The 144179-nt window shown below is 41.0% G+C and overlaps 7 protein-coding genes across 10 annotated transcripts; 5 read left to right on the forward strand and 2 right to left on the reverse strand.

The window, feature by feature from the left end:
• The first annotated feature begins 4384 nt into the window (after positions 1–4384).
• On the forward strand, positions 4385–12137 carry thap7 (THAP domain containing 7). The gene is made up of 6 exons (XM_076753751.1): positions 4385–4478; positions 6034–6164; positions 6367–6446; positions 7286–7423; positions 7573–7683; positions 9415–12137. The coding sequence occupies exons 3-6, from the start codon at positions 6367–6369 to the stop codon at positions 10790–10792; spliced, it is 1707 nt and encodes a 568-aa protein (XP_076609866.1). The 5' UTR covers positions 4385–4478; positions 6034–6164; the 3' UTR covers positions 10793–12137.
• A 2198-nt stretch (positions 12138–14335) lies between these two features.
• s100v2 (S100 calcium binding protein V2) lies at positions 14336–22665 on the forward strand. The gene is made up of 3 exons (XM_076753711.1): positions 14336–14552; positions 19355–19486; positions 21096–22665. The coding sequence occupies exons 1-3, from the start codon at positions 14544–14546 to the stop codon at positions 21264–21266; spliced, it is 312 nt and encodes a 103-aa protein (XP_076609826.1). The 5' UTR covers positions 14336–14543; the 3' UTR covers positions 21267–22665.
• A 132-nt stretch (positions 22666–22797) lies between these two features.
• On the reverse strand, positions 22798–29435 carry LOC143335456 (uncharacterized). Its single transcript, XM_076754896.1, has 4 exons — positions 29295–29435; positions 26318–26477; positions 25847–25892; positions 22798–24970 (listed from the first exon to the last, which is right to left on the reverse strand). The coding sequence occupies exons 2-4, from the start codon at positions 26382–26384 to the stop codon at positions 23011–23013; spliced, it is 2073 nt and encodes a 690-aa protein (XP_076611011.1). The 5' UTR covers positions 26385–26477; positions 29295–29435; the 3' UTR covers positions 22798–23010.
• sema4ab (sema domain, immunoglobulin domain (Ig), transmembrane domain (TM) and short cytoplasmic domain, (semaphorin) 4Ab) lies at positions 28589–49910 on the forward strand. Its single transcript, XM_076754895.1, is given in 16 exon segments — positions 28589–28989; positions 32571–32701; positions 32703–32823; positions 33338–33498; positions 34565–34624; positions 34815–34913; positions 35097–35190; positions 35894–36016; positions 36341–36468; positions 39699–39880; positions 40473–40617; positions 41418–41607; positions 44290–44405; positions 45753–45916; positions 47446–47540; positions 48260–49910. Coding segments are annotated over 15 exon segments (2556 nt in total). The 5' UTR covers positions 28589–28989; positions 32571–32653; the 3' UTR covers positions 49090–49910.
• A 4872-nt stretch (positions 49911–54782) lies between these two features.
• Positions 54783–65131, forward strand: LOC143335466 (uncharacterized). Of its 4 annotated transcripts, none has more exons than XM_076754910.1 (9): positions 54783–55143; positions 57052–57154; positions 57438–57551; positions 57747–57803; positions 58739–58876; positions 60242–60289; positions 60519–60632; positions 62106–62204; positions 62658–65131. In XM_076754910.1, the coding sequence occupies exons 2-9, from the start codon at positions 57059–57061 to the stop codon at positions 62763–62765; spliced, it is 774 nt and encodes a 257-aa protein (XP_076611025.1). In that variant the 5' UTR covers positions 54783–55143; positions 57052–57058; the 3' UTR covers positions 62766–65131. The 4 variants fall into 4 exon arrangements, with proteins under 4 accessions (XP_076611025.1, XP_076611024.1, XP_076611026.1 ...); XM_076754909.1 differs by having other exon boundaries at positions 54792–55143; positions 57049–57154; XM_076754911.1 differs by lacking the exon at positions 60242–60289 and having other exon boundaries at positions 54943–55143; positions 57049–57154.
• Positions 65132–93375: 28244 nt separating this feature from the next.
• Positions 93376–100695, forward strand: ilf2 (interleukin enhancer binding factor 2). The gene is made up of 15 exons (XM_076755247.1): positions 93376–93490; positions 93998–94057; positions 94137–94179; positions 94756–94860; positions 94979–95056; positions 95464–95566; positions 96388–96453; positions 96726–96842; positions 98135–98213; positions 98339–98426; positions 98523–98584; positions 98683–98797; positions 98995–99085; positions 100072–100233; positions 100465–100695. Exons 1-14 carry the CDS (start codon positions 93486–93488, stop codon positions 100221–100223), a joined length of 1164 nt encoding a protein of 387 aa, XP_076611362.1. The 5' UTR covers positions 93376–93485; the 3' UTR covers positions 100224–100233; positions 100465–100695.
• Positions 100696–100750: 55 nt separating this feature from the next.
• On the reverse strand, positions 100751–106178 carry pex11b (peroxisomal biogenesis factor 11 beta). Its single transcript, XM_076755359.1, has 4 exons — positions 105953–106178; positions 104557–104672; positions 104277–104478; positions 100751–102897 (listed from the first exon to the last, which is right to left on the reverse strand). The coding sequence occupies exons 1-4, from the start codon at positions 106006–106008 to the stop codon at positions 102483–102485; spliced, it is 789 nt and encodes a 262-aa protein (XP_076611474.1). The 5' UTR covers positions 106009–106178; the 3' UTR covers positions 100751–102482.
• Between the last annotated feature and the right edge of the window lie 38001 nt (positions 106179–144179).

Consider the following 144179-nt stretch of genomic DNA (forward strand, 5'->3'; position numbering starts at 1 on the left):
TACTCTCAGCTTCAACATCAGAATTCAAAATCCACTTACATATCTGAGGTAGTGTAGAAAAATTTTAAATAAATAAATAATAATGTAACAAGTCAAACATTTGTCGGAACTATACATTCACTGAGCTACAAAGACTTTTCTGAAATGTGTGAGATTATGATTTTTTTTAAAAGAAATACTAATAGACATGAGTATCACAGTAATATAAAGTACAAAAACAAGGTTACAACATTGTTGAAAATGTACTATGTCATCATACTACGAAATTGTGGACTCTTCTCATTGAGAAATTGCATACATTCAGTTACAGAGATGTAGCTACTGCAAAAGTGTATTTCATTAAGTACAGTCAGGTCCATAAATGTTTGGGGGAGGCACATATAGAAATGGTTGTAATTCCTACACTGTTCACCTGATTTGGACGTAAATACCCTCAAATTAAAGCTCAACGTCTTGACTTAAAGCATATCTTGATTGTATCATTTCAAGCCCATTGTAGTGGTGTACAGAGCCAAAATTGTGAAAATTGTGTCAATGTCCAAACATTTATGGACCTGACTATAGGTGGACATGTCTCCAGAGGCCCATTTCAGCTTGGTGATTTCTCCTGTGTACATTGGTTCTCAGGAGCTTTTCAAGGATGTGATTTGAGAAAAACGTTTCTCACAAGTGCTGCAGATATGTCGCTCTACACTTTTTGTGTGTTCTGACCATGAACTACTAGAACTGACTGGTCTCACACATATTTTTGCAAATACAAGGCTTCTTTCCTGGATGAGATCTTATATGACTTGTCAAACCATACTTCGGCACAATCTTTTCCCACAGGTGTTGCAGTGCAGTGGCTTTTCTGCAGTGTTGGCTCCTATCATGTGGACCAAAAAGCCACTACTACAACTAAAATCACCTCTTTATTCTTATATGAGTTTTCAATTGTGATGACCGACAGAATTTTAACCCACATGTTTTGCAAGTAAATGGTTTCTCACCAGTATGGATTCTTATATGAGTTTTCAGTACTGACATGTAACCAAATCGTTGCTCGCAGAACTTACAAAGGTACAGCTTCTCACCTGTGTGGATTCTCATACGCCTTTTCAGCGGTGGCATGGCACAGAATCTTTTCCCACAGGTCTTGCAAAGGTACAGCTTCTCACCTTTTCTCCTGTGGGCTTTCAGGGCACTACAACGTTTGAAATCTTTCCCACATGTTTTATAGGTATATGGCTTCTCTTCTGTATGGATTTTCATATCTTTTCAATGCTGACATTTCACATAATCTTTTCCTGCGGGTCTTGCAAAGGTACGGGTTCTCACCAGTGTGGATCCTCAGGTGTCTCTGCAATTTTGACTTCCACTTGAAATCTTTCCCACAAGTGTCTTTTGAAGACTTCTTTCCTGTGTGATTATTACAGTGGACCTTTGACATGGTAGAGTTGTTGTCATTGTTAGATGCATTGCCTCTTCTGCTTCTTCCTCTTCTGCTGCTGCTGCTGCTGCTGCTTCTTCTTCTTCTTTTGTTGAGTTTTATGTCGATTGGCATTGATAGAAATTGCATTACCACCACCCACTAGATTATAACAGCTTCATTGTGAAATCTATTCACAGTGTCCACCCAAAGTGGTCCCATTCATGACATTGTCCATTCTATAAGATAGACCCAGTTGTCTGAGTTGGTGAAAATCCTCGAATATGTCCACAATGTTCTAGAATCTCCTGGCAACGTCCAGCACCATCTTACTCCCTTCTAACTTACCCTATTTCAACAGCACTATTGATAACCACGGCAATAAATGCCAAAAATCCTCTCATGTCCATGTACATATTCTGAACAGATCCATTCCTTTTGTGCTGCAATTCCTTTTTAACTGCTACTATTTTGCAATTTCTCTCCCATGATCAGTGTTGGACAAGTGACTTTGAAAATAAAGTCCACATTACTAGATACTTTAATTTTAAACATAATAGTTTGTATATTCCAAAATACAAATATTGCTTTGGAAAAATTAGTGTTTGTACAATGTCTGTTCAGAAGACGGTGGATAAATGTTATGAATGTTACAAATTTTTATTCACTTCTTTGAATGTCAACAGAGGATTAAAATTACTAGCTGGTTTAGGAACATCACTATTACTGAAGTCTTATCATTAATGAGATATCACTCTCAACACTGTTTTCTGCTCTGATCTTATTCATTTTAATTTCAGGAATTCTTGGACACTTTGCTGAGGTCCAGACATTTTGCTTGTTCTTCATCTTCTTTGCATCCCTCCTCACTGTTCTTTCCCACATTTCCTCCATCTTCTGAGTCCTCTACAAACTGCAGCAACATGTTCATATTTATGACAGTGGAAACATCTGTGAACAGCTCTTTCATATGGCTTCACCTTGTAACACACATATTCAAGGTGCACTCTGTTAACTTTCCTTCAAAAGTTAAATACAGAGTTACTGTCCTCCCTCTCCCTATATCAGAATCTTGTCAGTCTTTGTGTTTCACACACACCTACACTGTCCCAAAATGACTTGGCCTCGACTGACACTGGCACACCCCTTCTTCCTTGCTTTCTGATCCGAGTGGGATGCAAGTCACACAGCTGCAACCTCCAAATGACCAATCTTCAAGGCTCTATCTCTTTGATGCTTTGATACACATTCAATGTTAATCATCCCACTGAGCGAACATCTCCAAGTCTTCCTCCTACAAGTTTTCCAACCACATGTGGATCCTTGAAAATCCCACCTGTTTGTGTCACCATCATCATCTGCTCAAGACTCTGACTGGAAACTACTAAATACTGCTAAAAGCGCCTGTTGAATTCTTGCCGTGTTGTTTCATGTAGGCTTTATAAACATGGACAACCTGGTGAAAAATACTAGGCTGCTTCATTACCAGCACTGGAATATAAATAACTGCATTTGCCATTCTCAAATGCATTCATCTTTGCAATGAGGATTTATGCACCACAACTGTTAGACAATATCCCTCTCTATGTAACTGTCCACAGATTATTCTTGCTGACACAGCCTGATCATGTCCTGCATCTCAGTCACCACCAATTGGAGGTGTGATACTGCTTAATTGAAGGGCCAAGCATACATTGTATTGGTAATCAAACCGTAATTTTTTTGTGTGAACTCTAAAATCTCTTTAATCTAAATGCAGGAGCAATGGGAACTCATGGGTTAAAGCAGTTGCTTGTTCATGCTTTAGCTGATCTGTCATAATAACAGTGGTTGAAGTATTCAGTCCCTTTACTTTTGTGAAAATATTAATAATATAATATGAAAATACTCCTGATACTCCTGAACATTTGAAATTTTCCATAGGTGCCTTTTATCTTTAAGAAATGACTGAAACACAAACAATGATATCAAACTTTTTTTTTTTTACACTATCTTGATAAATATACAAACATTCAGAATAAAGTATTTGCAAATGACCCAAAGAAATGAATTGTCTTTGAAATGCTTTTAGAATGACAATTAATGGAATCCACCAGCTTCAACCATTAGCAATGTGTCAATTTGATCACAACTGAAAGGTCAATTTTTCATCAATATACTCATCAAGATACCCAGACTCCCTAAAAAAAATCTGTTTTATTGGTTAAGTAACATCATAAACTTTATGAAAAGCCATTTAGAGAATGTTCTTAATGATATGTGCCTTCCCGCAAAAACACCAATATAATAAGCTACATTAGGTTATTTCTATGTTTGTATAAAAGACATGTAGGCTACTGCATCTGTACATACATGATATGCCTTTTTAAAAGCACATGAAGTCAGCCACACAGATTACTACACAGCACACATTCGCATAAGAGTTTTTCTTACACTACCCACTTTGCTGCTGTAATACCTGAAATTTCTCCACTGTGGGACTAATAAAGGTATATCTTATCTTATCTTATCTTATCTTAAATTCTTCTTGTGAATTGTGAACAGTGGTATTTGTATGCTATTGTCATATCAAGCATCGACACGCAAAATTGAAGTAAAGCGAAGTAAAATGGTTACATGACAGCAGTTTGTTCATTCATATAGTAGACATAACAGTAAAAACTCAAAGCTGCAGTTAAAAACTCAGTGAGGTGAGTGTGGTGTAGTATTTGAAAGCGACGTTGAATCCCAACTTTAGTCCACATAACTCCATCTTATGGGACAACAGAACAATTATTATTATTATTATTATTATTATTATTATTATTATTATTATTATTATTATTATAAGACTGCGTATTGTAGTGCAACATATATTGATCAGATTGGTTGAAAATATAAAACACTCATATTCAAATCCAACTTAATATCTTTAAGGCCTCTTAAAATGTTGTTCCTTCCAGTCAGATGCATGTTTAAATAAAGTTTTATTCACACACACAAAAAAAAATGGAGGACAAATTAGAGGAGGAAGAAGGTGAATGAAGAGACGATCAGCCATCTTCGTAAGGTCGAAATTTGAAGCGCAGTGGTAATATTTTTAGTGTGTTTAAATCATTATTTGCTCCAGTGATTTCCGACGTGTAACTGTAACCCAAAGCTGGAACCGGCGCCATGTCCGTGACGTTTACGTCCGTTAGCATGTTACTAGCTCCAGGCTAGCAGGCAATGTGTGGATCTGTGTGTGACTCAACTTAGCGGCGCAAAGTTCGGCAGCAGCAGGAAAACGATGACAGTCGCTGCATGACAAGTGTTCTGTAGTTCATTGCATTCTGTCAAAAGCGAATGCGCCTAAATTGATACAGCTCGTCGCTTAAAATCCAGTCGTGACGAGGAGTCACAGGCAGCGGTAATGTTATTTATCCGCTGGAGCCACCGGCGACCACAGCGGTGTGCTAAAACTGAGCCTCCATGGCTGCTGGAAATAGTCCAAATATTTACGTCGGATTTCTTTACGTAACACAACACACTGTTCCGATTTAAGGACGCAGTGAAATGTCAACATTGTTTTTAATGCTGATATCAAGAGAAATATACATACAGGCCAACAAGTAACGATACAACAAACAAATAGAATCAAGATTCTAAACGAGAAATAAGTGAATTATGAGAAGTGAAAAGTGTTATGTATTTTTTCTTTCAGAAATATAACATAGTGTTTTTTGTTTGTGAATTAAAAATAGATTTATAATTGAGATTTCATCATGTGGAGAAGCAAATTAGTTATTTATAAAGATAATCGTCATCGTCTTCTGAAATGCTGCAACTAATGATTATTTTCATTATCGGTAAATCTGCCAATCCACTGACATTGTAGCACTGCTACTGTCTGCATAGTAATATTTGAAAGAAAGAGAATATTCTAATAATGTTAATTTTTTTTTAAATTAATTAATGATACCAGTTCCTGACCATGAGCCAGTAAACTTCTAGCATGTCTGCATCTATCGACCTCTGTCTATTTTCACAGGACTCCGTCCATTCCTTTCTGAAAGGTAGTAATTCCTAATTCCTTCCTGCCCCAGAACCTCCTGGAGATTCTTTGCCCTTGTCATTGTCTCTCAGCCCTGACATGCACTACTGCATGTGGACGGGCTTGTCCGATCATTCACAAAGCCAGCTCCATGAACTTGTTTCTTTGTCATATTTGATAATTAATGAAATATCTAGGATTTTGACTGCTTTTGGTACAAAACAAGATATCTGAAGACTTCATTTCGTGATTTTTAAATTTTATTTTATTTTTTTTACATTTTATCGACTAAATGATTAATTAAGAAACCAATCAGCAGATTATTCAATAATGAAATAATACACAGCCCTTCAGTCACAATTTCACATGTTGGCATCATCCACACCAAAAACTACTCGACTGTTCCCCTGGCCCCCGGTTCCATATCCCAACACATTCTTTCACAATCTGGTGATTTTGATTTGGTAGCCTTCAGCTCGAGCTGAAATGAGTCAATAATTCATTGGTCAGTTGATACAAAACTCTCAAAAATGAGCTAATTTTCAACTGCCATTGATCGGCAACAGCTATGGCCATAAAATCTGACTTACTGCACTTTTAATAACCCCTCCAGAAATGAAACCCACAGCTTGTACACCTGCACAATGTGGTTCACAGCATCAAACTGCTGACCTGCGCTGATCCAGGGCAGCCTGTGCAGAGGCTGTGTGCGAGGGTGCGGTCCAGTGCAGACTACATTTAAAGGTATGCTCCTGTCTATCAGCTGTTTTGCACAGTTGATGGCATTAATAAGTTAAATTTTAAATCCGATTAAAGTCCAACTCATCCAGCAGGATGTTTTCTGTTCAGAGTGACTTCTCATGCTTGAATCAACTACACGTGTTAATGATACTTGGCAAAACATCAAACTGGCTCCTTATTTTTCGCATCACTGTTTTTCTTTCAGATGCCAAGACATTGCTCAGCAGGCGGGTGCAAATCTCGGGACAATCGTGAGACTCGTAATGCTGGTATCACCTTTCATAAGTGAGCATTTGACTCATTTTGTAGAGCGTCTTGGTTAATGTGCCTAAGTTTTTAAAATGTGCTGCTTTCTGTTGTTTCATCTCTAATGTATTCAATATTTACAGCACTGTGATAGCAGTGCATCATGTTGCATAAGCAGCTTGCTAATACATCTTCCAACAACTCTTGAGCTTTACATGTTCATTTAATGTGCAGACATATGAACAAAGAAATGGAGTTGTTGGAACCAGCTCGGGATTAGAGCTGTTTCTTCAGCAACTAGCAGCATAAACATTAAAAACTCAAAGCTGCCATTTGTGGCAATATGAACCCATTTAGATTAGAAAACACTGACAATGATAAACACTATTTACTTTCAACATTTATTGAACATTTTTGAGAAGACTTTGTGTTTTTGTTTTTGTATTTGATATTTAGAGGTATGCTGAATAAACAGAGGGCCAACACTACATGAGGCCGTTTTCAGTTTAAAACGCAACAGAGCAGATTATCATGACCGCAGGGAGCACGCAGTACATATGCTGCCATCTTAAAAAGGTGCCTGTAGAAAGTGTTGTTACAGTTCAGACCCAGCACTGGACTTGTTGGTGAACTCACTACATCATGCTCACTGGAGAGCATGCATTCAATACAAATACATCAAAACAAAACACTATCTGTTGTTCAACGTCTTGTCTTGGATGTTCTTTGTAGTTTTTATGTTCTGAAATGTCTCCCTATGTAACTTGAATTTGACAATTGAAATGATCCATTACAGGCAAGTGATGACAACATCAAAGGGACAAAATGTTGTTCGTATAATGAAATTGATCAGTAATACTTGTCATTGTGATGGGCAGATTACCAAAAGGAGAAACTCGGAGGAACCTTTGGATCACCAACTCCCACCGTGCAGACTCCTGGGATCCTCAGACTGACTTTGTCTACTTCTGCTCCAGACACTTCACCCCAGAGAGTTTTGAGCTGACTGGATGCAGGTAGGCCCACTCAATCAGGACATTAAGAGATGACAGATATCAGCAGTGTAACTCAATTTTCTGTTATTCACAACCAGTGCAAAATACGAGTCTACTGCTGATGATGATCAGATAGCAGCCTGAAATATAGTTGGCCTTTTCACTCACAGTGGGATCAGAAGACTAAAGGAAGATGCGTTTCCTACAGTATTTGATTCCTCTTCAGCAACCAAATGCAAGAGACCAGGGACACTGCAGAAACAAGAAGACATTTCTGTCAGGTAAACACAACTGACGCAGGCTGAGTCTGATTTTTTCAGTGCGAATGAGAGATGTCTGGAATTACCTCACACCAGCCAGCAGCTCAGAGGCCTTTCAAGACAGGACATAAAAGATTCTCAGCTCTCAGCTAAAATGGCATTGACATGATTTCACATCCGTCCTGCATTACTGACTTTATTTTAGTCCGGAAAGCAATCTGCAAAACAATAGATCCAATTTTATTTTCCTTTTATGATTTATGTTTGTTTGTAAATTCTAATGTGGCTAATAACATGATATTAATAATAAACTCTTGTTATAGCACTTTTCTTAATGAAGTTACAAAGTGCGTCACAGAGAAAAGAATATTCAACAGAATTGTTTTTGGTCGACTTAAGAAACACATGTATCCCTAAATGTCGCCAGCACCATACATGCAGCTAATGTACACCTCTCATGTCTAAAAATATCAGCAAGATCACTGCAGGGCATTCATCAGTGAAACTGCAGCTATCATTATACCATTAATGAAAAGATTGATTTGGGTATTCTCTCCAAGAAAAGCTTCATATTCGTACACCTTTACAGCAGTGTTGAACAAGTTCCTTTCAAAATGCAATACGTTACATATTACTTTCATTTGAAGGTAATAAGTTAAGCACTACTTTCGAGTTGCTTCCACCAATATAACTGTATGGTAATATTATGGTTCTAACATGGTCTCTATGGCAATATTACCTTATGTTTTGTTTAAATGGGAATTTTACTGACGACCTTTGTCAGACCCGTTTTTCCTTCTTCATGCAACAGCTCTCATTTGAATCTATGCAGCTATGCTGCAGGCTCATGTTTGAGCTGTTATGGGCGTAACCGCGACCTGAAGCATTTATTTACCCTAAATGCAAATGCTGATGTCCAATAAAAACACACTGAATAAATAAATTTTACATTTTGCAACCTAGGCAGAGCAGAGTGTGCCACAGACACCAGCCACACACACACAAACAAGTTTGAACTTCTATCTTTGCAGGGCACTCATTGACATAATGTATTCCCAAGCTCTTTACCCTAATTTCAACCATCACAGCTAAATATTGAAGCCCAACCCTTACTCTAACCATAACCCAAACCTAAAATGGGTACATTTAAAAAAAATAACAAATCTGGGGAGAACTACCACATTAATAACATTAACATGGCCTATGAAATAAAGAGGAACGCATTTTCATTTGTCCATCAGAATTTTTTCCATACAAATCAAATCCAAGTTATTAAGTTTAAGAAGAAGCTTTGGGATTCTGGTTATATTAATCCCTAATTACATAAAATGAGTAATGGAAATTCTAATGTGTTCATTATCAAAATAGCCAGAGTCGAGGCCATCAGACAGAGGCATGAACAAGCTTTTTTCCAGTTAACAGTAAACCCGGAAAGCTGCTCAAAATGTTTGTCAGACCAAGGTGGGGAGAGGGAGAGAGGGATGTCCTTACATGTGACAGTCAGGATCACATCACATGCATACAGGCCACTGGTACAGTCAGATGTCCCACACCTTATTCCAGGGGTTTGGGAACTGGCTCTAAAATTGATTCACTATGTGGGTACAAGAAAGGACAGCAAAAGAATATACTCCATAAAAGAAGTTACAGAGATTACCCACACATGATGGACACACACCCATCTGTATGTTACACCATGTGAATGAAAATCTAATGCAACAGATATTTCTCACTTTATCTTTTTTTCTGTAGAAAGAATTCCTGCTCAGGCGAGCAGGAGAACACTCAGCAGACAGACAAATGTCCGCCTTCAGGAGAACCCTCAGATCAGATGTCAGTGGCAGCAGCTGAGGTGACTGATGAAAGCATACCTGCATCTTCTCAAGAGCCTTCAGGGGTGGAGGATCAAGAACATAGTCCTTCACCACCAGCAGTGACTCGTCCCCTCTCCCCATCATGTTACATGAGACGCCTGCCCCCACCTGCAGGTTTCTACCTGTCCAAGGAACACAACTATGCTCAGCTCTGCCCCCTGTTGTGGAGGAGACGTTACAACCAGGCTATTGACTGCTTGGAGAAGGCCTTGCGACAGCTGCATGCAGCCAGGCGGAGGGAGAACCGCCTGCGGAGCACTGTTCTGAGGCTCCGTGATAAACGGCTGAAGCAGGCTCTGCTTGTGTCACAAGACGGTTGTAAAAACAGGGGGGGCTGGACACCAGGGGGGGAGAGGAAACGAAGCAAAGGAGGCTGTAGCCATGAGGAGAGTGAGACTGATACTAAATCTGAGGATATAGGGGTATTTGAGGACAGATGTGTGGATCAAATGGAGTTGGGAGGTCGTTTTCTTCCAGACACCAACAGCTGGTGTGAGGAAGAGAAGGGATACTGCTTTTACTGTGGAAGAGGACAGGTACAAGTTGGTGGTCAGGTATCATGCAGAGTTTCAAAGACTGGGAAAGATGTCCAGTCTACAGTTCACGAGGACTCTCTGAAGATTCAGGGGAGTATTGAAACCAGCACTTGTAGCAGAGCTGAAAGTGCCAAAGACATAAAGATAATCAGGTTGGAAAGACCACCTGGGAACAGTGTAGAAACCAGTTACTCAGATGTAAAAAGTTCAGAAGTCTTGCTCCAAACTCAAGGTCTTCAACGTGTGATCCCTGCCGGGGTGTCTCTGACTGATGTTCATGAACAGGCTTTGCAGTTTTTAGGCTCTGAGCAGAAGCTGCTGCTCTCTGACATGTGTGAAGGGGAGACTGAAGCTGTGGGACAGCAGCATGACCTGGACCTGCAGCAGCTGTTCTGGATACAGGACAGTGCTGAGGGACAAGTCATTCTGGTGCCTGTTCCCGCTGAAGAGAGATTACAAAGCATTCTCAAGATGGACGGAGTCGGGGATGAAGTACAGAGCATATTGGTGTCAGAAGTGGATCTGAAAGGAGACACAGGACACATGACAGAGAACAGTGGAGGTCTGTCCAGAGTTGAAAGAGCCTGTGATGGTGAACACAGTGACCAGCATTCTGTTATCAACACTACATCGGTGGAAATGAGAGAAGATGTGAGGGAGAAACTTAAAGAACACCTAGAGGGATTTCAGCTTCAGCTGAGCACGGAGTTTCTAAACTGACAGGATGCTTTGAATGAGCACAACAAGTTTGTTTTGTTACTTCAGCATCAAGTGAAATATTCATGTGTGTGAGCCTTCTCTGTCAGAGTAGTTGAATGTGCTGTAAACTGGGCAGATCTAGATGTGACAGCACTTAAGAAAACTCAGTAAGCAGTCAAATATGATGTTGTAGAGCAACATATCTTTTTTAGAATCTTTAAAGACAAATTTGAGCCTTGGTCACTTTAGTAGGTGGAGATCATTGTGGGTTTGGCACTACTGTGTATGTATCAAAGCCTGATGCATCGTCTTCATCTGTGCCATAGAACTCCATTGTTGTCCAGAAACTGTTAAAACTCATCAGTGAGCCACACTGTTGCACAAGGTGGCATGTTCCTTCATTACCCCGATGCAGTGTATGTGGGATTGACTCAATCACTGTCTTGAAACACTCACTCAAGCATCTAAATGGATAACTCCGCCTCTGAAATAGTCCATCAAAAATGCATTCTTTCCTCCTGCTTGAGTCAGGTTTGTTAAAGCTGCAGTAGGTAACTTGTGTAAATGTAATTTTTTGTTATATTTGCTAAAACTCTGCCATGCCCTGACAGCAGTACATGAAACATGTCACCTGTGAAAAAACGACTTCATTGGTCCCACCTACTGCTCTTACTGCGCTTTCACAAGAATCCACTGCGCCCAACACAGAACAACCAATCAGAGCCAGAGGAGCGTCTGAGGGAGTGTCTGACATCTGTCAATCACTACTCACACACGCTGCGAACCGCCTCCTCCCTCCTCTGAGCGTTGTTCACAAATGATACTGTTTATTTGTGAGGTGCTTTAAAGATTTACACCTTCACTGGGAACCAGTGAACCTGAAGATTAGATCCACAGACGGTAGAAAAATCCAGACACACTAACAGCTTTTGGGCTTTTCATGGGATTTGTTGACAGTTAGGAAATATAGAATAACACTAGAACGATCCTATAATGAAAAAACATTAAAGATACAGTTTGTAAAAGAATAAAATGAAAGTTAATCTCTGACATCTTTGATTGGTCAGTTATTTTTTCTGCTCCCCTCTGACTTTCTGACTCAGAAAAACTTGTGGCCGTTATACTGGTCCACTTAAAGTTTTCGCGATGATCCACTATGAACGTTCTATTTGATGCACTGAAGGAAAACGTGCTCATGCCAAATAGTTGCAGATGACTAGAATTCAGCTGCTGAGTGACAGCTGTCACTCAGATGTCATAGAATGAATGCATCTTGGGGTTTTCTCTCATTTCTGCACTCTGTCTTTTTGTTTGTTTGTTTGTTTTTTGCATCAATTACCTTAAATAAACATTTCTTATACACTTACATGTTTGCTCCCTTTTCTCCATATGCTTAACTCGTGCTGTTTAAAATCTATTTTGGAAAGTCCTAACAGATAATTCATTTATCAAGAACAACAAATCAGATTTGCTATTGACACCATAACTTGTTACAGACTGAAAGAAAGGTAGTGTCCATCTTTTGACACGCGGAGTAGATCACACTGTGAGGGTTGATGATGTGAAGCACCTGTAGGTTTTATCAGGTATGAATACCTGTGAAAGGGTGATGCTGTTTACTCAGCATGCATTACTCTGGAAGGCCCACAGCCTCTTGTATCCATCTGCAGATTGAAATGATAGAGAAGGATAACTCTAACCACACTTTGCATTGTTCCATGATCATCCCACCAAAACGAAACCCTCCCCAGGCGTGGGCAACTGAATGCTCCCCAGGCCTTTTTACTCATGTCTTTCTTGTTCAGTCACCTGGAAAACTCAGAGTCTGTACCCATTGAGGTTAAGTCAACCAGTATAATGACTGTTTACCGTTAAACTGTTTGCAGATTTTAAGATATTATTTACCGAGTCAGTAACATGCTCAAAGTCTCACTCCACTGATTTTACATATCCAGATCTGTTTTCTGCTCATGCTTAGTCCTGCTCAGCCTGTGCAAACAGTTGTATGGTTTGTGGCTCTGGATGAGCAGAGAAAATAACCGTGATGATGTCATGGTGATGTTATGCTATTTCAGCCTGGGTTTGGAGAAAATAAATCTTCGATGTGTGAAAGATATGGGTGTATAACTGGCATGGAGGGTCTAACAAAGAATGCTATCAACTGGCATAATGGGAAGTGTAGGATCCAGTGTTTTTGGAGTTTGACTCACACCAGGGACTAATAGTCAGGCAATCTGTTTTTAATCTGTCTCTCGTGAGTCTCACCACCCAAACCCCTTTATACAAGTAAAATGCTAATTTCCTGGAGTCGCCCTTTCATTTGTTGTGAGTGTTTTGTATTTCAGCGACATAAACAGCCCACCTAGCACGTTTTTAAAAGGCCCCTGAAATGTCCTTTTGGAAATGATGCTCTCTTCAATGCAAGGTCAGTTGTAGTGACTTGTAGGAGCACTGTGTAATATCACAGGAATGTTCGATGTTAGCTCAACGCTTAATGTGTGAGAGTCTGTTTTTGTGTGTTCATGTATGTTTGTGTTCATGTTTGTGTGTTAATGCAAAGCATCTGGAAGCAGCACAGTGAAGTAATACTGAGGATGAAGGAAAGTGGGAAAGGTTGATAGTCTCATACTGAAACAATTCACTGTGGCCTCTCTGATTGGGTGTGGCATCAAGCCTTCCCTGTCATATATTCAAGGACCTGGAGCAGAGGGAGGGGTTGGGTCTTTGACCATGTAAATCATTTAAATCATGTATTCTGACACACCCTTCACCTCGAGGACATCAGCTGCTGTCCACAGTATGTGTTCCAGCCAGGAAAAAGCTCTCCTTTTAGTTCAGGCTGAGTATTCGCTGTCTGCTGGAATTCTGTTGATTCTTTTGCAGTTTTTTTTTCTTTAGATAGATTCTTGTGGTTAAGCTTTCCCCTCACTTATACACCCACCCCACTGACTGTCTGAAGTCATAAAACCGGATAGAAAGAATGCGGTCGAGCCTGTTTCCTTCTCCCGCTCTGTCTCTCCCTCCTTTTTTTAATTGAAAACTCTTTTTCAAGAACATAACTTCAAGGCATTTCCCACAGCCTGAATGTCTCACTGGTCTGGAAAGATTCACGCAGAAACCTGCACAACCAAAAGTGTCTGGTGTCATATTAATAGTTGGTAGAAAACACAGTGACAGTCTGGAGGAGAAGCAGAATACCAGCCTCAACTTGCAGGCAGTTATTGCGCAAAACAGTGTCCAACTTTAACTAAAGGTTTCCAGATGTGGAATGAGTTGTCTGTTGAATGTGAGCTGCGTCGAAGTGGAGATATCGAAACACATCACTGTACACACGATTCTACATCCACAGGTTTATTGTTGAAACCACCATATATATGTGCGCGCGTGTGTCAGTGGATAAAAATATGTGGGCGCGTGCGTCAGTGGAGTTCTATGTGTGCGTGCGTGCGTTAAAGGACGTGTGTGTGTGTGTGTGTGTGTGTGTGTGTGTCAGTGGATAAAAATATGTTTGCGCGCGCGTGTGTCAGTGGGTTTATATGTGCGTGTGCGTGCGCTAAAGGGCGTGTGTGTGTGTGTCTGTGTGTGCAGAGTACGGGAGAAGGCACGGCCTCGGCTCTCAGCTCCCTCTTCCTGACTTTTCTCTCTCTCCTCTGAGGGAGGATCCAGGAAGGCTGCCAGCTGGTGACAGAAGCAATGATCCACTGACACACAACAGCAGCGAGCAGCGAGACACGCAGGAAGAAAAGTGACCGCATTCTAACTCACAGTCGACATGCCTCAGGTAAGAAACACTATAACTATTCTTTGAGAACTACACCTGAGTGAGGATTCACTCAGTATTCTAATGTTGACGTTTTAACGAGTTTTCATTTAGTTTTCACGGGGAGAAAAACTTGCTTGCTGCTAGTTCTTTCACTGCAGTTTAATAAATCTACGTGGATTTGGGTTAGAGGACGTTCACAAAGTAGGAGTGACGCCATGAGCGCGTAACAAGTCGTAAAAGAACGGTTTCCTGCTGAAGACGCACCATCCCACGCCAGCGGTAAAAGAAAAAATGTCGGTGAGGAGCAGCTTCCACCCGGACGGGACGAACTGTTAACTGTCGGAGTTTCACTGAACAGACGCGCAGTGTCCGGCCGCCTCTCTCTGATCGCACAGACTGAGTTTAGCATTTGAAAGCAGCACTTTGATCGAGGCTGTTCTCACGCACGGGCTCCTCAGATGTGCGCTGCAGCTGCCCCTCCCTGAGAAGAAGAGTTTCTTCAGCAGTCAGCCCTGACATTCCGACAGGAAGACAGACACACTGACACATACTCTGACAGCACACGCGCAACATTATTCTGGGAGAATATTACAGTGATCGCCAATCAAAGTAGATCCACTAAGGAGGTCATTTTTGTAGCCAAACTGCTGAACACAGTAAGTGAATCAGGGGCGTGTCTCATTTTGAACGTAGGGCCCAGGTGGAGCCCTCCACCTTTCTGTCTGTGTTGTACATCATGGTTGTGCAATGCAACATGGCTTCCGCTCTGTGGTGGGACCTCTCACTGTTCCTTCTTCAGTAATAATGACAGGTTAATAACCTGCCATGTCCAGAATCTGGAGCGGAAGAGCACCATGGGTGGTCTGTCAGCTTCCTGTGGGGCCCTGTGCCAACCTCTGGTCCCCACTTTGTCCCTCGAAAAGAAAAGGGCCAGAATCAGCCCATATGAAACAAACCTTTTCAGTAACTTTCACCTCCAGGCTTAAAATATATGATTGAAAACAGTTGAGAGCAGAAATTTCTGGGCAACAAACAATGTTCAGCTGTAACCTGGGGTCAAGGAGAATGTGGTAGAACTTGCCCACTCTTTAAAATACGTTACAAATTGTATTATAAAGCCCCAAAACAAGTTTCTCCCGCCCCACTGTTGACATTTGAGAGACTGTCTTTGTTTGTTCTCACTGAAACTAATTCATTAAATACGTATCTACTGCAATCCACAGCAATCCAATGAAGGTTAAAAAGTTCTAATTGTAAAAAGTAACATATATACACAAAACAGTTGTTTGCTGACATGAAACAAAAGCCTCCACATTATTTTGAAAGTGCTTGTATGAGAGACCCATTGACTCATTTGGTATCATTTGGTTAATGTAATCATGAAATCCTTTAGCGAATACAATGAGGTGTTGAAATGGTCTACCTATGTCATGTCTACAGTCATGCTATTGTTGCTTTTTCTGGGAGTTTTTTGCTGAAGTGAAGAGGACTTGCAGCAGCTTGTGAGACATCAGTCAGAAAGGGTGTGGTTTTGACAAAGCTGTTGGGCCACATGCATTGAATAACTGTAGCAAGACTGGAGCTTGTTCTACTGATGGCCAAGAGACAACCTGCTTAAAATGCTGCTCTAATCAATATAACAGCAACACTGAATCAAATGGCTGCATGTGATGTTTTTGGTGTTGCTCACAGTGAGGAACCTACAAAGAATTCTTACCAACTCTTCAGCTCTACACAGCTTTTTAGTCGTTTAGCTCATTAATGTGATTTAACAGCACATGTAAAGATTGGTTTGGTCTCACAGCCCTTATCAGTATCAAGCAGGCAGCTGTTTTCAGCAGGAGAAGCTCCAACAAACCCACTGTCCACTATCTGCTCAGCAACAGCCAACAGACACAGTCAGAGACAAACTGGTGAACATAGTGGATCATTTAGCAGCGAAAGAGACAGATATTTAGTTAATGGAGATCAAAAACAGAGCTGAAAAGAACAAGAATGTTGGACTTACACTTATCATGTGGACACAAATGCAACTTCAAAGGAATTCTAATGTTAACTGCTGAATGTGATTAGAGTGCTAATTGCTAACATTGTCTTATCAAGCTCATCGGGTGATAATATGTTGTGCTTACGGGTTGTTACATTGTGTGTGCATGGAAAAAATAAATAAGTTAATAAAATAAATGAATACTGCTTTAAAGCTGCAGTAGGTAACTTGTATAAAAGTAATTTTTTTGTCATATTTGCTAAAACAGTACAGTACATGAAACATGTAATCTGTGGAAAAAAATGGCCCACCTACTGCTCCTACTGCAATTTGCAAGAATCCACCGCGCCCGACACAAAACAACCAATCAGAGCCAGAGGAGCGTCTGAGGGAGTGCCTGACATCTGTCAATCACTACTCATGCACGCTGCGAACTGCTCCCTCCGCTCATGCTGCCGGCTGCCACTCAGTCAAACAGTTCTGCGAGCGGCATCAGGAGGCTAGTGAAAGCTATGGCGGAGCAACAGTCACCCACAAAGGAGAAACTGCCCGTACCACCGCTGACAACAACAGCATATACGGCTAAGACAGCAAATAACCATAAAGATAATATGTTGATTGTTACAGTAACACTCTGCAGTGCGTACGGTATGTTAGCGACTGTGATGTAGTGGCAGGGCAGAGTTAGCTTGTTTCCGATGCTAAGGCTAACGTTACTGGTTGTCATGGCAGCCACGCAGATGCCACGGGGAGGAGGGGCTTGGAGGCAGGGCATGAGTGCAGCGGAGAGGGAGGGGGAGTGACGTGGAACTTGTGTTTGTTCAAATTTTCAGGCTATTTCTGCTCTCTTCTCCATCTTACCTACTGCAGCTTTAAACATTTGTAACCTTTTGTATTTTCCTTATGAATTGCATTAATTAATGATGGCAATAGCAACGGTAAAATAACTACAAAAAGCAAGAGCTACAAATATGACACTCAACATTCATTGTTGACCTTGGAAACAGTCATGCTTCAAGATCCATTTAATAGCTGTCTTGGAGCTTTCAGTTGTATCACACTATCTTCCGCAGCAGATGGAGTTTGTTCAGTTGTCATAAAGCATCAGATGTTCTGATGATGTTAATATTGTCTAAGATGAAAAATCTTCTAATAAAAAGTCCACCTAAGTCCATTTTTATTGAGGAAGCTCATGTGCTATGATTGAAAGCCCCAGAACAATTGCTAAATATACCTTATGGTAGATTGTTTTATCAGCTCAATTATAAAACTTATAACTTATATAAACATATATACATCAGTTTTACAGCCTTTTACAGCCTTACATCTCTGCTTTTTAAGATAAGTAAGATAAGACTTAATTGATCCTACGTCGGGGAAATGAAGTTGTTACAGCTAGTAAGGTATTAAACAAAAGACAGAGATACAGCTAAACGCAGACACTGAGGTGGACCAAATGGTAAAGGGCAGGTTGGTTCTCCAGACTTGAACAAGTAAAGAAGTGTTGCTCACATTCATGGTTAACAGATCTGCAGCTGTTTAAGTGTCCACATATCTACCAGGTAATGGCAGTCTATGAGAGCCAAAGAGTTTGACTGAGAGCAAACACTAACTTCATCTTCAGTGAGAAGCTGTAGGATATGTGTTGAAAAGTAACAAATGGCATAAACATACCTAAAGTCTGCCTGTTTCCTTCTTGCTGACCTTACAACAATGCAGGAGTTGATGATTCAGCACACAGGAAGCCCTCACATTGATAAAATGCAGATAATGACCTGCTGTTCTGTTTCATGACAATCCTTTTTATCGCCATCCTTTGAATTCCCAGGTTTCCTTCAGCCTGCTTTAAAGCAGAAGGAGACATACTTGCCTGCTGCTGTTTGACTTTGCTACTGGAGGCCATTGTTCACATCCTGTCTCCTACCAGCAGCAAATTTTTTTTTACTAAGTTGTTGTTTTACATATGATCATTAGGAGTGGAGGATAGGGATAGATACTGCTATGGTGGTGTATGTAATATTCTAGTGTGACAGTAATCTCCCCCATCCTTGAACCTGGAATTAGTGATTTTTTGTCACTTGGGGGAAGCGGAAACAACAATGACGCATCATCACCTTTTAATGTGATGCACAAATTCTGATATTCCCAAGATCAAGAATGAACATTGAGTGTTATTTTTATGGCAGGTCCTTTTTGTAGTTCTTTCACTGTTGCTATTTCCATCATTTAGTAGTACAGTTCATTAGGATGTACAGAGTATTATCATTGTTTAACTAATTAAAGCTGTATTGATTTACCTGGCCACTTACAGATGTCAAATCTTGTAAACACAACATGTCAGCTTAAGCTGGTAGGATGAACGTGTTAGCAAGAAGTTCACTAATCACACATCCAGCAATTACAGAAACGGCCCTGATGAAATGAATGCCAGACGTCATGAAAACCAGTAGATGGTAGTAAAGTTCACCAGTGATGGAAAGTAGCAAGTTGTAGAAGTATGATGGCTCCATATCACAGCCCACATTCACAGGCACCAGTAATCGTCTGGGGTAGCCGACTCATGTAGTGACTCTGACTTCATACAGAAAGCAGTCGTTATGAAGCACACTGGTTTCATGGGAGAGCTGGTACAATTGTAACACCACCACAATTGCAACAATGCTTTTTTTCCTCAAACTAAGATATTCATGCTTGTTGGCAATGGCGGAGGTTTGTCCGTCCAGGTGCCCTTCTAGTTGAATTTGCAGAGGCAGAGCTTCTTGATGAATAGCCAATAGCAGAGCCTGACCGTGTCTTTCTTCCTCTATTTATTTCTTCCGTTTCTTCTCCCCAGTTTTCAGACCTAGAGAATGCCATCAACACACTGGTCTCCCAGTTCCACTCTGCCTCAGCAGACAACAGTCCAACGCTGAAAACTGATGAATTCAAAGGTCTTGTGTCCTCCCAGCTGCCTAACCTTGTCAAGGTAAGAATGCTGCCAGTCTCCATGTGCTTTACTTGCAGCCAGACCTGCTGTTGACTGCAGCAATTGGGTGTGGCATCACCTGACTCACTTCCCACAAAGACAGTCAGCAGCAGAGTCACACAGGCCACATACACACAGCAGCAAACACAAACTAGACTTGTACACACACCTATAAGAACTAGGCTCAGTTGACTCCTTGGAAAATGTATCACCTAAGCTTTAATTCAACTGACAATAAAGGTGTTCATACCTTTGAAAATCTGTTGTTTGAAACATTCCTTAAGTCTCTAATATTTGTGTCTTATAGTCTGTGGAACACACCAAGTATATGAAGGGACAAAGAAGTTTTATTATATTGCAGTATGTTAAGTAGTCTTAACATTTGTGCATGTTTTAATATACTTTGCTTTCCACCATGAAATTGGGTCTCCTTTATAGAGTCCATGACCGTAGTGGCTGCCATCCTTTGCAAAGAGCCAGATAGAAAAGGAGTTAAACTTCAAGCCCACAGATGATATTCAAACCATAGTTTTCATCAGAGTATTCCTTTAAAAGATACAAACATGGGAAAATCCTCATCAAGGCTTTTGGAGTTAAGACTCCAATCTTAAGATACTGCTCTCTGTTTTAACTGGTCATTTGCATCAGGCTCTAACGCTTTGTCTCGACGAGATGTGCCTCGTCAGCAGCACATCCTATGCAGGACTTCTCCAACTGTCTGTACTAGTTCTATTTAATCCACACTTTCCAAAGTGTACAGGAGCAGACCAATATTCTTCATTAAACAAAGTTGTCAACATTCTCCAGTTTGAGGATTTGCTCCTTTTCTATGGGAACTTATGATGGGCATTTGTCACCTTTTTGCCTTTATCCATATATTTCACATATACAGTATATGATAAGACCCTACAGATGACCACAACAGATCGCATGATTCATTTTTCTCCGTAAAATGTTAGTTACAAAAGAAACCCTAATGTATGACCTTATTTTACAAGTTTATTTTGTGCAAGTTAAAGCCCTGCAAAGTAATGATGGAATGATGGAATGATCATGGAGAGGAATAATAAAACTAACAGTGTATATATGAGAACTTGAAGTGCATGAAGGATCATTCTTCAACGTGGGTCTTCTTTTTAGTTGTGGGGACAATTAGTGAATGGCAAGCGCTGCTTTTCACTTCACTCACACAGCTTTAGCCTGCCCATGCAGCCATCAAAGCACTGACTTTGGGCACTGAGCATTGTACAAGTGCACACAAACACTCACAGTGGATTATTTTTCCTGGATTCTGATATATATGTATTTTTTGAGTCAGCATATTTAAATGTTACATATCCAGCTCCATCACCTTGATGCTTCTGTTTTTTTTGCCATATCCAACTTCTTTTTTAGAAATGTCATCATGTTCAAAGATGTCAGCTATAGCTTTGATGAGTACAATGTGATAACTGACAAATACAGTAGGAGCTCATTTGTAATAGGAGTTAAGTTTCAGGTACTGTTTAGCGTCTTCTCTTACACAGACCACACAAATCATTTTAACTGTTTTTGCTTTGCTCATGATGACAAAACATATTCCATATGTTGTCTTGGTGTGTTCCTACAGGGGATTGGCTCAGACCAGGTACTGGGTGAGATCATGCGGAAGATGGGCGTAGCTGATGGCGAGGGCATCTCTTTCAAGCATTTCTGGAACTTAATCCAGTCATTAGCCACCACGCAGCACGGCATCCTTGGCGGCCAGAAGGGCACCTCATGCGGCTGCATCCTCCTGTGAAGAGCAGGCTCTCAGCCCAACACACGAGCAAGCTCTGAGTTTCCAAATTTAACTAAACAGAGTAACAGTATGCACATCACTCTCCCCGTCAGGTGTTTGACAGAATACAAAGACAAAGTCTAGTCTGCACAAAGCAATCTATTCCCATCCTTTATGACTAAAACATGACACTTTCTAAATGCTGTGATCTCTATTCAGGTTTCCACATTATGCTTCTGCCAATATACTGCCCAGCATCCTTTGGCACCAGTAAAAGTTCAAATTCAGGATATTTTGCATTTAAAATCCTTACATTGTCCAAGTCTACATGTTGCTATGTATTTCATTTTTTTAAGAATCAAAATAAAATAAAATAATCTAATCTTCATACATATTGTTAGCTAACATCTATTTGTAGCCATTTTTTGATCCTGAATTAAGTAATTTGCAGTAATATTGGCTTTGGTTCCTGTTACTGGAGAGAACAATCTGATTTGTTGTCACAGAAGGTTAGATATCTGTCTTTTGTTTTATAAACCCCCTGATTTTGTTCTGTTGCCCCCAGATTCCCAAATTTTCTCCGAGATCAAACTCAGAAGTGATCTATGATGAGGTTTAAACCATCACCTGAGCAGGTGGAGGAGATCTGGGGAGTGGAGGTGCACTAGCTTTGAATTTTACCAGGTGCTGGGCATCATCACGGACATAGTCATTGTCACTTTTGACTTATGTTTGTTTTGTGTAATGGTGATTCATGGTGCCTTCCAATGGTGTTTACTTCACTAATAACTGGATGAACCCCCCACTGTTGTGGTATTCACAACTTCATAAGCACATTTTCTAAAAGCTTAAAGCAGAGTGCTGACCGTTTGGAATCCATGGAAGCATAGCTGTAAAATAGAAAAGATACATCACCATCTTAGAAAAGAGAAGAGAACAAGTTCTTAGGTGTCCATTTTTTTTTTCTCACTTGCCTCATAATGATCATCTCATCAGTTAATCAAATAGATGCCAAGCATGTTCTACCTTTCATGTAAAAATTGTTTAACTGTCAGAAACTTGGACACATTTAAACAGAATTTCTTTCTTCCTCCGTGCAGAACGAACTCTCGGGTAATTCTCAATTCACTTTGTCTGAATCTTCAATTATATGACGCCAATCATCTCAATTTGAGCTTGTGTCAGTAACAAAAAACAAAAGTGTAGTTTGGATTCTTTATAAATGTCAGTATGTTTGACTTTGCAGTCATCTGGAGAAACATCTCAAAATGTGTGCTTTACAGTCCATTTAAAAGTTTCTACCAGTAATGCTTTACCCTCTGATCCTGCATTTTCTATGTATTTATGTTTTGTAATTCTTTGTATTCTGACTTGTGTGACACCTCAAGAAAAATGATGCAATAAACATACAAAGAAATCACCAGACTGCATTTATTGTTTAATTATTTATTGGTTTGATAAGTAAATAGTTTTTAAATAGTTAATATGAAAATGTGAAGTATCTGCTGAAATAGGTTTGTTTTATTGCTTTAATATAGTAAAGATCATTTCCACACTTCAAGCCATTAAAATGCTATTTATAAGAGTAGCAGTCAGTAAGCGGAAGCAGTATAAGTGAACAATGCACCACTTTATTGCAGTGTCATATCAGCGTCAGGCAGAGTATCTGTGTCAGACCTCTCTGCTTAGAAGAATACTAGAGTCAGCTATGCAATGAAGACACTATGAAAAGAACTACAGTCACACACCACACATTACACCTTTGTTATGAATTTAAATTCTGGGCAGATGGAGTACATCCTCTTTTGAGTTTCTTTCCCTCAGGTGTCCCTCGGAAGAATTCTAGATAAGATGAGAACACATACTTATTCATGACTTTGACCCTCCCAAAGATATCCAGCTCTGTTTGCTCATCATGGTCAACAGCATTCATCATCTGCTTCGATTTGATGTACAGGGCATGTTCCTTGGCTATAACTTGATCTAACCAAATCTGTCTGTTCTGCGGTGCCATTTCATAGTTGTCAACAGTGCAGCCATAGAATCCTCGTTGCAGATGTTCAGGCCAAGGTTGGTCAGTCACCATGGGGTGTTCATCTCCAACAAATGCTGTGCAGAGGGGGCTGTCATTCCCCCTTGAGCGCCCTACTTCACAACCTATGACACTCATGAGGAAAAGTGAGAAGGTTCTGAAATTCCGCACAGATGCTGAAAACACTGCTGCCATGAAGTAATGACCCCATCTCTCACAGTTGTAGCTACACTGCTGGAACTGGAAAGTCTGGCGACAGAAATCATTGAATTTGGATGCTTTCAGACCCTGTCTCAACTCCTGCAGGGAGGATGCACCCTGCTCATTGAAATTTTGATGGAAATTTTCAATTTCAGCCTTGTTGTCAGTGCTCATGAACTTGCCCACCAGACTTACACTAAGGTTTGTCGTATGCACTTTGTAAATACAGTCATTCAGAACATAGTAAAGGTCTGATAAAATTTCTTCTCTGGCATTGTACCGTATCTCCACAAGTAGATCCTGAATGTTATTGATTTGCTTGAAGATAATGTTATCTTCATCTGGTCCTGGCTCTGTAAGCCAAACTGCTTTCAAGCGTCTTTGATCATGGTCTGGGACATAATCAGGAGCACGCCTTCTTTCATTTTCCTCAAAGAACAAGCTCCAAGTAAGCCCTTCCAAGCAGTCAATAGAAGGGTACTTTTTGCGCAGCTCCATTGGAACAAACATTTGAGGGTGGCTTGGCCACTCCAGTGTTTGAAGATACAAAGCTTTTCCTTTATAAGCAGGAGTCACTGGTCCTGCACAGCCAAGCTCCACTTTTGTAAGCAGTTCACCTCTTTGGTCCAGTTCAGCAATGAGTCTTCTGCTATTGTCATGAGACCTCCAGACTGTGTCAGTCTTAGACATTATATGTCCATCAGGGCTAACAGACAGGTAGGAGTTGTGGAGGTGCAGCTTTATTTTCACACTGAGAGACCGCAGAACTTTTAGCAGCTGCAACATAAAGTGCAGGTCATTTCCAAGGTTGCAGCTAATGAGGTTGATAGTGCCAAGATGACCAAAGATGTGTTCAGTTTTTAATACAACTATAGCAAGTTCTTCTGGGCCATAACCAGCTAGCTGGACTGTTCCATTGGTACCATTGCTGCCATGGCCAACCAGTATGACGTCATGATTTCTAGTAGAAAAGAAATGGTTTCCCCTGAGAATATGCACTGCCCCCTTCTGGTACCTCAGCAAGGTTGATATAGTGTAATGCCTCTCAAACAGGTAAGTGGCAGACTCCATCACTGCAGGGTCCTCTTCCATAATTATTATAATCTGGTGATTGTATTTAGTATCACCTCCCCTAATGCTCATATGATGTTGGTCAGACATGATGTCCGTCTTGAATGCATCATTTTGGCTGAATCTAAAGCTGTCGGAATGAGTCAAATAAACTGGGAAGGCCTCCGTAATAGGTGCTCTCTGATTCATGAGACAATATGCAGAAAAGGCAGAAATCCAGCTGTTAGTAATTCTCTGACACTGTGTCTTTAACACAGATAAAATCAGAGGTTCTGTAAACCACAAACCTACACTTGTATTGATTGCATTCATTTGTTTGGACTGGATCTCCCTGTAAGGAGGAGGAGTTGGCCACTTCCCAGTATTTCCAGGATCAGAGTGTAGTGGGTCAAGCCTTGGTGGAGTCATCTGAAGATACGCTCTGGAAATAGATATGTGAATCATGAGCCAGTGGATCAAATACTCACAATGACTGAATATAACGTAGCAGTGTAGCACTTGAGTAAATTAGAAAGAATCGTAATGTGCTCTTTGATAAGCACACTGTTGCAGTTTGATTGTACACTTTCATATCCTGTTCTCATGATCACAAGTATGTGTAGTGTAAAAAGGAACCATTTACAGGGTCCATCATGGCTTCTCTTTAGTTTGCAGTTATTTAGTATCATCCAACATGTAAACAAAACTAAAAGTCTACAGCCATTCAAGCAGCTCTCTGAGGTTAGCTAAATGCTAATGTCAGCATGCTCACAATGACAATGCTAACATTCTAAATGTTTAGCAGTTAATATTTCCATGTTCAACGTCTTTAAATTATACTTTCCAAAGCACTGGACAAGTGGAAATTTTGACCTGATGATGGTAATAGGTGTCAGATCAAAGGATCATCAAAGCTGTTACACTTCATCCTGAGGGGATATGAATGTATCGTATTTCAAGGCAATTCATCCAACACTTGGTGAGAGTTTTGAGAGTGGACTGGTAACATCATATTGGTCTGGAAAAGCTAAGCAACATACAAAGAATGGGATATATACATATACATATACATATATATATATATACACACACACACACACACACACACACACACACACACATATATACATATATATCCGATATATGTTAGATATGACTTTTCAAAGATATAGTGTTCCTTTAACTCTGATGGTTTTGTAGTGTATACAAACACATTAACACAGTGTTAATTTTTACAGCCATGTCGCACAGAGATCAAATGAATAATCATGTCAGGTTTATTACATAAAGGCAGCTATTACATCATGTGCTGTCTCACCCGTTTCCAAGATTGGAGCCGAATGAAGTTCTCTGAACACTCCAATCTGTAATGACAAAAAAATTTATGTCGAGTGCTCAGCAGCTAGTGTAAAATTGTGTCAAATTCTGCTCGTCTTATGATCAGAATAATCATTAGTTCTGCCTGAATATGGTCCACTGATGCATTGGAGATCTAAACAGGCTGATGTTGTTTTAATGGGATACAGCTCACAGGAACACTGAATACAGATATAATACCAGTAGAAATGTGAATAATTTGGTTTTCACTCTTTTAGTGAATAATGAATAAAGGACTGGGTACAACAGATTTTAAAATAAGCACAGTGCAATTACTTTCACTTGCAGCCTTTTTGTCATCACTTGTCTTTTTTCCCCAAGAGACTTCATCAGAATGGCATATATGAGGGCAGACATTAATACAGCAGCAAATCTGTCTACTTAACTTAAAACAAAAGTGTAATGACCTTACCAGCATTCATTCCTGCCGCCAAAGACAGCTGAATGATAATAACACAAAATCCACAGGGTTTTAACATGGTTTTGAGGTTCTCTGCAGAGCAGCTCAAGTGAAGAACAGTGTGAATTCACCAGGCAGAGGAGCTTCAGGTCATATCTCAGTCCACATTTGTCTAGATAAGAATGGAAATGAACGTCTATGACTGCACAATTCATCAGTTAAACGTTACAAAACTGCAGGCTGTGGACATTTTTGTCACTGTTTGACTACTAGTAGCAGCTATCACACATCCAAGTGTTTTTTGTACAGGTGTGTTGTAAAATAACAGTCCATATTAAAATGCCAGATCCAGCAGACTGTTCCACCTTGTACAACAGTACACACTCTATCTCAGTCTAATACAGCTCAATATACAATATGTGCTATAGACAGATGGACAGATACTGATGTCAATCAACCATAGAATTCAGTCGAGACTGGTTTGACAGCGACAAACTGAACACAATCAACTTAAATAATTTCCCAAATTGGGATCAATAAAGTAAAAGTCTAAGTCTAAGTCTGAGTCTAAGTCTAAGTCTAAGTCTAACTAATCTGCTGCAGGACTTCTTGATCTTTGTGCAGGTCTGGAGTCAACCAAAGGGGGACTGTAGCACAAATGAGTTTTGGGCCCCTACTGACCATCAGGTACAGTGCACACTGCAGACTACAGACTAAACAACAGGAACTGTGGAAACTGCCCAGACTCTATAATGACAGTTGTATGTGGATAACAACACCTGTAAACCAGCACTTGGCTCAATGTGGCACATTAACAAGCACTTTACAACAGCACACCTGTACACTGTCCCTGATTATATATTACATATTTATTAATATTCATTTCATTACATTATCATTTATTTCACCATATAATAATACTTCATTACTACTTCACACATCATGACTATATGAATTGCACTACTGAACTTCTTTTGTACATACATTTATGCAGTTAACTCACATTCTGTTTAATGTCACCTCTCGAATATCTTAAGTTCCTTATCTCGTATTGATTAATGTTATTCAAATATTTCTTTATCTGTTTTCTTATCTCTGAGTCTGTCCGTGATCATACATAAATGAATGTAAGAATATGTACCATGCAAGCACAGTATCAACCCAAATGAAGGTCTCAGCATATGTTCCTCTACAAGACAAGGCCTCAAGGGAAAATGCTGGGGCTGTCTGCAGACCCCTATTATTTTACTGATAGTATATTATTGTGGTTGTACTTGTGCACAGTGTTACCAAACAAATGTGCAATTAATCATAATCAAAATCACACGAGTGATCACACATAAAAGTGATTTGACTTAATTTGACTGCAGTTTTTAACTTGCTCTCAGTGTACTTACACACAGAACCATTTGGAGACAGAAATAGATAAACGGCTAAAAATAAGGACAGCAAAGCTGAGCAAAGATAGGTCAAAACAAGCACAGAGACAAATCAAACAAATTACTATAAACTGCTGTAATTTCCACACAGTAATTTCCAAAATTTCCAGCAATTCTGGGGTGATACAGAGGAAAGTCTAAAACCATGAAGTGCATCCCGGGGACCCTGTGAACAACCTGTGAGTGTTTGGTCCGGTGCTCTGTAGTGTGGGCTTTGAATTACCCACAATTTGTGCTCCATTGGATGGAGAATGTAAAACAGTAAGTATGGTGTGTGTGGGTGAGTTTCAGGGCAGTAAGATAGGACAGCACAGTCCAGGGTTGAGTTTGCTCTTCTGCCTCTCTGTGTTGATGTGTTTCATGAAATCAACAACCTCACAGGTCTTGATTTATTCCCTTTCAGACTTATCTGAAGCAGTGGTTTAGAACATCCCCGTTCTTCCACTTCCTGATAATGTCTGGATCAATTTTATGAACACACACACACACACACACACACACACACACACACACACACGTCTAAATGGTTGTAGTCAGACAAAGATTGACCAGTAACCCTCACTTTATACTTTAGCTGAGACCCTGCTACCTTCTGAAACATGTCAGTGGTGTCACTGCACATGTTTCTAACTGGTGGTCCCATACAGCCACCACGAAGCAGATGACAGAGAGCATCACACTTGTCATGATATGCTCATTGTTCAGCATCAGCCTGTATACCAGCAGCTTCATGTTTGATGCTGGGAGGCGTACGGCCTGTTACCACATGGCTGTTTCCAGGTCACTGCTAATCCCCTCCAATCTTCTTTTCTCCTCATTAGCCATCTTACCCACTCCTTTCCCTGCTGTGCTCATGATGAAGCCTGCCTATGACTAATTCTGTTGAAGGCTAATTTTACATGCCACAGGTTTGGTACTGGAATTACTGCTGAATTCTAAACTGTAATGGTGTGACATGACGGACAAAACAGACATTTTGATCAACAGAGGTAAGATGAAGCAGCATGGAGAATAAATAGAAGTGGCTTTAAGAAGAGCCAAGAATGGACCGACTCTGCAAGCAAAATCCTCTGTGTGCATAAAGTTGTCGTGCATGTCGATATGGTTTAAACAGTTCTGCAACAACAGTTGGTTTGTACGTGGAGGAGTGTGAGCAGTGGAGATAACCTGGTGGGAGACAGACTGGAGCCAAACATCAGAGGATTGTGAACCCAATAACACGATGGAAATCAAGGAAAACAACAGGTACACACCAAATTACACTGCAGACCACTGCCAAATGCTTTCAACCCTTGAAACTACCATTTCCCTCTTTAAAAACACTTTCCTTGTTGTATGACATATTGTGCCAGCATTGCAGATACTTTTCTAGATGTGTTATTATATATTTTGAAATCATGAGATCTGTGGTTTTGTGTTCACAAAAATAGTCATAATAAGGTCCACTGTTGGGTCAGTGGTGTTGAAGAGTCCACCCTTTGGGATTATTTGTTGATCATTCTAGTTTTATTATGCATCACTGATTTGTGTACATTCAGAGCTGGACTTACCTTTACTATGTATCTCAGAGGAGCGCTCATGTAATTTAGTATTGCACTAGAAAGTTGATGCACTTGCAAAGGATGTATTATAGAATGGTGAAAAGCTGTTCCACAAAGGCTGAGGTCTCCTGACATTTAGTCCCCAGTAGAGTCAAGCTCCAAAACACTGGAGCCTTCAAGCCTGTAATGCAATAAGAGAGTGTCTTTCATCAGTCTCTCTCCTATGTAATACAGGCAGAAAATATATATATATATTTTTTAAAAAAAAACGAATTATTATAAGATATGTTATCATTAGGTTGAAGTTAGGATACTTGAGAACAAGATGATTTTCTACAGACAGTGAAGTTGGATGTCTATCTAATATCTTGAATTGCCCAAATCTGAACTGTGAGGTCAAATGTACAGTGTTATCAGTACAGTTTTCATGCATTATCTTTGTAAACAAGCACATTGGATGATCTGAAACATTAACTCTGATGAGTGTTTACATCCACAGCCCATGCATAGTGTTGGATTAGTAGCCCTGGGTGACACAAAGTCTCCCAGTTAAGAGAACCAAATGTTTTGGATGAATTAAAACAAACTTCAGTGGTGCCATCATACAGTATGTATGTGGTTGCAAAGTCATTATTGATCTCAGCTGTTGTTTCATTTCGAAACCAGAAGTGTGAGAGAACAGAACTGGAGCAATGAGAAAATACGAACATTCATTACCGACTCAATGATCTCAAGGTCCACTTACTAACTTCTTCAGGACTTTCAATCACAACTGATACACTTCAGCAACAGATGGAAAGCTGAAAACAATAATAAATTATTAACAATAAATACAACAATAAAAGCTACCAACTGCTGTATTATATTTTATTCCATTCATGTTTGCAGGAATTGTGCAAGAGCCAGATAAAGACACTTATTGTTCATCACTCTCTGTATAACACACACTCCATAGTTTACTGTGTAGTGAGCAGATCCTCACTCACAGATGTGCCACTGCAAGAAGATCAACATTACTTTTTGTTTGTTTGTTTTTCTACTGCTGGATTTTTCTGAGGGCACCACATAGAACACACATGTAACACTGAATTTAGATTGTCGGGAGTCAGTTTGTAATTGCTCTGATCATTATCTATTACTCACGTCCTCTTCCAGGGCTGAATGGAATGCTTTCAGTGAGTGGAAAGCTCATGTGATCATACCTGAATGATTGCATATCAAGGACACCTGAAGGAAGTGAGACACTTCTTTGGTAGACTGTGGGAGAGCAGCTGAGTTAATGGAATGTCGTATTTGGACTCACTGATGAAGTGAGTTAATACACCCAGAGGGGGCTGAGCAGGCTCCGCTCGGGCCCTCAGGAACACTCCACACCGGCCCTGCTGATAAGATGGCTGTAATGTGAGCGGCCGCCCTGTAGGTGGAGGCTGGAGCCTGCTGGACCCTCAGAAGGGAGGAGGCTCTTACGCTTTGTTGTTATAGTAAAGGCTCGACCGCAGTCAGCGTTTCTCGTCACCGGGTCACGTCCCTTGTGTCCAGTTTTCTCTGGTGCAGACAGTCCGGCTGAAAACTGCGGGTTTTCCTGTCGAGCGCTGAAGAAGAGCGGCGAGGAAAGGACGCAGTGAAGGAGACATCCACAGAGATGTAAGATGACTTTAACTGCCTCACATTTTCTACATCACTTGGCTGAGTGTTGTTATTCTCTTGAGATCTACTAAACATACGGTTCGTTTCAATTTTACGGCCTCCTGTTGCACAACCAAAGGAAAGTAATCGAAACACCGTGAAGGTGAAGCAACAGTGCAGCTGAGGAACATCACAGCGCGTCGCTCTGTAACGTCAGCACAGCGGAGCGGCTCCAACAATGGAGCTGCGATGTGTTCAGGAGTGGTAGCACAGGATCCGAGCCTGATGAGCTGAACTTCGGCTACCACGTGTTTCCTGAGAGTTTACGTACTTTTCACATAACTGTTAACTGCCTCTGTGCTGGTACCGCTTTTTATCCTCCAGGAAACACTGACCTGTAGCTAGTTTCTGCAGCGCGCTCATGTGACGTCCTCAGACATGGAGTATGTTCTGTGGACAGCGGGCATGAAGCGATCCACAGAACACAAAACATGTACAGCAAGAAATGACATGCAGTTTAACAAAGGCGGCAAAGCTACAGCTAAGATGAGACACACATACACGCACACCCGCTCGTCACTGATGTGGTGATGTGCTGGACCGCATTGTCCTGAAACGTGTGTCAAATATTAATACATGTGTGGAAGAAATGTGGACAAAGCATGTCTGGGAGTAATAGTGTTAAAAGTAATCCGTCTGTGGTACCTGCAGGAAGTGGCACCTGTCACAACACGTGTCCTGCCGCGTGAAAACTTGCGTGTATTGTTGATATGTAGCATCTAGCAGCAGCAGTGGCATGTGTCAGGGAGTACTGTGTGTGCTGCTGCAGCACAGGCGACATGCCATTTATTAGTGACATCTGCCAGATCAGTAGTGGATACTTGACTTTACATTTCATTTCCAACTTTTTATTTATGTACTTTTCTTTTTTAACAACATGGGGAAAAACAACTGACAGCTTGAACATTTTTGGCAGGTTGTGGCACTTCTGGCTGCTTCTAATTGATTTGCACGGATGTTTAGGGCTGAGCTCCCTCAGTGTGCTTCATTTCTTATTAATGTGCTTTTGTTCTCAAATCCTTTGTGTTTAGTGCTTGATTTTATCAACCTATATTCAGCTACACAGACATCTCAGGAAAAAAAAACAAGTAAAATCAAGTCGAATATCTTTCTTGTCACTGTCACTCAGTGCTTGCTCATGGGACGATTGTTAAATGTCTGTAGATGAAGAGTATGGTCCTGACCTGCTCAACATCGACAGTGTCCTGAGACAACTTCTGCTGTGATTTGGGGTTATGTAAATAAAACTGAAATTGAAACAAGTAGAGTTGCATGTGATTTGGGTTCTGAATGGTAATAAGGGTATGCAGATGTTTATTTGTTTTGATTAGCAGTGAACAATTGATGCGGTTACATTCTGGACATTTATCATTTCACACGCTGATACAAAAATGTCAACTCTGAAAATAATCTTTCAAACTGAGGAATCTTTTCTGAAAGAATGAAACGGGGGAGCACAGAATGCATAACCCACTTGAGGCTCACTGTGGCTGGGTGTAATGATTGGAGAAATAGACTTCTTACTCAGATAATAACCTGTCTGTTTTGCTGCCCAGAAACAATCATATTTCTGCCTGTCTGTTTGTCTGCCTGTGTCAGATCCAGTGATGGTCTGCTGTAGAAACCAGAGTATGTGGCTTCAGCTACGATCTCTACCCCTCCTAACAAGTCCTTGACACTGCATGAGCATCAGACCCAGTGCACACCCTCAGACCTTAAATGTAATTAAGCTCAGACTCCCTAACTCCTGTTGGAATGGAGAATCACTGCCTGCTGTCCCTCGCTGTGGCCTTGCTGGGTTTTCTGACCCCATGCCTGACAAGACTGACTCCCAGAGTTTCCTTCCCTCTGGGTAAGTAAAGACTTAAAGGATCACACTTGTTTGGTCTTTGTTTGTCCTGTTGTTGAGCTTAAAAGGACATAAAGTTGTTAAAAAAGACAAGTCACTGATAACAGCGCAGGTTTCAAAACTTAAATAAGGCAGTGCAGATGTTTTATCAGGAAGACAGCATATTGTGTCTTGTTTAGTCAGCTTTAGACAGGTCATAGCATCATGCATAAAAAGGGACTGTACTGATATGGCCACAATGGTGAACATGTAGGTGAGGAGATGAAAAATTAATTAGAAAGTCCAGTTTGAGGGTTTATCAGATACCAATACACTGCACAGCAGTTTTTGATCCTATGAACGCAGATTTCACATGTAAAAACACACATTCACATCTAAAGAGTAGAGTCAGTAGAGTGAAACAAAATGCTGTGTGCAGGATAGCTAATTACAGCATGCTTAAATTTGGATGCTTTTAATTGTTATGGTAACTGATTTAAAATGCCTAATCCCTGTGTTAACTGCTGTGAAACCACAGGTAGTCCCGGGAGACATCTCACCCACTTCAGTAGCCATAATGTCAGCAACACCACCACTCTGTTGCTCAGTGAGGATGGAGACATGCTGTATGTAGGAGCCCGGGATGCTGTGTTAGCACTGGATGTTGGCCACAAGGATGCCATTATCCTGAAAAGCAAGGTGGGTAATGACCACTGATGGAACTGCAGGCCTGGCCCATTGAGAGCTGCAGTATCAGTATTTAAGTTACTAATTCTCTACATTTTGACATTATGGAAGTAAAAGACTTTTTTCCTGACAAAAGTTGTTTACAGTTTGCAGACAAGCCAAACGGTCACTTTCTGAAAGCACCTTAAAAGGTGAAAGCAGGTTAATTTGTCAGCTTAAGAGTAAGCACTGAACACAGCTGTCAATCACAAGTTAGCACTGCAAGCAAGATATAAGAAATAAAAGCAGTTAGACTTTTATTTGAAAAGTAAGAGATGGAAGCATTTTTTTGTTGAAGTGGAGCTGCAGGAGACAGTTCATGTGGCTGCACTGTAGTCTGAATGTCAGCTGCCTTTAAACAGTGGCAACATACTGCTTTGACACTGTGTCAAACATGTTTGTTGTTTGTCCAAATCAGAGTCAGATGGGACAATACATATCAGAGTTGATTCTAATGTAATAAATAGAGAAGGAACAATTTCAGGTGGTGACTCCAGTGCACCATGTACCAAGCAGTCAGTCCTGTTAAAGTGCACTGAAGTGAGAAATGAAATGTAACTGCCAACCCAGCTTCAGCTGAGCTCTCTTCATGAGGGTCTCTGTCTGACCGAACAAATACACAGAGAAGAGCGTGTGGGTGTGCGTAGCTTTTTACCTGAAATTGTTCAGAAACATGTTTTCAATGACTCTTCTGCCTGTATGAGAAAAATGAAAGGATGTGAATTATCATAAGAACAGTGCGTCCTTATTAAGTAAGAGTCCCTCCAAATGAAAATACTGCAGAACACACTGCAGTGGAATGGAAAAACTGCCTGATAGAGCTGTCCCAGCACTGAAAAAATGGATAATTCAAAGCAGAAATCAAATATTGTTGGACAGATGAAGTGGGTAGCATCCCTTTCTAGTCACAACAGAAAGAGATGAACAAAGTCGGGAGCTGCTACATTTAGCTGCTGTGCTCTTCTGCGTGGATTCCACCCACTCCCCTGCAGCGTGAGGTTAAGATGCTGCTCTGATGAATCTGACTCTCTTCTTTCAGCTGGACTGGAGCCCTTCAGAGAAAGACCTTGAACAATGTTCCATGAAAGGCAAGAAAATGGCAAGTAGTTGATTTGTATTTGTAATTCTTGGTGGGTGAAGCAAACTATGACTAGCTATCTCAATGTGCACATCTCGTTCTGTAAATATTAGTACTGAATCCAAAGGTCTCGCTTTAGGCACACACTGCTTGCTTTACTTTTTCATTTCGCAGGACCTTCTAACTTGATGTCCTTGCGTGTTTTTTCCAGGCCGACTGTCCCAATTTTATTCGTGTGCTGCAGTTTTTGAACACCACCCACATATATGCCTGTGGAACATATGCCTTCAGTCCACGCTGCACCTACATCGTGAGTTTGTTTGCTCAGACATTAAACTGATTGGCTTGGCTCACTATCACTTATAAAGATTTGAACAATTCACAAACAAAAATGCTGAGATTTTATTTCAAAGCCATAAATTGCATTTGATTTGATCTGGTTTCATGGCTCCTTTCATTCCTTCATTTCAACTTTTTCTTATTTTCTGTGCAGAACTCAGAGACATTAGCAATGAGCCTCAAGCCTGAAGAAGGAAGAGGTCGCTGCCCCTATGACCCCTACCAACGCAACACTGCTATCATCGTAGGTAAGGCAATAATGCTACAGCTATGAGAGTGAAATGTGGTGAGTTGTGGCTGCTACTAAGTGTATGAGGAGGAATGTACTGCTGCGTCCAAACACACCGCACCTGTGTGAGATTGAACATAGGACCAGTCTAACGTGACAGTGAAGGCCAATTTAAACTGTGACTTTACCTCTTTCAGTTTCCTCTCACAGTCTGCATGTAAATAGTCTCTGATTTACTGAGAAAGCAGCTCAATACACAGTTACAGCCTGGACTGTCCTGATTTCTGTCCAGTTCTGCAAACGGTGCAGTTCAGTGATGGGTTTGTCTGAGAGCACCAAACGAACAGAAATGATGCATTGATCCTGCCTTTGTCCAAAAATGTAATAATATAGGCATTTGATTTAAAAAGAGGAATGACATGATAAAATACAGTGATAGAAGACTGATTTTCCTGAAACACTTGAAAAAGTGCAAAGTGAAAATGTTGAGTTGTGTCATTTTGCAGGTACATTTGAACATTTGGAGAATACTGTCATACAGATGAGCATGTCAATGAGCCTTTAAGCTTTAGCCAGCCAGGGCCCCGTCATTGACCCTCTGCCTGGTTTAGCACACATCATGTTTTCATGCTAAAATCCCTTTAAAGGGATATGACCTGTTCATTTTTGTCATATTAGCCGTTGCTCTTCAGCATTGTGTTAAGTCTTCTCATGTTTCTCAGATGGAGAACTTTATACCGGGACAGTGGCAGACTACAGGGGGAACCGGCCAGTCATATCCCGGCACCTAAGTGAGGGCAGGCGTGTCGATCTGAAGTTAGATGATACATTAGGATGGCTGGAGGGTGAGTGTGTTTTGTATTAAAATGAAATATATGTTAATTTAAATAAGTTTGGAACAATCTTGATGGTTCCTCTGCCTGAAATGGCATATACATCGAGTGATATCATTAAAATTTACCACTGAAGTTAATGAAGCTGATAGCAGTCATGTTTTTAATATGATTAGTGTTTCTGTGCTATTTATTCCCCATTGACTGTAGGTGTTATGGCAGCTCTGAAACATACATTTTTTTATGTGTAAAAGCTCCTTGCTTTAATGATGCTGTTTTATTATTATATCAGAATCCCTCTGACATATTTCTTTCTTTCTCACCTGTTTGCTATAGATCCGACCTTCATCAGCTCCAGTTTCATTCCTGATGAGGAGAAAATCTACTTCTTCTTCAGTGAAGTGGGCAGAGAGTATGACTTCATTGACAAATTTATTGTCTCTCGTGTTTCTCAGATCTGCATGGTAAGGGTAAAACAGTGGGCATCCGGCAAGAACCGCTCATGCAAACAGATTTGTTCTTAAAAGGCACACACAAGCAAGTTAAGACAATTTGTGGCGTTGACTAATTTCCTCGCAATTAGAATTTTCTCCTTGGTACAAATGAAATTTCCAAGTGCTCCAGAGCTGTCATTCGAGTCCTGCCTCTCTCCACAGAGGTATGAGGAGCCATGTAAACCAGAATACATGCTGGACCTCTCACATACTTATTTCTTACTCTTACATATGTTAATGTACATATATTTTCATTCTCATCTGAATTTATTTTCACTCATAAAATCAGATATTTGCTTTCTATGCATGCATTTGATATTATATATGATAAATTAGAGTTTATCGACACTGTCACAAAGGTGTTAATTAATTCATGTTTTAGCATGGTCATTGATCCTGCCTGGGTCGTTAGTGCTTCTGGCTGTGTAACAACAGTCTCTAGAGCTGTTTGAGTCTCCTGAAGCCGAGTGTAAATGACAGTAGTTGGAGTTGTCATGTGAGGCCAACTGAGAATAGTTCTGGTTCTGTCTTAGTTTGCTGCTGGGTTTTAAAAACACAGGGATGTGGTGTTAGTTGAAAGTCCTCCTGGGTTTCTCAGATGCTCCAAACACATGCAAAGATAGCATAATTGTGTTTGTTCTGTTTTTTTTTTTTTAATACCACCTGCAGTGGTATCTTGTAGCTGTTTTCTCAAAGGTCCAGTTAGGGTCTCCACATGCTTTAAGTGTGTCCCTCTGATGATTGTGCTGCTTCTCTTGGGTCTGGGTACTGTGTGTGTTGTCTTGTATACTCAATGTGTACAGCACAGTCCAAAAAGGCCAAGCTGTTGTTCCTGACATCCTCTCATGTTTGTTTGATGTTCCTGTCCTCTGGGTTGATGTGTTCTGTGAAGGCTTGCACTTCTTGGCTTTTGAATTTGACCCATGTGTCGTCCACATATCTAAACCTGTGCTGTTCCTGTATGTATCAGTATAATAATATAATATCGGGCAGTGAAAAGTGTAAGGGCCATTCAGAGGGAGGAGTTGTACAGGTTGATGGCCACAGGCAGGAATGATTTCCTTTGGCATTAAGTCTTGAGTTTTGGTGGGATGAGTCTCTCACTGAATGTACTCCTGTGCCTGACCAGCACCTCATGAAGTGGGAGTGAGACGTTGTCCAAGATAGTCCGTACCTTAGTCAGCATCTTCCTCTCTGAAACCACCGTCAGAGAGTCACACTCCATTCCCACAACGTCACTGGCCTTGCGGATCAGTCTGTTGAGTCTGTTGGCATCCGCCATCCTCAGCCTGCTGCCCCAGCACACAACAGCGTAGAGAATAGCACTAGCCACCACAGACTCATAGAAGGTCCTGAGCATAGTCCTGCAGATGTTGAAGGACCTCAGTCGCCTCAGAAAATAGAGACAACTCTGGCCCTTCCTGTAGAGAGCATCAGTGTTCTTTGCCCAGTCCAGTGTTGCAGACCACTCTGTCTGATACACAGTGTTGCAGGCGCACATACTGTGGTCTGCCAGTCAGGTAGTCCACAATCCAGGACACTAGGGGGGCATCCACCTGCATAGCTGCCACTTTGTCACCCAGTAGAGATGGACAAACGGTGTTAAATGCACTGGAGAAGTCAAATAACATAACCCTCACAGTGCTCGCCGGCTTGTCCAGGTGGGCGTAGACACGGTTGAGCAGGTAGATGATGGCGAACTGAAGGGGGTCCAAGAGTGGCTTGACCATGGGCCAGAGCTGTTCCAAGACGAGTCTCTCCTCGGGCCCATGGTCCAGCAGTTTATAAATCTGGTCTGGGCTGAGGTTGGTTTTATTAGGTTAGGGTGTTGTAGCAGTCATTTTCCACTACCTCCATAGCATGGGATGCATGTCACGCCATGGTTTCATTTGGGTTCATTTTCAATCCTTGAATCTTGTTCACAAAGTCTATGGAGTTTTGAATATGGTTAGGCGTGTTGCCAACATATATGATGTCACTGAGTGGTGTAATGACCTGAGCATGGTAGTCCTTTATCAACCAGTAGGAAAGTGATGTTTTGGCACTTGCCAAACCTGGAAAACCAGCTTCATCATCATCATCATCATCATCATCATCATCATCGTCATCATCGTCATCACTATCATTTGACATCAGATGCCTCTCTAAAGAGAGTCAGTTTCAGTCATCACAGATGATGGTGTGATGTATGTGTCTCAAAATTTCATATGGACAGTGGTGCCACCAAGGGGTGGCCAGGGGGTCCCGAATTGGAAGCTGTTTAGATATCAAGTATAATGTTGAGCATGGTGCTTTTTCTTTTCATTAGTATTTGTAAGGTTCCAAAATCTAATTTGCACTCCACCAGAAATCTCTGGGGTAATTAAAACTCAGCCTTCTGTATGCTCCCTTCACTGGATGTTCTGCCATTCCATACAGAGAAAGTGGCTGTGGTCATCTTAAATTAAAATGTCCCCAGAAACCTCTCAAACCACTGTTCTGTCTGCTAATTATGTTTTATTGTACAGAACCTGCTTGAAATCACTTAGTACAACAAACAAACAAACAAAAAGATGAATGTGGAGGTCTGAGTGCATGGAGCAATGAACTTTAAGGAGAAGAAATATTTGGAGAAATACTTATTCAAAGTAATAATGTATAAGACTTGTGATGTAAATTATAGTTTCAGGGTAATTTAATTTATTGTTCATCTTTATAACAACAAATTAAAGTTGTTTTTTAAATGAAATTAATACAATGATAATCATCCAATCAGAGCAGTTTATAATTGAGATACTGTGCAAGTCATGTCATTATGAATGTATAATTTATGTGTCTGTAAGGATAAAAGTAAGGTCAGAGGATATATTTGAATTATGACTTAAACACAGGCTTTGCTTGCTGTAATCATTCCTTCCTAATGTGCTTCCAATCAAAGTGTTGGAGGACACAATAAGTACATATTCTGGACGTCTGGTTCCAAGGTTCCCCAAAATTGTGGGCTCAGTTTAGCAATCTGTGCACATGGTTTATGAGTTCGAGTGTACAGTTTACCAATCCATGGGCACAGATGATTACAGCAGTGTGTTCGTTTAATGTGTGACCTCTGGGGTACTGCTGTGTATTCACTGGGCTAACTAAAATGCTGTGGATAAAGAATGGCATCAACAGGCTGCAGTGCTGTGTCGTGCGTGATGTCTTTGTCTCTTCTCATGTCTCAGAGTGATGTTGGAGGCCAGCGGACACTGCAGCGACGCTGGACCACATTTGCCAAAGCTCAGCTGTTGTGCCAGGCTGACAATGAGCTGCCCTACAATGTGATCCAGGACATAGCCACCCTCCCTCCAGCAGAGGGGGCTCCAGCAGATGACACACTCTTTTATGGCATCTTTACCTCCCAGTGGTCAGTAAGCTAAAGAGCCACGGCATGAGCCATACAGTGCCTAATCTACATTCCCTTTGTGTGTGTGTGTGTGTGTGTGTGTGTGTTTGTTTGTTTGTGTATGTCTGCGTGTGCGTGTGTTTAAAAATAGGAAATGATAATGCTATCACATACCGGATTTTTTATGTGGTAGAAACTCTGAGAGACTTTTCAAACCTAGAAACAGAGAAGAAGAAAACCCCCCTAAATATACATTTAACAACATGCACAATCCAAAGCAATACACACACATGAAACAACCGCTGAATTAGCCCATGGCCTGTTGTAAGAGGACCAACTATTCAGGTCAGTGCTCTTAAACTACACAGAACAAACAACATTTCTTTTTTAGAACAACGTACACATTTTGGACAGACAAGACAGACAATTTGAAAGAGACAGGATGTGTTACATGTCAAGCAGGAGCTGGTTCGTCAGCAGCAGGAGGCCTTAGGACTGTTCATACTGCTCTTAACTTGTAGATTCTTATGGATCTGTGGAAAAAGTCATTGTGGGCATGTTGTCTGTAGCTCTTGTTCCTCATGTCTTCAATGCTTGTTTTTCCATTAACTAGGTCTATCAACTCTGGACGGTCAGCAGTGTGTTCATTCCGCCTGGCTGACATCAAATCGGTTTTCTCCGGTAATTACAAAGTCCTGAACCGGGACACTTTACAGTGGAGCACACGGGTTCAAGAGAAGGTCGCAAATCCAGGAGAGGTAAATAGTGACTTTTGATTGATATGAAAATAGAAAGAGACTGGGACAAGACTGTTCATTTGGTCCTTGAAAGGAAGAGACACTGTGTAAACCCAAAGACAAACAGGCAGATATATTGGTTTAACAAGCTGAGCTCACATTCTACCTCTGTTTCAGCAAAATTGAAATAGCCTAAGAGCAGAGTTTATTCCAACTTGGGTCTTATTTTCATACTTTTGTCCATTTAAGCCAGTTCAAACTTTGCAATTTTGCCAAGTGAATAACTTAGATCTGGGAGCCCAGTGGCATCACTGAAGACCAACAGGTCTTTTGAAACAAAACTCCAGGTTAGACAAAGTTACTGTATTTAGAAGAAGAAATGAAGGTTATTAGTACAAATCTGACCAAATCTGTCTGTTGTAAACATCTATCACAGTTTACACACTCACTTCCTGCTTCACCTTTGACCTACTGTACTTACTGCAGGTGTGTACACACTAGGCTGAAAAGATGATGGCTAATTGCAGATATCCCTACAGTGCAGCAGAATGTCGTTACGGACAGTATAGAAATCCTAGTTGATCTGCTGTGGTAAGTTATTATATAAATGTGAGTTTATATTTAGAACTAGAAGAAGATCTGCTCCCTGGAGTGTATTTGGTGTGTGTCAGTATCTCTGAACGTCTGACAGACTCCTCCAGCACCAGCTCTGTCTGCTTGCTACACTACAAACTGTTGAAAGGTCAGGTTTTGTGAAGAGGATGACATATCCACAGGACGGTAGTGTGTTCAGTTTGTATTATTGTCTTTTTGTGTGGTAGTGTGGGCTGCACAATGCATCAGACAATGCCCTGCGCTTCGTCAAAGAAAACTTCCTGGCTGACGACAGTGTGCGACCAGTTGGAAGAAGTCTAACCATGGTGTCTGCTGAGCAAAGCTACAGCCACCTGACTGTCCAAAGAGTCCAGGCTGCCAACAACAGAGACTACACTGTCCTGTTTCTGCTTACAGGTAGGGTACGTGGGACGCAGTATGTCCTACTTTTCAGCATTGATCCATTTGAAAAGCATCTTGTTCTCCGCTATTCGCTCCCTTTTCGGCACAATCCATCTACCTGGTGGAAATGCCTAAACCCTCCAGCACTCTCACAGTAGGAAAAAGACACAGCTGTGGTGATTGGCTCACAGTAACAGGTTTACATCTCAGCTCTTCCTCAGCAGCTTCTCCACTTCTTAAAGTAGAGCCCTATCAGGACATCTTGGAGATAAAAGACAAAAAAAACATGGGCTTGCAGAAAGCTCATGTCCCAATGTGAGCTTGGCTATCCAGTACTGTCCAGTGTCCCAGGTGAACACATCCGAAAGCCAAGGCATTTTTTTTTTTAATTAAGATGACATGGCGATGGTCATGTCCCAGTCAGCAGGTGGAATTTCGTTTTTGAGTAAAGTGAGCAAGTTGGCATGTCTGGAGACGAAATGTTGTAAATAGGTTTTGAAATATGTCCAAAGCTGAGGACGCAGTGACAATAAATGTCTTAAACCTAGTTCTCACATACACAGATATTTTTCAAAATGTAGCTTTTCTATGTGTTTTGGTTTTCATCTACACACAAACATAGTTGTAGGCCAATGAAAACTATTTTTGGAAACACTTTCCAGGGTGAAGATACTTAGAAACAGAGACGACAGTGTGTGAGCGCCATTATTTTCTTTGTTTACTGTGGTGATGGCGGGTCATGCCCTCGCCATAGTAGGCTTAGACCTGTAGACGCAAGTAGCCTCCTGGTAATAGCTTTTTTCAGGCTTCTGATTGGCTAACATGGCTCCAGGATAATGGTTATCTTCCAGCCTGTTGGCTTGCCATGCTCTTGACAGCGCTTCAGTTGTGTTTTTGTATTTTCGTATGGATGGAGATTTTTTGTTTAACAGTGCTTTTGTGGACAGGTTTTTTTTTCTTTTCAGAACAAAGGAGGAAAAGCACAGTTACCATATACGTATGGACCAGGCATTAGTACAACACAGTCCTTACTGACCAAATGTGTGATCAAACTTCATGAAACTGGGGGATCTTTTGTTAAATCTCATTTCCCATTGAACTCTCCCCTGAGCTCCAGTTGTTTCTCTGTTCATAGTCAATTCATAATGATGAGGTGTTACAGGTGATTAAGGACTGCACTGAAGTCAATGAGAATGAATAACTTCATCATATGTAGGACTCAGTCATTGCATTGTGTCTGTTATTATCACAAAAAATTAAAAATTATGGCCTAGTGGTCCAAGACACACACCCAGTGACCTTGTCATCGCCTTAGTGTGGGTGTGTCTGTGTGTGTCTCCCGTTGCTCTCTGTTGTCTGTTGTGAACTCTGTTCGGTCTCCTGTGCTGTAAAAGATGTCTGATGCATTATGTCAACACAGTGTGCTGGGACACAGCTTATGCTACTTGTCGCTGTATTTGGTTGTTACATATATTTCTTTGGTATTGAATGGAGTAGTTTGGATGTTAGAGCATTGACTTTGGTTTGGGTTTGGGTTAGGCTCAAATGTTTTGTTAGCTGTCAGTTCTGGTCATAGCTCAAATTCACATACTGAACTGTTTCCTTGTACTACACCTGCAGTTGTCAGTCATCCAATCTCATCATATCCTGTGGAGGGATTGTCTTTGAGTTGTGGAGACATGATGTTTTTTGTTTGCCCTGATAACTAACTGATGGTGGTGACAGCTGATGCTGACAAGCTGATTCACTGACAGCTTCATGGTATTGTGAGTAACATGTGAGTGCTTGTAAGTGTGTTCCCATCAAAGCTTACTACTCTGACTTCTCTTTGGTTGAACTGGTTAAATCCCAGCGTGTACTGAACTGTCCTCTGTTCACACACTGAATCAAAGACTGTGTTTGACAAGTTGTTTTGTTCTATCAAAGGTAAGCTGTGGAGTTTTCTTGTAAGCAAACTAAAGTTGTATTTACTTCGTGTTAGTCACTGTGCCTTGGGGTATAACAAACATGTCCAATGTATTTTCTTCCTCGTGAAATATTTGCAGAATAAAGTTTTGGAATATTTGAAATTCTGCGTTGTTTACATCCAAGTTTGCTAGCTTGCAGTCTTCTTTTTCTTACATTTGATGACGTATTGCTACATTTCGCAACACCTGAGAAATTGTGCAGCCATCAGCGTTGGACCATAAAGCAACATTTCAGTCTCGTGTGTGTTCAAACTTAGGATTTTTTTGCACACCCAGTGACTGAGCTCAGATAAGCATGTCTCTAATTTCACCAGCTGGTAGGAATCATTGACTGTTACTAGAAGATGGAGTTGTGTGTCATCAGCACAGCAGTGGTACATTATGTTGTGTTTTTTGAAGATGTGACTCAGAGGCAGCAACGAAACTTGATCTGTAATTAAGAGTTTGTGAGTCAAGGTTGGATGTTTTTAAGGGTCTAACCATGACCGTTTTAAAAGCAGTGGGAACAGTACCAGAACTGAGGGGCTTCTTGATCATGTCAAGAGGATGGTTTCCTATCAAAGTGAATAAATAAAAAAAAATAGCTGGATAGAACTGATGGTTTGGTGATGAGCATGAGAAAGAAATGTTACAAAAACTGACGTTTCTGTTAACTCCATGTAGGCTGTACAGTATAAAGTCTGTCCACTGTATATACATGAACTTTGCTCTCTCGCTAACTTTGTTTCAGAGTCTGGTTCCTTACACAAAACAGTGCTGCTGCAGAGTGGGGCCCACATCATAGAGGAGGTCCAGGTTTTTGAACAGCGTCAGCCGATCAAGAGCCTGAAGCTCTCCATATCCAAGGTACACCTTCAAGACACCAACCCAAAGCTTAATGCATGGCCATCAACAACCTTATGCACCAGCTTGTAACCAAGTGGAACAGCAATTGATTCAGCAATTATGATCATACAGATTTTCTTAATGATGGTATTAGCAATTAACAGCAAGTCTTCTCTGTCCTTAAATATGTGTCATGTTCTGTGCTGAGCAAAATATCAGATTCAGGTCTGTCAGCTTTTATGTCAAGCCATCCATTTCCTGAACTGTTAAATCAGGCTGGTGTCATGCTGGAGCCTTTCCTTGAGCACAACAAAGTGAAGCATGATGTTAAAAGGACAGTTAAAGTAGGCCTATCCCAAGAGTGTGCCAAAGTCAAATGCAGAACAGTCACAGATGAAGGGAGTTAAAAATACCACAAGTTGGAGGAGATACGAGTAAGGCTTTTATATTGAGTCAGTATTCTTCCTGATGTACAGGTAAGTAAGCTTACTCACATTATTGTATGGAACTGTAAATACAACATCATTCTGACTGGAAAGGGAGCCTGCTATGGTGACAAGCTTTGACTCTCTGTCTCCTCACTGTCAAACCACATGTATGCTGATTACAGTTATTACATCAAAAACAGTCGCAACAAGAAAAAACCCATTGTGTAACTGCAACCACACATATGCACATATCAAGCATATGATTAGTTTAAGTGGCTGTAACGAAGTGTTTATGTCAAACTCAAAAATGTGTGGGATTCATCTTGTAAAAATCCCAATATATCCATGTAGGATTGTGGTATGTTCCAAAAATCAGCATCATTGTCAATAACCATGTTTATGGTATGTCCAGATCCACATGTTGAGACAAATTCTGAAAAGGAAACATTGTCATCTAGGTTGTCCCAAGTATTGTTGAGAAAAGTGATTTTAACTCAGTTCACCTGTACAGTTTATAAGGCAAAGAACAGTGAAGAAAAACATCCATGAACTGAGTGTAGTAGAGGATTTCTCCATTGGTGTGTACCATGTCATATGAGAAATAAAGCATAGCTGCAGCATATACTGACGCTGATTGGTCCAAGTCATGTAGTTACACTGAGAACTGTTTCTTGACCCGAATGAATGTCTCACTGGAAACAATCAGGACTGTTTTCACTTGTTACTCCTTCATAAACTTTACAGTTATGGAAAGTTAAGAGACTCACCCAACTGAACCACTTCACTTATTTTTCTTATTCTATACCAGAGGCCAAAGTTTGTGTTGCATAGATGTGACACAGATGTTACAGGAGTGACTTACAAAGTGCTTCATGTAAAATCATCTCTGAGTACTGTTCTTATTGTTTGAACAGTTTTACCTCATTCTGTCCCACTGCAGGGTATGATATATGTTGGCACATCAGAGGGTGTGGTGAGGGTTCCAACAGCCAACTGCTCTTTCTACTGGACCTGCCCTCAGTGTGTTCTGGCCCGAGACCCCTTCTGTGGTTGGGACCCTGCCAGCAGGGCCTGCGTGGAGGCCTCCAGCACCCAGACCAGTCTGTGAGTGCCACAACATTTTGACATTATCATCTTAAAAATGTCTAAATGTGTAGAAAATTTAGTTTAGTCAGTAGTCATTTTGGAAACATGTTGATTGAATGGAAATGACACCAGTAGTCTAAATAATTGGATCCTCAGGTGCTTGTTGGCCCTGCAGAAATGTTAACAAGTGGCTGTTGTCATTTTGTCAACATCATTAGTTGCTCAAAAAAAAGGCCTTTTGTTATTGCATACCTATAATTGCTAAGTTAGGCAACTAGACTTGCTTTAGATTCTTGAATCTGTAATCCTCAAGTCCAGTAGTCTGTAGATATTCCTTGACCTGGATAACTGAGAATCCTCGCTGTAATTCATTTTTGACTGTCACCATCACTGGTTGTCAGTTGTCATGTTGATTGGGTGCCAAGCTTCAAGATGTCAGGTCTTATCTAATATGAGCTGGTCTGAGGGCAGCCACCAGAGGAAAGAGACTAAAATACAATTGTGTCAGTTGCGTGCTTCTGATAGCCAATAACTCTTTTTGTTAAGATGGTGATGGACAATGAAGCCTCATCCCTGAAGTATTTTTGTTTAGGTTCTGTCTGCATTATTAGTTAGGTGAAATAAATTAAAGTCTACACCACTGTCAGTGCACGGTTGACGGCATGAAATAGGACAGGGCTGACCCAACCACCCAGTCGATTGAGTCGATGCTGCAGGGAACAAGTGGAGCAACAGCAGAAAGCTTGTGGAGCTCACCGGGGTTCAGATAAGAACGTCATAATGACTTGTTGGTAATCAAGGCAGTTGGTGCAGGTGGTATAGCTCTAATTACTATTAATTACATTCTCTATACATAAGAAATCATTTTAACCAGTTCCACCTGTACCATGACATATACATGACAAACTTGTTTGGAATATTGACTACTATAGAGTAAAATGGGCTTCTCTTTGTTTTGGCATTTTGTTTTGTAAACTACTGCAGCAATTTTGCTTTAGCTTTAGATTAGCATAGTTAGGGATCGAAAGAGGCTCAGGAGTCATATTTGGCTAATTAAAAAGAACCCTCAAATAACATCCTCTCGTTTTTATGCACATTTTCAATTCACCCATTTAAAAAAAAAGTTTCTGCATCTGTTTGTTAACCTAAAGGAACTGAGAGAGGACAGGCTGCAGTGGCACACAGTGGATGTTAGAACCACATCCTTTCTTTTATTGGCAGTGAAAGTACGTGATGTATTATGGCCTGTCAGTATGTGGGACAGCTTAGTGATAATCATTTCACCAGTACTGCGTGTGCTGTGACATGACTGTCATCACACTGCATGTTAATAGTCTATACTTAATGTGATTAAGGTGCGTCTGTTTGGGTATTTGTTGACTTACCAGTGACCATTTATAAAGCAGATTATCATTCAGAGCCAAGAGATAAGCCAAACCTCCGATACCTCTGCTGAGCTGAGACTCCCATCAGTGAAGATGGCACCAGCTGTAATTCTATGAAAGCTGTACCAGGCTTCTCTGTTGAACGTATTTTTCCCTCCTCAGAGGCCAGGACATAGACAGAGGGAATGTTGAAGAGGCGTGCAACAGTGTGTCATTGACACATAGAGCCAGATTTGGTCCAAACAAACTGCCTGCAGGTAAGTGTGCCTTATATCAACTGCCACGCTTTGCTTAAACTGGTTACATCCTCTGTGTAAGAAACACACTATGGTTATTGCTGGATATGTTCTTTATACCTAAATGCATTGTACAACTAATGTTAGTGATATACCTGTTTAATTTACCACAACAGCTTGACTGTGGACAATGTTGCTGCAATACAACAATAGTACAATAGTACAACAATACAACAATTTTGGATTAGGATCGATTGTTTTATAGGATTGTTAGATTAGTACTGAGAGGGGCATTTTAAAGTGTCAAAATAAACTTATGTAATGGAGTTGTGATTTCTAATAACTCAAACATAGCTTCACAAGTTCCTTCAAAACATGCCACCCCATTGTTGTGGTTTGCTCAGTCTGTTACTGACTTAGTCCACATCCTGATATATTGTGAATCCCACTGTTCATGACTCAACTACATGTTGAGGACCTTTACCTTTAAATTCTGACAATGTGCACAACTAATGTTGTGCAGGGTAGCCATTGTGCGTATATAGAGGCATAGTTAAAAGCAAATTTATCCTGACTTTAAATCTGTCAATGTGTGCACTGAATGGAAAAATTCCACTTAACGAGCATGTACCAATGAAGGCACAGAGGAACTCAAACATGTAAAAAGACGGGTATGGAGGGTCCTGGTGTATTGGGGTTTTGTTGAGCTGTAATCTGTATATCAGCTTCATGTCCTGCAGGTGAGCTGGTATCAGTGTCTCTGAATGAAGTGGTGCGGTTGCAGTGTCCTGCGGCATCCCGGCTGTCCCAGCAGCTGTGGGAGCGTCCCAACAGCCGGCTGTCCCCAGACCTGTACCTGCACCTGGAGGATGGGAGTCTGAGCTTTGTGGCCACCCCCACCACACTGGGCCACTACCTCTGCCTATCCACTGAGAACGGCTACCAACAGACCATGGCCATCTATCATGTCAAACAGAAGAGCAGCCCCATGGCTCGGACACCAACTAGCTACACATGGCCTCACATAAACCCAGTACCCACCACACAGGCTGTGGCCAGGCCTGGGCATGGGCCTGGAATGCATACATCTGTGGGGGTGTGGCCAAAAAGAACAGAAACAAGACAAGGAAAGACTCAGCCAACACTGTCCAGCAGGGACACTCAGGTCACCACCAGACAGTTGGGCAGAAACTGGACCCTGTGGACAGAGGAGTCTGGGAAGAAAGAGTCAGGGTTTCGGGATGGGGTACCCCTGCTGTCAGCCCGAGGCCCCTGCTACCTAAAAGAACTAGTGGTTGTTTCAATTCTGCTGGTGCTCTGCCTCAGTCTGCTCATCACCATGCTTCTGTATGTCGTTAGACATCGCTGCCGCAGTCGAACAGCTCCACAGGCAGAAAATCCAACCGGTGACTCTGACAGAAGGACACCTGTGGAGCAGGAGGCTCTCAGGGGGAACCAGTTTCTGAACAAACGCAATGGGCAAGCCCAGCACAGCGGACAGGCCAGTGGCTTAGTTTGTAACGGGGCACTCACAGGCTCCAATGGGCATTTGCCCAACACCCCCATCTGACCAGTCCCAGACATTTCAACAGATGTTACAGATGAGACTGGAGGTAAGGTGGTGCATCCCAGGTACCAGAGTCACCATGGTGACTGTCAGCCCAGTGGGGGGTCCTTTTTGCACAGCCAGTGACAAGATTCAAATACTGTGGACTCCTGTCACCATGTTTGGTGAGATTTGGATCTAATAGGACAAAAGACAATATTCTTGTGGTACTTAAATGAAGACATGTGACTGTTGAGATGGAACTTCTTGTTGTCAGACCCTGAACAGACTGACTCTGAGTTTCTGAATGTTCTACTGTATGTGTGTTTTCACTTACTAGTAACATTTGAGACAGAAAGGTACAAGCTGATCCAGTACAGCTAGTTGTTAAACTATTTTTATAGAATAGTCATTTTTGATGCAAAGCCATGCATATCTTTTTATGGAACAATGGCATTTTCAAGAGTTCATCCAAAGCACACATGAACAGAAATGTTAGCTTTTCAAATGTTCACCTAACATCTCAGAATCAGAACACATTTTGGAGGAAGCATAATTGATGCCCAGGCTTTGTTCTGTGGCCAGGTTCTCCACAGTCCAATAAGTATGTTGTTCAGTCATAAGTAGGTGGTCGGCGTGAAAAGACCATACACAAAGACCAAAGACATCGGGCCAGTAGGCTTGTTTACCATTTGTTTGTGAGATGTATTACACACAGAATGTGAACGTGCCTTGGCTATGGTTCAGGTATTTGGACACAACATCATGCAGCTCTGTCGTGACCACACGGTGCTGTCACTCAGTGTTTGCATGCACTTCAATAAACAGGTTACACATTCTAAACATTTCAGCTTTCTGCAGTCACTTGATTTCTTAAACGTAATGAGACCCTCCTTCAATGATTCCTTTATCAGAGAAACATCTTTATTGGAAATTGATTGGATAATGCAGCTGATTGGGCTGATCTGATACTACATCACTGCAGCCTTATACTGGGACAAATAACCAATTCAGGTGGAATACTACTACCAGTTTCAGATTTGTTTTGTGTTGTGATTAACCATGTTGTTTCAAGGATTGGATATGAGCTAGCTGTGCATCTGAAGCATAAAACAACTTTCATCTTTTCATTGCAGGTCATTTTTCCTTTTTAACCAGTGTGATGAATGATATTGTAAAGCCAGATTGTCTCTGTTGTCTGACAGCGGCAAAAATATTTTAATTCACATAAAACCTCCACTTTCCCTGAAACATACACACTACTTAATCATTTCTACAAATTAGGAGACATTTTCATCTTAACCTTGATTAGTACAAACCGAATACCAGTAATGCAGTAATAATAAATAAATGATATGCTGGTTTATGTTCTTTTTGGTGAGCAGTAACTTTGCAAACTAGTTTAACTGATCTGTTCACAATACTAAGGTTTAAAATGAATGTGCAGATGCTTGTCAAACTGTGTGTGTAAGGGGAGACATGTTTCACATTCACTTTTCTCATAGTGGAGGATGTTGGTACACAGCTGTGCTGGCAACAGAAACTGCACTGTTACTATTTGGATAGTACATCAAAGTGTCTATGCAAATATAGGGAGAACCGTGCACTTCCTGCAGAGCCTGTACTCTCACCTCACTGTCAGTCCTACACACACACACACACACACACACACACACACACACACACACACACACACATCAGGAAGTGCTGTCTTGTATCACAGTGACAGTTAAAGTCATTGAACCATGGTTCCCAAATAATGCTGGGGGTAGGAGAGAGATCAGATCATGACCTGCTGCATGTGTACATGGATCTTACTGTAACCAAGTTACACTGCTTTTAAACATGGTGTCTGATTTCCAGCTTAGGCTGATTACTTTGAGTAAGCTGCTTTCTTGTGTGCGTTTTTTCCCCCAAACATCACTTCATGTTGGTTGTACTGTTGAACATGTGTGGTACAGGAGATTTCAGGTGCACTGAGGTTCATCAGATCATGATTTTTTACCAGCATCCACAGACATTGAGCTGTGAACAACCCAAATCACTGCTGCTCTGTTTGTGCTTCATGTTCCCTGTACGTGTACACTACAAGGGCTGGACGTGGTTTGTCTGTGGAGCAAATGGTCCTGAATGAAAATTGGTTGTTAAAAAATGCATTCCATTTGAGCATGTTGTTGTCATTCAGCTCCTGCTGGGAAGTCTGAACAGATGAAGGGAGGTTTATATTTAAGTGGAGATAGCTGACTGGGGAAAGAAAGCTCACACAATGTTTTAACTTGCTTCAAATTTGAGACGTTTTTACTCTGAGAGTTCTTTTAAGGCATATTGATGCCCTGATGTAAACAAGGTTAAAGCTGTTCAAGACTGTTTTTCTCTAGCTGTTGTCATGAAGCAGTCTCTGCCATGATACAGATGGAAAACAATGACTGGTGAGATATGTAATGAAAACCAGGTTGGTCTCTATGTTCTGGTCTTACTAGACTGGATACTACTTAGTTCTGAATCCATGCAGCTCTGTTTGTGTTGTCATATGGTATAAGACTTGTTTTGGAAAATCAACATGGCTTAAACAGCTGTGACTTAGAAAACCTTGTTGTTTTGGTTTGGTTTGGCCTGTAGAGGGTGTGAACTGACATGTAGCTGCTATGAATGTACAACTTGCACAAACAGGGCCAGAAATGCGGATTTCTGATTCTAGCAGTATGTTGCTCGGTGTGAATGAATAATGGCAAATGCTGAATGTTGCATGTTCCCAGTTATGGGAGAGTGAACGTGATGATTTCTGCATGCAGTGGCATCCTACCCATACACTCCTTCCAAAAACAAACAGTCTTATTCACATTTTAGAGAGAAGAAATCGAAACAGATGAATCTTCTCATCTGATTGTTGGTGAAAATGAGGATTTTCCAATATGTTGAACAGAATCTTTATGCTATGGAATAGATTGTGTTCAGATTTATGGATCACTGTAAGCTTTCCATCCAGCTGTTCTGCTTTGTAACACTCACTGTCACAATATGTTTGTTTAGCTGCAGGGAAAGCTCTTTGGGACTAATATTTGTCTTTTGCTGAAATATTCCTGTATAAACAATTACAACTTATTGGGGAGGAGGAAAGGCAATGAATAGGTCCCACTGCATCACTCAGTTTATTTATTACGGTTAGTCAGGCAAAGCCCTTGTAAAGGCTTCAGTGTCATCCAGGCAGTGAAAGAAATGGATAAAAACAATGTATTCCTAAAAAGAGGTACAAGGGTATGAAGTAATCATTAATCCAGGAGAAGGTCCTGATCCATTAGAAACAATTACCTCGTGCTGACCTTTATGAAATTTCCTCATTCCGATGTGACATGTTGTGGAATGTGATATTATGAAACATGGACATACTCCCACTAGCTGCACCCTCCTTAAAACTGTGAACTGTGAAAAACAGGCATTTCCCACAACATGACACTGAGCACAGCTGTCACAACAAGACAAAAGAACTGCCGGCTGCTGGGTCGGCAGAGAGCGCCCAGTCAGCTGGTTTTAGCTCTTTTTACAGCATATGCCCAACATTCAGTACCTTTACAAACCTAAAATACTGTCTACAGTATTTCAGGTATTCACTGCATGTCCTCTTTAGCATAATGAGTTGTGAAGCTACTGGACTTCATGCTAATGCTGGACTGCTAAAGGAAGCACTGATGCCCCTGCTGTATCTGCATACGCTACTCTACATACACAGCCATAGAAAACATGGTTGTCTTTTGGCACCACCTCATGGCCAAAAATATTTTCATATTCGAGTCTTAGGTTTAATAACCTGTAAGTGTCAGGGAATTCTCAAAGAACCACCAACACGCATGCAAAGCAGTAGGCCATGCATGTACATCTTCCCTCTGTTGTGACATTATAAGATTAAGATTTTTGAGGTTGTGCCATGCAGGTTATTGTTCTATGAGGTCATAGTTTGTGATGTTGTGTTGGATGACTGTCTTCAGGTGGAACTCAGGTGAGTTCAGCATCTGCACAGCAAGTTCAATTTCCTTTGACTCAGTAGGGTTCCGGGCCTGAGGGACAGACCCCAATGTCTTTATGTTGGTTTAATATTGTTGTTATTTTTCTGCTATGACAGCTCAAATTGCTGTGAGCTGGAATGAGCTAGAAACATGAAACTCGGCCCTATAGCTGGAAATGATGTGGAATTGCTTCCCATGAAATATGGGAATATGATCCCAATTGGCCAAGTGGTGGTGCTGTAATTAAGGCCAAAAATTTCAAATTTTCAAAGACCATGCCCCTCACACTATGTGTGATTGTCTTGAAATTAGACACATAAGTCCAGCTCATTGTGCTCTATGAAAAAGCCTCTTGGACCATGAAAGTCAGCTGTGATGAATTTTCAGCCATTTTGAATTTTTTAGAAGATGATAATATGAATAAACCCAAACCATCAAAATGGCTATCCAGCATTGTGAGACTGAGAAAAAAAAATGGCTGCCATCAACCAATAAACTTTGCAAGAGGTGGGGCTTAGCAGCATTTCTCGTGCATTTTGAGCCCGACCCATGGAGGGCGCCACAAACACCAAAAACATATACATAAAAAACCCAGTAATCAGAATTTCACCAGTTTCAGTGAGCATGGTTTATGAGAAGGTATGAACCAAAATCTGAAGTGCCATTAGTAATTGGTGCAAGTAAGATGCCTTTGAGCAATCCTGATTAAGCCCTCTGGAGACATCCTGCTATCTCCTGAACATACACGCCGAGTTTCTTTCAAATAGGATGAAGGGGGAAAAATGGTGGAACTGTGAGTGCATAATTGTTCAAACGTTGCAGACTTTGTGGCTTGCAGCTTTAATTTTGGTCCATTGAGCTGCTTCATTCGGTTGAGTGCAAAAGGGCTTGAACCCAAAATTGCAGCTTGCAGCTATATGTAATATTACAATTTGTATTTTGGAGATTTTACAGGTACACTTAATATGTATCTTGCAACAGTCAATGTAAAAACACACATTGCATTAGGATGAATACATGTGACTTTCTTTATTTTTAGATGTTTTCTCTCTCTCAGCATCTGTAGAAAAAAAGTCCTGCATTACCATTTCACAAAAGTATTTTTGACTTTATTTTCAGCATGCTGTAACACTGACTGTGAGTTAAAAGACTTTCAGATTGAAGGTACTCACATCACATCCATTCTGAGAAAAGTTTAAGACTTATTACTGTTTTTACTTCCCCACTGTGAGGAGAGCACAGCAGATCCTTGATCCTAAACATACCAGCAAAGCAAGTGAGCAGTTTTTCAAGGCCAAGCAGGAATGTTGTTTACTGTCTAAGTCAGTCAGCTAACTTCAGACCAACTGAGCATGTGTTTGAGCTGCCGAAGACCAGATGGGGACAGCAGTCACGTCATCATTGTTCAGGTAACATGTTGGTCATGCTTTGTTTGGCAAGTGTTTGGTATTTTATTTCTAAAGGTAGGGAGTAAGTATCCAAAGATATATGCAAATCAAGTCAACAGAGTAATTGTCCTGCAGTGAGATGTGTCTTCTTGATTGTTAGCACTGTGGAACAGGTAGTCCATCATGGGTTGGATTTTGTCTGTGAAGAGTTTGCATGTTGTCTCCACCAGCTGGAGGCAGAAGAAGTTTAAGTGGCTGTTCAGGACCCATCACCACTAGGGGGGCCTAGAGCACAAATTACAAATGTGACCGGGGGTCCCAAATCCCGGAGGACCCCAGGACTGCCCCGTGCGTCCCGTCACAGTGAACTGCCACTCTTAACTTCCTCAGAAAAAAACATCATTTAGACGTAATCCAACGCGAGCTTTTACACTTTTGTAAAGGTGCAGTCTTGTGAAATGTTCGCTCAGCCTGCTGCAGGCTCCTCTGTCTGCAGCCGCGCATGTTAACTGCATCAGACAGCAAGTCTGCGAAACAAGTCGCAGCATCAGTGTACTGCAGTGAAATCCAGCTCCTGAACACACCCTGCTGCAGCCTGCAGAACAGCCTCACAGCACCGACACACACTCAGCTGCGCACCTTGACGGGGCAGAGACGCGGAGCCGGCGAGCAGCTGGAACATAGCTGAGGTAAGATCATGTGTTTGACGCATTCTGTCCCGCAGGAGAAACCAGGACAGGTGACTGACAGGACGAAGGAGCACTGCAAACGGCGCTGAGCGAGCGAAGCGTCACTGCTCATTGGCATCAACATTGTTTGCAGGGACACCTTTCTGTGGAAAGCAACGACAGTACTAAGAGGGTGTCCAAAAATATCCCTAAGTCCTGCACCGAACTGCCCGACTTTTGTTGTGGCGGCCGTTGGAGCTGTGCCAAATTCCACTGCGGTCGCATCAGCGCGTCGGTCTGAGCAGCGGACTGTCCTCTCACTCCTCATACTGTACAGCTCTGTGTGTCCTCTCATTAACTACAGGAAGCTATGAATGCTGTTTTCTTCATGTTTCTGAACAGAGTTCATAGAATGGATGTTCAAACACATTGTGCCCTTGGCTGCTGCGCAGTGGGCTATAAATAGATCGACTGCACATTTGGAATCTTCTCCAAGTCAGCATGTTAATATTTAATAATAATACACTCAGCTGACAGTAATGATGGGAACCAGCGTTGTTTTATTCTAACGCTGGATTTTAAGTTTCCTCTCAGAGGTAGCTGAAGTGTTTGGTTTTGCTGACTCAATGCTGCTGCTGCTGCTGCTGCATATTTGGAATTGAAAGTCTGCCTTCAGGCTCCGGCCTGGACAAAGAGCCAGAAGAGACATGCTGATGCAGTCAGTCCACATTTACCATTAGTGTAAGAATGAAGCGTTCAACTGCATCTCATGGACTTCATCAGCAAATGGATTTCTCTTAGTGCTCAGTCTAAGAACATGTGGAAGTCAGTTACAGCTAAAATACTGGTTTATTTATTTTAACATCAGTGCTTCATTAGTGTCAGAATAATTTTTAATAAATACATTTATTCTTCTGCTGTATGTATTTATTTATTTGTTTAAGTCTCATTAAGTTTGACAGGTGGGTTCCTGGGAAATAAATACACCAGATTACAGCCAGATCAATTCTAACATTTAACTGATTTAAGTTACCTTGTGGCACATGAGGCCACACGCGTGCCATGAACACAGGGGTATTTACAGGACATTTCCTGTAATGGTAGGGGCCCATAATGCACCATAAAAGGCAGCAAAAGGGCGATTTGGAAGCAAATGTTAATTAATGTTTAGTGTAATCTTCAGAGCATCTGTAAACACACAATATATCGGTAAACAGGAATTTTCAATAATATGAAAACCAATCTGAAAAAAATGCTGAAAAAAAGGGCACAATGGTTATGTGGCTTATATTTTAAGTATAGCTACTATACCTCTAATTTTCTAACTAATTTTCTAGCCTGTCGGGCAGTTTATTTATCATGTTTTCTCCCCTGGAAGTGCACGCTAGAGGGCATTTTATCACATTTTCTTGCACACTAGGCCTCTGAGGGCACATTTACCATATTTTATTTACCGGTTCACCAGTGTGTGGAAGGCAGCAGAGTGGCCATTTAAGTTAGCACACACTCCCCTAGAATTACTAGAGCTGTATGTATCGTTGAGACCTAACAAAGGTGCTGAATTTGCTTCTTTGCAAAGACAATCATTTAAGTATTTTGGAACCTGTATTGTTTACATCTCTCAGTTAGCAGTTGTCTTCACAAGGTGTAGAGGAAGTTAGTTATGACATGGTGTCATACCAATTGCTGATCAGTAGAATGAGATTAAACCAAGGGACATCATTAGATAGACAAGGCCAGCCTCTGAGGTAAATTGTATCAGACGCATGGGCATGTGCATACATGTGTGTCCTTGTGCGTAACTTATGACATATTTAATTTCTTCCCAAACCTTGTAACCATCCTGTTCATTCTTTAGCTTCTCTTTCTCTGTGACTGAATCCTTTTCTACACACTGTTCTGTTAAATCATGTGTCATCTCTCTAGCAGCAGCAGAATGGCTCATAATGACAAAGACCCGATGCCTGCAGTGGGGAACCTCTCCCCAGGCCAACTGCAGTCTCTCCTCAAGATGGAGCCAAAGACTCTGGGGGTGAGCAGAAGCATTCAGTTAGTAAACTAAACCACATACAGTATACCCTGTGAATCAGTGATTGAAACACATACACATGTATATACGTGGGCTGACTTTTTATGGGACATAGCATACTGTCATAACAGCCTCTCATGTACTAGGAATGTGATACAGAAAAACAAGCTGAGAGAGGCTGTTGAGATTCAGGCTTTTTCCCCAATAAGGAGCTCTGAATTTCTGACTACTTGTAATAGTTTCAGTGCAACAGTAGGCGTACTGATCACCTCTTCTGCCCCCCCAGGCAATCCAGATCGTTATTGGGGCTTTGATTCTTTGTCTTAGTGCCTCTGTGCTCCAGATCCATGAGGTCCACTTTACAGGAGATGTGGCCCTCTTCCTGATCGTTGTCATACAGGTCAGTTCAATTCCACTGAATGACACGTTTTGTACTTTTGTGAAGCACATATAGGACAATTCAGTCAGATCACAGCATGTTTTCTTATTTTTCTTAGCACTTCCTCACCGTGTACCTGATGGGCTTGAATATTTCGTATAAAAGAACATTCCTTACTTGCCTTGCATGTAAGTAAGTTATATTGTAATCCACCAGGTGACCTTGTCCGGTTCAGTCTTGGTTCACAGTGGGAGGAAACCTACTCTGTTTTGGGTGAGTCTGAATCAAACCAGAGCTCTGTGTTACAGTCTGGAGCATGTCGGGTGCTATGATGATACAGATCACTGCTGGACATAAACAATTCAATTCATTCAGTAGTGATTTAAAGGATCCCACCTACTACACACCGTAACAATTAGGCCTCTAGTTTCACAGTGGTAACACGCCAGTTACAGCCAATAAGGCTGCAATGGTGTGTGCTCACTGCGATCCCCCATTGGTCCTGATGTGGTATGAATATGAATATTCCAGCTACTCTTCCTCTCTGTCTGAAGAGGACACAAGTCTTAAATAAAAAATATTATAGTGATGCCATACAATAAAATGATCATAAACTCAGTGTTTAGAAGCTACAACAAAACCTCTGTGACTTAACAATTTGATAAATTAAAGATGAAGTTAGATTAAGTCACAAGGTACAAATACAAGACCAGTGACAGAAAAACACCATCAACTACTGTATGAATATTTTAACATATTATTGAGCCATTACAAATTTCATAAAAGAATATAAAGTATGTGAAGCTCCCATCATGGACATTTTGAAACAATATTCCTGGTGAACTGATGCTTACTTCGCTTTGCAAACTGCCTACATTTTTCATAGTTTTACATTCATGTAAAATGGGTTCATGGGTTTCATGACACATAAACGTAATGGGACAATCAATAACAAAGCTCACATTTGTAAGTGCATTGTGTAAAATTCTCTTCTCCATGCTCTTTTCCACTGTTGGTCCACCATTCTTGTATCACGTCCAGGGGAGTGTACTTCTTGTGCATGTGTTTGTTTGAGAACATTATTTGTAGCTGTAAGATGTAATGTGTTGGAACAGTAAACAACTCCTCTTCTCTGATGTGTTTCAGTTATTTTGTATATTATAGGGTGTGTGATTATTGTACATGAGCACTACTGTTGTCATTTGCAGGTGAAATGTATGCTGGTGCTGCATCTCATCAGTGCTGCATTTGCCACTGCTGCTCTGGGTCTGATGTCCAAACACCTCCCCTACCGCCAGGACTCATACCACTGTGAACACTGCCGCAGACTGGAGCTGCATGCGGTGGTATTGTCTTTAAAACCTACACAGACCAGAACACTGCATGAAAGCTTTCAGACTGAAGTTTTTTTAAAATAATAACATCTGTGGCAAAACAGAATAGCCACATCTGTGACTTCTACTGTAGCAAAGCTTTCCGCTGTGAAAGTCCAGTGCGTTTCTCTGACTGTGGCAGGTCGTGTTACTGCCTGCTAAGGACAAACATCCACCGCACATCACTGAATTACACCTTCAGGATGAACTTGGACAGTTGTTAGAATTGTAATTGACTGGCCTAAACAACATCACAAATTTGCTTCCAGAAAATTCAGTTTGGGCTAAAAATGATGAGTCTGATCACATTTGCTCTCTGCATTGTTTAGTGGTGGAGGATATGAGTCTTGCCTGGTGCAAGACTGAAACAATGTTTGCAGGACAGAAATATATTCCAAACAAAAGAGTCCCTCTCAGGTTATACTATATACGTAGCACACCACTAATATTTACTGGCCACTGTGATGAGCTGATAGTTCCTACATTCTCTCATGGCCTCTTTCTACTTTTTATGAAGTGAAGTGAAACAGAATCTTTTGACCTTGAAAAAACATACTTTAATGTGTCAACCTGACTCTTAATTATTGTTTTATAGGTGTTGTCACCTGTATGGGTTTTGTCATCATTAGGGCGACTCACAAAAACGTAAATGTCTTAGCTAAATGTATCTCCAAGCATGAACTTCTAAAACTAATGGCTGTGTCAACCCTAAAAAGTGTTTAAGTTGAGTTTTTAATCTTTTTTTTGTCTTTTTGGAAGTGCTGTTCAGTTTTTTGGTAAATCACAAAACATTTGAGGAAAGCAAGCAAGCAAACAAACAAAAAACTGCTCAAAAGTCTGTGACAAAGTTAAGGATCCTCTACAACACTTTCTTATCCAGGTCCAGAGGTCCTACGAGGACTAGGAGGACCCTAGTGGTCCCTGTCAAGGTAGTGGACAAGTGTTGGAGGACAGTAGTGACCAAGTAGAGAGCTAAAATACACAGCAACGCTCATACAAGTAAAAAAGCAATTTGAGTGAGAGCAAGTGGTTCTGATCTTATTTAGATGATGCTGAGTTAAATATTCTTGAAATAAATATATGCAGATTTTTGTCTGATTCAAATCAGATTTATATCGTATTAATATGATTCTTGCTTTGATTGAATATTCACTATAAGCATGCAAAATGCTCTTAATGTATGTTTAAATCTAGAAACAAGTAGTGAACACAACATTGGCATATCAGCACCCACCATCATCACATTCTCCCTTGGTAGAATCACTTGAATTCATAGTTGACTCTACATGTTATGAAAAAGCAGATTCTATGTTTCTTTGTCTTTACTGTCCACTGCAGCAACATTGTTTCAGGAAATGCACCGGGCTGATCGAGCAAAAGTGTAAAGTAAGTGATTGACTACTGTTCCAACTAATACTTTGCTCAGATAGGTTATGTTGTCTTGTAGAATGCATGCAGAAGACAGAAATGCCTTTAACCGATTGAAAAGATGTCCTGAGATTTTTATATTTCTGCCTTTTCATAGAATCACCAGTGTCACAGCGAGAAACATTGTTTTAATTTCCTTACTGCTCCTGTTCCCTCACCATATGTGCTCTTGAATATCTCTGGCTAGCTGTTGATTGATGGGATCCTGGGGACACTGGTGATCTTTCTGGTGCTGGAGCTGCTGATTTGTATCACTGCCATGCTGTTCGGACTCAGTGTCCTAGCTGCTGGTGGAACCCAGGTGAGCCCTGATATGTTTCCTCAAGTGATATTTGACCACTAGGGGGCAGAAAACTCACAAGACTGAGTCAGTGACAGTTTTGACATACTGTCACCATAACAAATACCCAGATAATTGCAGGGATGAAGTGATTTTTAGGTGACCTAGTTGATGTGAAGTGATTAAGTTCAGTTCAGTAACTGGCTTGGATACATGGTAAGCTAAATTAGACAGGTGGTAATAACTTACAGGTGCTTAGGTAAGATCTAAGCACTTACAACCATCATATGGTTCGTTGACACAGATGATGGGAAGTGACTGTGGTAAATCTGATTTGCTTGTGAAAAATCTTGCAAGGAGACGTTTGAGTTTAGATTTTTTTCCCCTCACATACTGGTTCTAATGTTAAAGAATATTTCATCATTAAACTTGCAATAGATACATTTTTTGCTTTAAGATATTATGAAGTAAATGTTGACTGCACAATATCGTGGCTGAATACACCATCAGCCTTTAGATTGGTTCCCTTTAAGCCTCATTTTCACTTTACAATCATACAGTCTGCCACTGGGTACGATCACACAGGAAAATGAAGGCTCCATTTATGGCACAAAGGAAGAGCATCAACCACAGTCAACCTGACTGACTTGATGTCCTTGTTCACGTGAAAATCAACGGACAGAAAATATGTTCTCACTGTCTCCATTGCACAGCTAGTTTCATTTTGTAAAAACATAAAATAACATGATACCAACCCAGCTGACTTTTCTTAACGCATGCTAAAGAATTTCAATCTACTTTCCTACTAAGTGAATGAATAAAGTCCCACTTTTTCTCCCATTTCCTTCTTCTCCCACTCCTTCAGTGCCAACCCCTGTTGTAGTTAGTTGTTTGAGCAAACAATTCTCAAACTATGTTATTACTTAATCATACGCAATAAAGACAAAAAGTTTCCCTTTCTAGACAAGTAAATTATTGGTGATACCAAATGATATATACCCAAAATAAGGCATGTGTTTGGAGCGGTAGGATAAATCAGGGTGATTAAGTGAAAGTGCAGTGTTGACACTCGCTCTCCTCACCACTGCTTAGATCCACTGAGCAGGTGCCCCAGTGGGTCCTGTGGAGTTGTTCAGTAGCTTACAGATCAGACTGTGGTTGTTGTATAAATAAGATAAGATAAGATAAGATAGGACTTTATTGATCCCACACCAGGGAAATTTAGTTGTTATAGCAAGCAGGTCATAAAAAGCAAGCACAGTGGCATAAGAGGTCAAAAAATAAAAGTATAAAAGTTTACAAGATACAGAGTAGAAAAAAAACTATGTCTATGTACATTTGTACAGATTATTGCCAAAGAATCCTACAGCCATAAAAAACTACTGTTACTAGTAGTCGGATTGAGAAAAACTAACTACTGACATGACATCTGTGTGTGTGTGTGTGTGTGTGTGTGTGTGTGTGTGTGTGTGTGTGTGTGCGCTTGTCTTGCAGGCTCCAAGCCAGAGGCCTGTCTATCCACACTCTCGCCCCCCACCTGCTCCAGCCGTGCAGGCTGTTCAAGCTTCTCCAGCTGCAGCTGAGCCAACTCAGGTAGTGGGAACACAGTCTTTGTTAGGACCCTAATTTCATGCAGTGCATAGTGCAGAGTGCTGCTTCTCACCTAGCTGAGTCAGTCTTATTTCCTTGGCTGATTCATATGGTATTTTACTGATTGACTAACTGCCAAAGTGAGAGAAGAAAGGATGACTTGGTGGCATATCTGTGGTGCTGTGTATTTGGGATGCCATGTACACAGTTTGCATCTTGAGTCTATGCACCCACAGACTGAAATATTGGTTTCCTCTGGCACCCTGTAACATTGACAAGCTGCTGGTGCATCATGCAGGGAAATCTGGACTTGTAAAGGAAACTAAGAAGTTCATGTTTTTTTCAATGTTTTTTTTCCAATCAAACAAGCGTGATCACACCCTTAAAATACGAGTCAATATGTTGACGTTTTCTGCAAGCCATGTTCACATTTTACTGCTCTCTGTCTATCAACAGGTGGCTGTAGTTGTGACTGAACCAGAGTCAGAGCAGGTGGAGGACATCTCCACCCCACCCACTGAGCCCCAGGTGGAGCCAATTGAAGTTGAGACCACAGAACCCTGATCTGAAACACACACTGCTCGCTGTGGTGTCATGTCATGTCAGACTGTACATATTGATGTCAACAGGGAAAAGCTATTCTTGTCAGCCTCCTGATGGTCATTATGATTAAGTGATTAAGTTATCGCCCATTTAGCTTGATGACTCATGTATCAACTCAGGTGACAAAGTAATAACAACTGTGCTGATGGCAGCAGTCCTAAGAACTGGCACAAATAAATACATTTACATGAAACCAACAGGTTGTCATCCTGTCCTCTCACTTCTGGCATGACATGAACACAGCATGGATATACTGTACAGTATGTTGTGGACATGATGTGTTATTGGTAATGATGATTTATTCTTCAAATACTAAGATCACTAAAGGTATAGTCCAAGTATTGTCAGAGAAAAAAATAACAGAGAAAGCAAAGATCTTGAGATCGCTATTAGAGTATATAGGACATATTCACTTCACGAATGGTGTGTGCACATTTTGTGTTAATTAGATTGAAGGCAGAGTCAACATGTAACTATTTTTCAAAGGCCTTAATCCTCTCCTGCCTAAAACATATTTGACTGTTAAAATAAGATTTTGTTGCTGTTGTTTGGTTAGAAAACTAACCTTTTATTGTGTTTGTGCTATTTTAAATTTGTCTCCAAGTCATTGAAGAATTAATTGATGAAAGACTTACAGCAACCGATTTGCAATCTATTGTCTATTCATTGTTGTTTTTCATGTTTTAGACCTGCTCTCTTGAGATTAAAACTGACAGGAGTACTACAATGATTTCATAAGGTTGGGAGGCAGCAGAGGCCAAGATATTCTGACATTTAGTCTCCCACCTGTTATGAGTTAACTTCCAAAAATACTGGATCCTACATTTCCCATCATGCTACTAACCTCAAAAGCATCTTTGTTAGACCTTCGCAGCTGGGTAAATATACACTTTATGAACTCCAGTCACCCTGTTTGTAGCTCTGCTTTTAGTGCTTATAGTTAGTGCTTATTATTCCAGGGTGACATAATACACACTCTGCAATTCCCCCTTTTGAGACAATAAAATCTGTCTATCTCTTATAAACTTCTAGTCTCCAAGCTCATGTCATATTACCCCTAAAGATATCACAATGGCATAATTGGGGTTTCTCGCCCGTTGACAGCTGGGATAGGCTCCAGCCACCCCGCAACCCCGAAAGGGATAGTCGGTATAGAAAATGGATGGATGGATGGATAATTGGGGTTATATATTCAGACTTAATTAACCAGTTGATTTACATTAAGATAGAACTTTATTTATTCTGCTGTTGTGCAGCAGTTGCAGTACAAAGTAGGAAAGAGTGCAAATGTAAAATATTAATAAAGGTGCAAGTATAGAAATATCAATAACCATATCTATATCTAAAACTTCAAAAGCCAAAATATACACAATGCCAAAAATTTAAAAGGACCATAAGTATGAAATGTTCAAGTTAGAAATCTACTGCTCGCCTCTGTTTGAGATTTTGGTAAAGACTAAGAGTATAAAAACATGTGGGCTGACATTTAAGAACAAGGTGTTGCATTGAAACATTGAAAAGAGCCAGTTGAGGAGATTTTGGCCTCTGATTAGGATGTCCCCCAAAGCAGCTGGAGAGATTATGTATCACATCCCAAATCTCAAATGCGCTGAGTCTTAAAGGTTTAGGTGTGTCATTTTGGAGAAAGGCTGCTGATATTGCCATCCCTCCTTCTTTACAATGCAATTACTCAGTGTTAGCATACCCTCTCTCTCCCCCATCTCCCCTCCCCTTCCTCATATTCTGTGCATGAGAACAAACACCACCTGTCACTGATTGGCTGGAGTAGTGTTGTGTGGCTCAGTCCAAGCCACTTTATTTGTTTCACATTTATAGAGTCAGGGCTGTGTATGAAAACTGTGTTTCTGTTCAGGGTGCACACAAAATGGATAGCTAGTGGACTATGAGGAGATATTCAGTGAATTTCAAATTCAGCAAATATCAACAGTCTTTCTCCAGAATGACCCATCCACCTTTAAAGGAATACCAGTAGACCTGTAGCTAATGTGCTATTATGTGGGTTTGTGAGAACTTTAAGAGAGAAATGTGTCTGAAAATGCTATTGTAACTATAATCCTGGTAGTAGCTCACTATTCCAAGCAAAGTAGAGATGGGACTCACGATCTGAATGTTTCTAAAGTTTAGGCTATGGCCCTGTCTGCCTGCGAGTTGATTTTCCTATTCAGATGTGTGTCAGACACTGTTTTCCTGTACTGGCTTGTTAGTTTAGGATTCTTTGTGGAAACCACAGGATGGCATGATTAACTATAAATGAATGTATGAACATTTCAGTCACAGTGAAAATAAAGTTACTGAAAAAAGAACAATATATATCCCTCATCACTCTCAACTGTCACTGATAATCACCTTCATGAGTGTTGGATTGTTATTGAGTCTTTATGTAGTTTCATCACTACAAATGCATACCCCACAGTATCTGTGTGTAAGAGGAGGATAAATCCTGCTTGATAATAACATTAAAAATAAGATAAAAATAAGAATGAAATAGATGTACCAAAGATCTCAACACTCTTGTTATTGCTTTACTACAGCAGAGATCAGCACTCTACCAATCAGCTTAGCTTCTCAAGCAAACAAGCATAACAGAGTCTCCCAGTTTCCTGACAGACACAGCTTCACTGGCGATCTTGATTAACCAAAATAAGCCTATTACAGCCTACCCCAGAACACTTCCCACAGGTTTAACCTTACTGTGAGTATTATCTGTGTTGGGCACAGCCCAAAACTGCCCCAGACAAAAAACACCATGTTTGTGCTGTGGCTGTTAAAAAATGCACACCTCTTTTTATAAAGACAGAAAAATAAAACCCACTGAATAGTAGCAATAAAATACAGTTAAAAACAGAGTACATAATGTATAAAGTAAAATACACCATTTTAAGAGAAGTTCAGCAGTGCCTGAGAAGTTTCAGGCCTGTATCAGGAAGTCGTAGCTTATTAAAGGCTAAAGGGAAGCGATAGGGTTTGATCTGTCTTTCTTCTTAAAAATATTGCAGTGAGCTGCTTCCCTGATATCTATAGATAGTGTGTTCCAGAGCTTTGGGGTGTAATTGACAAAGGCTGCATCCCCAACTTTCTTTCAGCTGTTGCTGGAAACCAGTAGACCAGCAGCAGATGATCGCAGTGTTCTTGAAGGCAAATAATAAACAAGGGATTTAATAATGTAGCCTAGTCCTACCCCATTAAGAGCTTTGTATACAAGGAAGAGGACCTTAAAATCAATTCTGAATGTTACAGGAAGCCAGTACAGAGCGGCTAAAACTGGACAAATGTGCTCTCTCCTCTTGGTTCTGGTTAATAGCCGAGATGCAGAGTTTTGAATGAGCAGAAGTCTGTGCGGTTTGTTTTTTTTTCTTTTTTTGGATGAAGTTTTCATCACCTTGTGAGATGATGCGGGATTTGAAGCTTATCGGAATGAAGGATCACATCAAGATTTCTAACCTCAGATGTAATCCTGGGAGTCAATTTCCACAGATTCTTGAACAGCATGGTGAACCATAGGCGGAGGTTCACCACTTTATGAGCAGAGGTATCACTACATGGGTCTAAGAACAGCATGTGAATTTCTATAAACCATGTCTTAGTGTTCAATATAATTTTGTTCAGTGTTATCTCAATGTCCTCATAGGCACATGTCATTGGCACCTTGTCACATTCAATTGTGGTCAATGAAACCATGGTAATGTTTTAATGTTTTTCAACATAATGTTCCTCTTACTCTTGATAATCCACAGAACACACTGGAGGCATTTTTTTGTTTATTCTTAAAAAGGTGGAGAACACACAGGTAAAAGGGATTAAAATGTTCCCAGCCCTGTATTTCCATTTATGTGAGGTTAATTTAGAACAATATTATATCATATTGAATGTCAGATACAGCATGGGGTGAAGCAGCACTGTCATTTTAATTTATTGAATTTTTCCATCACCAAAAATAGATTTCTCCTCCTCTGCGACTTGTATGAAGCAATATTTTGGGATGCAGACAGTTTCAGTTGGAGGTCCAGATGGGTGAGTGTCTGTGTTGCCTTGCTATTCAAGCATGTAAATGGATGACCCACTGAATCTGAGTCCACTGAGAGGAATCAGGGGGCGCCCCTATAGCTCAGTAGTGCGCCCCATATACTGAGGCTGTCAGTCCTCTGCAGTGGCCGCAGGTTTGACTCCTGCCTGCGGCTCATTGGCTGCGTATTGTCCCCTCTCTCTACCCCCTTTCCTGTCATGCCTTCCACCTGTCTCTATCATAAAGGCTTAAAAAGCCCAAAAAACAATTATAAAAACACCCACATTTAAATGACTTCACCTGCACAATTTGATTTTTTTTTTTTTTTTGTGACAGTACTTCAAACACTTTTTTGTTTCTGTTTCATATCAGTCATTTAATTCTATCGGCATTATATTTGATTTAAAACTCTCATTGTGTACTATTGTGTTTTATTTTATAAAGTTTTTTCAAGTCACAAGTTTGAGGTTTTTGAACTTTGTACCTGGTGTCTGTCTGTCTGTCTGTCTGTCTGTCTGTCTGTCTCTCTGTCTGTCTGTCTCTCTGTCTCTCTCTCTGTCTCTCTCTCTCTCAGCAATACAATAAGCGATGAATCATATAGCTGGTGTGAACATTACTGAAGAGATAGTCTGTATGTGTATCAGTAGTATTGAACATGACACCTACATGAAGGAAATGACTGGTCAGGGGAGGAACCTCCATTTGAATCTGATATTCTTAAGTTATAAAATAAGCATTTAATGTTCTGCATTATTTGTCACTTTGCTAACACTGAGCATTGTATTATATTAACCAGAATGGCAGAAAAATCTTTTAATCCAGTAAAAGAGAACACACTATTACGGAGTTGTACTTAATTTTTAATTGAGAATACAGTCAGTGACTGTGAAAATACAGAAGGTTCCTCAGTGGTCATCTAACAGCAGCACTGTGCATGTTTCCACCCTGTGAGACTGTTGTTGCTGCAAGTATACAATACAATTGTATACTTGTGCAGACTCTGTTTGGTTGGATTTGGTGAGGTGATGCTGCCACGGTGCAGCTGCTGTTTGAACACTGTTATTAGTGAACTTTGATTCCTGTCTGTCCGCCTCCTTATTTTTGGACTGTTTGTTTGTTTATTTTTGCTTTTGTGTTAAACTATTTTTTTCCTCCTGCGGGAGTGAGTTCCTGTTCTTGGCTTTTCATTTTTGTATTAAACCATCAAACGGCCTTCCTGAGTTCCTGACTTTACCTTGGCATTTTTGAGTCAAATTTTTTGGGGTCGAAAGATATCGGCACACCAAACAAAAATCAGCAATTGTATCCAGTATCTTCCAGTGTCTATGATCTTTTGAATATAGAGTCATCTGGCACTATGTAAAGACTGTTTCAATATTAGCACTATAAATGAATCATTTCTGACATTTAGTAATGATGAATGAGATATCACTGAATTAATGGTAAAGTACAACCCAATATCACACCAAAGAGTGGAATCCACCCACTGCTCCACCGTGTCAGTATCACTGTGTCTGAGAGTGGCCCTGGAAGCTAAATGCACTGCAACTTAAAAAAACACATGCAATTATTGACAAAACACAAAGTAAATTCAGAGATACACTGCAAATACAGGAATCAGCTTCAAAAGACATACACTGCATTTAGAATAGTCAACAGACACAGTTTCAAATAAAAGGTGATGAGCTGGCACATGCTTGTTGTCCCACCAAAACAACAACAGCAGCAACAAAACACACATTTTAGCTCACTTTCCAGCATGCTTATGCATCGGCCACTTCAATAACTAAATTATTAAGTGGATGAGTCACATCGAAACAAGGCTGTATCAGCCATCTTTGTCACTTTTAGCATCCCCTGGAAACAAATACCGCATTGGTCTAAATGCTGCATGTTTGGTGAAATTGGTGAAGATGTTCTTATTGCTTGTGTTTTGTCTATTTGCATGCATTTTCTTAATTTGTAGTCCGTTGAGCTCTCAGGGCTACGGCACTAAAAGCACTTATGTGGCAGTGGGTGTCAGCAGAGCAGCAACAACAGTCTCACAGGGTGGAAACATGCACAGTGCTGCTGTTAGATGACCACTGAGGAACCTTCTGTATTTTCACAGTCACTGACTGTATTCTCAATTAAAAATTAAGTACAACTCCGTAATAGTGTGTTCTCTTTTACTGGATTAAAAGATTTTTCTGCCATTCTGGTTAATATAATACAATGCTCAGTGTTAGCAAAGTGACAAATAATGTAGAACATTAAATGCTTATTTTATAACTTAAGTGATCATGATGGAAGATGATATCAGAATATCAGATTCAAATGGAGGTTCCTCCCCTGACCAGTCATTTCCTTCATGTAGGTGTCATGTTCAATACTACTGATACACATACAGACTATCTCTTCAGTAATGTTCACACCAGCTATATGATTCATCGCTTATTGTATGCATATGGATTTATAAATACCATGTGACGGTGTTTCACCAGTATGAATTGTGTGTACAGCTGTGTGGATTTGAAAGCACAAAACGCATGCTACTCCCCTTTCATATGGCCTTTATCTGGAATCCATTTGACTGAATGAATGCTCGTTCCATTGGACACAAATAAAACATTTGTGTGACGCTTTTCTTGTATGACGCTGGTTTGCTTAGGAACCCTGCCAATGTCAATTAAGTTAACCAACACAGATTAAAAATAGACAACACATTAAGGGTTCTTGTTCTATATGAAGTATAATCTCGTGATTGAGAGAAATGAGGCTGTTAAAATTTCTGCATAATTTTTGCAAAGCATTTATTGAAAATGTAAAACAAACTAAATGTATAACTAAAGTCAGAGTAAAGTCAGTGATTCCATATTTGATAAAACTGTCGGATTTATAGCAGCAGATGGAACTCTTTACACCATCCGGTTGTGTGTTGCACTAATTAGTTCCTTTGACACAAAGTAAAAGCTTACAATATTGTCTCTTATGGAAAATATTCTGGAGATTGATGGTATCTTGGTACCACTTTCTGATAACGCACCATTTAGAAAGGGTTAATTAAAATTATTTACTAATGCTTAATAAATCAGTTACACACCATTAATATGAATAAGAACAACCAAGTCTTTCAGTTATTCTTAAGATTTTTAATCTCCCTCTCCAAATTTGCACATTGTTGTCTGTCATACGGCACTGTCCTCACCGTATATGACCTAATGTTCTTATAAGTACATCTGAGTTCTTGCTGACCAGATAGAGTCATTTTTTGTTTCATTACCTCTTTTCTAAGAATCATGTCAGCAGATAACAGATAAGGTGTTTAAACATTTTCCTGTAAATCTCCTGTATTTTAATCTTTATGCCAAGCATAAGTGCAACCAAGATTTCTCTTATTTTCAATTCCCAGTGTTGACAGCTATCAACACATAGACAGACACATGCCTGTAGACCACAAATACATGTTAACCTGGGGTTTTCCCATTGGACTCAGTGTTGTCAAAGAGGGAGGGTTCAACCTACTCCAACTCAACGGCATCCTTATACTGTAGATAGTACAATCTTTCTTCACCACAAAGACGGACAGATGCTGGAAAAATGAAAATAACAATGGGAATAGCGAGATAGTGTGTCTGGACATTATTACTCTTGTTGTGGACACATACATCTGTTTATGCAGTCACACTGTTAGGACTGCCCTTCCTTCTGTGGATAAAATGCAAAATGCAAGGTTTAGGGTGAAGACTCTAGCAAAGGTTAGGGTTAGGTAAGTACTGGGTAGTGTTAGGTTAAGGTACATGTCCTCTGGGTTAGGGCTAGGTCAGAGTTAGGCTAACCTCAAGTGATGGATGTGTGTGTGCGTGTATATGCGTGTGTGTGTGTGCATGTGTGTGTGTGTATGTGTGTGTCTGTGTGTGTAGTTATGGTAGATTCATGTGGCTACATTAGCTTTGTATTTGGTTACACCCTGCATTGTGCAGTCGCCTTTTCACACCACCTTTGTTTGTGCCATTCTTCCTACTATTCTGTTGACAATGCAGCAGCCATTAATCTTGCTATTAACAGCTCTGAATAAATGTTGCTTCCCAAGGTCGGAAGAAAGAGTAGGAGTTAATTGTATACACAACACTCAGTATTTTATCATTGTGGTTTATGCACTGATAAGCAACTGAAGTGTTAAAGAGTTGAGAACAAAGTTCTCACCAGTGTTACCTGCCCAGTACTGTGGAATCACAATAGCATTTAATCAATAGTTCCAATTAGACAATAAATTCCTAGCAGGTATGTGTTTGCATACTGGCGTTACAGATGCATAACACACAGCTAAAGTAACAATGCCATCGCAAATTTTATTTTAAATCTGTCACCCTGTTCCATTAAAAGGCCTAATCTGACTTCTATAAGCCCCTCTCATATTTAACAATTTGATATGTACCCACAATATGAGTAATAAATGGCACACACACACACACACACACACACACACACACACACACACACACACACACACAATGCCTCAATAGGACTGGACCTTCATGCCCATGAGGACAAGTGGTCCCAACAAGCTTGGCGTTTACGGTGTTTAAGGTCCTAGCGAGTTAACAGGAAGTGACTACAGACAATGGACTACAGACAATGGACATTGATTGATTGTCATTGATCTCATTTATTACAACCCAGTGTGTCCTGAAAACCTCACAGATGTTGTCAACACCTACTACTGTGACCATGATTACACTTTAGTGATGGTTGCTCAAGATACATGAACTGTTTCAATTGTTGGACATTCAGTAATCATGTTCTTGCCAATAATGGCACATTCCAATTAATTTTACTATCAAATAAGCAAAACAGAAATATATGACCCAATGTTCTTACAGTTAGGGAAGGGTCCAATGGCAAGTCACAGAACCCCAGATTGCTTCAAATGAGCAGGCCTGTGCTTTGCATGGCACCTCCTCCAGTCCAGTTCCCCCAAACAATACATAATATACAAGACTATTTATTATGCTGACATTCAAGTGAAAAAGCCCTCTAGTGGCTGTGGTAATTATGATGAGTACAAAGAAGCGATTAAGTCTGCATGGGGGTGGAAGGATGGGCCAGTAAAACAGTGACTGGCAATTCCTTGTTCAGCAATAAATAAATGGATGATTAATAGTTTCTTAAAGTCAAACCAGGGCAAAACTGAAATTTTTACTGTTATTGTCAAGTGGATTTTTCTCTTCATCTTACTTTACTTTAATTATGGCATTCTATATGTGTTTTTTTTTGCATTTTTATTTTCAATCTTATTTTCCATTAATTTTCTGTCTCTGTTGTGTTTATTCTGTCTTTTTCTTATGTGAACCACTTGGTGCATGTAATTTTGTTGATATAAAACACTTTGAGCAGCATTTCGTGTATGAAAGGTGTTATACAAATACCTTTTATTATCATCATTATTGGTTATTGTTGTTGTTGTTGTTGTTGTTGCATGGTAGCCAGATGTTATATATCTTTCTGCAAATTCTGGTTTGACCTCTGGCAAATATTTTCAGAATGACAATATGAACACATTTCTCAGTAAGGGAGAAAGAGTATATCCACATACAGCCCTCTTTTCACAGCTGTTTTTTTACTCATTATGTGGGAAAACCACACCAAAAAAATATGAATGATAGTACAAACTTTAAAACATGTTACAACGTATACTATGATCTGGATGACTGATAATTTTCACAGAGGACATGATGTCTGATGATTACTAGTTAGAGCAAGAGTGTGAAATCAGTCCAACAAAGAGTTATAATAAATTTTTTTTTGTAGCTTACGTAGTCTTGTAAGCATTTGACTCCTCTTCAACTTAAACGATTTCAAGATTACAATCTGCATTCTATGTTCCTCAGACAACTCTTGACTGCTTGACTGTAGCAACTTTATTGTCATGCTGTCGCTCTACCTTAAAACAACTTGATGCAGTTTATCATTGTGCTTTACATTTCAACAACCACCCATCATGTCATGTTTTGTCCTGCCAAGGTGTCAAAAGAAACAGTTCAGTTAGCACTAATGAATATGCAACCTCCACTAAGATTTTAAAAATAAAGCTTGCTGAGGCACCAAACTACTTGGTTAGGTTGTGTACACAAAAGTGTAATTCCTTAAAATGATCAACATTGAATACTGGTAAATATGGGTGCCTTCCACTACTGAACACCTTATAAATGGAATAAATTACAGAGGATTTTAAAATTCATCCAACTGGCTCTTGTTGTGTCTGGCTGTATTCTTTGTATGTACATGTGAATGAAAAAAAATGGAAATATAGCTGTCTGGAAGGAAGATATACACAGTAAAAGGGCCAAATATGCAAAAACGCCACCATGTTCTTTCATAATACATTACATTCTTTTCAAAATGTAACATACAATTAAAAACATTTGACATGTGTCACAAATATAGTAACAATTCAGGCATGCATATTTCACTCCTTTGAATTTGTTATGTGATTAATGATAAAATCATGCAAAGAAACATTATTAAAGAAAAGCTCATCAGCTATTCATCGCTGGCTTGTATCAAATAATTGCTATGCGGATAATGTTACCATACTCTACAGTGGTATAGTACATACAGTGTATTCTTACATTAATCTTACCATCATCATTCTGAACTGAAACTGAAATATATATATATATATAAAAAATAAAATAACTGTTTAATAAATAACATCTTGTGATATATGTTAGTCCATGCTGTACACAATCCATGCTGTTTTTCACTGTTGATGGAGTTGATACTCTGCGTGTGCTCACTGCAGTCTGGCTGGAAGGACAAGCACAAATCTGAGTCAGTGGGACTGATGAACACTGACATTTAACATGATCTACTTTCAGGGCTGGACCAGGTCTGTTTTGAACCTTAAGCACAATTAAACTGTTTTAAAATGAAGTTTGCAGTGTTCAAATGCATGAAACAGTATGCAACCAACATTAGAATCAAGATGAATGAAGCTGGTACACTTAAACAGGGGGTTTTACATTTATACATATGTTTATAGAAAAGCATGCGTTTTGTTTTCTGGATGAGGAGGCTTTGCTTAGAAACTCCATACATTCATACAGAAACACACAGCCCAGCCTCCTTGTATTGTCAGACAGTACCTAGGTGTGAGCACCAAACAAATCTAGGAAGCGTGTGATTAAGATCTACTGTTGGGAGAATGGGAGAGGTCAGATACACGTCACTCCCTCTGCATTACAACATGGCATTAGATAACTATCAGTTACAGAACATGAAGTGCAAACTCAGCTATATTTATTCATTTTGCCATTTATTACAATGTTGCTGTAGATAAGCATGCCTATGTCATCAGCATGCTGATGCTTCAGGACCTACCCTTATGTTGGGTTTGGTAACAATGCATGTTTGAGATAATCCACTGGGTTTCTCTGAATCAAACAGGTATTGGGATTCCCTAAAGCCATCAAAAAGAATGTACTCCATCAACTTATCTGAAAAAGTAAAATAACCAAATGTGGAGAATTTCACAAGCATGCATTTAACTCAAATCTGGCAATGTGAAACTCAACAGTTTCAAGATATGTGGTTTTCTCGAGCATGTAATCCTTCAACTGAAGTTTCAAAATGTAAAAATAAATAAACTGATAGTGACAAAGCATTAAAGATACTGGGAAAATAACACAGAAAATTAGATGAAAGATGAAACAGCCTACTGCGCGAAGCCTGGACCTCCCAGCAGAACTAATTATAGAGCCTCTGTGCACAGGATGTGACTCATCCACATGTGTTTATCACTGTCAGATTACAATTCAAAAGGTGACATTAATCAAAAATCTACTTGATTGTTAAAAGGTCAACCTAGTGCAAACATCGCAAGAGAGCTGTGTCACCCTGGTATTAAGAGAAACACGTGACAATTTTTGCTCAGAGAGCAACAATCTGTTATATCACTGATCACATGTTTGACAAATGAGTGTGTTTGGACAAAGGCGTGCTTGACAGCTTTTGCTGTCTCAACAATTCAGCACATAGGTGTGGACACTGGAATCAAAAGGGTCTTTTCCCATACGACTGGGCAGCCATCAATAAATGTACTGGATGAACTGAGTAGGCTACCTGTTTGATTGATGCTTCCCATTCATCCAGAGAATCTCAGGGATTCACCGCATAGAACCCTGTCCTGTTCTTCTTGGGCGTGCCTCCCTGTTGAAAAACATCAGATGACAAAATTCAAACAGCCAATCAGGATATTACTGAATAAGCCAGACCTTTATTAAGCCTTTATTAAGCATTTTTTACTTGCATGTAGACATGCCACCTGTGTTTTTAATATACAAAGTGATACAAATATAAATCAAAATATAAAGAATGCACGGGTCTTTCTGTAGTTTGGCAGTACTTACAATATTGACTGGAGTTGACCCTTGTTCCTGTGTCACACTGTTCTGAGGTGTATATACTGACAGAAGGTCCTCGGGCTGTTGTTTCTTTTCAGTGTAATATAGATCGTCAGTAGCTTCCATTTGTACATCTTCTGTTTTCTTACAACACCATCGAACCACCTGAAACAACAGAGCATCAAGACAGAGTTCAGAATGTAGAAAGTAGAGTGGATAACCATATTGGGACACTATGACCTGTTTCAGTTCCTCTTTCACAGCTGTAATTGATAACAGGAACTGTAGAGTTGGTGATAATTCTCTGTGGCAATCTGAGGGCCACTTTTAACATTACACAGTCATTTGACGTACTAGTATCATTCTATAAAACAATATAACAATTATGGCTCTGTTACAAAGAGTCAGCTTTCGTCATATCAGGCAAGCCCTTGGCATTCACACACCTTTATGGTATGCAGCCATTATTAATGTTATAAGTTCGGCCTGTGTTTGACTGTTATGAGAGAGGTCTATTCAAAGAATTACTTTTGAATGTGCATGGTATACAGGAATATTTAGTTTGCTGATAATGGCCCTTAACATGGTACACAGCTTCAGGTTAAATTCAACCAGATTTTTAGACTTAAAGGCTGTATATGTAAACCCAGCTGTCATTAAAATAATCAGCTACTGAAATACACCATATGGACAGAATTGGGCAAGTTGCTTTAAAAATTGTGTTAATTTCACCCAATTAATGACTAGCATTATATTGCAACATATATTACGGTTATATTATGGATTATAATGATAATTCTATCACTACAATATTCTCAGCATAACCTAGTCTGGTTACTTTTGACTGGAATTTTGCTGAAAAGCTTCATCAAATTTTTTTCCCGCTTGCACGTCTCTTAGTTCTGGTATGTTTTTTGACAGCAGCTGTATTTAACAAAAGTATTTTTGAATTCTTGCTCCCTGTATTGGACACCATTAAAGGGTTGACATTGCTAGACAGCTGCTGAGTGCTTCATAGCACTAACATAATATGTAATATAGTAATTGTAATATGCATTATATTACATCATTACAAAAAGAAGTATTGTAACACGTTATTTTTGTAATAACTGCATATAGCAATCTGAGCAATAAAAACTTTGGAATAAAAAAGTATATTATATTGAACCTGCTTAATAACTCACCATCATGATGAAGATGATTATGAGTAGCAACAAGATGGCAGCAGCTAAAGCTAAGAGGGCAATAGCCCATGCAGGTATCCAGTCACTGCTCCCATTGCTGCTGTCACCACCTGATGTCAGGGGATCATTGGGTTTTCCAGTTGAAACACTGGGAGAATCTGTGTGTTTGTCATGTGGATTCACAGTTGTAGTGTTGTTCACTGCTGGGTTCTCTGTTCCATCTGTTTTGTAAATGTCACTATGGTTCCCATGATTTGACTGGGTGGTTGAAACCGCTATGCTGTCATCAGAAGAGGTGTTTGTTTTGCTTGAAGATGTTATTCTTGGATCTTGGATTGTAGTAGTAGATGTGAGTATTTGAGTTGTAGATGCCATGCTAGTTGCAGGTGTTGTTGTTGTGGTAATTGTATTTGTGGTGGTAGTTGCAGGTGTTGTGTTTGTTGTGGTAGTTGCAGGTGTTGTATTCGTTGTGGTACTTACAAGTGTTCTAGTTGTGGTAGTTGTAGGTGTTGTATTTGTGGTGGTAGTTGAAGGTGCTGTATTTGTTGGAGTACTTACAGGTGTTCTAGGTGTGGTAGTTGCAGGTGTTGTTTTTGTTGTGGTTGTTGCAGGTGTATTTGTTGTGGTACTTGCAGATGTTTTAGTTGTGGTAGTAGCTGCAGGTGTTGTAGTTGTGGCTGTGGTAGTTGTATGTGTTGCTGTAGTTGTGGCTGTCGTGGTTATGGAAGTTGTAGGTGTTACTGTAGTCGTGGCTGTCGTGGTTGTGGTAGTTGTAGGTGTTGTGGTAGTTGTGGTTGCTGTGGTACTCGAAGGTGTTGTGGTTGTTGGGGGAGTTGTGGGTGTTGTGGTTGTGGTAGTTGTAGGTATTGTTGTTGTTGTGGCTGTTGTGGTTGTGGTAGTTGTATGTGTTGCTGTAGTTGTGGGTATTGTGGTTGAGGTAGTTGTGGGTGTTGTCGTGGTAGTTGTAGGTGTTGTAGTTATGGGTGTTGTGGTTGTGGTAGTTGTATGTGTTGCTGCAGTTGTGGCTGTCGTGGTTGTGATAGTTGTAGGTGTTGTAGTTGAGGCTGTCGTGGTTGTGGTAGTTGTAGGTGTTGTTATAGTTGTGGTTTTTGTGGTTGAGGTAGTTGTGGGTGTTGTTGTGGTAGTTGTAGGTGTTGTAGTTGTGGTTGAGGTAGTTGTGGGTGGTGTTGTGGTAGTTGTAGGTGTTGTAGTTGTAGTTGTGGCTGTTGTTGTGGTAGTTGTAGGTGTTGTTGTGGTAGTTGTAGTTGTTGTAGTTGTAGTTGTGGCTGTTGTGGCTGTTGTGGTTGAGGTAGTTGTAGGTGTTGTTGTGGTAGTTGTAGCTGTTGTAGTTGTAGTTGTGGGTGTTGTTGTGGTAGTTGTAGGTGTTGTAGTTGTAGTTGTGGGTGTTGTTGTGGTAGTTGTAGGTGTTGTAGTTGTAGTTGTGGGTGTTGTTGTGGTAGTTGTAGGTGTTGTAGTTGTAGTTGTGGGTGTTGTGGTTGTTGTAGTTGTGGTTGTGGTTGTAGTAGTCTTGATAGTTGCTTCTTTTACTTTGTCAACTGAAAAACAAAAAGGAGTGATTACATATGTGGAATGTCACTTCAAGACATATACCCTCAGGAGGAACAATTGGAATTACATGTACAAAATGAGGTCTTACTGGTTGTATAGTCCACGTTAAGTTGGAGAGTTTGGGGTTCAACGTTGTTGACATTATTAGAAAAGTATACCCAGACAATGGCCGGATTGATATACAAGGTATCGAAGACTATAGTTGCATTTGCGATCACTGATCCATGGCTGTGAAAGAAAGTATTATTATAAGCATAGTAAAGAAGTTGTTATACACAACTATACAGTATCATTTGCGATATTCTGATTAAACAATCATTTCAACTCTTTTAGGAAGTCATTACATCTACTTACATTTTTGTGCATATGTAGCACTTCTTCTGAAAATGCCTAATCTACTCAATAATACTGAATTGCTGCAGCAACATTTACTCAGAAAATCAATTGTGCGCCACACCTCATACCGCAGGTTAAACACTAACCACCAGAATCTACTGCCATGTACAATGTTTTCTCTGTGTATTGAAAACATATAGCCTTATTGGTCAAAAAACCTTCTGTTGTTCTCATGGATGCCAATAATACTTCAATGGGGTTCTACTTTTGGTTTTTTGTTAAGAAGTGAAGTCTGCGCTGCTCGTATCATTTGGAATAGCGTATACACACAACAGTTCCTCCATGGTTAACATTGATAGTACCTGAAAGTCATTGCTGCAACACCTTTATAGAAGGTATTTGTTGGACACGTAGTGTGGTCAGGACAGTCATAAATGTCCTCAAGCTGCAAAACAAAAATAATCAACAATAATAATCGACACTTTATATCTTAATTTTGAAATACAGCGGTAATAGCACAGTGAATATTGACAGCATGCACTATTATATAATGTAGAGCACATATGTTTTGTTTCAGTATCATGTTGTCCTGTTTCTTTGTGTTTTCTTATTAAGTGCAGCATCTGAAGGGACAGCAGGTGATGTAGGTAACAGGGTGAGCAGTGGACTTTTGTGATACCTGAAAACATTCATGTATCAGCTTAACATTTAGCAGGTGCTGGTCATCATTTTCACTGGTTAAAATGACAAATGTCTCAGGTCATAACAGCTGTCACTAGTGTTGATTCCAGGAGTAACTTGATGACACAACTAAATTAAACTCATCTGTTGTGCAGTGCTCTCTGCAGCTGGTGTCTGTACTCTGCCTAGGGTCATTTGTGAGGGAAGAAGCTCCACTCTGTAACACCACTGTACAGTAAGACTGTTCTGGAGTTCCAACAGAGTGAGACGCCTTCTCTCTAACTGATTGATTCACATCAATTTCCAGTTGAACTTTCATAAACTTCATTTAGGTTGATATAAGTATTTGGATGGATTTAGTATCGGACCAATATTTTCTATCTTTCTATCTATACATCCACACCCAGACATGCACACACACACTCACCATCACATACACACATACACAATAATTTACACATACACTATAATTTTTTTGTTATTATTATTATTATGAGAATTATTTCACAGAAATTCTTTGTTTATTTCAAAATTACTTTTTAAATAGGAGTGCCTCTAAAATTTTGCTACTAGCACTGTGCAAGCACTTGTCCTCAATGGTATATATAGCCTTGGCGGTACTAAAGTAGTCATCATCTTACCATGTAACTGACTTCTTTATACAAGGTTTGATATTCTTCTGTGGCTGGGTTGAGCAGTGCATTGGTGAAGACTCTGTTGGTGATTTCCACTGGCAGATAGAAGGCATGCTGTGGAGTTGAGCTCACTTGCTCTACACCTTGAAGGTCATGGAGGCGAACAGACTGAACAGCCAGAAGCCCTGCAAGTTGCAGTGTGACATTTTATCAGGAATTTGAGAGACATGGGCCAGAATACCACTTACATATCGATGGTTGCAATCTGATTTGTCACTCCAAAGCCCAAAATATAGCCATGCATCCACAAAACTGTTTGACTGGACATTAGTGTAGCAAAATGTGGAAAGGAAAGCTGTTGAGTGTTTCTTTGTGCATGATGAAGATTCACAAAATGAAACTGTGACCATAATAAATGGAACTTTCAGGGTCAATGATGAACTTTCAATCTCAGCTTTTTAATTTAGTTTTTAATGTGCTCAGAGGAATGAAATTTGAACATCTACAAATTTGAACAATTCAAGTTCCTAAACCGGGCAACTGCACTGACTCCCTAATAGCCCTTTAATTTAACTTTCTTTGATGAGTTGTAAATAATTCAAATTTCAGTAGCCACAATGCTCCTTTCATTCTTCCAACCGGTTATCTTACCTGAAATAGCCAGGGTCACTAAACAGAAAGCATTGGTCCACTGCCATCTTAATTGTACCATGGTGAATCGAAAAAGCCAGGAATCTTTAGTCCAATATTGCTTTGGTGATCTCTGGGACAGTGTTGCTTGCTTACATAAATGGCATTGTAGTCATTCATGTCAAGGGTTTTATTCGTTCATGATAAGAATGGGCAGGGATCAGAGGCTGGTCCACAAATGAATGATATCTCTTTTACATCACTGATTCTATGATTCAGACCTAAAGGCAAATCTGCCTCGTGCACACCCTCAATGTTTACTTTGGCTAGAAAAAAGCCAATAGAGTTTAATTTAGCTTGAGTGGATATCTGTATGTTGCGTAAAGTTTTTATTGCATTTATCTAATCTTCAGTTTACGTGCAAAGAAATTTGTGGTAGGAGTCTGTTGTATACGCCATTGTAAGGGTTGACTGTTAAATGAAAAGCCTTGGGAGAATGATTGTGGATCAGTTTTGGAGTTAACCTGTACATACAACCCCCTGTGGAGCTCTGTATGGAGGTGGAGAATGTGCTGTAGTAGAAGAGCCAATATGTTGAGATTCGATTACTCATTGATTACTTTTCTATACCAGTACGCTCCTGGAAGATGGAAGTTGCAGCATTGCTAGCCATTTAACGGAGTGTAACAAGCCATGCAGCAGCTCCAGAAAATCTTCTTTTTTTGCCATGCGGTATTATTTGTCCAAACTGTTATAGTTTTTAATGTGAAACTGTTGCAGTAAGTAATGTGCCCAACACGGAAACAATTACTGTAAGATAAAAACCTTGTGATATTCATATACCTGCAAACTCATATCAAAGCAATGTAAACAGACTGTGAGAATCAAAGGCTGTTAAGTTTGCCAACTTCTGGTAGTGGTACAGCAAATACAGCAGCCATTCATGGGTGGGTGTTTGACAGTTTCATTCAGTATGACAGAATAAGAAAGTACTGTGCTGTGCATAGTGATTCATTTTCCTGGGTGTAGTCCTATTCATCAGAAAAGAGCAACATATGCACTGCCTGTCATGTCAATTCAAACCTGTTTACTTGTTCCCATATCAGCATGTCTTTAATGGGCCACAGCCCCTCAAACATTGTTAATGTTCAGTGTTGCACAAAGGTTGAAATTTTCTTGTTGTGGTGGTTTCAGGGGATATGTGACTAGCTCCTCACATCACAAGACTTGAGAGTTGACTAGGCATCAGCGGTGCATTCTGCGGTGAACTTTCAACTCAGAATTCTATCTTTTCACACAGTGACCCTGTTTACCCCCAGTTCTTTTACAATTTTTGAGCAAAAGAAATGGTCTATCCAATAATTTAAAAATTCTGTTCTATGTGGGGCCAATCATATTTTATGGGCTGCCCCACATAACATTTTATATTGATTTTGGCTTTGCAAATATGTCACAAATTTGATGCACTGAATTTCAAATTGGTCTTATTAAAGGCAAGCCCTGTTAATGGTTGCTGTGAAGTGAGTTAGACTGTACTGACTTTGTACGTCTTTAAAGTTGGTTAACTGAAGTTCCATTTAATAAATGTGTTCTTTATTGCTTGTGTGCATTCAAAAGTTTTTATTATATATATATATATATATATATATATATATATATATATATATATATATATATATATATATATATATATATAAATGTCAGATGGCTGATTACAGTCTTCACTCATCATTTGCAGTTTAGTGTAACTGCATGACATTTTTCATGTTGCACACACATAATCTTCTAGATTAATTCCACATCAGAGTGTGTGAACTTCAGTGTTATCTGAAAAGCTCTGGGCACCATTGCTACCAGTTGGTACTTTATTAAATCAAAGGCATGATAGGGCTTATTAGTTTCAATTCTTTAGGTTTCTTTTCTTTTTTACCTCTTTTATTGACAAAAGCCCACAGTGTACAAACACAGCACATTCCTTAAATAATCAAGGCTATGCACACCTGTCTCATGACGTTCAATGCAGTTCATAATGTGATGATGACAAATACAGAACAAATATAATACAAGTTTGCCAATTACCAGTTGAACATACAGTATGGCTCTGCAATCGACTGGCAACTGGTTCAGGGTGTACCCCGCCTCTCACCCGTTGACAGCTGGGATAGGCTCCAGCCCCCCCGCAACCCTGAAAGGGATAGTCGGTATAGAAGATGAATGAATGAATGAATGAATGAATGAATGAATGAATGTACAGTATGTTGATTACAGAATCATTAATTCAAAAAAACTGTAGTAATCATTTAGACATATTTAGGAGAGCTATTATCAAAAAATTAACATTGCTGTGGCAATTGTGAGATTTAAGGATAATTCCGTACAATTTCATCACTGCCTGTTGTGTCCTGTAGCCTGGCAGATCTGAAAGTTAGCTGTTTAGTACCGTTCACCACTCTCCTGCTGGGAAAAAACGTGACACACAACCAAAGGCATGCTATTAGGCCTTTCTCAATATGCATTCTTCTCTGTACTTGTGTTCGTGTGAACTTGAGAAACGTCATCAGTCTCAGTCCAAGTACTGCTCCAATACAATAGTCTGCACCTCTTTTGCTTTATGAGGGATTGGATAAGACATATATCGCTTCCTTATCTTCTTTGCCTCCACAACAGAATAATCACTTAAAACATATTTTCTTTTTAGTTGACAAGGGTATTAATGTGAGGTTAAAATATTTCTAATGAACTTGTTAGAGAAAAGTTTGCTCCTTAAGCTGATTCCATCCACAGAGTGATCTCATTTCTGAAACATTTGAATGTACCACCAGTTGTTGAGTCATCACTTTGAATGAAGTTGGAATGGCTTTCATTACTTTCTCATATTCTTTGATACAGCATTGCAGGTTATATTTAACACAAAGGTTCTCGTGGGTTTGTAGATTGCCCTGATAATCCATAAGATGCACTACTGCCCAAATACCTTTGTCAAACCAAGTCTTCAAAAATAATGACTTACGATTGTCAAAACATATCTATTATTCCACAAAGGAGAATGGTGAGGAGTAAAATTGTGGTTATATATCAGATTCCAGTAAAGGGGAACTTGCTGGTGATAATTCTAAAGCTTCACAGACAATTTATATATATTGTAATCACAGCGCAATAGAAAATCAATGCCTCCCATTTTTTGAAAAATTGCTTTTGGAATGGTAAACCAAAACGAGTCTTTGTGCAGAATAAAAGAACTGAGCCATTTTAGTTTTAGAGCACCATTCATAACTGAGAAGTCAATAGCATTTAAGTCGCCCTCTTCGATATTCTTGACCACATCAGCTCTTCTGATGTACTGGCATTTGTTCTTCCAAATAAATTTGAACTTTAAATTATTAATAAGTTTAGTCATTTTGTCTGAAATTTCAAGTGAAAAGGCAGGATAAATAACTCTTGACAAACTCCATTTCAGAAAGCAGTACCCTCCCAAATACAGTAATGTCTCTCTGTAACCAAGTGTCACAATCTCGGTCTCTCACTCCCTCTGCTCCACTCTACCTGCCAGCCACGCCCACCTCATCAGCTCTACTCTGCTCACCTGCCGACACAGCTGCAGCTCATCACAATCAGCTCTGCATTTAAGTCTCTCCAGCACTCTCACCCGTTGCCAGATCGTTCCTCTGCAGCATGCGAGACTTTCCAGCGCTTTCCAAATTGATCACCCGTTGCCGACCTTGCCTGTCCCCGACCTGCTCTCCTCGTCTGCCTCCCGGTAAACTTACCTGCCTTCCGTCCCTGACCTCGTGCTCTGCCTCAGCGTTTCTGGTGTCTGACTGCTCTGCTGGTAACGGTTCATCCGCCTGGCTTCGGCTTTCCTCTTGCCTGCTCCCCCTCGGTACTTCTGCTTCCGTGGACTGCTCATCTGGCTTCGACCCCCCCGCCTGCCTCCGACCACCCCTCTGCTCTCTCCTCCCCGGCACCGCTGTCCGATCAGCTGTTTCTTCAGGCGGCGGAGCTCCCTCCTCGTCATCCGCGGCTGAAGAAGGTTACTCCGCTGCACGCCGGCTCGATCAGCTGTTTCTCCAGGCTGCGGAGCTTCCTCATCATCATCAGCGGCTGAAGAAAGATACTCCGCTGCGCGCCGGCTCGATCAGCTGTTTCTTCGGTGGCGGAGCTTCCTCCTCGTCATCAGCGGCTTTGGTAAGCCACTTCTCGTTCCCTCGCTTGAGCCCCAGAGACATTTTGAGACCGCTCAGCCCGGAGAACGAACTTACTCTGATCCATACCTTGTTTCTGGTGGTATTCAATAAAAGTCATTACCAACTGTGCCCGCTCTCCGTTGTACTGCATTTGGGTCCAAAACACACCTGTAACACCAAGAGTTCAGAATAGTTTTACATTTATCCACATTTTTACAAATATTTTCCCTCTCCCTTATTTCTTTATTCTTAGTAATAACTATACCCAGGTATTTCACTTGACTTTTGACCGAAATGTTACATATTGACAGTGCCGGCTGATCATGAAGTGCAAATATTTCACATTTATCAATATTTAGTTTCAAGCCTGACGCTTTGGAAAATATGTTGATGTTGAGTTTAATACTTTAGGAATTTGCATTTCATTTTTTAAAAATAAAGTTTGACTTATTATATTTATTTCTCAAATATTTATTCCTTCAATACCATTATTTTTTTTTATCATAATTGATAATAGCTTGGCTACTAGAATAAAGAATAAGGGAGAGCTGTTGCAACCCTGTCTAATACCCCTATTTACCTGAAATCTTGGCCAGGTACCTTGTTCCAAAGCCACACAACGATTAATATCTCTATAGAACATACCAATCAGGTTTATGAATTTCTGACCAAAACAAAAATAATTTAAAGTACTTAATATGAAGGGGTGCTCCACTGAATCGAAAGCCTTATAGAAGTCTAGGAAGAGAATGAACCCCTCCTCTGATAATGCATGACTGTAATCGATCAGATCCAAAACCAGTCATATGTTGTTGTGAATAGATCTTCCATTTAGGAAGCCAGATTGCGTTTCATCAATAAGTTGTGCCAAACCTTTTTTAAGTCAAGCAGCTATACATCCTGACAGCAATTTATAATCAGTGTTGAAGAGTGTAATAGCATATAACAGAGTTGTCTAGTACTCTTTTATCTTTGGGAATTAATGTTATCAGACCTTGTTTCGTACTGGGCATTAGCTCTTGTTTCGCAATGCATTCTTGTATAGCTTTGAACAACAGATTTCTAACATCTTTCCAAAAGAAATGGTAGAAATTTGCAGTGAGCCCATCAAAGCCAGCGGCCTTGTTAAGTAACAGTTTCAACTGAACGAGCACCTCCCATTTTATCGAGGATGCATCGGGTGGTGACTTGTGTCGACTTGGGGCAGCCACGTATCCCAGAATGCATTTCGTAGCAACGACGGCGGAGGAGAGGACTCACAACTGTAAGTTACAAGTTTCAAAATACTACTGTTTTAGTAGTACGGAATGTGGTTTTAAGCTTATTGTATGTGAGAAAGTGGATGTTAAAACTTAAAATCTGTGGTTGATTCATCACGATAGCGCGTAGTTTAACATTTGCTCCAAAGTTTTCGGAGATGTGTCGTCCTGCTAACAGAAAAGCCAGCATACCTCGCCAGCTAGCAAGATGACCGACAGGTAACTATCATGTTACCCCGCTGAAAACAGCATATCCCAGCATGACCTTTTGAAATCTGCCGTTGGCTCTGATATCTCTGTAGTAGTAAAACATGGGATATAATTTGTTTTCCGCACATGTAACAGGCAATCTTTAGTCTCGGAAACTGATGTATTACTTGTCAAGGGGAAATCGGTTTGGCTTAGGGCGAAATGAAGGTGAATGATTTTTATTACCAGAGCACTATCTTTGTGCTTTCAACCAAATGTTTGTTTGCTTGTCCATTTTCCATGCTGCACAAACGTACTACACTTGTTATAATGGCTGTCATTGCGCATTCAGACTAACATAAGTAATATTTTAATCGAGGGACAAGTCAGGGTGGGAGTGAGTATTGATTTTGAGTGCTTGTGTCATTGCTTGTATGGCTGGGCAAGGATCAGAGCCAGATTTTTGCAGTCTTCATAATAATAATGGTTAGTATTTTATTGAAGTAGTGTGTCAACTCACTTATTCCTGTATTTGTCTTTCCCAGGGACTTTGTTGCCACTTCGGGCTTGGCCATAACGGACGGCCAAGCAAGCAAGAAAAAAAGAAAAAAAAAAGGAAAAAAAAAAGGAATGATTTGAAAGATAAATATAAGGTAATATCCCTGTTTCTGTGCTTGGTATTATTCTGAGAGCCTTTCTTAGAATTATTTTAAATAAATTACTTACTTTAGTTTGCCAGGCCAATCAGTTTTACAATGTAATATTTAAAACTTAATTTCAGGAGCTAAGAGACCCACCAACAGGCAAAGGGGTAGAGGCCGGGAGTGTGACCGCTGCCACCTGGCAGTGGTATAGTGAAATGGATGCTGTACTCCAGGGGCAGCACTCAATTAGTCCGCCCCGGTTGTTGCAGCAAACCTCACTGCCACTACAGGTGGTGTGGTGAGCACCTCGGCCTCTACCCCTTCTGCAGGAGAGAGCAGGGCCAGGCAGAGCAGAAAGAGGTCCAGGGAGAGTGAACTGCTGGATTTTTTGAAAGAATAGGCAGAGGAGGAAGAAGAGAGGGAGAGAGAGGCACTGGCCAGAGAGGAAGAGAGAGAGAGAGAGGGCAGCAACAGCGAGAGCAGAGACATATTTGTCTCTGTTTGAGAGACTTGTGGACAAATTTTAAATACTTAGTGTTGTTATAAAATGTTGTTGTTTGTTAAATTCCATTCCATTCCATTTTCCACCCACTTTATCCGGGACCGGGTCGCGGGGGCAGCAGTCTAAGCAGGGACGCCCAAACTTCCCTCTCCCTGGACACTTCCTCCAGCGTGTCCTGGGTCTTCCCCGGGGCCTCCTCCCGGTGGGGCATGCCTGGAACACCTCCCTAGGGAGGCGTCCAGGGGGCATCCGGTAAAGATGCCTGAGCCACCTCAGCTGACTCCTCTCGATGCGGAGGAGCAGCGGCTCTATTCTGAGCTCCTAACGGGTGACAGAGCTCCTCACCCTATCTCTAAGGGAGTGCCCCGCCACCCTGCGAAGGAATCTCATTTCAGCCGCTTGTATCCGGGACCTCGTTCTTTCGGTCATGACCCAAAGTTTATGACCATAGGTGAGGGTAGGAACGTAGATTAACCGGTAAATCGAGAGCTTCGCCTTTCGGCTCAGCTCCTTCTTCACCACGACGGACCGATACAGCGACTGCATCACTGCTGCCGCTGTACTGATCCGCCTGTCAACCTCACGCTCCATTCTTCCCTCACTCATGAACAAGATCCCAAGATACTTAAACTCCTCCACTTGAGGCAGGATCTCTCCTCCGACCCGGAGGGAGCAAGCCACCTTTTTCCGGTCGAGAACCATGGCCTCGGACTTGGAGGTGCTGACTCTCATCTCAGCTGCTTCACACTAGGCTGCGAACCGCCCCAGTGCATGCTGAAGGTCCTGGCTTGATGGAGCCAACAAGACAACATCACCCGCAAAAAGCAGAGACGAAATCTGCTGGCTCCCGAACCGAATCCCCTCTGGCCCCTGGCTGCGCCTAGAAATTCTGTCCATAAAAATAATGAACAGAACCGGTAACAAAGGGCAGCACTGGCGGAGTCCCACATGCACCGGGAACAGGTCCGACTTGCTGCCGGCAATGCGGACCAAGCTCCTGCTCCAGTTGTGCAGGGACTGCACAGCCCTCAGCAGAGAGCCTCCAACCCCATACTCCCGGAGCACCTCCGACAGAATAGCGCGAGGGACACGGTCGAATGCCTTCTCCAAGTCCACAAAGCACATGTGGACTGGTTGGGCAAACTCCCATGAACCCTCAAGCACCCTGTGGAGGGTACAGAGCTGGTCCAGTGTTCCACGGCCAGGACGAAAACCGCATTGTTCCTCCTGAATCCGAGGTTCGACTATCGGCCGGATTCTCCTCTCCAGTACCCTGGAATAGACTTTCCCAGGGAGGCTGAGGAGTGTGATCCCCCGGTAGTTGGAACACACCCTCCGGTCCCCCTTTTTAAACAGAGGGACCACCACCCCAGTCTGCCAGTCCAGAGGCACTGTCCCTGACTGCCACGCGATGTTGCAGAGGCGTGTCAACCAAGACAGCCCTGCAACATCCAGTGACTTGAGGTACTCAGGGCGGATCTCATCCACCCCCGGAGCTTTGCCACCAAGGAGCTTGCAAACTACCTCAGTGACTTCTACCCGGGTGATGGACGAATCGACCTCCGAGTCCCCAGCCTCTGCTTCCTCTATAGAAGACATGACAGTGGGATTGAGGAGATCCTCAAAGTATTCCTTCCACCGCCCGACAATATCCCCAGTCGAGGTCAGCAGCTCCCCACCTCCACTGTAAACAGTGTTGATAGAGCGCTGCTTCCCCCTCGTGAGGCGCTGAACGGTTTGCCAGAATTTCTTCGAGGCCGACCAGTAGTTCTCCTCCATGGCCTCCCCGAACTCCTCCCAGACCCGAGTTTTTGCTTCTACAACCGCCCGAGCTGCCGCACGCTTAGCCTGCTGGTACCCGTCAGCTGCCTCAGGAGTCCCATGAGCCAACCAAGCCCGATAGGACTTGACGGCATCCCTTACTTCCGGCGTCCACCACCGAGTTTGGGGATTGCTGCCACGACAGGCACCGGCGACTTTACGGCCACAGCTACGGACGGCTGCATCAACAATGGAAGTGGAGAACATGGCCCATTCGGACTCAATGGCTCCAACCTCCCTCGGAATCTCGTCGAAGCTCTCCCGGAGGTGGGAGTTGAAGACCTCCCTGACAGCGGGTTCCGCCAGACGTTCCCAACAGACCCTCACAGTACGTTTGGGTCTGCCAAGTCTGTCCCGCTTCCTCCCCTGCCAGCGGATCCAACTCACCACCAGGTGGTGTGATTGCAGTTTCAATTCTTTGTACTTCATCTCCCTGAGACGCCTGACTTCCCTTTATCTCACCAGGATGTCAGGTCTTTTTGTGTTCTAAATTGTGATGTCTAGACCTCTTAACACCAACATTCAAAATCCTGCAGGATGCCTCCTGTGTGAGCCACCCCCTAGGGAGTCGGCTCCGATACCCACAGCAGACCAAAAGGTGCGAATACACACCTTTGGGTAGGGGAGGCGTTCCTAAGGTATAAATGTTTAGCTCTCCCCATGCTTGGGGTCTTTCTTCATTCTACCACTCGGGTGATGATTGACCTTTTCTTTGCAAAGGAAATAAAACCTTGACGGCCGGCAGAAGTCTCTATTTCATTCTTCACCAGCAGCAGAGAATTTCCACAACAGTGGTGATCAGTTGACAGCTCAGCCCCTCTCAAGCCCCTGGTGGCCGGGCAAAGACCCGGCCACCAGGCGCTCGCCTGCGAGCCCCAACCCCAGGCCTGGCTCCAGGGTGGGGCCCCGGTGACGCCAATCTGGGCGACGTGAACGTCCTCGTTTTTCCAACTTCCATGGGGGCTTCTGAACCGCTCTTAGTCTGACGTGTCACCTAGAACCTGTTTGCCTTGGGAGACCCTACCAGGGGCATTAAGCCCCAGACAACATAGCATCTAGGATCATTTGGGTACTCAAACTCCTCCACCACGGTAAGGTGGCGGTTCAAGGCGGTTTGTTAAAGTTCTTATTAAATTCTGTTATGTTTAAAATTCAATACAGGGAATTCATTTTTGAAAGCAGTGGTGTATTGTCAATACTTACAGCAAAACAAAAAATTTATTTTTTTGCAGTGATATACAATTATTAACAGTGCAGTTGAACTTAATTTAACCAGAACCAGAAAAGAATATTGCAACTAATGAATATACAACATATTTACAGTCATGCAGCTGAAGTTAAGTTCGCCAGAAAAAGAACATTCAACACATTCAACATATATACACACTTATCATTCTAATCCATCTTATATATCTATAATAGTATAAGTAATAATATCTATAACTTATAATATAATATCCAATATATATAACATATACTTATAATAGTATAAGTAATAATATCTTATGTATATATAATATACAGTATCTATAATAGCATCTAAATTATGTTTTTAATATTTTTATTTTAACTCCAGTGAACATGACTACATCTGGAGAGGATTTTTCTCGAGATGTAATTATGTTCACCCAGACATGCAGGCAGTTCCTCAGGAGCAGAGAGCAGGGGAGCAAGCCTTCTGCGGACACCATTCCCGGACAGGTCCCTCTCATCCATCTCAGTGTTACCTGGGTCGTCCTCGTCATCTGGGGCCGGGCCTTCCTCTTCTTCCTCTTCCTCCTCCAGGATGTCACCTGCTGCCTTGCAGATGTTGTGCAGGATGCAGCATGCACCAACCATCTTTGGGGCAAATCGAGGCTGGATCTCAAGGGCCCTCAAGAATATTGAGCGCCACCTTGTTTTAAGGACCCCAAAGGTGCGCTCGATGGTGTTGCGTGCCCGTGCATGGTGCCTGTTGTATCAGGCTTCAACTTGGCCTGTTAATTAGAATTCAGGTAGTAAATGTATTGTTGTATTTCAAAGTCACCAAAGTAACAACATAATGTGTGTGTGTGTGTGGAATGAGACAGAGAGTGTGTTCTTACTTGCTACAGACTGACGATATGGTGTCACAATCGCAACAGGATGCAGCAGGCATGGGTATCCTCCATCCCCCAACAGGAAGTACCCAGCTGGTGGATACAGGGCCTGGTGGTACATCAGCGATCTTCTGAGGACAAGTGCATCATGCACTAATTCTGGTTGGCCAATAAACACATCAAGGAATGTGCCTTTAGCATCACAGATGCCCTGCAGGATAATAGAGGGGAAAAGCTTTCTGTTTATGTAGCTTCTCTTCCGTGGCTCTGCAGGAGGAAGGATCCGCACATGGCACCCATCAATGGCACCAGCAGCAGACTGAAAACCATCATGGCCAGCAAGGTGAGCAAAGCCAGCCCCCACATCCTCCATCTGCTCTGCTTTCAGGAAATGGACAACTCTGTGGAGGATGGTCATCACTTCCTCAACGACTTTGTGGGCAGTCCTGCAGACTGTGGCGAGTGGCGTGGCAAATATGACTGCCGTTACCCTGTAGGAGGCTCCACAGCCAAGCCAGTGGAGCGTGACCAGCACCTAAACTTCATGGCTCCATCCATGGGCTTTTTCCCAGGGCAGCATCTGGAGCAGCATGGTGATGCTATTCCTGGATAGCCTGAAGGCCGGTTTCAGCTCCGCTCAAGAAAAGACTGTGGTCAGGATAGGCACATTATTGTTGATTTGTGCGTACCCCTGCAAGGGGCCTTGGTCCTGTTAAAAAGAAAGGATTTTTTTTTTTAAGAATTGTTTATTAATTGTTGTTACAAATTGTTGTATTTATGTGTTTTTACCATTTAATATTTATTCAATATTTAATATTTATTAAATTCTGTTTTATATATGAATTGTCTTTTTAAATTTGAAATGTCTGATATGAATTAAGAATTAGAATTTCCCTCTAACATATGACCTGTTTGTTCAGGTGCTTGAGAAGGTTTCTAGTTCTTTCATAACTTGATAGGCTGTGTGAGAGCACACATATCCTCCCAGGTTCTGAGACAAGAAGTTACTGTAGCCTACATGATTACTGTGTCAGACATCAAACTTCCCATTGTGTTGAAGGTTGTCTGGTCAATGATGTCTAATGATGTACGTGACACGATAAGATACAGGTACCTCTCACAGTAGTACAGTAGTTCTAATACTTTTTCTGTCCCGCCACCCTTCAGAAACCCAAAAAAAAAATAAATCCTGCAATCTATTTTTTAATCTGTCATTAATGATGATAGGGGAAGCAACTAATAAAAAGGAGTCAAGTTGAATTTAATTTCAGTGAAATAGAGGCCAGCACAAAGTATCAATGAACTTGTGATTATTTACCTCATATTATACAACATTGTTTCACTCCATGTTTTTGCTGAGGTCATTCACCCCACCCTCTCTTTGCTCCCCGTTTGAGAACCACTGCATTAATATAGAGTGATAAGTACCAAGAAGAAAATCAACAGGTATGTATGTGGAGTGTGGGCTAAACCAGTCATTCCCAGAGAGTAAGTTGTAACCCCCCAGGTGGATCACAGGAGATTTTATTGAGATTTAATAATTTCTGCAAATGAAGGTTTATATCTGCATCTGCATCTGTATGAATGAGGATAGACTAATAGACTAATATTTGAAACACCTCTCAGTATAACCCAGTACATTTCAACATCCCTACAAACTACAGCTGACAAAATATAAATCAACATCTCTAAATAAAATGTTTTATGTAGGGTTACCCAATTCAATTCACACCGCTCTTCTGTCCTCTGGGAGCCGATGGAGCGATTTGTGCTCGTATTTACAGCCACCAACAGAACACTGGGTGCGGTGGCTCGACATGATCCCTAACACGGTGCTTTCGATAGCGAAATGGCGGATCTGTGAGAAGGTAGTATATCTGGTGGGTGGAGAGACACCAGGGAGAGGAGTAGGGGGTGGTGGCTGGTGGGTGGGAGCATGCAAATGTGCGGGCTTGTTAGATAACAGTACTCCCCGAACTCGAACGGCTCGTTTGGAAGGGTGCTTTCACAAATCCATATCTCACTCAAAAAAGCACGGACGGTCTTATTTCACACTTTGTGTGCGTGTGGTAGCACCAGAGACACAAAATAACACCCCAAATCCCAGAAAAAGTGGATTTTTCATAATATGGGACCTTTGAGTTATGAAAAGAATGTGAATTGTGCCATGTTTGTGTGCAAGTTTTGGACATTGTACAATATCAATAAAAGTTGTTTAAATAAAAAATTCATGTGTGGATCTGGTATTACTCAGGATTAAGCACAGTAATACGAATGCTGATTAGTTACAGGGACCGTAAATATAAAGACAGTATTCTGATTGTTACAGATGGGTGAGAGGATCCTCAAACTAATGAGGGATAGTAAGGGCGAGTAAACTCTGAAGGTGGCAGTACTGCAACATCATGGATGCCAACTGCCGTAAGTGCTCAAAGAAGAAGACGAGAAGGGGCGAAGAAGAAGAAATCCGGAAGCAGCAGCTTCAGGGGGAGCAGTGTACTGAGAGGCAGTGGACAATTCTCCTAGGATTTTCACATTAACTAATCAAAACGTCGTACACAATGAGGTAACCATATTTTAATCTGTTTACGATTAAATGCCACTGTGTTTTACAGTTTTAATCAGGGAACATGTTGATTCTCGTCTCTCGCTTCTGTGTTATCGTAACATGACGCTAGCGGCGTGCATTGTTTGATCACTGGCTAACAGCTAACGCGTTTGTGATGGAGCGACTTCAGCAGCGTTATTCTTTATTTCAAGTTTGACGTTGCGAAGCATCTTTTTTGGGTTAATTCTTAGCTGTAGAGGAATTTGTTCTTTTCCAAAAGAAAGTATCAGCTATCCGGTGGGCAATCGTTTGCTAACATCGCCTAGCCAAGTAGCTACGTGAATGAATGAACCTGTGTTGACTTGAATGGCACCGTAGCAGATCAGTGCGTTAGATTAGCGAGATGGCATACACGTTACTGTTCGCAGTGTGGTGAAATAGTGCCGAAACCGAGTACTCCTAACATTAGCTTCGACGAGCAAATGTGTGTAATAGTTCTCGACATGTTGCTATGTTTGTGTCTAGAGGGGACCGCGGCAGGGGCCGGGGAGGCCGCTTCGGGTCCCGTGGAGGACTGGTCCAGGGGTGAGTTCAGCTTCTTTCAATGCTTGACGTCATTGTCACCGAACTGCTAACTGTTAATCTCTTCTTTGTTTCTGTTTAGGTACCGTCCATTTGTCCCACACATCCCGTTTGATTTTTACGTGGTGAGTAATAATCTGGGGTGTTGGGGTTAATTTTTTGACAGGAGCTTCAGCGCGTGACGTTTCATGGCTGTTTGAGGTGTTCACGTGCTCCAAGTTCACACTCAAACGTCAGTAATGCTCCATCATAAGACTGACCTGTTGATAAACAACAGCAGTCTGCACTTGTTTACACAGGGCAGACACAACATAAACAGAAATAAACTTGTGCCTGTGGATGCTTAACGAGTGACTGAACAACAGGCTGGAAACAGTGTTTCACTGCTCTGTGCTGTTTCACCTCTGACAGCCAGCATCAATTCGGATGTGGTTGGCATAGTCTAAAGTATGCTCTGCTGCTCCTGTAAACACACGCAGCAGTGATGTCACTGGGTCCTGGATCAGACCTGCACATCCCTGCACGGAGCTCAGAGGGTTTTCAGGGGACATTAAGTCACAAAAGTTATGTCATGCTGGTTTTTTCTGTGGGATTTGTGTTCTCCTAATAATCAGAATCAGAATCACTGGTTTGCTAGTGTGCGTTGGCTAAGTAAGTAAGCAGCAGTGTGTGTACTGAAGCAGACTGTTGTTTATCTCAAGTGTGAGATGGCCTTCCCCAGAGTGAAGCCTGCACCTGACGAGACGGCTTTCAGTGAGTGTCTGCTGAAGAGAAACCAGGACCTGAGCCCCACACCTGCAGAGCAGGTCAGTCCACAGACCTACAGGGACGAGATAACGATCCGTCTCACAGGTTGTGTTCATGCAGTGTGTTGTTGACGTGCACTGACAGAAATCCTGTTTATTGGTCTCTCTCTGTGTCTAGTCCTCCATCTTGTCCCTTGTCACAAAGATCAACAATGTCATTGACAACCTGATTGTTGCACCTGGCAACTTTGAAGTGGTGAGTCATTTTTCAACATCCTGAATGACTCCTTGATATGTAGATCAGTGTGTGGAACCATGTCGCTGCCACACTGTACCTGTGTGAAGCTGATTGAAGACTGATGCGATTTGTTTCCGATACGATCAGTTGAGTTTAACAGTCGATCAATGTGAACTGAAACAAGAGTGTCAATGTTTAAATATTCTGAAAACCATACAGCATTATTAGAATAAACCCACTGAATGTCTCAAGTATCTAAAAGCAGCTTAGGGTAAAATCATACTTCAGTGTAAATATTTGCAGACCAGACTTTATTTTTTCAAAATCAGTAAACAGATCTGGAGCTTGTGAATGATATGAGCCAGTCAATATTAGTGCATTATATGTTCATATGTATGAATCTTGTACTTCTTGTCTCTTCGTAGCAAATTGAAGAGGTGCGTCAGGTGGGCTCTTACAAGAAGGGGACCATGACGACAGGACACAACGTTGCTGACCTGGTGGTAATCCTCAAGATCCTCCCTACATGTGAGTGATCAGTAGCAAATCATGTCACGTGCTTAAAAATGTCATAATGCAAATTGTAACCCTGTCAAAATGATTTTTTGGTTGGAAAATTTTGACCACAATATACTGTATATATTTATACTCTGAGACCCTCCCAATACTGTGCCCATTCACAGTGATCATAAGAAAACCATTGTCCACAATATATCTGTCTCTAGAGAATAGCATATATTTAGGCTTGTTTGCATTCAGGATTATTGCATCTTTTATCAAAGGCTTATTGCAGGATTTCAGTGGCTGAGTGTTTGAGTATTAACAAAACAATTCAGGATTGTATGATCTGCATTAAGATGGGCGTTATAATTTGTTATAGAGGATGGAATACTGTTAATATACATTGTGAACTATTTAACAAAAAGAAGTCAAAGATCTTAAATGTCTAAACACAAGCAGCTGGACAACTCTGCTGAATTAAAGTCCAAAACTGGCAAAATTCTGGTTTAAACTGGGAACTATCTGATGAACCGTTACCATAAATCAGACCAGACAGTTGATTCCAGCTTTTGCTATTTGACAATTGTCAGTACTCAGTGTAACTAACACATTTCGATGAGTAGCGAAAAAGTATAAGGGTTTAATAAAATACCCCGCTGCCAAAGAAACAGTGTTGAGTCACTGTGAATGACAAGCCCTTTTCTGGTTGAATTTCGTGTTGGTTCACTGCATTAAAGACCCTGTGGATCAGTAAAATGAATGCTCTTTGTCATTCTAATGTAAAGTGACCTTTATTCGGGTCATTTAATCAGTGTAATTTTGGATGGTGATGATTTTTTCTTTTACAGTGGAGGCAGTTGCTGCTCTTGGCAACAAAGTCGTGGAGACCCTTCGCACTCAGGACCCGACTGAAGGTAACCCAGTGAGGGAGTGATGTTCACCTCCTGACCACTTCAAGAAAATAGACTAAATAAGCGCATGAGTAAGCAAATTCAGTGACTTAGTTCAGTTGTGTGTCCTGTGAAAATCACCCAAGCCAGTCGTTTGAAAACACACACATTGTATTTCTCCAGGTTGTAGTGATTATGGATCATCAATGCAGCCCACCGACAGCTGTTCATGTAACTCTGTGTTTATGCAGTGTGTGTCTGATCGGCAGCTGACTGTGTGTATCTGCTGCTTTCAGTGCTGTCCATGCTGACCAATGAGACGGGCTTTGAGATCAGTTCTGCTGACGCTACCGTCAAGATCCTCATCACCACCGTCCCTCCCAACCTGCGCAAACTGGACCCTGAGCTGCACTGTATGACCTTACACATGTATTCACAACACACACATACACGCACACTGAGCATGTAGAGGATGTGTCTCTGGGGCAGCCCTGTAGCTTAGGGGTTACCAAGCCAACCATGAGCCACAGCGTCCCCAGGTGGAGTCTAGCCAGGACCCATTGTTGTACTCTGTCTCCCTCCTTCACCGTCGCCTCTCCACTCTGGGATGAAGAATACTTTAATATTGTTTTTGCTATGCCACTTCATTCCTTGAACATTACGTTCTTTTTAAACTCCCTTCCTTGTTTTGATAGTTGAACCAACCAGTGCTGCAGGTTTTCATTCCATGTGTCAGTGTCTTATTAGGGTTCTAAGTACTGAAGGTGCTGGAATCCTCTTTGAATTGAATTGGGCTGGATTTGGCAACCAAACTGAGCAGACATGTCAGAAGTCTCAGCCACAGATAAGAAAAACCATAGCAACAGTCTGTATGAACGTCTGAAAACTCTGCCATACAAACAAAATCTTTTTTTTCTGGGTTCGTTTGATAACTGTGCATCTTTCAGTTTAGGCCACGGCCAATTTTAGTCACTCGGTTTCCCTCCATTTTGAATACAGTCATTTAATCTTCACCAAATATCACCCTTTGGTTTGAACCAGGAGTTACTACTTTTTGGAGTTTTGGCTCACCCCTTCATGTTGCTGTATTCAAATTTGTGAGGATGTGGCCTGTTTTACATAGATTTTGCAGTGAACCTCAGCGCCAATCTGCCAACACGTACCTGTAGCTGTACATCACATCTAGTTATAGCTCAGCTTGTTTTACGTTCTGCCTCGAGGTGCCACAAGCTCAAAACGTTAATGTCATGACTTCCAACAGCATTTTTTCCCTGAAATTCACAGGACATGATTCAGTCATATTTGAGTCAACACATGAAATTTGCTTGTGATTAGTGTGCAGTGTGGTCAAAAAACAAAAGGTTCAGCAGAAGTGCTCTCAAAACAAAAGGTCCTGGACAGTTCACATGTTCAAATCTGTGTAGAAACCACTGAAAAAATGGTCAATTATAAAGTCTGTAACTATATTTTTCACATGTTCGATAATTATCTCCAAAAACAGATAGAAGATTTGTTTGTTTCGCAGATGATGGAGACAAACTGTTAAAAAAGCTTTGAAATGTGTCAAACTTCCTGAAAATATCTCCTTTCCTCTGCGTTAACTGTGGCAGACCTCTGCTGTTTTCGGTATAATCCAGCCTGTGAGACCAAGCGGCAGCAGTTCCTGCTTCACCTCGCCTTCATTTCGTTCTTGTTGTTTCTTCAGTGGACATCAAGGTGCTGCAGAGTGCCCTGGCCGCCATCCGCCACGCCCGCTGGTTTGAAGAGAACGCCTCTCAGTCCACGTGAGGATGTCTTTTAATTCCCACTAGGTCCACAGTTTAACATTACAGAGCTGATTCATGTGTAGGCACGGCCACACGAAACGCCTCCCTTATTCACTGGATTATCTGCTGTTGATACACTTCAGGGTCAAAGTACTGATCCGCCTGCTGAAGGACCTGAGGCTGCGCTTCCCTGGCTTTGAACCCCTCACTCCTTGGATCCTGGATCTGCTGGTAAGACCACAAGTCTGCTTGGTGCTGTACTGGGTTGGTGTTGTATATTGGTACATGTCCACAGCCAGTGATGGGCTGGTGTCCATTCTGTTCCAGGGCCACTCTGCAGTGATGAACAACCCGTCCAGGCAGCCCCTGTCCCTGAATGTGGCCTACAGGTTGGTTCCCACTCACCCCAGTTTCATTTAGATTCAGTCAGTGTCGATGGGACATTGTCTCTCAGTGTTGTGTTGGACTCTGTGCTTGTGTTTTGAAGACGGTGCCTGCAGATGCTGGCTGCTGGGCTCTTTCTGCCCGGCTCTGTGGGCATCACTGACCCTTGTGAGAGTGGAAACTTCAGAGTGCACACAGTCATGACTCTGGAACAGCAGGTAGGTCTTTCCAAAGTTAGACTTATCATGACTGATGTTGTCGGAGGCAGTAATAGACAACAGCACTCACACACATCTGGACAGCTGTGTCCGCATGGATCACAGCAGCTGTTTGATTTCTAAACTGCTGAACAGAAGTGAAAGCTCTGAGTGTTGCATGAACCTGGTGTGATCATGTTGTTTGTGTGTTTGTGCAGGACATGGTGTGTTTCACAGCTCAGACGCTGGTGCGGGTCCTCTCTCATGGAGGTTACAGGAAGATCCTTGGCCTTGAGGGCGATGCCAGCTGTAAGCGAATCTCATTCTTCAGTATGAGTATAGGTGGCTTTCCTATTTACAGCAGGGGGATAGAAAACTACTGCAATGTCTTGATAGCTTATATATGAACATTGGGGATATATATCCCCAATGTTCATATATGACATCTGGATATTGTATTAGAGAATTATGCTGTTTCCTCAAAACAGATTAGACTTCAGATAAATGCCAGGTGTTACACTGCAGTGCATACAGGCAAAGCTTCGTAAGAAACTGTTAATAAGAGATTTAATAAGTATCAGTCATCAGACACACAGTCCTCAGCGCCATCAGCTGTCACCAAGCTGCACAGTGAAACTGAAAATACGTCAAAGTGATCACCAGAACAGCGATCGCACAGTTCATTAAACAGCATTAAACACACCGTCTCAGTGGGAGCTGTCTGTGCACATAAACCACGCATACACCATTTCCCACACATAAAGTTCTCTTTGTCAAAGACTGCAGTGAGAATGTGCACACCTCACGCCGGCTTCAGACCAGGCAGACCGTTAATAAATCTGACAGAAAGAATGCAAATACATGTTGACTTCTTCATGTGAAGTCAATGTTTACATCAAATTTCATTTTAAAGTGCACATTGGACTGAAATGATTGCTTGTTACCATCTGTGCTGTGAAATGAGCCCTGTTAAACAAAACTCCAGTGTAAGAGATGAAGGCCATTCTAGTTCAGCTGGAGCTAATATGGGAGCAGTTTGAGTTATTTAATGTAATAAAATATTCCAACGATTGTGCTCTCAGTAATCCCTCATCCAATATGATGTTCAAAAAGAAGAATCTTAAGGATGACAAGTGTAGAATAGAGGAATGTGCAGATATAGAACAGCCTCAGCCTTCCTCTGTATTTCCTCATGGGACATCAAGTAGCTTGTTTCATGTACTGACCTGTGATTCCACTAATTGTGCCTGTGTGCACAATCAAATGAGTAAGTACTGATGAGACTGTTGCTGCAGACCTGGCAACAGAGATGTCTACATGGGACGGCGTGATCGTCACTCCGTCAGAGAAGGCCTATGAGAAACCCCCAGAGAGGAAGGAGGAGGAAGACGAGGCTCTGGAGGAGGGAGGAGATGGAGAGGACGAGAGCATGGAGACCCAGGAGTAATGGTGTTCAGGTTGGAGCGTCTCCATATTTTAATGGCTCCACGTGGTGCATGTACGTCTGTCTCACCAAGCATTCGTTGTAGAATCTCACTCTGAAGATGCATTTGTTATGACAGTGACAGTTTGTCTATGGTTGAAGAAACACATGCTGTGTGGAAACTGACCATCATGGGTTCAGATGTTCATTCTTCTTTGACATCTGGAGTCATTCATAACACAGCTGTTTTGCTCACTTTCTCCAGTGAATGTTGGTAAGCTTATTGAAGAAGTCCTTTGAGCTGGACCGTGGGTGTACTCTGGATGTTACCTGAGCAGAGACAGCAGCAGGAGCAACAGCCAGGAGTCCCACCATGTTTTCAGACCAAGGACTGGCCTCATTTTGTTGTCAGTTTTTAACTTCCCTTTGGTTTTTACTTCTTATTTGTAACTGTAAACGATAACACCTTGAATTAAACCTTTTTTTGTTTGTAAATGATCTGAAGTGTTGTTATTTGTGCCAAAATCAAGAGTCGAAGCAGAAAGTGCTAGTCCAGCCACACACATGCTCTTTATTACAGGCAGCAACAGAACTCTTCAACAAAATCAAACTTGAGATATTTACAGGTTAGATCTGAGCACACAAATACAGAGATGGGTGTAACTTTTGCCAGAGACTGTTTGACCCTGAACTAATGAAAGGTGATATGAGTGACAGGAAGGGTTTTACTTCCAGTTAAAATGTTTTGGCTTTAATGATTAAAAGTGCAGTCTGCATGGTAACAAAGATACCATCGTGATGATAATTCACATTCTAGGTAAGAAAATATGTGTTTGCACTTATTATAAATATATCCCTCATTTATGCCTGAGCATTTTCAGTTTGTAGTCAGTGTCTCTAACACACGGAGAATGTTGAAGATTCAAACTTGTTGGATGAAGACTGTTTGCTTCAGGTAATAAACTCTAAAGTTTACACAGCAGATCATACACACACTGAAACAAGGATGAAGGCACAGCAACCTGAGACCACTGTGGTCTTTTCATGCTCGATGTGCTCTACACTCCTGGGACTGCAGCTAACTGAACACTAATTAGAAAATCGATTGGTAATAAATTCATTTCACTTTGAGGATTCCTCTCGTGTTATTTGCAGCAACAATTTAGCTTTTTGCAGTGATATTTTTTTATATTCTTCATAGCTGTCCATTATAACAACCTGTTGACTGAAGTAGGCAGCATGTAATGGGGTCAAATGACGCCCTGAACGCACCGTCTTTTGGGAGCACGCAGGGAGCCTGATGAAGAAAACCTGGGTTGTCAAAGAACACTGCTAACCACCACTGTGACACCCATCAGCCCTGGGGTTTGAGGTTTAGTCAAGCTAAATCACACAGGTTGAACATCGTGGTTGTTATTTTGATCAGCTGTCAAATATCAAGAGGATGTGTCTCAGTGAGCCTGTCTGAGCGCAGACACCAAAGGACAGAGAGCAGAGAGACAGTCTCATGTGAGTCTCATGTTGCTGATAGTCAGTAACTCTTTTTGTTAACACTGGTGGACAATGAACCCTCATCCCTGAACTATTCTGATTCTGTGTTTTATGGCCTGTTTGTAGCTGGTACATACGTCAGGTTTAGTGGTAATTAAATACCCTACCAACAAATGACTTCACCTGTGCTACCTACACTCTGACACAATGTAAAGTACGTGAAAGAAAAGATGATGCAGGATGCTTGTCCCCAGTCCTCACTCAGCAGCAGCACAGAACACTGACTGGGGTCCTTCTAAGTCAGGGGGTTTTTTTTTGTTTGTTTTTTTTGACCAACTAAAGAAAACTGCCTTGCATCTGGTGAGTTTGTATTTTCAACATTCTTCCTAGAAAGAGCTGCATAAGCTGCTAAGTGACTGAAACTTCAGAGTAATGGCAGATAACGCTGCAAGACTGATCTGTAGAACGACGGGATCATCACGGATGAGGGTTAGCTTTATGTGAGTGCAAGGAAATGAGGACAGCAGTGGGCTCTGTGCAGCATCATTACACTTCAGCACTGTGGGCCTGGTCGCAGCTTGTCAGGGTTTCAATAGTCCTCATGGATGCAACCCATCACTTTTTTTGACGGTATTTGAAGGATGTTGACGCCCTGCCACTTTTCCACAATGTGACCACAGTACATCAGCAGCTGCTGGCTTCACAAAACGATCAGTGTATTAATCCTGTTAGAGTCTGATCTCAGCCCTCCTTGCAGCGCCTCAGATGGAACCCTCCAACGAGTATCTGGGTTCATGGCTTGAGTTTGAGCCACGGGTGGACAATGGTTAGGATGGAGAGGACAGAGGAGGCCAGGCCACAGGCCCCGACAAAGCCTGGCCCTGTAGGATAAATCCCCAGCCGGTCCAGCGGGATGAAGATATCACAACTGTTCTTCAGCAGGTCCAACAACAGCGGCGGGTTGCTGTAGAGCACCGTCACCAGCAGGTGGAGCTGTCTGCGGAGCCACGCCGACATGACGGGCATGCAAATGGTGGCTGGAGCGACAGATGAGGAGGGGGAGGACAAGTGGTCAGCGGGTAGGGTGGTGCTGGGGTAGGATGAGGGTGGACATTTGGTGGCTCTGTATCGCTCTTCACACTCAATGAGGAGGCGGAGCTCGTACACATCTCGAGTCAGGTTAAGGATCAGAGCAAAGAGGTAGTACCTGTAAAGAACGATCACATGACTATTAACAAATAATCAACTAAGAAATTCTTTTGAATGTATGTATTTTGGAGCAGTGCAGAGGTGGACCTGAGGACTGGGCTGTGCGCAACTATGAGACGAACTCTGTGTGCTCCAGAAATTCACTCCATTTCAAGTCAATACTTCAAGCTCAAATGTAGCCTTTCCATATCCAGAGTTGCACAGGCAGTGGAGGTTTACATCAGGCTCTTAATCAGATTATTAATCCTGCCAGAGTTTTTTGCAGCAGCAGATCCAGCTGGTTTAGCCTGCTGAGAACAACTAACTCCTTGACTGGCAGGCAAATTAGCCCTTTGTGTATCCAGTGAAAAATAAGAATCTTCCACGTCCACATAAATAATTGGCTACATGCTGCTGGAAATGCAGATGCATGATGAACAAAATTCTAAAAACAAAGACTAATTAAACTGATGCAGGTTAATCCCCTGCTGACCTGTCTATGGAGCTTTGTGGGAGCAGAAAAACAAACGATACAACAGATATCAATGTGTCTGTTAGCATTGCTTGACCAGTGGGGTATACTATGAAGCAGGTTTGACATAACCAGACGTTCTTACTGTGAGCAACAAAACCTAAAACCCCAGTTGAGATAATGGTCATCCCAACAGTTTCTTTGTTAACCCAGGTTTTCTTCATTAGGCTCTGTGTGCGTTTGGTGCATCATTTGACTCTTCTTTCAGTCCCCGCGGCAAGAAAACATGACGCAATGCATACATATAGAAAGTTTGTGCTGCTGTAACTACAAGGCTTTGTTCATTACTAATTACTTTACTAATTACTAATGTTGTGTTCAGCAAGTTTGATGTGTTTAACAGCTGAGAATCTATATCACTCAGAGAATCATCAGGAAAAGAATTAGTCAAATGGTGCTACTTTTTATAGTGGATTTAAATCCCAAGCTCAGCATGACCTCCTCTGGAGCAAGTGAGGCATGCAGCATTAGTTACCATGGCCTTTGAGATTTTGAAAACTCTGGCTTCAGGCTCAACCTTGCTCACCCATTCACCTCGCTTCATAGCACACCCCTGAGGAGCTCAGTCATTGGCTTAGGTGCGGTTGTACATGTCAGGTTTAAATCTGCATTGACTGAAATAAAATCACATGCTTCTGCACTGCGGAGTCCTGTAGAAATCAACTCTGTGACACAAGGGCTCACTTATCTACATTCAACCGAAACCTGCTACAACGCAGAGCTCAGTATGAAGTCAGGTCATTTTATGTATTTCTAAAAGGTCACACTTCTCAGCATGTAGGATTTTATGAAGACAACCCTATCACACTTTATTGTGTAATTCCATTTACGAAGTGTCACATCAGCCTCACATCAAACTCACTCACCTGAATGATCTCTGACTCCATTTGTGCTGGTCAAGTTTGGAGATGAGGCCTGTTTTTCCAGCCCACAGGATGTTGTCACAGGCAAAGTACATGGCTCTATTGAGGTGGCTGATGGTCAAGCAGAGTCTCAGCACACTGTCAGAAAGGTGTATGGCCCTCTTGGCAGCCTCCAGCGCCTCCACAGAGTTTCCCAGACGTAGCACTTTGGGACACAAACACACGTCAGGCACAATCCTTCAGCTTTGGTGCTTGGAAAAGTCAAACTGACTGCTTCACTCACATTTTCTTGTCAGGCTCATATGTGCTTCCAGTTGACTGACAGTTTTCTTAAGTTCAGCCGCTGCACCGCCCTTCTGCAGAGTGTAGCCCAGCAGGGTGCAGGTATACTGAGCAGCCCTGTGAGTGCAGAACACACATGATCAGTAAGGCAACCACAGGGCCGTTTCATCAATGAGCCTCAGGAAAGCAGACTTATTATGAAAAGTAGAGGTAGAGCAATCAATCAGATCAATCAACAAGGCTATTGTATCATCTTATTGCAGGTCTATCTGTATCTCTGTTATGGGACATGTATGAAGACTGTTGTTTATGTTGAGTTGTTGATATATCATTATTACACATTTGGAACTCCCAAATATCGATATCAGTATTGGCCTAAAAACTCCAGTATCAGTTTGGCTCATGAAGTGCCTGACTTGAATGAGTAAAACAAACTGAACCAGGATTAAACTGTTTCATAAAGCCAACTAAAGCTGACTGTGAAATACAAACCTGACACATCAAACAGTGATCACATCAATTCACAGAGAAGAAAACAACCATGTAAAGACAAAAGTATGATGTTTGGAGGCACAGAGCATCAGGTGTTAAACATATAGCACTGAGAGTACAACATTACATCATAAACTAACAAAACCACTATGGTTAAGAAAGCAAAGGAGAACTTTAGTCAGTAAGTTGGGCATCAGCAGCCAGGTTTTGCAGGCTCTTCTGTCAGACTCTGACAGGTTGTTGTTGTTCATCAGGTTTATTTCAATTACAGTCAATTTAAAAGCACAGAGGCTCACACTGCAGTAGTAAAAAGAGCAATAATAATAATAATAATAACTTGTAATCTTGCATTATGAAACACCCCTCAGAACCAGGCTCGTCTGGAGGAACAGGATGCATGGAAATATACACTTGCCCTGCCCCCTCTGAATGTTTTAGTTGAGCCATAATTCACGTAAAGGGAACATACAAAGGATTCCAATGCACTTATATTGTCAAAACAATATGGAGAACGAGCAGGTTTCCCCACATTTAACAATACTCCGCATTCATAACAGGAGTAGAACTGACCGTAGTGCAGCTCAGACACAACACGTGCCTTAACCCAGAAATCTACTGTTAGCTACGTTACTGTAGACTAAGAAAGAATTTAACTTTCTCTTCAAATGTACAACATTAATCCAAGTCACATCAACTCAGCAGAAAGTCTTATCGTTGTAAGGTCGAAGTTACAACTAACTGTTTGATTAACGTTCGTTAGTCTACTTTTATCAATCTAGCAAATATGCAAGTTAGGTAAGGTTACCGAACTAGTTAACTGTGAGTAACTTGCGTTAAGATTAACTACTGTAGCTAGCTGTAGTGAGATTTCAAACAGTAATTGTCAATAAAATTCCTAACATTACCTAATAACTCTCTCCTTGGCTTGGCTTTGAGCGTTGAACCGAACCCAAGTCTCCATACTAGCTTGTTGCTCCTGTTCGGTAACGTTACGTTAATTAACCTAACTAACTGTTAGCGTTCAACCTGCTACCTGTTTATGTCAGTAACTCTAGACGCTACTTAGCACGTAAGCTATCTGCTGCTAGTGCGTCTTCTTTTGCTACTGCTCCTTCTGCTTCTTCTTCCTCCTCTTCTTCTTCTGCTTCTTCCTCTTCTTCACCGTCTTCATTGGCAGAACGGCCCTATCAGTGCATTGGCGCCACCCACTGGACTGGAGCAGACATTTGGCAGCAACGTACACGGGAGAAACCTTTTTCTTTGCTCGTCCTTTTTCTTCGAAGTAAATTAATAGGAAAATATACATGGGTGATTCTTCAATTAAGGGAGATTTTCTGTCCCCAGGGTAGATTTTCAAGAAAAAAATGTTTTGTTTTGTTTTGTTTTGTTTTGTTTTGTTTTGTTTAGAAAAAACTATTACTGTATTTGTTAAGGTTAGGGTTAAGGTTAACTGTGTTTCAATGATGACATTTTAATACTTTTTCAGTGTGTTGAAAATTCAAATGTGCAACTACTTCACTATTTTGGGCTTGTCCCCAACCCAGACTTTTTGACATCCCCTCTACAATAAAACAATAAAAAGTGCTGAATTCATTAAAACTTTGCATTTCCTCATAACATATTCATATTCAAATTCATATAGTTTATATTTGCTCAATTTGCAATTTATTTATAGTTAAATATCGTTGTCCCTCATCTGTCATTACCATCACACTCAACATTTTAGAGAGCAATAAAGTTTTTACAAACAAGTTTCTTACATTGTTGTATGCAAATTAGATGCTCCAGAGGAACACTCCCAGACATGAGGCAGAAGCCTGATTTTTTCATGTCCACATATGTAAGTAATTTGATGTTTTATACATCCTGATCTGAGATTATGTTTATTAGGCGTCATTACCAAACAGGTTACTATTTGAGTATTTTAATTCATTAACAGGAAATTTCACTTTATTTACATATATTCAGTGTACATTTTATGCTAGCTAACCAGTTAGCTTAGCAAGTCTAAAACTTAGCCAACATTTTCTGCAAATAGTGACAATTGTCATTACATCATGTTTCATTACCATCACACAAGTGACTGTGATGGTAATGACAATCAGTGATGGTAATGACAATTTATCTGTTTATTACCTTATAACTAGAAGATATTAGTTTAATTTACTATTTACTACTTTGATACATAAATGAACAGTGATCAACCATGATTTACATTATTTTTGTTTGAAGGTGTCAACATGGCCCCAGCTAAACCAGCTCAATGGTCAAAAGACTACAGAGACAAATCAAGGAAGATCCTGAAATATTAGCAATATCTCAAAAAAGAAAGATACAAAAAAAGAAAAGAGACAGGAAAATTGAAAGCCATCTCACAATTATCAAAGCGGGACCAAAGATGCAGGAGACAACAGTGGAAAGTTAACCAAAGAAACAAAAGGGCCAGTGATAAGAACAGAGAGAAGATACAAAAGTATATAGCTGGAAACACACCTCCCACATCTCCTATAGGTCAGGAAGAACATGAGAATGAAGTGCCCATTCCTGAAGCTTCACCTGATATTTCTGACAGAAAAACCCCAAATCATATGAGAGGATGGAAAATTGTGAGAGCAAAAAGGCAAAAGCTTACCATGACCTTGCTGAGTACCATCTGAAGCTTGAACATGCTCTGAGAAAGGTGGAGAAGTATAAAAAGAGATATCAAAGGCTCTTCGAGAAGCTGAAAACTTCAGAATCCCTCGAAATGAAATGAAAGTAACAAATGCAGCTAAAACCGAAGGCCCTTCGAAGAACACTACTGTTTCAGAATGTAGTGCTTTCACAGCTGAAAAAAAAATATAAGGATTCTGGCACAAAAGAAAAACAAGTAGTGTCAAAGATTCTGGCTCTTAAGATTCTAAAGAAGTACCACCTGGTGAAAGAAGCGCAAAACCAACTTGGTTTCTCAGCCAAGATGATGAGGAAAAACAGCAAACGGCCCGCTGGTCTTCACTTTCATAGGAAACCCTATAAAAACATAATCAGTGTGGATACTACTGAGAAAATCAAGATTTTCTTGGAACGAGACGATAACAGCAGAGCAACAACAGGGAAAAGGGAGACACTCACCCAACAGAAGGTGAAAAAGCAGAAACGTTTTCTAAATGACGCTTCACAACCTTTATTTGAAGTTCAAGATGGAAAGTCCACTGTTGAAGCTGTCATATACAGAGTTTTGCAAAAACCAACCTTTTTGGATTGTGACACCTACTTCAGGTGACAGAGATACCTGCTTATGCAGAATACATGCCAGTATGCAGTTTATGGCTGACAAGCTAGCGTATCATAGAGTGATACAAAGCAAAAACCCTGACAGGTTGATGGAGACCTTATGCTGTGAAAAGCCAACAAAAGAATGTGCATACAGAGAGTGTAACATCTGCAAAGGAAAAGAGCTGCAAACTGGTGAATTTGATCCTGGCTTACAGACCTACTGGTTTAACTGGAAAAATAAAGTTGAAGAGCGTGAGAAGACAAACAAAGATGGAACAAAACACAAGTTCAATGTACACTTGACCACAAAGGAGCGGATATATGGTACCCTTCAATCTCTTTTGGAAGACTTCACAACTGCTTTAAAAGAGAGGTTTGCAAGACAAGTCTTCAACATCCGCCATCAGTGCTCCACACTGAGTCATCTGAAAGAAAATGTTGGGCAGAGTGAGATTATTCTTCAAGTGGATTTTGCTGAGAATTATCTCTGCAAATACTCATCTGAGATTCAAGCCGTACATTTTGGCGACTCACACAAGCAAGCACCCCTTCACACTGGAGTTGCCTACACAGGAAAAGGGATATCGTCAGTGTGTTCAGTTTCCTCATCAATGAGGCATGATCCTTCGGCTATATGGGCACATCTCTCTCCTGTGCTCTCCCACTTGAAGGAACAGAACCCCTCTGCAGCAACCCTCCATGTCATAAGTGACGGCCCTACAACCCAGTACCGATCCAAGAAGAATTTTTATTTACTGTCCACAATGCCGTTTAAGTTTGGGTTCAGCAGGGTGACCTGGAACTTTTTGGAGGCTGGGCATGGCAAAGGGCCTGCGGATGGAGTCGGGGCAGCAATAAAACGAATTGCAGATGCTATTGTTGCCCGTGGAATAGACTTACCAAGTGGTGAAGTCCTCTTTGATGTCCTGTCGAAGGAGCAATCAAAAATCAAGCTCCTCCATGTCACTGAAGAAGACATTTCAGCAAAGGATGCCTTGCTACCAAATCAACTGGAAACAGTTCATGGAACAATGAAAATACATCAGGTGGAGTATTTTATATATTATGTTATAAGATTTATTTATTGAATTAGTTATTCAATCTGTTAATGTAACATATTCAGTGACACCCAATTGTTTTAATTTTTGTACAGATTTTCACCAACAATCCAGGTCACATCAAGTGGCGAGTACTCAGCTGTTTCTGTTCAGCTCCAGAGGAGTGCAAGTGCTATGACCCGCAGACAGTGGCCATTCAGCGAGATGAGCCAACAACAAGCCAGGAAGGATCACCCCTGGATCTGCAGCCACCTGAGATGGACACACTATCAACACTTGTCCCCGTTTCAGAGATCAGAGATCAACTGATAGGACAATGGTGTGTCATTCAATATGACCAAGATGTGTATCCAGGCATCATTCAGGATGTAGATGCAGCAGGTTGTACCCTTGTGAAAACAATGAGCATCATTGGCAAGAACCGTTTCTTTTGGCCTATGAGAGATGATGTTCTGTGGTATCAGCCACATGATCTGCTTGGTCTTGTCCCAGCGCCCCAGCCAGTCACAAAAAGGCACATGAGGCTACCAGAGAATGTGTGGGAGATGTTGTGCTCCCTCAGGGAATGAAACAAACTTGTGTCTAAGGTTTATGTTGGTATCACACTCTAAACTGTCAAAATAGCTTTTTACGAAGTGATATTTGAATGCTGTTAATTAAAAAAAGTGCTAAAAATAAAGCCAGACACTTTGATTCTGCTATGGAGGTTCTGCACATGATGAGTTTTTATACTGTTAAGTGCGTTTTCTTAGCGTGTAAAATCAATTGGTTACTTATGTGGTTGTTGCAGTCACAGAATGTGATATATCTTTCTAATTTTTAATTTTAATGACTTAAATACATTTTTTCTTACTATACTGTATTTCTTACTAGTTTTTGTCTTTTTATGACATTGTTCAGATGATTTATATAACCTGGTTGATAATCACCGGCAGGTCTTTGACTGTTGTTTAATATCGGTCACGCCACTGTTATTGTGCATGAATTAAAATGCTACACATTTATTTGAGAGTGCTGAAAACTTTATTTTCAATTTTATCATTTTTGGATTGGCACCCATCATATGGGACATTTGAGTTGAGCATGCCAATTCTCTTGTTTGATCCTTTTTTATGTCAGAAATGAGCCAGCTGGCCCGAATAAGATATTATTACATAAGCAATGCTGTGGTAGTTTACCAAGTGATTAATTTTAATGGAAGGTTAAGTGTTCAAAAGGTGTTGTTTTAAAAAGCAGTATTTTCTTTATCTTTCGTTTGTTGAAAAAAAAACAACAAAAAACCACCAGTGTTCATTTTTATGTCATTACCAAAACATGTTGTCATTACCGTCACAATACATTTTTTGATAGAAAATGTTGCATTTTTGTTAACTTGGGTTTTACCCCAATCATTGTGGTAATGTTTAAAAGTCTAAATTTGCATTTTCTGAAAAAATATACATTGCAATTCAAATATTCTGATTAGTACGCAATATTTCATTGTTGAGACAAGGCAATATATTAAAAAGTTAGAGAGAACATGTCGTTAAAATGTATTTTAAATGTACTTACAAATATTTAGAACATGATTCTTAAAGAGCATGTTTTGTACTTACTGGAATGATTGTGAAAACTTTGTCAAATAATTTTGTATTAAAATCAGTGTTTTGTTTTTGTGATGGTAATGACATTTTGCTGTGACAACTTTGAAAAAAGCATTAAAATATCAGAATTATCATTTAGTACAATCAAAGCTATGCTAAGATCTTTGTTCCAGACCAATTGATAAACCTTTTGAAATAGAAAAAACAGAGATTAAAGAAAATTATTTTTTCAAAATTCCAAAAGTCAAAAGTGCCCCGATTGAAGAATCACCCACGTATGTCACGTTGGATAAAAGCATCTGCCAAATGACTAATTGTAATTGTAGTCCAAGACCATTTGTGGTCTTTTGATGCTCAGGACAGCATCTTTGTGCATGGGGCTCATCAGCAGGACATTTTCCCCTTTCTTGGGGCAATAGGAGATGACTGTGCAAACACTGAAGATGTTTCCTTCCTGTTCTTCATCACAAGCAGCAGAACCATTTTCATTGTCATTTTCCATTTTCCTGCCCCCAGAGTGTGGGAAATATCAAAGCTCTCGCGATAAAAATGTTTTATCAGTGGTCTCACATGGTTATGTTAGGCTAGGGTCCCAAAGCTTTTTGAAGATTAGAAAATTGCATGTTATAGTGTCCTCAACATCATCCAAAACAACCACAAAAAATGTGTGGAAAATGTTGATATTTCTTATGTTTCATACAGCAAAACAGCGTGGGGTCAAATTGACCCCAAAGAACACCGATGCGTACAACATGTGTACAGGACATTGAAAACATATCATCATGTTAATTTTATGTTTACCCAGTTGTCCCCGTTAAATTAGGAAAAGTCATGAAATATGAAGCAAAAAAAAATATGTCAATCATTTATTTAGAAATGTTAACATTGAATGGGGTCAAATTGACCCCAAAGATAATAGGAGGGTTAATCCCTTATCCTAATTTTGTGCAACGGGCTCCAGGTGGAGATCTGAGCTCTCCTGAGTTCACTCCTCTAAGTTTTTTGTTGTTGTTGTTGCCCTGCTTCACACTCACTCTTCCAGTGCTCATACTCCACTCCAACCTGGAGAAAGACATAGGCTCTACAATCCCATACTGATATTATTTCTTGTTCTGCTTTAGATACAAGTGCCTCTTTAATTCAGCTGGACAATACCAAGGACTCCCATTGTCGAAGCAAAGACTGGTGTAGTATCTGGATTTTCCCACAAAACACAAATGAGTCAAAACTTTAACACAGGTACACAAACAGTCATAGCAAAAGCTGCAGCATTAAGAAGACATCCTGCAGGTCAGTGTGCACGCTGCATTATGGTATCATCCATGTTTTATACAGCATGTCAGGGCAAGCTGTTTGCAAACACTGACATCCCAGGAAGCAACATCCAGACGCTGCCCGCTGCCTCTCCTGAACACTGTCAGGCATTGTGCTCTGCTCATCCACGCTGCACCTACTTCTCTTTTATCAAGTAGTGTATAAGGGATAGTGTCCAATGAGTTAGTAGAAAGTGCTGAGTTGTATTAGTGTATTTGCTGTTCCAGATACTTAAGTGACAGTATCTTCACTCTACTGACATGGTTAAACGTAATTTTCTCCTTTTTTTGCAGTAATTTCTTCAATTGTCACCTGAAGCGCAATCCAAATGAAATGGTGACCAAAGCTCAAGACGGAGTCACATCTGGGATACCAACATGCTTCTGTCAGCTGGATAAAGGTACAAATCACTATTCAGTATCAAAAGATTCATAAAAGACACACTTTGAGTCGACCACTGGAACTATTTTGGGTGTATCGATAAACTAACTCAATAACTTGTTGCATCCAGTCTGAGTTGTTGGAGAGAGGCAGACAGAAATGCAATCACACATTTTCATCTCAGCAATTCCACATAGAATTGCAGTATTGTGCTAGAAGTTTAATTTATCTATATTTGATTTTTATATGAATTTGGTCATTTATTGTGGTGGTCACCTGTTTCACAGTTCACAGTGTGTATGTGTGTGTGTGTGGGACTATATATGTCTGATGTACAGTATATGATCTGATATTTTTCATTTATTTATTTGGTTTATTTGTTTGTCAGAACCTGCATCTCTGTTGCTAGACAACAGGCCAACCGTCCTGCTTTCTCCTGAGGACGTGTAGTATAATTTTTTCCAACAGATATGTGAAGAATTGAGTAAAACACTGTAACCAATGGTAGATGATAGTAGCAAATATTGTAGTAGAAGTTTAATAGTTCATTTGCTTAAAAGTACAGGAGAAATGGAGAAATGGAGAAGAAGCACATAAAAGGTCAAGATGGTGATACTGTGCAGGGATGATACTGTACAGAGGGCAGGGCGCCTGTATCATGGATCTTTGGGTTTTCCACGGCCTTGCAGGTGTCTTTGCAGCTGTCTTAGCTGGTCTCAGCCGGTTTTAGCCGGTGTTGTCTGTGACCATACAGAGTCCTTAGATGACCTTACTGTATTCAATCCATGTTTGAGTGTCTGTTATCATCATGAAAGATTGAATGGTCTTATAATCACACTATGATTTACTATGCTTTAATGATTGCTGGTTTGAGATGATTCAATATACTCTACTATGTTTTAATATACTCTCAAAGTGTACTTAAAGATAATGTGATTGTGTGACATGTCTTTATACTTTATATACAATTATGGCAATAAATTGTGATTTGGTAATATTTTTAAAAATAGAGCCCGTGACAATCTGAAGCTAATGGTGTAATTTTAAAAGAAGAGAAAGAAAAAGGAGCACCTGCAAGCCCAGGCTGAATAGCGGCCAGGGGATAACAAAATCCTTGAAGAGAAGATGCCCCAAGGGCGGGGGAGATCTTGAGCTGAACTCTATAAAAGACAGAGCGCTGACCATTGTAAGCTGGAACTTCTTCAGAGTTGCACTCCGTGTGTCTGTGTGTTTTTTCCCCTTTGTTGCCGGCAATAAAGTATAAAGTATGACACAACTAACAGATGAGTAAAGCCTGGTTTACGCTTCTGCGTCGCGGCAACGACATACCTACGGCGTACACCCGACGCCGTCACTGAGCATTCATAGTTCTGCGTCGAGGGAACGCGTTGCTCCGCAATTCACCGCCAAGCCGCTAGGGGGGTGTGGCTGTGTCTTTGTATGGTTTCGGGGGGCTCTTGTCGGATCCCCGTGTTTCGCGAGAATTCCCTCCACAAATTGTTGGCCATTTGGCAGTCTTTATACTGCCGCGAAGAGGAGTTGTAGAGGTGGTCGTACTTGCGTCCCTCCTCGATAATTCTTTCTTCGGCTTGGTCCATTTTTTCTTGTAGCTCTCACCACAGAAACTTTGAAAATGGCGGTGTTGTTGTGCTGCGACCATAGGGCTGTGGCTGAACCGAAAATAAGTTCTGAGCGGACCAATCACAGTCCTCGACGTTCACGTCACGACGCGTCGAAGCGACGCGTAGTCAGGATTTTTTGGAGGTGCGCGTCAGGCTACGGCGTAGGGTCCGCGTAGGGGTCTGCCGTACCTACGCTGTCGACGCGACGCAGAAGCGTAAACCAGGCTTTCTCCCGGGGGCGTTGAATGGACAGATTTGACTGGGGGACTATTGCTTGGTCTGTGGGTTCTCCCTTTTACATATATATAAACCAAAAAACCCTTTAAATGAGCAAAGTGCATAATGCTCCTGACATGGGGCTTGGCATAAATAAGACATTGCAATCAATGTCAACGCGTCAGTGATCCAGCGTCGCTTTAATATGTCAGTTACGTACAGTAGCTGACCACAATCATCAAGCGTGTTTTGAGTTCGCGAAAATTAAATGTCCTGTAAGAGCTTTAACACTGGCCAACGTTTGATGGGAAGGTGAGCATGCAAGAACACTGATTTGTCTAAAATCTGAGTTACTTTACGAGAAGTATACAGCCATTTGTATTTCATACTAAGTACTTAAGGGGTATTTTGCTTTCAATGCATGAATGATGTGCTGTGTGAAATGTAAAGTGATAATATCATCTGAAGCAAACAGGAGCCCCCCCTGCAGTTGTCCTGTGAGCAGGAAGATTGGAGTGGGGGTCAGATATTCTGCACCAACAACTGAAAGCATGTACAAAAAGGCCAAAACCCCCCCCCCAAAACAAATGCAATGCGATTCATACAGTTTGTATAGTATAGTAATGGCTATACAGTAACTGCATAGCCATTACTAAGATATTACTAAGATGTGGCTCAACAAGCTTGCTTATAGAAAATATTTCCTATGCAGAGATTCTGTATCTGTCACAGAGAATACTGTCAAGACAAGAGTTTGTGTAAGTGGTGCTTTTTACAACCAATTTAAAGCCCTGAAATCTCCTTATACCCCAGAGGGTTATAGCAACATTATTCAGCTTTTCCCCCTGACAATAGTTTCAAAATCCTTTTAATGTCAGAGTGAGTTGTAACAGCATGTATAGGCTCTCTACCGCAGCCTCTGTAACTTCAGGCCACGGCCCACAGTTTTGAAACCAAAACTAAATGACTTATGATACTACGTTGCACAAAAACATAATTTTTGGTTGAAATAGGTCATATTTAATGAGGAAAATGTCCTCTGGTGTTCCCTCAGATGTCGGGCTTATGGCCCACCCAAGTGTGTATAAAAAAAGTGAAAAGCTCGTGATGTGTGTTAGAATGATTGCTTGATGGCCAAGACTAGAGAGCAATTTTCACAAGCCACAAATCATGTCCGTTATTGTTCTATGTGTGATTTAAATAACGTTCTGTGAAACTTAATTTCCATTTTATTTTTCCTTTTGTCTCTTTGGTTGTACAACTATACATGCATGTGACAGAATAAAAATTCTCATACCTCAGGTTGTCCTGAAAAAATGATTTACATAACTTGATTGTGCACTGCAAAGCAAAGGTCATGAATACTCATAACGAATAATAATATTAAATAACATTTTTATGAATACAGAAGGAGACCTGGCAAACCTAATATAAGAAAAAAAGGGGCTTAGATCTGCAGTGAGAATTGAGAATATTTTTATTTGACTTCAATTAAATGGTATATGTGTATTGCAGTAATGCCAAAACCTGCTTCAAATGTCGGAGAGTGTGTTTGTGTGTCTGAACAAAGTGAAATATGAGTACCTGCCCTGAAAGTGTGTTAAAAGTGTGTTAAGTTCCAAAACTGGCCACTAGGCAGCAAAACCAAAAATGAGTAAAAACGATAAACACACTTACACACTCAATTTCATAAAGTTGTGATATTTCAGGACATTGGAGATTCTTGGTCTGGGAGCATGTTGGGGGGCTCTAGAACACTGTAGAATGCTCAGAAAAATGAGGATTTGAAAAATGTCATTTGTCCACGAGTCCTGATAGTTAAGGTGTGTTATCATAAAAATGTCCTGCTATGTCATGAAAACAAGTGCGCGTGCGCACGCACACACACACACACAGCCTTGTCTTTGTTACATTGTAAGGACACAAGACTAGAATATGCATTGTGGGATCCACCCTTTCTGAAGGTTGTACAGCACTGAAAAAAATCAGGCAGTATCCTGGAGTGGATATCAATACACCTTTCACTTCAAATTATCAATCAGACAAAGTAAATTCCCTCACCTGATTAGAACCAGCCTCATGGGTCCCTGTCAGGGTTTTAGTCCTAAGTGGGGTCAATATACACAATGTCTGGGTTTTCTGTCTTTGTTGGTACCATTTAACACACAGTCAGGTTAAACTTACTTTGTGGAATGGCTTAACACCTTTGACTGTCAAGGTGAGTGAACTATGAGGCAGCATGACATTCATCTGCTGGAGCCTAGTAAGTTGTGTCAAAATTTAGGTTCTTAGGTTAAGCATCGTCAATTAAATACAATACTGATTAAGTCTTAAGAACCAATTATGCTACTACATATTATTATATTGTTAGTCTTTTAACCTGCTGTGACATTTGTACTTTGTGGTGAAATTGTGTAAATAATAAAATTAACAGCCATACATGTCAACCACTGTCTTGTCATTATGTCCTGAGCATTAAAACCTTCTCATTATAGATTAGAGCTCTGGGATATAGTTCATGATTAGAATTTGCTTCAATATGAAACCTTGTATTAAGAACTCATAAAAGGTATCACAATTTAAAGTCGACATTATTACAGGACAAAAATTCCAAGACTTTGTAACAACATCAGTCTGATAAAAGTATTATCAATGAAAACTGTCAGACCAAGGTTCTTCAGACTGTCTGCACACATGTTGCTGTATTACCAGCACAATCCTGTATTTTTTAATTTTGCTGAATTTAACAGATGTGGCTCCACAACTTAGGTTGTTGGATGAATTTTAAACATCAAAATCTTTATTAGAATGTTAAATGTGCAACACTTTTTGTGCAATTATTCAAATATTAAAAGTCTCAAACAAAAATACCAGACCGTAGGTTGGACAAGACAATAATAAAACGCAACACAAATTTGTCACACTGGTATCCCTTATCATCAGTGCTAATTTAAAAATTCTCACAAAACCAAGGCATACGGTCTCTAAAAGGAAAATAAGAGCATCCAACTGCAGCACAAAACCAATATAGCAGAAACACTGAACAGTATCCAAACGTTCTTGCGTTGCTAACGATCAAGTAATACATGAAGGATACAATGAAACATTTTAAACTTTCTTCTTGAGAGCTGTGATTCGATTCTTAATGTAGAACTTAATAGCTAACCAATCTCTGTTTTTGAGAGCTACTTTTTCGAGTTTAAGGCACTTATCACAGTCGCTTTTCCCAGGAACACGACATGAAGTGATGAAGGACATCATGTGCTTCTCGACAGCACGGACCTCCTCTTTCTCCCACATTCTTCTCTTAAAAGTTTGGCGACCTGTAAAACATTCAATAAAAAGATAAATATTTGTGTTTATCCATGATAGTGTTTTTTGAGGAACAAAGGCCAAGGATAAATTAGGGGGTTCTTATGTGGGTGCGACACTGTCCATAATATAAAAACAGAGTGGAGGGGATCCATAGACAGACACAATATGTTCAGTTTTGTGTTTTTAAAAAGGTCTTAGCCCTAATTCCATTTCCTCCAATTGTGTGCAATCCACAAACAGAAGGAAAACAAGTGGAATGAAAGGCAATCAATGAGAGAGACCTGCAAACAGCTGTTTTTACACACCTCCTCTGCTGATTTTGATGCTCTGATTAATAAAAGTAAACACCTAATCCCTTGTTTGTATCGACAGCTTTGGTTAGTTTTAAAAGCGAGCACTTGTGAAATTGCCCAGTGTGGTCCAGACACTGTGGATTTTTGATGCATTCTGAGAGTTTTTGTCTGCCCCTGAACTGCCAGAACAATACCCTCTTGATTTACAAATTAAGCACTGATGACTACTACTAACTACTACTACTACTGCCTGCTAAAGAAACGATTAAGTCTGCCATTACCAACAGATACACTAAAGTGTACTCAAGCAAAACATGATTATATCCTGACTGACCCATATCTTACCCAGTGTTGCACTATTTTTTGTAACCCATTAGATTATATGACCTGTAGTGCTGGAAGATGTACTCAGATCAGGCTGCATTAACTCATCTGTATTAATGATGTACCTTATTAAAAGTATTTAATAAATCAGATACTTTTCTTAGAGGGACAGTTCACCACAAAAATCTAAATACATATTTTTTTCCTGGCCCATAATGCTCTTTATCCATCCAGATTACCTTAGCTTGAACTGCAGAGTTTTGGAGATATCGGCTGTAGAGACGCCTTCTATAGGACTGCCTTCAATATAATGGAACAAGATGACACTAGTCATGATAATCCCACCCCAGATAACCAGCTCGTTGGCTGTCAAAATGCAAACAACTTGTTCTAAATTAGGGTCTCGCTCTGAAACAGCCCTGAAACTGCCTTGGTCGAAAAGGCGTAAATGAACGAGTCCTTACCTCTGTTCTTTTTTGGTGACTGGCCACGATGGGCTTGTGGAGGTGTCATGGTGTCCTGCTGTGGTGCTGCATCCCTGTGACTCACATCTGGCACTGTCGTCTTACAACAGGACTCACAGAGGGAGCATTTCGCTGCACATGAGTGAATATTTGTGTCTGAATATGAAAAATAATTTGGGCACAACGGTTAATGACTTTTGATTCCTAACACTAAGGTTGCACAAATTCTCTGAACTCCTATGGTGCTTATCATCAGCACAGCAATGTACAATCAATCAGTTAGCAGCTTCTCATCTTAAGCCATATCATATCAGTAAGTTTATCAACTTAATCCAGGACCTACAGCATCTCAATAGTAGTTTATGAAAAGTAAGATCTGTCAGGTACACAAGGACTCGGGATCAGAGCTAAAAACCTTGATCAGGACATTCCTTCAGTACAGTGAATGGACATCCATTGAATAAGCATGTTCACATTTAAGACCATATGAAAATACTTACCTTGACAGTCTGACTCATATACCAACTCAGCATCGCTATCCAGATGCACATTCTCTGCGAGAAGGTGGAGGGTTGGGAGAGGGGAGAATTACTTAAGTGGAAACAGACTGCAATTAATTTAGTGGTGTACAATATGGATTACTTTCAGTCGATACCAATAACCCATTATTATCTGCTTCTCAGGGCCAATACCAATTAGATAACTGATAGTTTCACATTTTTGTATTTTAAAAACACGTTCTGATAACCTGTAGCTTATGTACACCTGAAGGTAAGAGAGGTTCAGATGTAGTGAGCAAAGATGGATGATTTAATATTTCACCGCTCTGACCAAATCGAAACTCTTATATTTAATATTGCATATTTATCTGCTCTTGTATATTTTGCAGTGCAGGAAGAATATGCAGCTAAGAGAGAGCTGCTACACATATTTTCATTGTTCATGTAACAGTGACAATAAAGAACTATTCTATTCTATTACAGCAAAAACAAAGAACAGTTCAGACTGTTAATTTTTTTTTTTAAGCAAAGTTTATCCAAATAAATATATGAATACATAAATAAAACAAATATACCTTGCCTTTTTTGCCTAAGAACTGGAATTAAATGATTTGACAAATCAAATTAAATTAAAACTGTCAAATTACATATTACGACAGCTAATATGTACTGGCTAATATATGCCAATACTCATATAGCCTGATCAGCCAATAATGTATTGCCCTCGATATTTATTGTGCATCCCTAAGTTCATTTAATTCTGACATGTTCCAACAAGCTCAAGAAAAACACATCAACACACAAATTTTCTACTATGCAGAAAAATGTTAAAGATAAATAATTAGTACCCTCAGGATCAATGCTGATGTCGTCCAGAGTCTTGCCCTTGAACTCTGACAGGCGCCCCTGCTCCAGAGCCATGAGAACTTTGCTAATTTTAGCAAGTTGGAGGGTGCCCTCAGGAAGTCTTTAGAACTGCTGATGCACTCTTATATCATGGCAGAGAAAATCAGCTAACTGATCCAGCTCAGTATTTCTGAGATTGAGAACTTGGGACAGAGTTCCTGTTTGTTTGCATAGTTTAGTAGAGGTGAGACTTTCAGGACTTTTTGCAGCACAGATCTTGGCAAAGTGTCGAAGGCAATCAGACCCACGGTAGCAGGTAAAAGCTGATGGTTTTGCAAATAAGTAAACGTTGTCCTGAGGTGTGCCACATTCCTGCCGCTTGCTGACAAGCAGATCCAATGCTTGCTGCATTGCTGGGGTCAAAAGCACAGGGACCTTTCTTCCTCTTTTTCCTCTTATCTCTATCCTCCTGAAGTGTTGACAGAGTTTCTTCTCTAGGTCCGAAAGGGCTACATTCACATCTTCCTGAGGATCAGATGGATTCTGAGACAAATATGCAGAGAGGAGCATTTTTGACACCTCCCCTGCTCTCCGTCGGTTGAACAAAATGACTTGCGTCAAAGTGATCTTTGCCAGCTGTGTCCATGTCTGTACAGATGTCTCTGTGGACAACTTACTGTGACAAAGTTGTTGCTGCACATCTAAATAAGAATGGAGAGTCTGGACATCTTTTGTGAATGGAAGTAACAGTGGGGCATTCCACTTCGATTCCTGAAGTGTTCTCAGTGATGCAGCTGATACCAGTTCATTCCATCTGGCTGTGTACACTCTGCGGAATGTTCGGGCATCTTTCGCTGCAGGGTAGTCGTTCCGTACATTTGCACGGCTTTCAACAAGCTCTGAAATCTTTGTCAAACTATATCCGATTTTGAGAGCAAGACTTGGGCACTTGTATGTATTGGTCTCACTGTCGTGGCCCGCCACATGTTTCACTGCTTGCACAACATGCATGAAATTTGCAGGTTTGATATGGTCTTGAATGGTTTTCAAAGGAGTAGTTTTCCTTGAGCATACCAGAAGCCTTCCCAGTTCTCTCAATTTCTGCCGAATATATTCATGTTTGCCAACATCATATCCAAGCCTGTTATAAAGATGCTCACCAAAGTCCATGATACAGACATCAGATTTGACTGCAGAATAAACTTCATCTTGGACCATATTGTTTACCAGCTTCCAAAGTTCTTCTTTGACACCAGGTGGTGGAGGTAAAGCAAATGCACAGAGGGCCTGGACACGGGATTTGCCAGATTTTTGTGGCTCATGAGGCTTGAACTTGCAGATCATCATGTGCCGCCAAAGGGCTTTCTTGGAGTAAAAGCCTTGACAATATGTACAATGGAGGTAATTCTGTGCTTGAGAATCCTGTTTTGGTTGTTTGCGAGGAACAAGACTTCCAACACCACCACTTAATACATCAACATTGTTTGTAAAGTTGCCCCTATTTCTCAAATGTTCAAGATGCATTCGTCTTTCTTTGGATCCTTTTGGGAAGGACAAAGCCCGTGCAACCTCTGTCTCATCTTGATGAGCACGCTCCAAATGCCTTGCCATTTTTCCAATTCCCAAATTACAGTACAAATAATATTGCTTTTTGCTGTATATTCTTGACCCATTCTCCCCTTTATAGACAGCAGGTATGGTGAGTGAACCATCAGACACTCCATCTTTTGTATGGGGGGAAGAGGAACTGTCAGGAAGATTTTGCTCCTGATCCGGTGTTGAGTCTTCTAACAGGGCTCCAATGTCTCCCCTTTCACTCTGTTTTGATGAGTGAGCACTACTGGTTCGAGTTCTAGGACAGGATACCCTGCTTAAACGTTCCCTTTTACGTCTCATACCAGAGTTGCTTCCTTTTCTTGAGGGTGAGCGTCCTCTGTTATAGACCTGCTTTGAGGAGCTACTGTTCACTTCTGTTGGTGAGAGACATCCATCTCCAGTGTCGTCCCTCTTCCTTAAGTTTGGCCATTTGAGCGTGCTCTGTTTCTGGTCAAATGGCTCAATAATGTTGCTTGTGTCTGTACCATCAGAATTATCCCCACTTGTTTCAGGAATATATTCCTCTCCACTGTCATCTGAGCAGTCATGAAGCTCATCGGAATCGAAATGAATCTGGTCATTCATCTTCAGAAAAGAAAAATGTAAATGAAATTATAGTCAGCAATCTAATTAAACATTTACTATGCACACTTTACTTTACACAAGATGCAACTATGAGTCATGACGTGCACATGCATTAAACATTTTCCCACATTGTGTGATGCTTACCTGTATGCTTTTGGTCCTTCTCAGCCTTGGGATAGAACACTGGTCCCGTTCAGAGAGGCTATGCTCAGAGTCGGAACTTGGATGCAATGTCTAGAGTGTCCAAAAGAAATGTATGCAATTGGAATTTGGATAACGAATGAAAAGAAAAAAAGATGAATAACACAAAACATGAAAAAGTTCCAATGTATTGACATCACAGTACCTGACTGCTAGTATCCAAATGGACTAGACTTGTGGATGAACTCTTAGATCCATCAGAATCTGTGTAGTTTACAAGGGAAAGGCTCATTCAAACTTTTTTCTTTGGAGGATGAGGTTCTGGTTCATCTGAGCCCTTTAGAGAAAAAGATAAATAAAAATATGTACTGAGTATATATATGCACACTGACAAGCATTTGAAAAAGTTTAAAATCACCACAAAATATTGAGTTTTTCATATAAAAATGTAGATTTTCATTATGTAAAGTGACATTGAATTTATTTTGGTATATAACCAAACTTTATCTGTAAATTCGTACCAGAGTTGGAAGTGTAACATTAATAATATATGATTCACAGACAAGTGCAAAGTCCCATTTCAATAGCCTTTACTTTGCTGCCAGATGAGAAGGTGAGTTGGCTCATGTTTAACTGGTCATGTTTAAATGGGCAGAAATAGTATGATTAATTACTTTCATGGTGATGAAAATTATCAGTTTCAAAAACATAACAATTTCCCAGTGACTTCAAACCTTTGAGCAATAAGGTACATTAATCAGTTGGAGACAAACACTTATCCAAGTAAATGGTGTTATATCTCTCTCTAGTAATTAAATGTGCACAATATTATTCAAATGGCGTGGACCCCACAACTACGAGACCTGACAAGTGTGTGTGTGAGAGGTGCGTCTAAAAGCACCGAGACCAGACCCCACAACTACGAGACTTGACAAGTGTGTGTGTGACCAGACCCCACAACTACGAGACCTGACAAGTGTGTGTGTGACCAGACCCCACAACTACGAGACCTGACAAGTGTGTGTGTGACCAGACCCCACAACTACGAGACCTGACAAGTGTGTGTGTGTGAGAGAGACTGAACTACATTAAATGACCAAAACCAGCATGTGCTTACATTGACCTTAACAAAGCTGAAACGTACCTTCAAGTGCAAACCCTTCAACAATTAAATCACAGAGAAAAAGCTTAAAAAATAAAGTAAGAACAACTGAAAGACAAGTACAACAATTCAGACAAAAATCAGTACCTCTATCTGGGAGCATGAAGATCTCAGAGGGGCCTGGTCTGCAGTTGTGGAGAGTTGAGCCTCAGAGGAGGCTCAGTTGTCCTCCAACCTGAGAATAAGCTTAACATCATAACTGACTTGTTGGCCAGCAGTGTCATCATTTCAACTCAACAACAATGACTACAGGCAGATACAAAAGACAACAAGTAGTTTATGGACAGAAAAGTGACAGTAATGTAATTGCATGTGTACAATGTTGTAGGGCTGCAACTAACAATTGTTTTCATCATCAATTGATCTGTTGATTATTTTCGCAATTAACTGGTTAGTTGTTTGGTCCATAAAGTGTCAGTTGTTTTTCTTGTGAAATGACTCAAACTGCTAGGTAGATTATCAAAATAGCTAGTGACTAATTTACTAATCATGTAATTATTGATTAACCGATTAAGCCTTGCAGTTGTACAATACTATTACCTTGGTGTGGACTCCACAACTACAAGAGACCGACAAGTGTGTGTGAGAGAGGTGAAGTTGAGGTAAATAAACCTTTTACTACATTGTATAGAGTAACCTTTACCTTAGAGAGTGCAATGCTAAACCAATTATAAACCAAGCAAAACTTAAAATAATGTTCACATTCATGCCAATATACACAGTCAACAATCTCTCTTCCACTGAGTGACATTCAGCAACTCAAGTTTGACAAACCTCTTTCCTCCAAGGCTAGTCAGTTCCTCCATAATCGTATGTTATCTCTTCTCCAGGATGAATGTCCCTCAGAGCAAAGAGAAAGAGATGTGGCTTGCCCTCCATCTCAACCTTCTTCATTTTGCAGTTTGGATGGCGGTGGTCATCATTGACAAGCCTTCCAAGACTGCCATCTTCATGAGCTGCATCAATACTTCAAATATATAATACATCACTCATTAGGCTCCAGAAAAGTACAACACTGATTGTATGTAATCAACAATTTACCATCAATCCTTAAAAAGAGAACTTCAGATAAGATTATTAAATCTTTTTGAGCAACACAGCTCTAAATAGTGAAATTATCTTACATAAACAAGTTACAATTGGAAATAATGCAACTAATCTGTGCAACACAGGTTACATTACTAATAGTTATAGTTGCTTTGTTTAATTATTAATTAATATCACACAGTTGTCTGAAATATGAAAAAAAGAAACAATTGTTCAGAGATGTAAAATTTAAGCCTTACCACCATGTTTTTTCTCTCCAGAAGAATTCATACATGAAGACAGCACAGCGAGCATGATATATCCTCCTCCTACTGTGTGATTCTTCAGAATTTATTAATTCCCCTCTGTACTCCACCACAAAGTCTCCTTTGTGGAAATTGGCCTTGGCAAATACCCCTCGACCTAGTGCACAAATTCAGATACCATTACACTGTTCACAGCTTTTCAGTTCTTTTTTTTTTTTCCCAATTTCCCTCGAAGCTACAAATAGGAGCTATACCTTTCATAAGACATCAATAACCACATGACGGGATATCACCCCATAAGTAAATCACAATAATTTCCTGACTTTGTTTTGGGTTTGTTTGTGGATTCTCCTGCCCCACTGCATTGGGAAAAGGATTCAGCCTTTCTTTTGGCACTTCAATACAAAGCCAACTGTCCATGGTATTGAAGATGGGAGAATAAAATGCACTAGAGATGCAACGATTATAAATTTGGTGATACGATTATAGTCTTTAGTCATGGTTTCATGATCATCACGATAATTGTGCAATAATTCTTTTCACAACACCACTAATGTATAAAATCACATGAGCATTCTTTAGAGATTTTAATGTGTCATTTCGTGCTGCCTTTTTAAATACAATTTGCACAGTAATCAAATAATTATTGTTAAACTGCAGCAGTAGCAGAGGTAGTCTGTGGCCAAGTAAATGACAAAAATGACAAATAAATCCATGTCAAGATGAACTGTCATTGTCAATCAATCAATCAATCAAACTTTATTTGTATAGCACCTTTCATACATAAAAATGCAACACAAGGTGCTTGACAAAGGATAAAAACATGATAACAGAAAATAGAACACAACCACACAGACACACACAAATACATACACCCACCCATGATAATGCAAAATAGTATGCAACCACACAACCCCACACACACACACACACACACACTCACAAACACACACCCACCCCAATGTAGCTGTCGGTATAATAACATGGCAGGGCACTGAGGAATCAAGAGAGGAAAAAACCAGCCATGGGGAGCTCATCCACACTGCAAGGGGACACAGCCCACAGGGAGCGCCGCCGTAACAGAGACCCCTGACCCAGATAGACCGGGATGGACTCCACACACAGGGCAGAGCCCCCCAGTCCTCCGGGCCCAAGGAGTCCCCAGGACGATGCCCCAGCGGGCAGGCCAGACACACCTCCCAGCGTGGAGGCCCCCCATGAGGAGACACTGGAAGAAAAAAAAAAAAAAAAAAAAAAACGACCGAGAGGCTAAAAACAATAGGCTAGGATAAAACAGGTCTGAATTAAAAGAGTAAAAGAAATCAATTAAAAGCCAAACTAAAAAGGTGAGTCTTGAGCCTCCTTTTAAAAACACCAACGGTCTCTGCGGTCCTGATGCCCTCCGGCAGGCTGTTCCAAAGCCTCGGACCATAATGGCTGAATGCCGCCTCCCCGTGGGTTTTGGTCTGAACCTTTGGAACAATTAAAAGGCCAGTGCCAGAGGACCTCAGGTCCTGCGAGGGCTGGTATGGTAAAAGCAGTTCAGACAAATAAGATGGCCCAAGACCGTTAAGACACTTAAAAACTAATAAAAGCACCTTAAAATTGATCCTGAAACACACGGGGAGCCAATGCAGCGATTTTAAAACTGGTGTAACGTGCTCCCGCCCTCTGGTCCTCGTCAGCACACGTGCGGCTGAGTTCTGGAGCAATTGCAAGTTATAGATAGTCTTTTTGGGAAGACCAGAGAGCAGGGCATTACAATAATCTAGACGGCAAGAGATAAAAGCATGCATCAGTACCTCCGTGTTAGCCTGAGAGAGAAACGGGCGGACTCTGGCTATATTTTTAAGGTGGTAAAAACCTATCTTTGTTACATTTTTAATATGAGGAATAAAATTAAGCTCAGAGTCGAAAATGACGCCCAGGTTCTTAACGGATTGTGAGGGTGTAAAACCTTGTAGTTTTGGTAAAAGTGTCTCTCTCTTGCCTTCAGGACCAATAACTAAATCCTCTGTTTTATCCTGGTTGAGCTGTAGGAAGTTCTCTGCCATCCATGACTTGATGTCTAAAATACAGTTTAAAAGGGTATCGATAGGCCCCGTGTCATCAGGAGACACGGCAATGTAAAGCTGTGTATCATCAGCATAACTGTGGAAACTGATGCCGTGTCTCCTGATGACATCCCCAAGGGGAAGCATGTAAAGATTAAAAAGTACTGGACCTAAAATTGACCCTTGGGGCACCCCACACTTCATTTCACGGGACATGCATCCAAACCTACATAGAAACAACAGTCTGTGAGATACGAGCAAAACCAATTGAAAACAGTACCAGAGAGGCCCACCAGGTTTCTGAGTCTGTTTAATAAAACGTGGTGATCTACTGTATCAAAAGCAGCACTTAGATCCAGTAGCACCAGGACTGTGAGTTTTTGTGAGTCTGCGTTACACCTGATATCATTTAAAATCTTTAAAAGGGCTGTCTCGGTACTGTAGTTCACTCTAGATATTTCTCTAAAATGTTATTAGTAGTTAAGAAATAACTTAGTTGGTTAAAGACCAGCTTTTCTAAAATCTTACTTAAAAAGGGTAAGTTGGATACAGGTCTGTAGTTATTGAAAATGCTGGGGTCTAAATTGCTCTTCTTCAGAAGGGGCCTTACCACTGCCGTTTTGAAGGCAGCAGGAAAGACTACCGTCTGAAGAGAGCAATTCACTATATTTAAAATCTGTTCCTCGAAGAATCCATAAAATGTCTTTAAAAGTGATGTGGGAATTGGATCTAAAAGGCAGGTTGTTGGGTTTACCTGGGAGAAAACTCGACCAAGTGTCCTCGCATCGACCAGGGCAAAACTCTCCAGTGTTTCCTCGGATAAAATCTACTGTCCAGGTGTGTTAAAAGTTACGTTCTGATGTGATAAAAGACTGGATCTGATGTTGTCGATTTTACTTCTGAAGTGGTCTGCAAAGTCCTCGCAGAGGGCGTCCGTTGGTGTCTCTGGGGATTTTTTAAAATTGGTGTTAGTTAAAAGATCGAAGGTGGAGAAAAGTAATTTTGGGTTGTTTTTGTTTTCTGAGATGAGATTTGAGAAATGTGATATTCTTGCGTGTTTGACTGTTTCATTGTACAATTTGAGTTGTTCACGGAATATTTCGTCGTGGACTGTGAGTTTGTTTTTTCTCCACCTTCTCTCTGCAATCCTGCATAGTCTTTTTGATTTTTTAATTGCATCTTTGTTTCTCCACGGGGCTAGAGGTTTTGTTTTTACTGTTTTTGTTAAAAGTGGAGCCACAGAGTCTAAAGTTACTCGCAATATCCTGTTAAAATTGTCAACAATGAAATCACAGGGTGCAGGTAAAACTTCTGCAGGAGTGCTCTGTAAAATCTCGATAAAATTTGCAGCCACCTCAGAAGTTAGGTGGCGTTTCCTCACTGTTCTCACCGGGGCATCATGATGGTTAAAACTGGCGATGTTAAAATACACACAATAATGGTCGGACACAGCCAGGTCAACAACAGAGGACATACTAGTGGAGAGGCCGTAGGTTATGACCAGGTCCAGGGTGTGTCCTCTGTTGTGAGTTGGCTGTGTGACGTGCTGGTTAAAATCCATGCAATTTAAAATGTTCAAGAATTCTCTGGACAGTGAGTCCGAGGTGTTATCCACATGCAGGTTAAAATCGCCAGTTATTAAAATTCTGTTATAAGAGGTGTGTATGATTGATAAGAGCTCTGAAAATTCTCTGATAAAAGCAGTGGAATGATGGAGTGGTCTATAAACAGTGATACAGAGAACAGGAGGACTGCTAAAAACAAAGGCATGGTACTCAAAAGATGAGTAGCTGTTAAAATAAACTTCCTTTGACATTAAAATATTATTAAAAATTGATGCAGTCCCACCTCCTCGCTTGCCTCCCCTGGTGGAGAATAAAAAGTTAAAATTTGGTGGGGATGCCTCGGTGAGAACCACTGGTGCCTCAGTGCCAAGCCATGTCTCTGTTAAAAGTAACCCATCTAACTTGTTGTCTAAAATCAGGTCATTTATGATAAAAGATTTGTTTAAAAGAGAGCGCACATTCAGCACTGCCAGGTTAATGTCAGTGCTGAACGTGCGCGTATGACCACAGGGAGATAAAATGTCCGGGTGTACAAGGTTGTCTCTGTTAAAAGCACTCTGTCTATGAGTCCGGGGAAAACGTCTGCCTGTAATGGTTTGTATGGGAATGATGTCCGGTTTAGCTGGTAGTGACAACTGTGGACTGTTGGGGAGGCTAGTGAGTGCAATAGTGCCATAAGCAGCTGGTGTAGGCGGAGAAGAAGAATCTGGGGAGGGGGTGTGACAGGTAAACAGTCAATCTCGTGGGGCATACTGGATGGCGTGGTGAATATTAGATGTTAGCATTTGGCTGCCAAGCCTGTTGGGGTGAACTCCATCGGCCCTGTAAAAGGAGGGACGGTTCCAAAACAGGTTAAAATTGTCAATAAAACCAACGTTAAAAGCTCTGCAGGCGGACTGTAGCCAAGTGTTCAAATAGAGGAGCTTGCTGAAGCGCCATGCTCCATGATGGGACAGTGTGGGAAGAGGACCGCTGATAAAAATGGACTTACCACAGTTGTTTAAAAAGCTAAAAAGGTTATTAAAATCCCTTTTGATCAGCTCAGACGGTGTCTGAGCGGTGTCAACGCAGCCTACGTGTACTAAGATGCGGCTGATGGAGGCTGGGAGTGACCGCAGCAGACCCGGAAGTTTCTCCAGGATAACCGGGACTGTGGCTCCTGGAAAGCAGTGAGTGGCTGCGTTGAAAAAGCGAATTCCCCGGGTTATTGAATCACCCACTACTAAAGTGGTTGGAGGGAAGAGGGGACGAGGTGGTGGAGATTGTGAGGTCCCGTGGCTGGATGATCCGTGGTCTGCGCTGTGCGTCCGGACAGACGGATGCGGTGTGGAGGATGCTTTGCCAAGCCTGGGAGAGCGATTCCCCACTGGGTCCGGACGAGGAAGACCACCGGAGCGCCGGAGCACGGCCTCCTTCAGGATCCGACGTCGGGCAGAGGCTGTCGTGGACCAGGATGTGGACCGATGAGGCTTCAAAGTGGCGTGTCCAGCGACCTGAGCGCTACCAGCCATCAGTGGCGGAGGATGGGACTGTGCACTCGGTGTAGGAGCAGATGATGGAGGGCAGACAGAAGAAGAGCCCCGCGGAGCTGGGGTGAAATTCAGCCGTGCTCGGCGGGGTGTGGAGCGAGTGGTTCGCCCAGGTGCGCTCATCGGGACAGGCGGGAGCGGTGGAGATCCGCTGAAATCGTTTAAAATCCTGGGAGGTGAAGGAGAAGGCCCCAGGTTCCCAGCCAGTGGTGGAAATTCGAGTGAGTCCAGGATGTCGTAGCGATTTTGTAGCTGGATGTCACAGGTTGTGGGAGTGTGATGTGACGGCCTCTCCCTCTTTTTGCGATCGCCGACAACCACCCAGGTGTCCGGGTGTAAAGGAGTGGAGCTGACTGGGACCTTGGGTTTAGCCCCGAGCTGGAACCAGGGGTCCTCCGGAAAGGCGGATAGAGCGGAACCAGCGGCCGGTGCGGTAGCCGCGACCTGCGTAGAGCCGAGTATCGGGGCAGCAGTAGCAGCGGCCAGGGCAGAAGCAGCAGCGGGTGGAGTGGAACCCGCGGCCGGGGCCGTAGTAGCGCGCTGTGTGGAGTCAGCAGCCGAGCAGGGAGCCGTGGCCTCGAGCTCTTTGCTGGTGGCAGAGACTTGAGCCGGGCCGAAGAGGATAGTGTCCAGGTGTCTCTCAGCTTCCTGGATTTTGTACAGAGTGGAGATCCTCTGCTCCAGCTAGGCGATTTTCTTGCCGAGGGCGAAACAGCTTTGACAGCCGGATGGCGAGGTAAGTGGAGCCATGGCCGGCTGAGCTGTGCTCAGCTAGTTTAATTTACCTGAGATCACGGCGTCTGATTACTAAAATCGTTTCTCTGGTTAGGAGGAGTAGTTAAAAAGAAACAAGATTCTAAAAAGTATGACGTAAAAAAGTTGCTTAAAATTTCATAAAAAGACAGTTTTTGACAGAGGTGTATGGCGGAGAGACACAACACCGACGCGACGCATGCGCATCATCTGCAGTCCTGCAGTAATGACTTGAAGCTGATTTTTGATATTTAAAATAAAGTATTTTAAGAATCATTATAAATATAAGACTAAGATCAATTTTATTGATCGCTGGGGGGACAATTTTACAAATGTGGGTAATAAAATGGAATGTTATTGCCATCAACTGTCATCCATGCCTATTTTTTTTTTATTTTTAATGATCTATTTTTTAATAATGAATCTAATTTTACATGTGGCCTGAGGAAATCCTGTCTATTATTGTTTATGTTTGTTTGTTTCAAGTCTTGGTAAAAAAAAAAAATAATAATAATGGAAAGAAAATGATAACATCTCTCTCACACAGTGTTTTAACTAACTGAAATGCAATTAATTTGATCCCCCTGTATAGTGCTGGAAGTCTACAAGATCCTGATGTTGTATTACTGTTTTACAACTGGTATATCAGGTGTAAAACATTACCACAATGCCTAGTGTTTACTCAACACAGACGGAGGGAAGCAACAGGACGTATCGTCAAATGGTCACTGACTGAAGCAGTTGAGAAGACAACTGTTGTCTTCTACAGACTACCTGCCGCTTTGCTGCAGTTTATTTAAGTTTCACTGACAGCCTAACACTCGCTACACATTTCTATTTAATTCCCTACCAACCCAATGTTTCATTTAAAATCTTACCACTAACCTAATTTAACTCAGTTTTTATGTATTACTTTTACTTCTGCGAGTAAAGGTGGGTGGTGATCCCACAGATGCTGCATCAAGTTTGATGTGTTCATCTTGAATAACTCCTTGGTCATTCTCAGTGTAGCTGAAATGCTCCCACAGTGCCAACTTCACTCATTTCGTCAATGATACCACACGTCGTTGCTTGGTCCCTGTGCCATTGTTAAGCAAATGTAGCATAGCCTTCATATGCATGGCACTTTAAGCAGGTGCACTGCTAGTGTAACTTTGTTTTCGTTCAATGCAGGTTGTGCCAAAAATACTAAAAAACTAATCCCTTTGTTGAAGGTGAGAACAGAAATACTTGATGTAGCAGAGCTTTTAGGATTAAATAACCATGACATTTTAAAGCTCGATTAATAGAAAAACCAGTTTATCGCTGCATCCCTAAAATGCACTGCCATACTCTCTGCAGTTTTCCATTTCTTGTCTTTGTACTAGTAAAAGGTAAGCTGTGATAGAATTGAAAATTAAAAACAAAGTGGAATGAAAAGACAAACACCATACCTTTATAAGAGTTAATGAATTTCACTTCCAACTCTGCTGTCTTGTCCAGGCCCTTGGCAGCATGTTCTCTGGCATCCTGTAAAGGAGGTTTCCTGCATCTTGCGGTAGCCATCGGTAATCCTACAATCAAATCTTTTTTTAATGTAACCAAAGCCCCATAAATCTGACACTTTATCAAAATTATTTATATATTAGACAACCACATTTGAGCAATTATAAGTGGTCCAGTGCACTTTCAAGTGTAAAAAAAAATTAATAGATGGGTTGAATCACTCCCGATAACAGAAGCCAAATTAGGGGGTAGCAAGAGCCACTGGCGATGCCCCAACACACCCCGATGAACAATTCATTCATTCATTCATCTTCTACACCCACGTATCCCTTTCGGGGTTGCGGGGGGCTGGAGCCTATCCCAGCTCAGCTTCCTAATTCTTACATGATTTGCCATACAATTTTCATCATCCATTAATCTGTTGATCTTTTCCTAAATTAGTCAATTATCAATCAGTTAGTGGTTGGGACTAGGGATGGTAAGAGTTAATCGGTGAACCGCCGAGATTGTTTTTGACCAGCTAGGCAAGTCACCTAATTTGCATACAGGCAAACTGTGCTAGTGTCTAGAGGGGAACCCTAGATTTGAGAATTTGTTCGCCTTATTTCTTCACTATGCACGGCTTAACAACAAAGAGATCAGATGCAGTTGTAGCCTAGGCTTCATCATTTAAAACTATTAAAAATCAGTGATCAAATGATCAGAGTTACAGTCTAATGTTGCTCTAAATCAGTGACCTGACATCTAGCTACAGGAAATATGTAAACATACTGGCATTTAAAAGGTAAAAATCCCCAAAATATATTTAATATTTGATATGTATATCCCAGGCTGAAGTAGTTTAAAAGACTGAATCGTTTGACTTTTTTTTTTTTTTTTTAATTAAAAAACAGTGGACATATGTACACATCCTGGCATTGAAAGGGTTAAATTCCCCAAAATATAATTCATATTTGATGCGTATATCTCAGGCTGAAGAAGTTTAAAAGACTGAATCGTTTAAGTGGAAGAAAATATGAATATGTAATACTTTTACAGCAGTTTATGGGAAGGTGACATTTTTTGACATTAGGGACAAATGCCTTAGTTTACTGAAGGGCCACTTAATTAATTAATAAATCAGCCCCGGGGCCGTCTAACACCCGCTTTTGGTGCCTATCCCTCGCCATGGCTTCAGCACACAAACCCTCACCTGGCAAAAATAAGCGGCCCTGTCTCGTTGTCAAACCACTCTTTCGCTATCAATTTCATGTCAAACCAGAATTAATGACTCCTTAAATTACATTAATCACACACTTATTCAGTGTTTTATTAATTCAGGTAACAATGAAATTGACCGGACTAACCACCATTTTAACCGTGCGAGCAGCGACCACGCTGTTAGCCAATTAGCCAGCTAACTTGAACTCGGTAGCATAATGTAGCTGTCCCTCCAGTTGGCTTACTAACTGTTTGAAAACGGAACCACTTCTGTTACTAGCAAGACATGATAACTGTGAAAATTCACTCTTATCGTAATGTTAACGTAGCATAACTTACCTTCTCACAAACACCTGTCCCAACCATCCGCGCACACCAACACCGAAGTCAATCGCCTCTCTCGGTAGTGCCCACGTGAGTCGGGTCAAGGAGCGCTTGTTTTGGGTAGTGAGCACATCCTGTAAGGGTGGTAATGCTGTCCTATGTAGGACCCCGCCCACTCGGCATGTCACTATATGAGTGCAACGCAATCTTATGAGAGGCCACACGCCATAATTCATTCTGGCCCTGTCACGTACATACTTTCTCCTTTCAATTATTTTTACTCTCACATTAATATATTTTTATTCTTACACCCACACATTTTTATTTTCATATTTAGATATTTTTACTTACACTAATACATTTCACTCACATATTCATATATTTTCACTCACTGCATACATTTTACCAACACATCACTCACACATTAATACATTTTCAGTCTTATATTTATATATTTTTACTCACACGTTCTTACATTTTCACTCTCATATTTATATATTTTCACTCACACATTCATACATTTTGCTCTCATGCACATGCGGCCAATGTATATTTAATATTATAAATAGTATATGTATGCAAGAAGAAAATGTATGTATGTAAGAGAAGAATGTATGCATGTGTGAGGGAGAGAGTATAGTAGAAAAGGAAGGAGTACAGTGGAAATGGAAGCTAGGTCATTTTATCTCGCTGTGATTGGCTGAGAAAGTTAGACCAGGGTCATGTTCAGGTCAGATCAGCATGGACGGGAGAGATGAGGCAGGTGTGCTGCAGCAGGCCATTGGGGTACTAAGAATAATTGATCTTCCCCTGAGACTGTCACATCTTTGTCCTCGTCCATTGAGTGGCAGAGAACAGGCTCATCTGCACCTAATGTTACTCGCAGCACGGTGGAAAGTGAGATGAAAGAACATTTCAGGCCTCGCAACTCCCAAAGTCGCTTCAGCAGGCCAAGCGGCTAACGTTACACAAGGCCAAAATGGAGGATTGCGGCAGTCTTTACGATATCAGACTCAGCAACACTTTGGCAACTGGAGCTCCCGGTCAAGGAAGAGGTGAGAACTCTAACTTTAAATCCTAAATGTAAGTTTGCTAATTAAGCAACACACTTTGGCACCACAGTCAATGCTGTAGTGTTAGTTAATGTTTTCAAAAAACATGTCCGTAGTAAAAAATAATACGTTTTGAATTAAAAAAATATTCAAATGACAGAAAATATCGAAACCTATTTTGTATTTATAAGCTGTTTTTATAAGAGGGGTGTCGATTTGTTAGTTTTTAACAGGGGGGATGGTCCAGTGGGATTTTGTTACAGAGGTGGCTTGGTCTGTTGGTGTATTGCAGCACAAACGCTATATTACAGCAATATCATAGGAATACTACAGGAAGCAGTGTGTCAATGATCCTCTCACTCTTCCGCGACAACATGTTGCTATTTGTCATTTTGAGGATGAAGGTGACACTAGGATAGAGTATATAGACTACGATATAGTATAAATTTAAGTATTTATAGTAGGCTAGTTTAGAGAATATTATCTGATCATCATATAAACTGTGTCTAGTATATATTTTGTATAAATAGCATAGGCCCACAAGCTATGTTGGTAGCATTAAATGTGGTGTTTAATTATATTTGGTTGTACAGTGGCTAATTTGGGTTGAGTAAAATACAGTAGCAGGCTCAGTCAGTCCATATCAGAATATTGTCAGAACTAAAGGCCATTGTCACACTGTTCAGCCCTAAGTGATGGTAACATTAGCAACTCTCTTAAGATACTGACAGTGCCTAATTTTAAGTAAAAATAGTGTTATTTTAGCTTGTTGAAGGAGAGCCTTTTATGTTTTCTACATCTATGTTCTTGTTCATCCATCAACTTGTTAATTTAACAGTATCAAATGGTTTAATGTACTCTCTGTCACCAGTTTTAGTGCAGTGTTAATGGGCATTAATGATTAAATGAATGACAGCCAACTTTTATAACAGAGCTGTGGTAGGATTCTAAAAACACAACATCCTAAATTTAGCTGTTTTATGGGCTGATGAGCACAGAATGCAATTAAGGATGAATAAATGTCAAATGTAATGTCTACTTTGTTTTGTAGGACCAAAACACGATATCACGACACTTTCAACAAAGATGTCATCCTTCTTCCAAGGCCATCAAGCAGTGTTGTTGTCAAGCATTGCACAAAGCAACAGTCACATGAACAAGGACACATATTGAATGGATTTGAATTCCAGAAATCCTGGGACCAGAGGACTGTCCCTGAAAAACTCTCAGCTGATGTGAGGTAAGCATTTTTTTTATATATATATATATATATATATATATATATATATATATATATATATATATATAATTATTATATCAAGTCCAAACTGTGATATGATTATACTCAAATGAAAAATTTAAATGATATCTCGTCATTTCCAGCAGTGAGAGTTGCATGAAATCAGATTATGACAGATTGCAGACAGATTACAGAAAAAAACCTACTATTAAACCAGTTATTCATACTAGTACATTTGATTATGTGGGATCACTCACATTCCTTGACTGCTGGTTATCTGCTGTGTCCAACCCTCTCCACCCCCCATTTATTTATTTTATTTTATTTTATTTTATTTTATTTTATTATTTTTTTTAAGCTTTTACAATTTTACCCACTGTTTTTCAGGCTAGAGTTTCTGATGGCCTGTGGCAACAAATTGATTTCACCCAAACTGCATGCTGGACAGGATCAATATGCAAATCTCATACATTAAGTATATCAATCAAAAGCCCCATACATCAAAGCCAATTTTGGTATGTTATAAGCTATCACATTTGAATTGACCTGCAGAGTATTGTAATAACAATAACCCATAATTGGTGCACAGGAATTAAAGTTTTCTGTTGCTACAACATATTTCCGTCATTTGGATTGCACAGAGAAACACTACAGGAGCAATGAAGTACCATTCTTCCTAAAGATATTCCCTCATTTGGTGTTTTGCTTCAAATCTCCCATAGGTGTTCAGTTGAGGTGACTGTGGGCTGTTGCATATGATTTACGTTATTTTCATCCTCAAACCATTCAATCAGCCCTCGTGCCTCGTGTCAATACTCTATGGAATTTTCTGCGCGCTAACAAGAAGTTTCAGTTGTGAGATTTTTGTGTTTTAATCCCTGGGTGCATAAACATGCATGTGTAGATTAAATGTCAGTTACCTCTGACCTTTGTAATCTCTGTTCTTCTTAAGCTTTAATTTCAGCTTTTTATTTCTGAACAAATTGAGGAACTATGTAAATTTTCACTCAGACTAGTACAACATTGGAATGCCTGGTTTAAATTTAATCTAAGCACAGAAATTGACTAAATTGACAGCTGCTTAGTTGGACTAAATGACAGCTAGTAAAAACATAAAGGGATACTGATACTCTATGGGAGATGTCACTTTTAAGGCATGGACAACAAACGTAATTCTTAGAAATATAATCATGAATATTGGCGTTTCCAGATGCTGTTCATTTTACATTTAATTTGTCTGAAATTGTTTTTTATATCTTTCTAAGGATGATATTACAGGCTATAGCAGTGAGGACAACAGTTGTGAGGAAATCACTGGTTCAGCAATGCAGCTGCGCTCCTCATCTCTAACACAAGATAGACTCACATGTATCTTCAGATAGTTTCAGAGAGTTATTCACTCAAACTCCTGCCTTGACCTACCAAACCTGTATCTCACCCAACCACAGCAGCAATTCAGCAAGCACTTCTTCCAGTCAACTGCCGATATGTTCACTGGAAAGCTGCTCTTCCACCAGTCAGCCTTCTACCTCATCATTTGGAAGAACAACTTCAGCTGATCCAGCGCTGGTCCCGACCTGTGAAAATAATTCAAGCTCACCCTATCAGAGCAGCACTCCAGCAAGTCATTGTTCTGTGTTACCCTCTACTTCAACACAGCATGAATCAGCAAACTATAACTACCTTTCAATAATGGCTGCACTGTCTGACGTGTCTTCTGATGATGAGAAATTGAATGAGGCTATACTAGCAAGCCTACAGAGTGAAAGGTCATTACAAAATGCAACTTTGCAACAGAACTTTGCTAACTTACTGTTCTACATATCACAACCTCAACCTTGTACCGTACTAAAAACTAACCAATATACTTTTATGTGACAATTATCTACTGAAATGTTCGGAATTGTCAGTGATCACGAACAACATGTATAATGTCTCATTCTTAAAACTACTCTGTGTGTACTCTAACTTATATTTATCTTGTTTGTTTCAAAGCATCTTCTGAAGGACCGTCCAATAGGGTCGATTTCTTGCAGACTCTGTCTGACACGCCACCTTTGAATGCATAACCCACGTGACATCAAGCTCCCATGCACATATCGTTCACCTGCATTTGTGGTGGACTGAAGAATTTCACCAACAACTCTATTCAAGTTGTCATTTGATAGTGTTGCATATGTCAGTGATTCAATGCCAAGCCGCTGTCTGTGCCTGTAGAGAGTCAGAGAGCTTACCCCTAAGCATGTTACTTTGCCAGTTCATCCCAAGGGATAATAAGTAAGAGATTTGCTCTCTTGAAATGCTGTACTGAGGTCTACCTTGATGTCCAGTCGTGACAGGTGGAGCAAAAAAATGAAGACATCCATACAAGGACTCTAATGTATTGACTGCTTCTCTATTTCTTGAATCTTCAACAAATCTTGAGATCGACAGAAATCCAGATAAAGTTTGACTGTGATGACAAAATTCTCCATATAGCCTCTCATGAACAAATTAATCTGTAGCTTGTCTTTTCATTTGTTGAATGCATTCTAAGACATTATTAAGAAAAATATCTAATGTCGTTTTCATTGCTACTTATACCCAAAATGAAAGAAAACAGGATCACTTTGAATAACATCATTGTATAGTTATGCTATTTAACATCAGGATAAGATGAGCACATGTATTTCCTGGTTTGAGGATGACTTCCTGCTTACGGAGGAACTTCCTGTGTCAGTTGAAAAAAAGAATACATGCATGAGTGTGTGTGTGAGTAGATAAATTTGAAATGTAAGCTTTATAATAGATATATTAGTTTAGTTGACAGGGACCGTGTACAGAACCTGTTCTATACTACAGTTAGCTAAAATAGTTAATTTGCATCTATCTGTGAGAATATGGTATATGTGAGAATGAAATATATATGTAAGAGTTAGAATGTATGTGTGTGAGAGCAAAGAATACATGTATGTGTTAAAAAGTAGTGTATATATGTATGGTGTATATATATGTAAGTAGAAATATATGCATGTGAAAGGAGAATGTGTGTATGTATGTGAGGGTGAAAATATATGTATGTGAAAGGAGAATATATGTACATGAGAGGGCCAGAATGGATTATGGCTTGTACAGCCCCTCATAAGATATCCTACAATGCATTTACATCTTTACTACATTAAAATTAGCTCTGTATTAGCAGCTAATCAGTGTAATTAGCATAAGCATGGCTAAATGTTTAGATTACTGTCAGCATCTCTGATATACACATACAGATATAAAAACTGGGTTAGAGTTAGTTAGTCATCTACTTTAAAGTTTGGGCCCTTAATGTTAATTTATCAAATAATTAATCAAATAAATTTATTTAGTTCAATTACCTAAAAGTAGCTCTACGTTAGCAGCCAATCAGTGTGGTTAGCATCCATGGAATTTGGCTGCTTGAGCATGCGTACTGAGTCAAGTCTGCGAAGCACACTCAAGCACACTGTGTTGGTAAAAGTGCATTGTGAGGTCATGCCTGAAAACTTTACAGGGCATTATTTTGACCTTCTTTTCACTGAATTAGCTGTTATCTATGTGGGGTCCGGGATTTTGGACCCCACAAAGATTTTGGGCCCCACACTGTCACTGTGCTGTCAGGTGCTGGACCCCACCATGTGATAAAGACAAAGACACACACACACACACACACACACACACACACACACACACACACACACACTCACACTCACATGCACATACATACACACACACACACACACACACACACACACACACACACACACAGACAGTATATAATTATTCAATTAATGTCTTTCATTTCTACTGATACTGAAAATGAACTAAACAGTCTGATTCTGATAAAATGACAAATATTATTTTATGAGTAGTCACTTTTTCAATATTTCTTCATTACTGCAAACTATTGTTATTTACTAACAAGGCACAAATTATTACTGACAATGATGTCTGTGGTAGAATCCCATTTGTGCTGAAACACACAGATATATTTTAATGTCATTACTCTCCTCATACTATAAAAGTGAGCTCTGTGAATAATGACTTTCAAATTCATAAAGTGGGCTGCTCATTTGCAGCTTGCATAGCAATCACATAATGACCAACAGGCCTGTCTGTCAACAGTCTGGAGGAAGCAGAGAGGGAGGAAGTTTGGTTTGTCTGAGTGCACGAGTGAAGCAAGGAAACATGAAAAGGTTAGATGTGGTGGTCCAAGCTGAAAGAAGAGAAGAGTTCAGCATGGAGTGAGGGAGGGCAGCGATGACATCTCTTATGTCAAAAAACACTCCACACACATGGCTTACTGCTGAGTCTTTTACTGGATTCATGCCTTGTTTTGTTTTTTTTTCCTTTTTATTTGACTCTGCATGTGTGTAGAGCACTCTACACACAGTTCTTCAGGGTGAAGCCAGACACAACATTGGCTAGTTTGGTAATTTTCGGAGGAGCAGGCATGGTGATGACACGCTTGAGGTAGCAGCGACGCCTACAATGCAAAACCATCAGCGGCATTTGCACAAGGCACCAAAAATGCAGCTGTTAAATCAAAAAGCAGGGGTACAACTGTGATGATCAGTCTAAATGTGACATGATTTCTGGGTATTGCTTGAATTGCTGGTAACATTGCTCTGAAATCTGCGTCTACCTGAGCCACCTTTACCCAGTCTGTGAGCAGAGAGGAGCCAGGTTAGACTTGTGCTGCTGGCTAAGGTAAAGAAATACTCCTCTCATTCATATGTCCTGAATGATTCCAGTCTGTAATCCAAGATCACACAACAGCCAAATCCACAATAAGAATGTTTACCATGTATCTGAACATGCAGTGTGAAAGGAAAATTGCAGAGGTTTGGTTTATCCTTGTTTGTGACTAAATTATGTTCCCATTCAGTGGAGTTTCCATAATATAGTTATAGTTGTAAGGACAAACGGAGGCACACCGCTGGCTGAGAAAACATCTTTCCGTGGATTATTATCGTGTTTTGGACCAAATATCTCTGCTGCAGTGGATCTGCTGGACCTTTGTCGACGTTACCAGCCTGTTTTTGTCGGCGTGTTATCGATCTGTGGATTACCGAGAGACATCACCGGCTACAGGTATGATGGCGGTGTGTGAGTCCTGCCTTCCCACCCTCTCGAAACTACGGGAGAGCATCTCCGGTCTGCGGGCCGACCTCAAGGAAAGGGACAAGATCCTCCTGGACTTCTCCACTGTCGCCACGGCCCAGGCGAAACATATCACCTACCTGTGGGCATCCGCCGCTGATGACCGGTTCATGGCGGCCATGAACAACACCACCCTGCCGTGGACCGGCTCGATCACCACCGGAACTCCGGCACCAGCACTGGCCGAGTCCCGCTGGCACCAACAGGGAGCCAAGCCCAAGGCATCGGCACCTTCCACTTCCTGCCTTCGCCCCGCGGAGTCGCACTGCTTCACCGGGGAGGATGGGGTGGAGGGTCCAGTAAGCTCAACTCCACTCAGGCCGAGGGAACCCTGGTCGGTGGTGCACCGGGGCGCTGGAGCTCGGCCATCTCCTCCTCCACCACCTCCGGAGCTGCCACTGGACAACAGGTTCGAAATCTTGAGCCTGCAGCCAGTGATGCAGCGCACTCCCCCCTCGGTGCTGGTGGTGGGGACCTCCATGGTCAGGCACGTGGCAGTGCTCGGCGGCCGGACCTTCTGCCAGCCTGGAGCCATTGTCCCGGAGGTTGCATCCGCCGCCCTTCAGCTGTGTGCGCAGCACAGCCCGGCCTCCACACTGGTCCTGGAGGCCGGCATCGATGACGTGAAAAGCCAGCAGTCTGAGGTCCTGAAGAAGGACTTCATGTCGCAGATCGACCGCCTGTTGGACACGGGGAAGCGCCTAATTATCTCCGGCCCGCTTCCCCCACCACGCTACGGTGACGTCATCTCCAGCCGGCTTCGCCAGCTGCACCCGTGGCTGAAGGGATACTGCCTGACTAAAAGTATCCCGTATGTGGACAATTTTATAGTGTTTTTAAACAGGCCTTGCCTTTTTAAACGGGACAATCTCCACCCCAACCAGGAGGGTTCACGGCTTTTATCAGTCAACATCGATCTCACTGTCCGGTCCTGCACTTCAGCCACCTCCTGCATAAATGGTACGACTCACGCACACGGGCGCTCTGCCCCACACTCACCCGCACCCTCGCCCACCACATGTTTCACCCACACCATACACACTATTACATCAGTAACCTCCTCTCAGCCACCAAAAACTCAGGACATTCACTACATTAGAACCATCACTTCACACAGACAGTTAAAACCCAGAGCCAGCACTGTTCTTAACATTCCTTTAAAACACCATGATAAGCGCACGTTCAGCACAGATATCAAATTAGCTGTGCTGAATGTGCGCTCTCTTTTAAAAAAATCTTTTATCATAAAGGATTTAATTTTAGACAAAAAGCTGGATGTTATTCTCCTCACAGAGACATGGCTTGGCACCGATGCACCTGTTGTTCTCACTGAGGCTTCCCCACCAAATTTTAACTTTTTATTCTCTACTAGGGGGGCAAAAAAGGAGGCGGAACTGCATCCATCACAAGAATTACAATGTCTGCAAATGCAGTCTCTTTTAACAGTTTTACATCATTTGAGCACCATGCCTTTGTTTTTAGCAGCCCTCCTATTCTTTGCATAACAGTCTACAGACCACCCAAGTATTCATCCTCTTTTATCAGCGAATTCTCTGAATTCTTATCAATCATTCACACCGCCTACAACAGGATTTTAATAACTGGTGAGTTTAATCTACACATAGACAACAGCTCGGACCCAGTATCCAGAGATTTTTTAAACCTCTTAAACTGTCTGGATTTTAAACAGCACGTCACGCAGCCGACCCACGACAGGGGACACACCCTGGACCTGGTCATAACTTTTGGCCTGCCCGTGGGTGTGTCCACTGTTGTGGATCTGGCTGTGTCTGACCACTATTGTGTGTTTTTTAACATCACCAGTTTTAATCAGCGGGAGGCTCCAGTGAGAACAGTGAGGAAACGCTACCTACTGTAACTCCTGAAGTGGCTGCAAATTTTATCCAGATTTTACAGAGCACTGTGCTCCAGCACCCTGTGATTTTATCGTTGACAATTTTAACAGCAATTTGAAGTCAACGCTGGACTCATTGGCTCCTCTTTTAACAAAAACAATTAAGAAAAAACCTATACCTCTGTGGAGAAATGAGGAAAAGAAACTGCAGGAGTGCTGAAAGGAAATGGAGAAAATCAAAACTAACAGTCCACTATGAAGTTTTATGTCAACACCTCAAAACTTACAATAGCACTATTAAACAGGCAAGAATCTCTCACGTCAAAAACTAATCTCCAACCACAAAAATAATCCCAAATTTCTCTTCTCCACCATTGATCTTTTAACGAACAGTAATTTTAACAGATCTCATATGACAATAACAAATACCCTGTGCGAAGACTTTGCAGACCACTTCAGGTACAAAATTGATAACATCAGATCCAGTCTTTTATCTCAACAGCTTTTAACTACCAACACGTCCGGGTCACAGGTTCTACCTGAGGAAACACTGGAGAGTTTTGCCCTGGTTGATGCAAGGACACTTGGTCGAGTTTTCTCCCAGGTAAACCCTACAACCTGCCTTTCAGATCCAATTCCCACTCCATTTTTTAAAACACTCTATGGATTCTTTGAGGAACAGCTGTTATACTTGGTGAATTGCTCTCTTCAGACGGGTGTCTTGCCCACCTCCTTTAAAACGGCGGTGGTGAGGCCCCTTCTGAAGAAGAGCAATTTAGACCCCAACATTCTTAATAACTACCGACCTGTATCCAACTTACCTTTTTTAAGTAAAATTTTAGAAAAACTACTTTTTAACCAAGTAAATGACTTTTTAAACAAAAATAACATTTTAGAAAGGCATCAGTCTGGTTTTAGGATGAACCACAGTACCGAGACAGCCCTTCTAAAGATTTTAAACGATA

The sequence above is a fragment of the Chaetodon auriga genome, chromosome 17 (genome assembly GCF_051107435.1).
Source record: "Chaetodon auriga isolate fChaAug3 chromosome 17, fChaAug3.hap1, whole genome shotgun sequence".
NCBI lineage: Eukaryota > Metazoa > Chordata > Actinopteri > Chaetodontiformes > Chaetodontidae > Chaetodon > Chaetodon auriga.

What these genes read in the sequence shown, in the direction of transcription:
- thap7 (XM_076753751.1), top strand. Translation starts at nt 6,367, where the DNA reads ATGCCAAGACATTGCTCAGCAGGCGGGTGCAAATCTCGGGACAATCGT. An exon ending in TTTGAGCTGACTGGATGCAG is followed by an intron (nt 7,424 to 7,572) that starts GTAGGCCCACTC and finishes TTTCACTCACAG; the next exon opens with TGGGATCAGAAGACTAAAGG. An exon ending in CAAGAAGACATTTCTGTCAG is followed by an intron (nt 7,684 to 9,414) that starts GTAAACACAACT and finishes TTTTTTCTGTAG; the next exon opens with AAAGAATTCCTGCTCAGGCG.
- s100v2 (XM_076753711.1), top strand. An exon ending in AGCTGCCTAACCTTGTCAAG is followed by an intron (nt 19,487 to 21,095) that starts GTAAGAATGCTG and finishes GTGTTCCTACAG; the next exon opens with GGGATTGGCTCAGACCAGGT.
- LOC143335456 (XM_076754896.1), bottom strand. Translation starts at nt 26,384, where the DNA reads ATGTTAAAACCCTGTGGATTTTGTGTTATTATCATTCAGCTGTCTTTG. An exon ending in GGCGGCAGGAATGAATGCTG is followed by an intron (nt 25,893 to 26,317) that starts GTAAGGTCATTA and finishes TTGTCATTACAG; the next exon opens with ATTGGAGTGTTCAGAGAACT. An exon ending in GGCTCCAATCTTGGAAACGG is followed by an intron (nt 24,971 to 25,846) that starts GTGAGACAGCAC and finishes ATCTATTTCCAG; the next exon opens with AGCGTATCTTCAGATGACTC.
- LOC143335466 (XM_076754910.1), top strand. Translation starts at nt 57,059, where the DNA reads ATGGCTCATAATGACAAAGACCCGATGCCTGCAGTGGGGAACCTCTCC. An exon ending in GACTGGAGCTGCATGCGGTG is followed by an intron (nt 58,877 to 60,241) that starts GTATTGTCTTTA and finishes TGTCCACTGCAG; the next exon opens with CAACATTGTTTCAGGAAATG. An exon ending in TAGCTGCTGGTGGAACCCAG is followed by an intron (nt 60,633 to 62,105) that starts GTGAGCCCTGAT and finishes CTTGTCTTGCAG; the next exon opens with GCTCCAAGCCAGAGGCCTGT.
- ilf2 (XM_076755247.1), top strand. An exon ending in TCCCGTTTGATTTTTACGTG is followed by an intron (nt 94,180 to 94,755) that starts GTGAGTAATAAT and finishes GTTTATCTCAAG; the next exon opens with TGTGAGATGGCCTTCCCCAG. An exon ending in ACTGGACCCTGAGCTGCACT is followed by an intron (nt 96,843 to 98,134) that starts GTATGACCTTAC and finishes TTGTTTCTTCAG; the next exon opens with TGGACATCAAGGTGCTGCAG.
- pex11b (XM_076755359.1), bottom strand. Translation starts at nt 106,008, where the DNA reads ATGGAGACTTGGGTTCGGTTCAACGCTCAAAGCCAAGCCAAGGAGAGA. An exon ending in GCCAAGGAGAGAGTTATTAG is followed by an intron (nt 104,673 to 105,952) that starts GTAATGTTAGGA and finishes CTGCACTCACAG; the next exon opens with GGCTGCTCAGTATACCTGCA. An exon ending in TATGAGCCTGACAAGAAAAT is followed by an intron (nt 104,479 to 104,556) that starts GTGAGTGAAGCA and finishes TGTGTCCCAAAG; the next exon opens with TGCTACGTCTGGGAAACTCT.